This window comes from Alnus glutinosa, chromosome 1 (genome assembly GCF_958979055.1).
Source record: "Alnus glutinosa chromosome 1, dhAlnGlut1.1, whole genome shotgun sequence".
Classification (NCBI taxonomy): domain Eukaryota; kingdom Viridiplantae; phylum Streptophyta; class Magnoliopsida; order Fagales; family Betulaceae; genus Alnus; species Alnus glutinosa.
In genome coordinates this window covers 35,851,006-35,975,153 of record NC_084886.1, presented here as the reverse complement: position 1 = coordinate 35,975,153, position 124,148 = coordinate 35,851,006, and the positions used below count along the sequence as shown (strand labels likewise).

The window sequence follows — 124,148 nt, the reverse complement described above, 5'->3', positions numbered from 1 at the left end:
GATCAATCACATAGATCGTACCACGATCCATCACATTGACCGTACCACGATCAATCACATAGATCGTACAACGATTATGGTACGATCTATGTGATCGATTGTGGTAGGATCTAAGTGTGATCGATCGTGGTACGATCTATGTGATCGATCGTCGTAGGATCTAAGTGAGATCGATTGTGGTACGATCTATGTGATCGATCGTGGTACGATCAATGTGATGGAACGTGGTAAGATCTATGTGATGGATCGTGGTACTATTTATGTGATGGATCGTGGTACGATTTATGTGATGGATCGTGGTACGATCAATGTGATGGAACGTGGTAAGATCTATGTGATTGATCGTGGTACTATCTATGTGACGGATCGTGGTATGATCTCTGTGATCGATCGTGGTACGATCTAAGTGTGATCGATCGTGGTATGATCAATGTGATAGGTTGTGGTAAGATCTATGTGATCGATCATGGTATGATCTATGTGATGGAACGTGGTACGATCAATGTGATCGATCGTGGTATAATTAATGTGATCGATCGTGGTACTATCTATGTGACGGATCGTGGTATGATCTCTGTGATCGATCGTGGTACGATCTAAGTGTGATCGATCGTGGTATGATCAATGCGATAGGTCGTGGTAAGATCTATGTGATCGATCATGGTATGATCTATGTGATGGAACGTGGTACGATCAATGTGATCGATCGTGGTATAATTAATGTGATTGATCGTTGTACGATCATGTGATCGATCGTGGTACGATCTAGGTGATCGATCGTGGTACGATCTATGTGATCGATCGTGATACCATCATGTGATCGATCGTGGTACGATCTATGTGATCGATCATGATATGATCAATGTGATCGATCGTGGTATGATCTATGTGATGGAACGTGGTACAATCTATGTGAGACCCTTTTTTTTAAAAAAAAAAAAAAAAAAAAAAAAAAAAAACCGGTTGCAATTAGAGCCGTTTTGATCAAAACGGCTCCATTTCGAACCGTTTTTGTTAAAACGGCTCAAATTAGAATTGCTTTTCTAAAAATGGCTCTAAATTAGAGCCGTTTAAAAAAATCGACTCTAATTAGAGCTGTTTTTATTAAAACGACTAAAAAAACCCATTTTTTTGTAGTGAGGATGACCAAACCGAGAGTGCCATTTATTGAAAGAGACATGTTCACCAAGGAGAGCAAGAGGCGAGCGAGTTCGAGGCACAAGATACTCGAGCCTTGGAGTAGCAGTTTCCGCAATTTGAGATCCTTAACACGAAAACACGTAGGGTGAAATTCTATAAAAACATGATTATTACAAGTGAACTTATTGATAGAGAGTAAATTTTTCTGAATTTGGGGAACATGAAGAAATTTTTTCAAGGAAAATTTTTTACTTTCATAAGGAATGGAAGCAAGACCAGTGTGAGAAATTTGCAAACCTTGCCCGTTGCTAACTCTTATTTGATCATTCCCAGTATATTCATCTGCCCACATATTGAGATTGAACAAATCATTGGTCAAGTGATGAGTAGAGCCCGTATCGTGACACCAGGATGGATCAGAGGCCACATGTGAGGCAGTGTATAAGCAGCTGGACCTTGAGAATCACCTTGAAAGGCATGATCAAATCTATTGTAACACTTTGCAGCTAAATGACCAGGCTTACCACAAATTTGGCACACAGACCGATTGTTGGAATTGGAATTTGAGAAATGATTGTGGGAAGGAGAGCGTCCTTTGCCACGACCTCGGCCACGACCCACATAAGAGGTCCCACCGGAATGGTGTGAACCACGGGTATTGTTGTTGGAGGAGAAGATGTGACGTTGGGCCACATTGACACTTGAAGAAGAGAGATCGGGACCAAAGTTGTGAATTTCAATTCTCTGCTCATGGGTTAGTAAATGCCCATAAAGGTCTTCCATGGAAATAGGGTCGACGCGAGTGGTAACCGAAGTCACCAAATAATCATAATCCGTGCTTAATTCGGCTAAGATGTAGGAGATAGTTTCGGACTCCTTTAGAGGCTCATCAATGGCAGCTATATGCGCCAAGGTCTGAGCTTTTTGAAAATAATTAGCTACAAATAAAGCACCCTTCTTGAGGGTAGCAAGTTGATTGCGAATTTGCACGATGTGTGCTTTGGACTGAGCGGCAAACATTTTTCCCAAAGTAATCCAGACATCACGAGATGTGTGGAGACCAGCGACATGGACAAGAATGACTTCAGAGATTGCGGAGATAATGACACTCAAGATGAGTTTGTCTTGGCGAACCCAGATTTTGTAATTGGGATTGGGAACTAAATTAGGTGAGTCAGTGGTTGTGGTTGAAGAGGCGGTGGTAGAAGATATAAACTTTGGTGATAAGGAATAGAGTTATCAATACATCCGAAAAGATTCTATCCTTCAAGATATGAGGTTAGCAAACATTGCCAAAGCATATAATTGTCACGAGACAATTTAAGGTTGATTTAGTGATTGAGAGTGGTGAGGGAGGTGGGGCTGGAAATGGAGGCCATGTGGAATGAAAAAGACGACGTGAGTCTTGGTGGCTCCGATACCATATAAAGACACACAATTGTTGTGATAAAATAGCCCAATGAATGCTTTTGGTGTAGCTTCATATTTATACTCTGGTACAAGATACATTAGTTAATGCATATATGAAAAAACATTCAGAAGTTACAAAGTTGTCAATTTATTGTGCACTTCTCATTCAAGGCAAGAGTAATGAAGGCAAGCACTAAGTCTTCTCAAATCTCATTTGCAGTAACGTCACTTAGTTGTTGTCAATTTACTGCTTCTCATTCAAGGCAAGCGGCAAGTAATAAGTCTTCCAGTAACGTCACTTGGCTTTTAAATGAAGGCAAATAGAAGCAATAACGTCATTATCCTCAATAGTGACTAGGTGGATTGCAGTGGTAGCGTTCGACTGGGAGAGGTGGGGTAGTTTGTGGGTTGGTTCACTAGGGTTAGATGAAAATAAGGAAAGTGATGATTCGATGTTTTAGGCTCTAGTGTATTTAGTGTCTTTTATATGATATGTCAAATTCTTATTGAAGGCTATAAAAATGGTGTTTTATAGATGGTCCGAATTGAAGGTGTTTTTTTTTATTTTTTATTTTATTTTATTTATCCATTTTAATGCTAAATGTTAAAGAGAGTATAATTTATAATAAATGATAATTACAAAGAGTTAGTTATCACATTTTTTAATTTAGTAATCTATTCATCAAGGTCAATGATTTTAACCTAAAAGTTATAATTCACTACAAATTTCAGTGCTGAGCATTCAATACAACTTTTTTGCGCAACTAAATTTTTTTCCCGCTTTACTTATATAATTTTTTTTTTCCCGCTTTGAAAAAAAATTAAAAAAATTTCCTATCAGCAAGTGGGACCCCTAGTTCGATGGCTATCCATCCTGCAGCGCTGTTGCCAACCCCTAAATTTTGTTCATAGCCCCGGAATACAGGTTACTCCCACTATCTCCTTTATTCGATTTAACATTTTTTTCTTTCTAAAATTTGGTTTTCCAATTTCTTTTCGTACTCTAATTCTTCTTCCTGAGACGTTTGGTTACCGAGAAAATAGAAAAATATTAGGTTTTCTAGCATATGGCTTATACTTATAAAAAAAAACTTCTGTTTGAGATTTTCGTAGGGTGTATTAGTTTCAGTTAAACCACGAAAGAGGATTGTTCTGGGAACGTACCGGACTTTCATATCTCAGGTACTTGAATGAACGGTGAAAAATTGTGGAAGAGGAATGCTTTTTTATGAATATATAGAACCAATTTTCGGCAGGCGAGGGTTTGATTGCTGAGAGAACTGAGATAATAAGATAAACTGGGTTATTTTCATGAAAGCGAGACTTTAATTTGACTGGGAAAATGACTGCAGAATGTAGATAATTCTTTGAGAACCGGACAATGGGATGTAGGGCTCAATTTTGCAAGATGTTTTTCAAGAATTTCCAATATATATTACCTGTTGCTAACTGACATTTTGGGGGGATTTTTTTTGGGCTTTATTTTCAGTTTGTTATGCTGCGTTTGGGTGCCCAGAAAATTCGGGGGAAAAGAAAAGAAATTGTTTGTTGAGATCTCGTGTTATGATTGTTTTGGTTCTTGATAGAGTCTAGTACTTTAGTTAACTGAATTAAGCTCAGATTTTTATTCTTATTGGAATAGAAATTAATTAATTTGTAGAAACTTTTAGTTTTACTCTGGTTTAATATTTTTCTTGTCATTATTTGGGGCAACCAAACTGAGTAGTAATATATTTTTGTGCTTCTTTCTTTAAATTCAGATATTATAGATCATTACCTTTTTTAGTTAATAATTTGATCGATTGAGAGATACATGATTATGCATTACCCCTGGTCATTTCATTTATACAGTACGGTTCCATTTGCATGTCATTCTGATATGGGAACTGTCATTGGAACTTCAGGTCACTGCACACTTTTGAGGCTTTCTTCCTTTTGCTGCTATGAATTCATGGCATGCTATCAGCCTTCGCTTGTGCACATTCATTCCTTGTGGAGGAGCTTTGCATGCTTAGGAAGAAACTTGTCAAGGGCTCCAAACAATGGATATTGTTTGTGCAATCTAAAGAAACCATATCTGATTTTTCCTTCACACAAACTATCCAGAAAGGTATGCTCAATTATATGTATCTTGCGATTATTAGTCTCTAAATTATATTGCTAGCCTTCTTCCTTGGTGGTGGTAGTGTTAATAATGAATACGAAAAGTAGAAGTTTTGCTAGTATAAATTAATAAATAAACAAACTTATATATATGGGTTAGATTCAATTTACACTTTGTGAAACTTTTTGTTAATGTTACACCACTTAATAAATTTTAATCGAATTTATATTTTTACACCATCAGATTACATGTTCTCTCTATTCTAAAGGCGCATCTGAAATTTCATGTAAATGATGTCATTTCCTACCAAATCTATAAATCTATATAGATTTGGATATTTTGTAAAACACTAATCCAATGAAATTTAGAGGGGCATAATATTGACAAGAGTTAAACTAGATGTAGCTTGAACATAATCCTACATATACATACGTCTGTGTGTTTGTGTGTGTGTATATATATCTATACATTAATATATATAAATTATAGGAAGAGCATGTAATCCAAGTGTAGGTTTATCAAAACACTAATCCAATGGAAATTTTTGGAGGGGCATAATATTGAAAAGAGTTAAATAAATAATATATCTATATATTATATTTATATTATATGGATAGAAATATGTATCTATCTATCCATATATGTGTGTGTAATTCTCATCAGTACTGAGTGGTAAATTATAGATTCATGTTAACGACCCCAATTAGCTGGGATTAAAGAGGTTAGCTTGTTCTATAAATTATAACCTTAAGGGAGGCAAATATAGTACAGGCAAAGGCTAGGCAAGGAAACCTACTGATTCTTTATGAAGCCTAAGATTTTGCCTTGAAATGTGCGAGGGTTGAAGGAGAGGGATAGGAATCCCTAGGGCTGATAATTTTTGACACGACTCGTGAATCCAACACGAACACGACACAAAGTTATAGGGTTTGGGTTTATGTTAATCGGGTGCGGGTCATAAACGGATCAACCCGAACTTGACACGCCAACTCATGTTGCCAGCCTTAGGAATCTCCTTAGAGAATGGAAGGTAATATTGTGTGTTTACAAGAAACTAAATTGGAGCTTGTGTCTAGGGGAGTTGTTCGTAGTCTTTGGGGCTGCCATCATGCGAATTGGTATTTTTTGGGTTACAGAGGGGATTCTGGAAGGGTATTGTTAATGTGGGATAGGAGAGTGATAGAAAAAATTAAGGAGTGTGTGGGGGCATTTTTTGTTGCTTGCTCTTTAAGAAATGTCAACAACGATTTCAAGTAGGCTTTCGCGGGTGGATACGGGCCAAATGTTGACAATGACATAAGAGTGCTTTGGGATGAATTGGCTGGGTTGCTGAGCTGGTTGAATTTACTGTGGTGCTTTGGGGGTGATTTTAACATCACCCGCTACTCGAGTGAGAGATCTAGTAACACCCGTTCTTCCCCTGCTATGCTGAAGTTTTCTAAGTTCATATTTGAATAGGGTGTTATGGGTATTCCCTCTTGTGGGTGAAAACCTCATATGCTCTAATAATTGTGATCCTTCGTCGTGGTCCAGGATTGACAGGTTTCTTCTCTCTCTTGATTGTGAAGCCCAATTTCTTCATGTTTCTTAGAGGAGGCTCACTAGACTTTTATTGGATCATTTTATATTATTGCTTTATTGTGGTGTTGTTGCAAGAAGCAAATGGTATTTTAAGTTTGAGAACATGTGGTTAAAGTTAGAGGGTTTTGTAGAAAATGTGAGACAATGGTGGATGTCCTATAACTGTAACACCCCATTCCCATATTGGGAAGAAGAGTAGCTCACATAGAGTGAATGGTTTATAAAGACACTCATGGGCGCTTAGTCTTATATTGGTTTCATATTAGGTGAGACTAGGCTGTATAAGTGATTCTAGGGAAGTTCCAAATTGGTTAATCCTTTTGGAGTGATAGTGCAGATGTAGCTAGCTTTTTCTTTGGGTCGTTACAAATAGTATCAGAACAATTTAGTAATGACATGTGGCATTAGAGCATTGCATGACGTGGCCCTGATAAGAACATCAGAGATATAAGCAGGGAGATTGTAACACCACAATCCTATATTGGGAAGAAGAGTAGCTCACATAAAGTGAGTCGTTTATAAAGATACTCATGTCCGAACGGTTGCTAGCTGTTTCTGTGTTTGAAAATGAATTCCGAAATTTCTCGAACTCTGGAGGGCGTCCGGACGCACTCACTTTCTGTTCAGACGTTGGTCCGTCCGGACGTTTCTCTTGGCTGTTTGGATGGTCAAGTTGTTGAATTTTTTGTTAGCTTTCCAACGACACCACTTTCATTTCGATCCGATACTTGAGCAAAAAATTATGATAAAAATATTGAGACGTGTGTAGAATTTTCCTGGAAATCTGAAATTGCCGGCGTGTGCAGAATCTTTCTGAAAATCGGAAATAGCTTTCTTGATACTTGTGACATTAATACTAGTGATATTATGACCCTTTTCATCTGAAGACTCTGAATAAAACGGCAACCTTGTATAAAGCAGCAACCTTACATGGTAGTAATTTTGTCAACATAATGTAGCCAATAAAACTAACAAACTCCCCCTTTGGCTATTCTGGGACAAAAATCACTTGACTGGTTAAAAAAATACAAATCCGGTCCAAAAACAATAATTTAAAATTAAAGATGACTTCTAATTTTAACCGTGTGTGTGTGCTCAAGTGTGCAACAAAATATCAAAGTGTGGAATTTAAAAGAGATAGATATTTTGTTAACGAAATAGAAACTCAATTAAGAGAAAAACTACTACGGGGCAGCTAAATCTAGGAAATCCACTATCAGAAGACAAAGCTAGTACAAAGATAGTAACACTCACATACCCTTATGTAGCGATCGTATCTAGCACTCTGACACTTAACTCAACGTGAAAGCCTCCCAACTATGTCTCCTCCTTGAAGGGGTCTTCTATGAATTTTTTTATCTTAGGACTCCTCCCTATGATAGACTCTACACGAGCTAAGTAACCACACACCGCAAGACCTGATGGTTTTTCTATGGCATTCTTTTAGTCTTCTTGGGGGTTTCTTAAAGATCTTTTGAATGTTTTTCATGAGTTTCAACTTTCATGCTCTAGATAAGTTTGAAAGAAGCCTTATAGGTGCTTTTTGCTCTTATTCCCAAGAAAGCTGGGGCGGTGCATATTAAGGAGTATTGTCCTATTAGCCTAGTGGGTGGCATCTATAAAACTATCTCTAAAGTCTTAGCCAATAGGCTGAAATTGGTGTTGGAGAAGATCATTTCTAGGTCTCAGAATGGCTTTATGAGGGAGAGACATATTTAGACTCGGTCTTTGTTGCAAATGAATACCTTGACAATAGAATTAGATTAGGGGTTCCAGATGTACTTTGTAAATTGGACCTAGAGACGGCCTATGATCATGTTAATTGGGATTTCGGGGTGTATATATTAAGGAGATTTGGCTTTGGGAAGAAATGACGCGATTGGATAGCACATTGCATCTAAACAATGTGTTTCTCTGTATTGATTAACGGGACTCTTTCCCCTTTTTTTTGATAGCTTTCGTGGCTTGAGACAGGGGATCCTCTTCGCCCTTTGCTATTCGTCGTTGTCATGGAGGCTTTGAGTAGAATGCTGTTTGCCATTGTGGATAGGGGCTTTTATTTGGTTTCTTGGTGGGGTCCAAGAGTAGTGATGCTCTCCTATTGTCTCATTTTTTATTTGTAGATAACACCTTGATTTTTTTGTTAGGCAAGTTCTGATCATCTTCGTCATTTGCAGTATTTGTTTTTATGCTTTGAAGCTTTCTTAGGGTTGAAAATTAACTTGGCCAAATTAGAGTTAGTTGTTGTTGGTGCCGTCCTATAATGCCAAGTCTATTTGGAATGACATCATTGAAAAGATAGAGCGTCGCTTGGCTAGTTAGAAAATGATGTATTTGTCTAAAAGTGATAGGGTTACCCTTATAAAGAGTACATTTTTCAATTTGTCTACGTATGTTATGTCCCTCTTTCCTCTTCTTCCAGGTGTTGCAAATTGTATTGAGAAGCTTCAACGTGATTTCTTTGGGGTGGGCTAGGTAAACAGTTAAAATATCACCCAGTAAGTTGGTCCAAGGTTTGTTCTCTGATCTTTGAAGGAGGGTTGGGGGTTCGAAACTTGTTGATGTTCAATCAAGCTCTTAAGGAAATGGCTATGGTGCCACACGTATGAGAGAGAGGCTTGGCGGAGAGTGGTGGTAGACTCTAAATTCGGTAGTACGTGGGGTGGGTGGTGTTCTAATGAGTCTCTTGGGATGTATGAAGTGTTTATGGAAGAATATTAGTAGGGGTTGGGGGAAGTTCTCTAGCCATACCGGATTTGAGGTGGGAGATGGCTCAAGGTCAGTTTCTGCCATGATTTGTGGTGTGGAGATATGGCTCTTAAGGACTCATTTCCAGATTTATTTGACATTGTGTGTGTGAATAGTGCTTCTATTGTGGCTCACTTGGAGTTTTCGAGTGGCTCTACTCAATGGAATGTAAGCTTTGTTAGAGCGGCTTATGATTGTGAGATGGATGTCTTTGCCTCTTTCTTTAAGGTGTTGTATTCAATTAGAGTGGGACGAGAAGGTGAAAACAAGCTTTGGTGGGTCCCCTCCAAAAGAGGTGTGTTCGTTGTTAGATCTTTCTACAGTGTCTTAGCTTGCAATGATGGCTTACGTTTCCCTTGGAAAAGTGTTTGACGGACTAAGGTTCCTTTAAGGGCGGCATTTTTTGCTTGGTCGGCAGCCCTATGAAAGATTGTTACCATTGATAAATTGAAGAAACAACATGTCATCGTGGTTGATTGGTGTTGTATGTGTAAAAAGAATGGAGAGTCCGTGGACCATTGTCTTCTCCATTGTGAGGTTGTCGGTACTTTATGGGATGTTTTCTTCAATCGATTTTGGTTGTCTTGGGTTATGCCTAGACGAGTAGTCGACTTGTATGCGTGTTGGTTGACTGTCAGGAGTGCTCAGAGTGTTGCTGTGTGGAAGATGTTACCTTCATGCCTCTTGTGCTGTTTATGGAGATGAATGATAGAAGTTTTAAGGACCGTGAGAGGACCTTTTATTTTTATAATCGGGGTATCCGGGGCTTCACCCTGACTAGATCTCGAGAACACCGTGCAAAATGCCCCCTCCACATGGGTCAGGACCGTGAGAGGACTTTTGAGGAGCTTGAGTCGTTATTTTTCTATATTTTGTATGTTTGGACAAGAACTTTTATTTCTCATTTGGTGATTAGTTATTATGATTTCCTTGTTCTCTTTTCTTTCTGTAGTTATGTGTTTTCTCATGTGTGCATCCTGTGTATCTTGGGGCACCTTACGCTTTTAATGATATTTTTGTTACTTAAAAAAAATATGATAGCATGTGGGGAGGGCGGTGCTCCAATGACTTTTTTGGGTCCTACGTGGTTTGGGTATGGAAAACATGAGGGGCTAGGAGGTTTTCTCAAGATTTGTGAGATTAGAGGTGGGAGATGGGGCTAAGGTTGGATTTTGGCATAATGTGTGGTGTAATGATTAGACCTTGAAGGCAGCTTTCGCGGCGTTGTTTGATATTTCTCAATTTTAGGAGGTCTCGGTGGTAGATCATATGCAATTTTCGAACGACACTTTACAGTGAAATATCACGTTTATTAGATCAATGCATGATTGAGAGATGGAGGTGATCTCATCGTTCTTTAGTTTGTTGTACTCTCTTAAGTTGTGGAAAGGTGGCAAGGATAAAATTTATTGGATTCCCTCCAAAAGGCGGTTTATCACGCGCTTAGCCCTTCCGTTGGCTCTCTCTTTTCTTGGAATAGCATTTGGAGAAATAAGATTCTTTCGAGAGTGTCGTTCTTTTTTTGGACGACAATGTTAAGAAAATTTTTGACCTTGGATAACCTGAGAAAGAGGTACACCAGAGTGATAGATTGGTGTTGCATGTGTAAAAAGAGCGATGAATCTATTGATCATCTTCTGCTCCATTGGGAATTGGCTAGAGAACGGTGATAGAGTTGAAAGCTATCATGCTCAAGTCTCTTTATGTTTGGAATGCTGCCCACAATAGTTCTTGCTTTTCTAATTTTCTAGATATGATGAGGGCTTCTTTGGGTTTTAGGGTTGTTTCTTGTGGGTTTGTTTGGTTTTTCTTTTTGTGGGTTGGCTTTGGTTGTTCCTATGTATACTCCCGGTGTACTTAGGGGCGTCTTACGCTTTTTATAAAATTTTCTTACTGATCAATTTTTTTTTTTTCTAGATATTTTGGATTTGTGTTATTCTTGTTCTACCTAGTCAGGTGTCTCTCTTGTATGTTCCCTATGTACTTGGGTTGTGCCCTTCTGTGTTTCTAATAGAATTTGAATTACTTATAAAAAAGGACCGTGCCTCATAAAGCGAAGGTCAATAGTTCCAATCTCCCCTTAGAGTGTCATCTCTGGCTTTGAAGTACCTCGGTCTTTTGTTAGGGTAAAAAATTCCTTATAAAAAAAAATGGAAGTGTATGATGGTGATGGCAGGGCTTGTTGACAAAGTTATAGGGTTTGTGAATGAAATTGTTTTTGAAGACGGGCTGGTTATGGGTGGAAGTTTGTACTGAAATGCAGAAATAAAAACAAGAGAAATGAAAGGAAGAAGAAGAATAGTAAGCCTCATAATTTGTTTAAGCCTTTACGGCTCTCACCTGGAAGACGGTAGATGCATTAAGGAGGAGGAGAATTTTGAATTACCAAAGACCTCTAATACGAAGAATTCTGTTTTCAAATACCAAAAAACACTTTTCAGACAATAATTATCAAACACTTTTAAGACGATGTGGTTTTCACATAAAACAATTTTCAGTTTTCATATTCGAAAACACATTTTAAAACATAACATATAAATCACATGTTTGGTAGCTGGCCTGAAAACTATTTAAAAATATACAAAAATAGGAACTAGTGTCAGATATGTGGGTTAAAAATAAAAAAATAGGAGTCAATGTTAGATATGTGGTGGTTTTGCATGATGATTCTGTGTGGTGGCCGTGGATCTGTTTGGCGGCCTTGCGGGGGCTGTCGGATCTTTGTGACAGCCATTGCAGTGGCTGCAGATCTGTTTGGTGGCCCTGCCCCCTCATAGAGACAAGGGGTGGCGGCTGTCACCTTTAGAGGCCAGCCTCCAGCAGGCCCAATTATTTTTTATTTTATGTTTTAAAAACAATTCCCAAATTTTTGCTTTTTGGAAATATTTTCAGTTTATCAAATGAATTTTCTTTTATGGACTCCAACATATAACACTTTTTCAGATGTGGCCCCTAGCAAAAACATTTCTCAATTTTAAAATTTTCAAAACCCAGAACTAAAGACACATTTTGAAAATTTTACCAAACAGGAAATATTTTCAAGTTAAAATTACGTTGTGGAAGTCCTTCCTCAAGAAGATTCAGAAGTCTCTCATGAGATTCCCTATAGAAATTTGTTGACAACAGCCTATATTTCATCAACTTCAAGATGTCCTGTTGAAATCATCTGTCAACCATGGGGTTGAGTTATACCTTTTTTTTGAGTTATACCTATGACCATCTAAATGTGAATTAGGAGAAAAAAAGGTGGCAGACATGCACTGCACAATATGGAGAATCTAAATGTGAATTACATATGATGAATAACAAATAAAAATATTTATGGAAGCCTGATAGTCACATTTTCTTTACAGGTCTTGATTGGTTTTTGGGCAGGTTTTCCACTTTCAGAATTCAGCCAAGAGATTTCAATAGATTTAACTTGGGCTTTGTGTCCGATTCTTGTTTTCTCAGGGCTATTGTAATTTATCCAATAATGTGAAGTCATCTTTACCTGGTGTTATTCATGCAACTTCTCTCAGTAACGTGGTCACTCCTTCCGAAAGTGAACAAATACTTTGCCAAGATGCACTGCTTTATCCAGCCAAGAGTGAAGAAAGGGCACTGAATACTAATCCTTCAGATGGTAGAGTAATGCTCATTGATGGCACATCAATCATCTATAGGTCTTACTACAAGCTTTTAGGTATCTCGTTTTACTTCTCATCTTGGCTAACATCAAATGATTTTGTTAGGACAGAGTTGGAACTTTTGTCTTGCTTCTTATGTTTATTGGACTTGATTCACGGTACTTGTATGTTATGATGGACTCTTATAAATTAGTAGTCTTATTTTACTGCATGAACTTGGATTACCTCATCCAAAATATTGAAATTTCATTTTGGAAGAGTGTTATTCCTTGTGCGTCAGGCCGGGAGTGTTCATGGATTGGGGTGTGTTTTTGTATATCCTAAAAATGTTTAATTCCGGTGTTTTGTATGGGGTGGCATTGGGGATGAGGTTAAATTCCATCTAGTGAATTGGGAGAGGTTTTGCACTCAGATAAAATCAGGTGGTTTAGGAGTTCGAAATTTGATTCAGTTTAACCGAACATTGTTGGGAAAGTGGTTGTGGGGGTATGCTATGGAGAGAGAGGCTTTATGGAGATTGGTGATCGAAGCTAAATATGAGTGTATGAGGGGTGGTTGGTCTTCAAAGGAGGTAATGGGGACATATGGAGTGGGAGTTTGGAAACATATTAGATGGGGATGAGATAAGTTCTCCAATTTTGTCTGTTTTGAAATGGGGGTTGGGTTAAAAGTAAGTTTTTGGAATGATCATTGGTGTGGGGATAGACCGTTGAAGCTCTATTATCCGGCTTTATTCAGTATTGGTCGGTACAAAGACACGTGGGTGGTGGATAATATGCTCTTTCAAGATGGAATTATCCAGTGGAATGTAATTTTTACACGACCGGTCTAGGATTGGGAGATGGAGCTGGTATTCTCTTTCCTTGAGTGGCTGTATTCTGTCCAATTACGACATGGAGAGGAGGATAGATTAGGCTGGAGTCTTTCTAAGAGGGGTAAATTTGAAGTGAAGTCATTCTATAAAGTGTTAACTAGCCAGGATGGTCCTTCATTTCCATGGAAGAGTATCTGGGGAGTAAAGCCTCCTTTGAGGGTGGCTTTTTTTGTGTGGACGACTGCTTTGTAGAAAATTTTGACACATGATAATCTGTAAAAGAGGAATGTTGTGGTGGTTGAGTGGTGCTGTATGTGTAAGAAGAGTGAGGAGTCCATTGATCACCCAATGCTTAACTGTGAAGTCGCCAGAGAACTATGAAGTTATCTTCTTACCCTGTTTGGAGTAGATTGGTTTATGCTGAGATGAGTCATCGATTTGTTGTACAGCTGGGGTGGTTCGGTTGGGTGTGTGGTACCATTAAGGAAATTTGGAGGTTGGCTCCGTTGTGTTTAATGTGGTGTCTTTGGCGTGAGAGGAATGCTCGGCATTTTGAAGACGTAGAGACATCGTTAATAGATTTAAGGAAGCTTATGCTTAACACGTTACATCTTTGGATAGCGGCACATCATAATTTAAGTGTTTCTACTTTTGCAGATTTTTTGAATTTATGTTCTTCTCTTTCTTCCTATTAGGAGTTCCCTTGTATACTTCATGCGTATTAGGGTTGCGTCTTTCTGTGCTTCATTAATGATATGGAATTACTTATATATAAAAAAGGTTATATCTAATGATTTAGACAATTTACTGCGTAAGTGGTTTGCAAAAGATGCTGGTAGTACCTGCTGTTATTATAAAGTTACAAGAACATTTGGGGCTTGAAAGAGAACTTTTCTGTTTGGACTGGTTGCCAAATCAGTGTACTTTCTGAAAACCATCATCAGAAATACCCCATGGACCATTTGAAATTTACAATAATGGCCATTGCCCATTGGTAATCCACTCTACAAAGTAGCCTTTTACAGATTTATCAAGCATTTCTTCTGCAACAGACAAAATTTATCAGTGTATTATGTTCCATTACTTTCAGTTATCCATCCTAACTAAATTCTACCATATTCGAACCTCTCAGAGTCTCAAACAATGCATGTCGGTTGTGCTTAATTAATGATAATGAAAGTACTTGTAAAAAAAAAGTATGTCGGTGCAGTATTGGGTGTTAGATCCTGCCGGCGTGAAGGTTTGTATCGGAGGTGAGTTATCGGAATTCTGTTTGTTTGTGTTTTTTGGTTTTGAGAGATCGGTTATTTGGGATATTTCTATGTGGAAGCGAAGCTAAATCGTTTGAGATTTGATCTGAGATTGGGATTGTTGGTGTCCGGTTAGCAGAGAGAAGCAGGGGTACTTTCTGAGTGGTGATATTGAGCAGACTGAGTTTGGTATGGCTGATGAAGTCGATGGAGGAGTTGATTAAAGGATAAGACGGGATTATATGTTGATAACACTGAAATGCAGAGGCATAAGACCATTCAGTTAAGACAGTAGGTGCCAGAGGATTTTTTCCCCTCAGGCTTTCAATAAGCTATTTACTGGCTTTCCTTGTTATCTAAGCAATACAGTCTTATGTTGGAGGCGAATGTTTCCAGCAGCTACCCAGTATTTTGATTTCTAGTACTGGCTAAAAGATACACTGCATTTAAGGGAGAAACTCCACCAGTTGACTAGTCTGTTTTCCAAAATATTGAGATTCCCTTTTTGCGGATTATTCACTCCTTATGTGTTCGCAGCAAATTTTAGCTTCAGAATGCAACACAATGTCAGCTTATAATAATCAGACAGATTTGCATTTTTTTTTTCTTTTTCATTGACTAATATGTTTCTGCTAATCATTATTTTGTTTTCTTTTTATCGAGTGTAGCAAAAGTGCACCATGGCCATATGTCACATGCTGATGGAAATGGAGATTGGGTTTTAACTATATTTACAGCTCTATCTCTCGTAAGTAATATTTATATTAGGTTTGTGAATTTTCTTTCAATTTGTTTCTTCTGCTGTTCTCACAATAGCATGGATTTGATGCGACTCCCCTTCCCAGATTCGAATGCAGATTCTTGTCAGAGTTGTATTTTCTCTTAATAAGAGATCTGGCATCAAAATTATGGAATTTTGTGCTTTTACTCTTTTCTATTATGAACTTGAGAACGAATATGTGCAGTCTTAACCATTCTCTATGTTTGTTGTCCAGTATTCTACCAAGTATGGTTAGCCAAAGGATTATGGACCCCCAGAAGCTTAGTGGCACAACATTTTCATTTGTCTTGCTAATGAACTCTCTATATTCCACTTGGAAACTTGAGATAGAGTAATACTGATGTAGGATTTTTTAGACGAGTAGTTCTGCGAATGTGCTAGAAGAGGACAATTATTGAAGTGTTCCTAAGACTGTCAACTACATTCACTTACCTATCCTATAGTGTCAACTACATTCTAGTTGAAAATTAAGAACTGTTTAAGTCTATGGCTTCTTGTTGAAAATTCATATTTGATCTGGTTGTAGCATATCTTTAACATTGATTACAAAATTTGTGAACTTGAAAATTGTAGAAATTAGTTTTAATTTATTAATATCAGGAGTAAGAGATCTGCACTTTTTACTCATTATGGAGTTATTTTTAACTTACACTGCGTGTTTTGCTTTTAGACCTGTTCCATTAGTCTTTGGGCATTCAAATATAATCCATAAGTGAAATAAAAGTATAAGTTTTCAGGATATACACATAAGTCTAGTCAGATATGGTTATGGGAAGCGAAAAGGTCTCTGGTCTTCCTACTCCAAATATAATCCATAAGTGAAATAAAAATATACATTATCAAGATATACTCATTAGTCATATTTGGTTATGGTAAGAGAAAAGACTAGTGGTATTTGGACCAGATGATGATTTCCTCCTTCAAGAAGGGTGGTGAATGATAGGCCCGGGACTTGTGCTTGTCTATCAAATAGAGAAAAAAAATTGGTTTTGGTTTTGGGAGTTCTTTGTTGGTCTAGTGCGAGAAGGATATGTGTTAGTACTTACAGGAAAATGACATGTACATTTTTTTGTGAACTTGTTGACTATGCTAAACTTTGATTACCTTGGTTATTAGTGATAATTGTGCTCTAGGTATCCCCTTGTAAACCATCCACAATTGAACTTATTTTCGCCTATCATGGCTTTCTTCCTCCCCCTGGTTCCTTGGGGTGTTCATGTGTTGGGTAGGTCAGGTCTAAGGGGGATATTTCTAATCAAAATGTCCCTATTGGTTTTATAACATGCCCGCCTGAACTGAATAAACACCTTTGAAACCGCTGGTTTGATTGTAGGGAAGTCGACCTAAAGGTGGTTTGGGTTGATCGGTTGTTAAGGCCAGATCATAATATCCTCCACCATCCCCACACATATAGCTCCACTTGACCACATCCCCTAAAATACTTAAACGAGCCAAATAGGTAAGCATGGTAATTGAATTCAACCCTAACTGAAAGGGAAAACGTCAAGATTTGTTGTCAAATCCAGAATCTGAGTCATAAGCCAGCTTGAGCTTGATTGATCATGACATTGACAGAGAAGCCATCAAGGCCCAAAGACAATGCAGTGTAGGTCACAATGGAGGTGATCCTGGAGAAGCTGGGGTGGGAGTCAAGTTTGCGGTGTGTGTGGATGAGTTGTGTAGTATGATGGGAAAGGGGCTGTGGATGAGATGAGGATTGGAGGGCTGAGGTCAGGCAGTGGCACCACTGGGTGAGGCCGATAGAAGCAGCAGCGTGAGGGGAGGGGGTTATCAAAGTAGATTTAATTAAGTCAATTATTCAGTTGTGGGCAGGTTCATGAGTAACCATGAATATGCCACTTACAATTTGCTACATGTGCTTTAATATCTATCTATATGAATTTTTAATTTTATAGATATATACTCAGGTTCGGATTACCATCGGTTGGGAAAATGGAAAACAAAACACTGAACCTACCCCGTTGGGTTGTAAAAATATTGAACCAAACGGAACTGCTGCCTTGACAGAAAATGATTGAATGGTTGGGAGGTGGTTTAGCGAACATCCCCACCAGTCTCTCTGCAAAACAGTTTTGACTGATGGATTGATGCAGCACATTATTTGATTCTTCTTTAATGTTAATATATTCAATTTTTTTGAGTATGTTAGGTCTAAGACATTTCTAATTGTTTTTGTTCTTGCAGATAATTGATGTTCTGGAATTCATCCCTACCCATGTGGCGGTATAATTCTTTTCCATTAAGAATGTGCGTGTGTGTGCGCTGCTTGCATGTATGAACTCATGTGTGGTTGTATAAATATGTAACTTTATATCTCCCAAACAGTTACTTTATTCGTCTGTTTCATTTAATGGATTTTTTATTTATTTATTTTTTGCATATTGTTTTGTTTTATTGGGCATGTTAGAATTGCATTCTTTTTGGTGTAATTTTTTTTTCTCTGTTGCGCGTCTTTTTTCTTTGGCTGGTAATAAGTAGTGTCACACAACCCTAGGTGGAGTAGTTTACAGTTCTTATTTCATTTGTGCAGTTTTCATACGCACATGAGCCATCAGAAGGTACATAGAGTCTGGAAGAATGATGTTGTTGTTTCAGTAGCTTTCCTATGTTATGTGCTGTTTTTTGTTGCGGCTACTCGTTTCATATTAGGAGAAAGCTTTCCGTTTTCTTTTTCTCCTTTTCCAGATTTTGCTTTATTGTTGTGTTTGATTCTTATGTAACCTTAATGGGGTTTTCCTATTCTTTTTCTCTTTCTTTTTAGCATATTTTTTATATTTAATTTTTGGAAGTTTGTGCTCATCATTTTTCTTTTGCCATGCAGGTGGTATTTGATCATGATGGTGAGCTATTTGGCCACATTTTTCATTTCATATTATTCCTTTCAAAGTATGCTTGTGATCTATTCTCACTCTGAATTGGTAACTATTTTAGCTGTTGCATGCATACAAGAACTCTTTCTGCATGATCTAAACTTTAAAACTTGCTAATTTTTTCCCTGGAGTGAATCTACAATGAATAATTTTGGCCAGTGGTGTTTTATTACCTAAATCTTTTCCTTCCACCTTGAAAAATTATAAATGCCTTTGGTTCTGGGTCTCATTAAACTCTGGGAGGTTGTGGCTTGACAGCGAATATCGGTGCTACTCAGCTGGTATAAGGCCTGTAGGATTTTCAAGAAGGAAGACAATAATTTGATATCCTGTTATATTTCATTTCCTGTGCTTTCTTATAGTCATTGTTGTGGGCATTTCTTCTTTTGTCTTAAGTTGATAATTGAAATTTCCCCCACTATCGTTAACAAGTGGAGGTACTCTTTTATCTTCTTAATATCATCAAAGGGCATGTGATGTATTCTATCCAGAGAAAAATCTTGGATTGAGGAAATTTACAGTTAGGTTTTGTTGCATATTGGAACCAATTGAAATTGGGGTTTTAGCAATTTAAGGCTTTGATTAAATCTGATTGTACATCCTGGAAATCACAAAAAAGACACTAGAAGGGGGATGGAAAACAAAAATAATAAGGGATAATTGCACCATTGATCCTTGTGATATGCCATAATTATTTTTAACTCCCTATGGCTCAAAAAGTTCATGGGAGGTCCTTACACTTAGCAATAATTACGTTTTACTCTTTGGGTTGATTTTCCATCCACTAGTTTGACGGAATCTGTTACCATACACGTCAGACCCAGTAAAAAATTGACACGTGTCCATCTGAATAAAAAAATATAAATTTGTTAAAAAATAAATAAATAAACTTATTTTTTTTAAAAGAAAAGAAAAAAAAAGAAAAAAGAAAAAACAAAAATGGAGAGAGGGGTGGCCGCGCGCTACCCCTAGAGGCCACCAGGGGTGGCGTGCAGCCACCCCTTCCCATTTTTGTTTTTGTTTTTTTTAAATAAGTTTATTTATTTATTTATTAATAAATTTATATTTTTTTATTCAGATGGACACGTGTTAATTTTTTACTGGGTTTGACGTGTATGGTTAACAGATTCCGTCAAACTGGTGGATAGAAAATCGACCCAGAGAGTAAAACGTAATTATTGCTTACCACAAAGACCTCTCATGAACTTTTTGAACCATAGGGAGTGAAAAATAATTATTGCATGCCACAGGGACCAATGGTGCAATTATCCAAAATAATAACTACGAGCATCACACCAAGTAGGTTCCTCGGAATTCCTCCTAAAATAAAGCATTAGGTTTTCTAGCGTTTGAGAGAAACTCTAAATTGATAGCAAAACTCGAATAATAGCGTCTTTACAAAAGTCATTTAGGCTTCCTGATGACCTACTCTAATAGCACTCTTTCTTGATTGTAAAAAAAGACTTATTTAGATAGGACATTAATATTATAGAAAATGAAAAAGACAGCTTTGTCAAACGGTTCCCCCGGATTTGTAAATCATGGGGTTCGATCGTCCCGCTCTTCACAAATCTCCATGTCCGCGTGATTCGAATGCCTTAGACGTTGTGCTTGGACTGGTAGCTGAGAGCAAGGCAAACTGAGAAGAATGAGCTCCATTTCTTATGCCGGGGTTTCTGTTCCTCGCTGATGATGAGTTCTTTAGCAACCATGTGAGTGACACGTGGTGGCGTGTCTAATGCGATTCCCGTAGGGGGTTGCCGTTTGCGGTTGAGCATGGAGAGCTGTTTCATTGTGGACGCTAGATCCTTTTGTTTTTCGATGTTGAAAGGGTTAGCAGTGCTTCGGGTGGAGGAGAAGAGGAAAGAGTTCTCAGGGGTTGCTCTTTTGGGGATGAGATGCACTGCTTGGTTGCTGTCGATGGTGGAAGAGGTATTGCGAAATCCTAGGTTTGAGGATTTCGTCAAATCCTTTAGGGAGGGGTCTAAGGCGACCATCGTACAAAGAGTTGAGAATAGGTCTGGTCAGTTCTTGGAGGCAGCGGTTTACGTTGTGAGTGGCTCAAGAGGGTTGATTCTGATTCCTGAAGGCCATGATGGGCGGGGTTGGAGCCGTGTTTCTGGGGAGCTGAGCAAAGCTCTGTCCTTTCTTGAAGCCACAGATGGGTCTCCATCTTCTAGTGGTCCTCTGGCGATGAAGAAGTTGGGTAAGGAAGTAGGATTTTTGTTGTTCGCGGAGGTTATGCACTCGGCAGCGACCGTCTCTATCATGGGTTGCCGGCCTCTAGTTCAGACAACGGGTTTATGGGGTGCGGCAGAGGTTGAAGATGCACGACTTGTGGTGGACTGGTGCGAGTTGGAGAAGTTTCATCCGCTGGGTATGGAGATGGAGGTGTTTCGGTCGGTAGTGGATTGCTACGCTTTGGAAATGCAATCGCTTGGTCCCTTGGGTAAGAACCTTCGTGTTGATGATCGTTTCAGTTTTCAAGACTTCGTAGGTAGCTTGGCTTGCGTCAAGCTGCAGAGATTGAGGTCAACGCTTCAGTGCAGAAAGAGTTTGGTGTGTTCACGAAGATTTTGGATGTTTCTCCGAGGCTTTAGATTGGGTTTGTGGGTTTTCGAAAAGACTGGGCTTTAAGTCCACTTTTGGGCTTAAGCGTAAGGACTGTGATTTTGTGGTGGGCCGGGTGATTAAGAGGTATAAGTCTGTACTCAATGGTTTCCACATTCAGGCTGGGTCCAGTCGGTTGGTGTTTAAAGCCCTATGCCAAGAGGGTCATAGGTCCTAACCCGGTTTTTGGGCCCATAGTATTCTGTGGGTACGGGTCCTGAGCCCTCATTGGATTATGGTGTGGATGCGGGGCGGTTCTCGGTGTGAGTTCAAGTTTGGGGGTTGATCAGATCTCTCTCATCTCCTCGAAGCGACGTTTTCGGCGGCCATGGATGCTTCTATGGTTACGAGTACTGGGCCTTTGTTGGGTTATGGTGCGGTTGTTGGGCGGGTCTCGGTCCCAAAAGCATTTCCAGGTTTGCGGTCTTCAGCAGCAATTCCAGGTACTGTTTTGACCTTCTATGATCCCTATCAGACGTACTTTGGATCGGAATCTATTCTGGCATTTTATGGATGGGATTTTATTGTTCCGGCGTCATCTGTGCATGCCTCTTCTTTCCTTTCTACGCACGTCTCTGAACATTCTTTCCCTACCGCTATTATCCCTTCTGTGCAAGTCTTTGGTCCAGCTCTTTCTGAGCAAGAACCGGGTATTTAGGGGTCTTCTTCGGTGGTTTTGGAAGATACTAGTTTTGAGGAGTTTCCTTCGGTGCCGGGCTTCACTGTTGTTGGGTCAGATTTTTCGGGGGCAACAACGTTGGGTGAACGGCTTCGTCTCTCGCTTCCCGTGAGTTAGAGTCTGGGGCGCCTATCCATCCGTTGGAGTCTAAGTAGGTGTTGACGTTTTCTCGGAAGCGGAAGGATGTACAGATTAACAAGACTTTGATTGCCGAGTCTTTGGCAGCAATCACCGCCTCTCCTTCTCCGCTGGGTCCTCATTCTTCGCCTCCAATGGAGACCGTGGCAGTTACAGAGCCTCCGTTTTGCCGTGGGTTCCTTCTTCCACGCAGTCCTTCTTCTCTGCCAATTGAGATGGGTGAATCTTCGAGGGGACGTGATTTTGAAGAGCCTGCAGGTTCTCTTGGGGCAGTGTTTGACGCTACGGTCTGCCATCAAGCTGTGAGGATTTCTTTTGAGGGGAACGTGAAGGGTTTTTAGGATGTTATGGTTCAAGTGGTTGAGGGGCAGCGTCTTGAGGTCCCAGTTTCCAATCCTAAGACTAAAGGGAATAGAGAACTACAGAACCTTGAATGCAATATCAGTTATGATGCTAGGAGTCTTGGTTCTACTCGGGGCAAAAGCAAGAGGGCTCTTGTTGTGATGTAATGTTGCTGAGGGATTTTGTGCTGGTTTTTGCTGGAGTGCTTTGGGATTTCTGTTGTGGTTGGGTCGTTGCGGGTTTTTTCTTGTTTCTCTTGTTTCTTTTGTCTTTTCTGTTTTTGTCTCCTTATGTATACTTCCTGTATGCTCAGGCGCACCTACACTTTTTATAAAATTTATTTGATTACCTATTAAAAAACAAATATTATAGAAAATGAAAATGAATGACCAAAAACCCTTACTAATTGGACCCACAACAAATAAAAAAATTAGGAGCTTGTTTGGCAAATCGGTTTCTATTTGTGTTTGAGAATTGTTTTCGAGAACAAAAACCAAAAACCGTTTTCTATTGTTTTTTTGTTAAAAAAATGTTTGGCAAGCTGTTTTTGAAAACAGAAAACAGTACCTAAGGCGTTTGGACAATTGTTTTCCAAACAGTTTCTAGTTAATAATAAATTAATTGTTAAATACAAAATTGTTGGGTGATGTCAAATTTGTGTTTTTACATATTTTTTTTGTTTTCAATTATGTGAGGATGACTTTTCTATAACTAAATTATGTGATATACTTTGTGTAACTGTGTTAATAAATAGCACGTAACCAATGATGCAATCTTAACATGATAATCTATTAAAAAAAATACAACGAATAATTTTCAAATTTAATACAAGAACCTACAAAAAAAAAAAAACCAAATTGATTGTCTTAATTACAAGGTATAAATTAGATACACTTGTTGGAACTCCCTAAATTCAACTGAAATCAACAAAAGCATCTAATGGGTACATCGAAATTTGTAAATTTCATCGAACCACGAACACCTGTCAATAGCCATTCATAGATTAATTCAGAACCATTATCAATGACCACATGTATTCCATGAGCAACAAAGTAACCCACGTCTCCATCAAGCAACACATCTCAATCCATCAAGCCTTGTCTTCCTTACTTTGCGTCGTTTTCCCTATTTTCTCTCCTTTTGGTATGAAACTATGAATAACTTCAACGCATAAGACAATACAAGAGGAAGAAATTTAATAGAGAGAGATAGTGACAACGACGGAAAGACATGGCCAGGGGAGGGCATATTCAAAGCCATTGATTAGCCCCAAGTTACTGCAATTTCAGCCCCCATCGGTGAGAGGAGTGGAGCAAACCCACACCAACACTGACAATGACGGAAAGATACGGCCAGGGGTTGCCGCCACCACCCATTCCACGGCTTCACCCCTTTCACTCACCATCCTTACCGATTCCTTTCTCACACCATCTCTGTATCATTCTGTCTTTCTCTCTCTCTTGCTCTGCTCATTCTCTCTCTCAACACTTCTCTCTATCGTTCTCTTTAGTGTGATGTGAGTTATAGAAAGAAAATAAAGAGGGGGAAGCTCCAACAAATGAAAATAAGGGAAGCATTCCTGTAAGAAGGCAGAGGAAAATGAAGCTGTGAAAATTCGAACCACAAATCATGGCAACTGTGCGGCACTGTGCACTTAAGTTGAAGTGCGTGTTTTGGTCTCTATTTTGGTGAAAATAGAAACCTATTTCCGAAAACAGGTTGAAACTGTTTCCTGTTTTCGTGTTTCTCCGTGTTTTTGTTTCTAAAACAAGTAGCCAAACGCCTCTCTATAGTGGTAAAGCATGTTTTGCTGTTTTGGAAACAAAAAACCTATTTCCAAAACAGGTTGCCAAACAGGCTCTAGACTTCTAGAATTGCTATGAACAGTGATTACTACAATTTAGTGAACCGTTACTTCCAGCAAGCAAAAGTTAACTCCCACATAAGATACACATTGTAATTGTCCCACTGAGATTGATAAATGTTACCCTTCTTGATTCACCTGTAAACTTTCAGGGGCTAATTTCTATCAGCATATTGCCTTCTTGCTCACTTCCTGTATGAGGCTTGAGTTTTTTATCGTTTCATAGTGGTCAATTTTTGTGCCTGATTATCCCTCTCTCTCCTTCTCTTTCCTGCGCACGAGGACACACACACATGCACTATGCATGTGCTTTTTAACTGAATCTCAGTTCATACAGTTCTTGTGCACACTTGACTGGTGTTCAAGTTCGTTTGCCAGTGAATGTTTAACCTCTGGAAAGGAACAGAGGTAGTTGTGGAGCTTTATCTTCTAATTTGTGTCCTGCGAAGCTAAAAGAGAAACCAATATTCATAACCCATTGCCATATTATGAAATCACTCCTTTTGGGATGCCTGATAGTTGCTGCCTCTCCTTAATGATGTTGAAACTTGTATGAATTTTTTATTTTATTTTATTTGTTATTATGATGTTTTCTTAATTTTGTTTGCAGCTGGAGGATAGTATCTGGAATCATGCTTCTTTGACTCCTTAGTTTTGATTGAAAGGATATGATTAGGATGATTAATGGTTTTTTTCCTTAATTCTGGTTCTTTTCCAATCATTTTCCAGATAGTTGCTTCCTCTCCTTAACGTTGTTGAAACTTGTATGATGTTTTTTATTTTTTATTATTGTTATGTTTATGTTTTCGTAATTTTGTTTGCAGCTGGGGGATAGTATATGGAATCATGCTTCTTTGACTCCTTAGTTGTGATTGAAAGGATATGATTGGGATGATTAATGTTTTTTTTTTTCCCCTTAATTCTGGTTGTTGTCCGATCATTTTCCATTGCAGCTGGGGGATTGTATCTGGAATCATGCTTCTTTGACTCAGTTGTGATTGAAAGGATATGATTGGGATGATTAATGGTTTTTTCCCCCCCCCCTTAATTCTGGTTGTTGTCTGATCATTTTCCATTGTTGCTCGATTGGGGGGTTTTGAGTAAGAGAAGTGGGTATTTTAAGTTTGAGAATATGTGGTTGAAGTCAGAGGGTTTTGTGGAGCAAGTGAAAATAGGGTTTTGTGGAGCAAGTGAAAATAGGGTGGAAGTCATACAATTTTCAGGGTTCCCCTAGCTTTGTGTTGGCACGTAAATTGAGAGCTTTGAAAATGGAAAAAATGGAATGAAGAGATCTTTGTTGATGTTGGGAAGAGGAAAAGGAGTTAGTGGATGGTGATCAAGCGCTTGATATTATTGCAAAAGGTCGATTGTTGATTGAGGAGGAAAGGAGGAGTATTCTAGGGATTTGGAGAGGCTGATTTTCTTTATGAAGAAGTAAGTTGGAGGTAGAAATCCAGGCTGCTTTGGTTGAAAGAGGGTGATAAGAATACAAGTTTTTTCTTTGGGTGGCAAATTCAAATAGAAGAAATTATACCGTGGATGCTCTAGCTGTTAATGGGTCTTTATCTTCAGATTCTATGGAAATAAGGGAGTACGTAATGCAGTTTTATTCGCAACTCTACTTAGAACAGTTTAGTTGGAGGCCAAAGTTGGATGGCTTTTATTTTAATTTCATTGGTGAAGATGAGGGTTGGTTGGAAAGAAAATTTGAGGAAAGTGAGGTTTATGAAGTGATGAGAAATCTGAATGGAGGTAAGGTCCGGGCCCTGACGACTTCTCATTGGCTTTTTTTCTAGTGTTGGGAGGTTGTAAAAGAAGATATAATGGTAGTATTCAAGGAGTTTCGTGGTAGAAGAACTTTTTATTTTTTTATGACGAGGAACCCCTCTAAGGCAGGGCCACTTCTTGGATCCATCCCTGTCGGATAAACCTCAGACCCGTGCAAAACGTCACCTTCACATGGATCGGGTAATACTCTGGCTTCGTCAGCGGTTGGCCCCAAGGAATTGTTTGCACCAAGGGGATTCAAACCTTAGACCTAATAGAAATGCCTCCAAGACCAAGGTCCTTACCACTTGAGCCAACCCCTTAAGGTTAGGTGGAAGAAACTTTGAAAAGAGCATAAATGAAACTTTTATCTCTCTAGTCTATGGATATTAAGGATTTTCGTCCTATAAGTTTTGTGGGTGGTATAAATAAAATCATATCTAAGGTACTAGCAAACATGTTGAAAATGGTGTTGGAGAAGATCATCTCAAGCTTACAGAATGCGTTTATTAGAGGGAGATAGATATTGTTAGTTTTGGTTGCTAATGAATGTATTGATAGTCGAATTCGATCAGAGGTCTCTGGCTTGCTGTGTAAATTGGACTTGGAGAAGGCTTATGACCACGTGAATTGGGAGTTTCCGTTGTATTTATTGAACAAAAATAGTTTTGGGGGAGAAATGGCGTGCTTGGATAGCAAAATGTATATCTACGGTGTGATTCTCCGTTCTTGTTAATGGTGTTCCCTCTGGTTTCTTTAGTAGTACTCGTGGTTTGAGACATGGAGATCCATTATCTCCTATTTTTTTTATTGGTGGTATTGGAGGCCTTGAGTAAGATGATGTCGGCTGCAATGGATAGATGGATATTACCAAGTTTTTCGGTGGGGTTGAGAAATAATGAAGATTTTGCACTGTCTCATCTCTTGTTTGCGAATGACACGTTGATATTTTGTTATGTTGATAGTGAACAACTACACAATTTACGTTCTCTCTTTTTATGTTTTGAAGTGATGTCGGAGTTGAAGATTAATTTATCTAAATCATTGATTATTCCAGTCGGTGAAGTGGTTGATGTAGAAAGTTTGGCTAATATCTTTGGGTGTAGAGTAGCTATGCTACCGTTGAAGTATTTTGGTCTTCCTTTGGGAGCATCTTAATAAATCTACTTCTATATGGAGCGGCATTGTAGAAAAAATGTAAAGGCGTTTGGTTAGTTGGAAGAGGTTGTATTTGTAGAAAGGGAGGTAGGCTGACCTTGATTAAAAGTACATTGTCCAATTTGCTGATGTACTATTTGTCTCTATTCCCCATTCCGATTGTTGTGGCTAAAAGGCTAGAAAAACTTCAGTGAGATTTTTTATGGGGCAGTATAAATGATGAGTTTAAGTTTCACGTTGTAAATTAGTCGAAGATTTCTTCTCCGACGCAAGTGGGTGGTTTGGGGGTAAGAAATTTGACTCAGTTTAACCAAGCTCTTCTAGGCAAATGGTTATGACATTTTGTTACGGAGAGGGAGGCTTTGTGGAGGAAGCAAAATATGATAGTATGAGTGGAGGTTGGTCTTCTGAGACTGTAGTAGGACCCTTTGGAGTTGAGTGTGGAAACATATTAGGAGCGGGTGGGGAGTTTTTTTTGATATGAAGTGGGAAATGGAGCCCATATAAGGTTATGGCATGATTTTTATGGTGTGGGGACCAGCCATTGAAGGAATCATTTCCGAAATTGTTTAGTATCGCTTGCTGTTTTCTAATGGAAATATTCAGTGGAATTTATCTTTTATCAAACCTGTGCAGGATTGATAGGTAGAATTGGTGATTATGTTTTTTAATGTGTTGTACTCTCTTAGAGTGAGACAAGGTGGTGATGATAGTATTTGGTGGATACCATCCTAGAGGTGAAAGTTTCAAGTACAATTGTTTTATCAAAGGTTATCCACTTTGACTAGTTCATAATTTCCTTGGAATACTATTTGGAGAGTCAAGGTTCCATCGAGAGTTTCTTTGTATGGATAGCGGCTCTTGGGAAGATTCTGACTTTGGATAACTTGAGAAAGAGAGAAGTCATAGTGGTGGATTATTATAGCATGTGTAAAGGGAGAGGGAATCCATAGATCATCTTCTTCTCCATTGTGAAGTGGCAAGAGAATTAGGGCTTCGATTTTTAGCATTTTCGGAGTAGGATGGGTCATGCCTAGAAGGGTGATAGAGTTGTTGGATTGTTGGAGATGTTAGCCGGGAAGTCGTTCCATTTTAAACGTTTGGAGGATGTCCCCTTTGTGCTTAATGTGGTGTATATGGAGAAAGTGGAATGCAAGGTGTTTTGATGATCGTGAGGTTTTGGTGGTAGAGTTAAAGAATATCTTAGTCAAATCGCTTTATACATGGACAAGGGAGCTTAATATCTCATAATTTTTTAACTTTTTTGATTTTGTGATTTTTGTTCTTTTTCTCATTAAATAGGTTTTCTCTTTTCTCTTGTAGACTTCCTGTGTATTAGGGTTGCACCCATTTGCTCTTTTAATGAAATGCATTAGTTATTAAAAAAAAAAACCTGGTTCGGGGGATATATATGGGAAGATGAATGGATTTCTTTAGAACGCGGCAAAAGCATTTTTTTTTTTGGGTCTCTTTCAACTCTGAATTCAAGGTCGTTTCTATATATGAAGATATCAGAGACTAGATATTTTTGTCATTACCTTATTGTTTGGACCTATATACCATTCATATTGGGCTTTTGTTTTTGTTTGTTGGCTCAAACTGAGTAGTAAAGTTTTCTCTCTAGCTATCTTGTGTTTGCTCCCTTACTTTCTTTTCATCTTCTTTGTTTTTTGTTTTTTTGGTGCTGCTCCCTTACTTTCTTATGTTGCATATAATCTAGTTATTGGATTTTAAAAAAGAGATTTATTCAGTACATAGAGATGAGTACTATTAGGAAAGGTATCATAACAGAGAAGAGAAGAATGAAAGTCATTGCATACTATATAATTGTTGCCTTTTAATCTTTCACATGAGGATAATTGTATTAGTTGGTTAATTGCGATGGCAGTTTTTTTATAAACAGACACAAAGATACTTGTAGGTATGTGCGTCTCAACATTTTCATCACTGCCATAGGAGGTTTTTAGAATTTTTGAAATTTTTCTTGGAGAAGGCTGGAAACTATTATGGGATAAGAAACGAAAGTCTATTTTAAAATTTTGATAATGTTGGAGAGATTAGGATGGCATTACCTTTTCCATTCAACCCAGTTTGTAATTGAGTATTCAAGTGATGAACAAAATCATAAGCTATTTACTAGGATTAGTTGTGAAACAACTACTGTCTTATTCTGTCTTTTGCTTGCTTTTTCCGAATTTGCCGTCTAAAGGTAGAAATCTATTTATCCTTATAAACATAGTAGGTAAGTGGGATATTACATATTATTTTTTATTACTGTTAGAATATTGATTAAATGATGAAGTTCACATTTTTTTTAATGAGTTTAAGTTCTTAGGATAAATGATAATTTAATAATGGTATCGGAGATCAATGGTCTTAAGTTTGAATTCTGACTTTACACTTTTGTCTCTTATTTTAGCTAAATAGTTTATGCATTATGCATCATTTATTGATGGAGAGTTTGAGCCTACATGTAAGGGGGAGTGCTAGAATATCAATTAAATGATTAAATTAATAATTTTTAAGTAGCTTAAGTTTTTTAGACAATTAGTTATTGAAAAATTATTATTTTTTACATTTTAGGTTGTTAAAGGCTAGGAAGGCCAAGGGAGGTCTTATTTCCAAACTTGAGTATAGTTTTATTCAAAACGATTCTTTTATTATGATCAATGAGTGGGTGTAATGTTCTTAATGAGTGTGACACTTCACTTGGGTGCTTGTGCTGTTAATAGTTAATATTCAGGTTGTATCTCAGGTTAAGATTTTGAACATTGGCTATTGACTTTTGTGTACCCTTTCCCCAAGCAGTGGCTAATTTATATGGGTTGTCTAAAACTTTAGTCTGTGAGTCTTTCAAGCAAAATTATGATAGGATAAACCTTTTCTTTTCAGGAATTCCATTTGGTCATACCTATAATTCATCCAAAGAAAGTGTTAAGGCGAAAGGTATGTTTTTCCATTTTTTTTTTATCCATAAAATTTTCGTTTTACATGATTGAGTTGAAAATTTAGGTCAATCTATAAAAAGTAGGAGATCATAATCTCATCCTGAAAAGCGAAAAGGACCGCAATTGAGTTGAAAATATGGTTGACTGTCATGTTGATTGTTAGAGATAATAGTATAAAAAAGGAATATTTTTTGTACTTATGAAATATAGGGTAAACTACATTTTTGCACCTCAAACTTTGGGGAGAGTTTCTATATGGTCCTAGAGTTTTTTAATTTGGCAATTTTAACCTTAAACTTTGCAATTTGATTAAAAATGAATCTTCTTTTGGCCCCTTTTTGATGACGTTGTGAACACGTGACAAGACATGTGACTTAGATTTTGCTATTTGTCTGTTGTATCTCGTTATCTGGTCACTTCTCTGTTACAAATGAGAGATGTTCACACCCGCCCGCACTCTTATAGACTTTTTTTTTTTTTGGGGGGGGGGGGGGGTGGCGACAAAATTTTAGTTGTCGTTTGTGTTCAAGGAGTGAACCATGTGGGCAGACAAGACACTTGGCAAAAAACGAGTTATGTGCTTACACCGATAGTCAAAATTGAAGGATAGCCTTTTCCAAGTTGAATGGGTACCTAGAAGTGTGATAGAGTTGTTGGATTCTTGGAGAGGTTAGTTGGAAAGTCGTTCTGTTTTAGACGCTTGTAGGATGTCCCCTTTGTGCTTAATGTGGTGTATATGGAGATAGCGGAATGCAAGGGGTTTTGAAGATTGCAAGATTTCGGTGGAAAAACTAAAGAATATATTGGTCAAATCGCTTTATACATGGACAAGGGTGTATAATAATATCTCACGATTTTCTAAGTTTTCTGATTTTGTGGATTTTTGTTATTTTTTTTTCTCATTAATGGGGTTTTCCCTTGTATACTTGTTGTGTACTAGGGTTGCGCTCCTTTGTGCTTTTAATGAAATGCATTACTTAATAAAATAAAATAAAATTTAATGGTAGCTAATTGAAGTTTTACATTGAAACAAATGCAAAGTTTAGGGATATAGTTGCCAAAATCAAAAGTTCATGGACCAGGTGAAACTCACCCCAAAAATTGAGGTGCAAAAATGTAGTTTATATATATATATATATATATATATATATATATATATATATATATATATCAAGAGTGACATGGTCAACTTGATTTGGCTCATAGTGACCTTATGAGTATCTTTTTCAGTGTGCTCACTTCAATATGAATTTTAAAAGGATTTCTCAATTTGGTAAATTTAGAGTGTTCTGGTTATGTTTGTTTTTTTGTATTTTTAATTTCCTTCACTAAAGAAATTTTTAAATATCGGAATGGGTTTTTTTTTTTTTTTTTTTTTTTTTTTTTTTTTTTTTTTTTTCTTTCTTTTTGTGGTCATATATAATGTGTATGTGTTTTCTTGAATTGCTGTTTGGGCATCTGTCATTTTTCTAAAGACTTTGTTTGCAATAACACTGGAACTGCAGGGTGGTATGAGTCCCAGTTTTTACATGATTAGCAAATAACTTGAACCCAAGATGCATGATAAACCTCGTATTAATGTATATTATATTTATATCAGGCGGGGATGTTGAAGGCATGGTCTCATGTCTTCCGACTTGTCTTATTTTGTTATTTTCACCACACATATTTAATTTAGACTCATATTTATTTGATATTACGATAGGCTGCCAGTTACGTTAGGTCTTCCCTTTGTGCCATGTTAGCCTCCAAAGAAGGTTTTCTAGCAAGCTGAGCCTGGGCATCTGGCCTTCATGTACTTCTTTTAGTAACATTCTAATCAGTTATTTAATTAAGTTAGTATAACTAAATCATCAAATCCTCCATTTTGAGCTCTCAGCCACCTCGGCCTTTCTCCTCTTACCATAAGTTGTTTTGCTTCACACGCCATTTTTCTTTATCTTTACATGGACTTGCCACTTTGACATTCTATGTTGACACATGTCACATATACAGATGGGGGCTACATCCGCACATACCCATCCTAAAAGGATCACAATGCTTGAGAGAGAGGCTTGGTAGAGAGTGGTGGTGGATTCTAAATATAGTAGTTCTTGGGGATGGTGGTGTTCTAGTGAGCCTATTGGGGCATATGGGGTGGGTTTATGGAAGAATATTCATAGGGGTTGGGGGAAGTTCTGTAGTCACACCAGATTTGAAGTGGGTGATGGCTCCAAGGTTAGATTCTGGCATGATCTTTGGTGTGGTGATATGACCCTTAAGGATGCCTTACCAGTATTATTTGGTATTGCTTGTGCAAAAGATGCTCCTGTTGAGGCTCACATGGATTATTCTGGAGACGCCATTAAGTGAAACGTGAGTTTTGCTAAAACGGCTCAGGATTGAGAGGTGGATGTTTTTGCCTCTTTCTACAGGTTGTTGTATTTAGCTAGAATGTGAAAGAAAAGAGAATGAAATGGAAAAATAAAGACAAAGCGGAATAATGAGAAAGAGACACAGGAGATTTTACGTGGTTCAGTTTATGACTTACGTCCATAGGATAAAACCCAAAAGGCTACATTATGCTCTTATTCGCTTGATAGAAACCGTACAATAAAACGACCTATTTATAGTTGAATGAGGCTAATGAGACCGGTGTCAGTAGATGAAAATATCAAGAGAGAAGAATACTCTAGAAATTTAGAGCGGAGTATTTATCTTAAAGAAGTTAGTTGGAGACAAAAATCAAGGGCATTGTGGTTAAAAGAGGGTGATAATAATACGAAGTTCTTCCATCGGTTGGCAAATTCGCACATGCGACATAATTTGATTGAGTCACTAATGGTGGATGGACATCTGACTGACGAGTCAACAGTTATTTAGGATCACATTGTGGATTTCTATAAAAAACTGTACTGTGAGCAACATCAATGGGGACCAATGGCAGATGATTTCTTTTCTTTCCATTGATGATGAAGAAAGAATATGGATGGAACAAGAGTTCAAGGAAAGTGAAGTTTGGGAGGTAGTACGGAATTTCAAAGGCGATAAGGTCCCAGGTCCTGATGGCTTTACTATGGCATTTTTCCAAAAATGTTAGGAGGTTTTAAAAGTTGATATTATTGCGGTTATGAAGGAATTTCATAGTAGTGAAAAATTCGAGAAGAGTCTAAACGCTACTTTTGTTTCGCTTATTCCGAAGAAAGCCGGACTGGTGGAACTCAAGGATTTTTGACCTATAAGTTTAATAGGTGGAATGTACAAATCATTTAGAAGGTTCTGGCGAATAGGTTGAAGTCAGTGTTGGGGAAGATTGTTTCTCACTCGCAAATTGCCTTTATCAAGGGGAGACAAATCCTGGACTCTGTATTGGTGGCTAATGAATGCTTGGATAGCCGGCTTCGCTCTAGAACACAAGGTATTATTTGCAAATTGGATTTGGAGAAGGCCTATGACCATGTAAATTGGGAGTCTTTGCTTTATTTGTTGGAGAGAGGTGGTTTTGGGGAGAGATGGTGAGATTGGATTGCTCATTGTATTTCAATTGTTTGTTTCTCTATCATCATTGATGGGTCGCCATCGGGGTTTTTCAGTAGTTCACGAGGTCTACGACAAGGGGATCCTTTGTCTCCTTTACTTTTTGTGTTGGTGATGGAGGCTTAGACTGACGTTGGTGTTTTCCGGTGGTGTTGGTAGTTTCTGGTGAGTTTGACTGCTGTTGGAGTTTTTTGGCGAGTTTCAACCGGTGTAGGTGTTTTCCAGCGTTGTTTCAGTCAGTTCGGTGGTTTCTGGTGCTGTTTGGCCGGTGTCGGTAGTTCCTGGCACTGTTTTCGGCTGGTTTCAGTTCCTGCTGGCTGCATTGAACTTGGTTTCGATGGTTACTGGTGAGTTTTGATCGGTTTCAGCCGGTTCTGTTCTTTTTCGGCCCGTTTCAGTGGTGTTTCGGCCAGTTTAGGTTGATTTCGACCGGTTCAGCGTTGTTACAGCTGGTTCAGTTCATTTTTTGGCTGATATGGCGAAGTTTTCAGCTGGTTTGGTAATATTTCATTTGGTTAAGTGTTTTGTGGGTGGTTTAGATTGTTTTTTGGACAGTTCAATGGTTTCCCAGCCAGTTTTGTGGCATTTTCTGTCGGTTCTTTGTGCTTTTCAACGAGTTTGGTGGTATTTCAGCCTCAAGACCAACTTGCAGTGTTGTTTACAAAGTTTTTGTGCCAATAATAGTTCTTTTGTTTCAAGCTGGAGCTTATATGATATATATGCTCTAGCTTGAGGGGGAGTGTTAGAAAGAAAGGGACAAGTGTCCCTATTCTAGAAGGTGGTGAGTGTCCCTATGAGTTATCTTATGGTGAGGTTCTACATTACAGAGTATTGTATTTGTTCACATATATATATAAATCAATGAATGATGAGAGTAAAAAAATAGATCCTGACCCTCTTCTTTAAAATACACTAATCTTTACAAGGGTAATAGATTTTGTTAAATTGATAGGCTATGGTTTCTTTCTTCACAGCCTTGACCCCTGTTTATCTATTTGTATTTTTTACTCCATTTCTGTTGTCCTTCTAGTGCTTTCAGTTGAATAAATTTATTCTGTAATGCAATGGCAATTGTCGTGTTTAACTTTGATTTAGTTTTAAAATTTACAATTCTAACCAGGGTTGCCTAGGAAATACATATATGTACGCAAGCTCCTCTTAGAACTGACATGTATATTTTATGTGGTTTATGTTCACTTTTGATTCATTTTTTTTGAAGGTCTGAACTTTCGCCATACTTTATATCCCGCTTACAAGAGCAACCGCCCTCCTACACCTGATACTATTGTTCAGGGACTTCAATACTTGAAAGCATCCATCAAGGCTATGTCCATTAAGGTCATTGAGGTAATGCTGTGTATTACAGATATATACGGCTACTTGACCCTGATAAGATGTGGTTATTGATCATGAGTTTACTCAAAGGCAGGTACCAGGTGTAGAAGCTGATGATGTGATTGGAACGTTGGCGGCAAGGAGTGTTGATGCTGGGTACAAGGTGATAATCTGAAGCTATATTTGATAAACATGGAAAAATGTCCGTGAAACATGAATAATATTCTTCCTATAGTGATTGTTTTGTTCTATCCGACATTGATAATTTGTTGAGAACAATTTTCTGTATGGAACAAAAAGTAAAATTACTAGTTAGATTTTTGGTGAAGTGTCCCACCTATAGTCAAGGAAACAAAATCAAATACTTTGACCGCAAGTTAAAAGCAATTGGAAATATTATAGTCCTAGTTTACAATGTAAAAATTCCAAAAGCATATTTTTATGGTTTTCCTTTTCTGCTGTTTTTTTTTGGGACTTCGCATTATTGTTTATGTTTATCTCCTTAGTTCCAATTTGGGATTCAATAAGGCTAATCATATGATATGTTTGGTTTGTCTCCTTGGTTGTCACATGTGAGAATTGTATGTGCAAGATTGGATGCTTCAGACTGTTCTGGAAGTAACAAATACAGCTTTGTGAATAAAAGCTCCTTCTTGCTATTAAGAATGACCATTGGTTAGCTTTGTAGGACTCTGGGACCAGCTTGTGAATGAACAAACGCCTAATGACATGTGGGCAAACTTCACATCCCATAGCTATGCAATAATGTATTGACACAAAAAGTGTGTGAAAGTAGGCTATTTGAGAAAAGGCTCAAATAGACATGTCATTGTTAACTAGTCAGTATTTTTCAACAATTCTTGCAAAGTACATTATTATTCAATTAGGATAAGTTTGAGTTTTAGTTGCTGCTCAACTGCTATTATAGTGTGACGTACATGGACATCTAACAATAGTATGCAGCATATAAGATATCCCCTAATCGACTCTTCCTTGAAATTTGAAAGTTAGTCCTATGGACGAGTTTTCCATGCAAAAGGTTTACTCTTGTTTTTCCTTTTTCATGTATGGTTTTAAGTATCTGCTGGTTGCTCTGTCTATTGATTACTGTTTTGGTAATTTGATAGGCTTCAGCTCAAGTCTCTTTATAGACTTTAACACTTTGTTTGCCTTCCTAACCCTTCTTCTCCAGTACTGTTGGAAGTACTAATAATGACAATAGTGGTGATGATGACGATGATAGAGGAAAGAAACTCTTTTCGTACAATCAACTTGATTTCTAGGACTGTATTTAACCCTGTACGGTCAGATATTCTTTATGGTATAGAATGTTGGATAATTAAAGATAATATATCCATGAAATGAGTGTAGCTGAGATAAGGATGTTAAGATGGATGGTGGAAGCACGTGAAGAATAGAATAAGGGGAAGATTTCTATTAAAAGTTGGGGGTGACATTAATCGAGGGTGAGATGGCCTGAGATGGTCCATTCATGTGCAAGACCTACTGATTCACAGGTGAAAAAAGTGTTTCATTTGAGTGAGCTTAGAGAGAATCCAAAAAATTACACAGTAGAACACTCTATAAAGGATATGATGATTAAAGCTGTAATTGAGAAGACGGCCTTAGTTGAGGTTGAAAGGTGGATCAATGGAAAATTTGGACACCTGATGGGAGTAGGTTCTATATTTTTATTAAATAAATATTACATAAATAGTGAAAACTTTTTTATGCTTCTGAAATTTTATTTTGTTCAACATGTGCTGTATAAGTTGTCATTGTAATTGCAGTCATGAGACTCCAAAAAGTATCTGACATTCTGGTATGTATGTAACATCCTTTTGGTAAAATTGCTCTTGCACAGGCAATGAATCATTCTCTAATCACAAGGTTATGATGGGGAGTAGCAGTTTGAAGTGATAAGCAACAAAATGGCCTAAAATATTTCTTTGCTAAAATAAATCATGTCTAATTCTTTCAGTTGTTATTGACCGCGTCGTCTTTATGACAGGTACGAGTCGTGTCCCCGGACAAAGACTTTTTTCAGATCCTATCTCCCTCATTACGTCTTCTACGAATTGCTCCCCGTGGCTTTGAGTAAGTGTCACAAATTATGTCCGCATTTTTGTAGTGCTATCCTCTGTGAATCTCAATACTTAAAATCTTCCCATTTCTGGCTAGTAAATGTTTACACGTCCTTTTGTATTTCTTATTCTTTTTCTTTTTACTAGTCCTATAAGTTACGGGGCACTTGATGCTTGTTGATGTTGTTTTATGATCTTCAAGATTAATAATGGCTATAAGTTTACATTTTTGTAATGTTGTATAGAAGCTTCCAACAATAAGCATATACATGGTAATATAACCTAAACTATAAGGAATCTTATGCATTGACTGTTGTCACTATTTGTAATTTGTAAATTTTAATAACATATTATTAAGTTTAGACAATGGGAAGTATCTATTTGGACAATTCAGAAGCATTAAGAATTACGGTAAGAGGTACTATGGATTGTTTATGCAAATATTCTTGTTTGTTCATTTTAAAATGTACATTTTATATATTTTATGTATTGTTTGAATATTGAATTTAATTTTTATTTAATTTTTTGACAATCACATCGATTTTTTTTTTTTTAAAATGGACTGAAAAAGAACGGAAGAATAACTATGGAGAGTGGAAGTTAATTAGAAGTTTTCTTCATTTTTTTGGTTTTGATTTCATTTTGATTTTGATTTCATTTTGATTTTGATTTCATTTTGATTTTGATTTTTTTTTTGGTGAGTGCATTGTGCTTTCTGCTGCTCAACACAACCTAATTCTTCTAATTATGCATTTGGGTCATAACTTACCTGGTTTGCTTACTCAGGATGGTCTCATTTGGAATGGAGGATTTTGCTGAAAAATATGGAACTCTGAAACCTTTTCAATTTGTTGATGTGATTTCACTTGTGGGGGACAAGTCTGACAACATTCCAGGTTATTTTGTGATTCTCTTTGTAAATTAATATCAGGCCACCTCCTCTGATTTGAAACTCATTAGTAATTTTTTATTATCTTTGTGAGTCTGATTGTGAAGAAGACATATCAAGTATAGAGCGCCAGTTACCAATACCCGTTGGATGTGGCTAGAGTGCATCATATACATAATACTTATATGCATCTAAATGAAAAAAAAAAAAAAAAAAAACTTATGTGGTAAATTAGTATATTGGCATGCATAAATATTCATATACATACACACATAAGACCTATATCTTTGGAAAATCGACGTGTTGGGAGTTTCTTAGGATACACCTATGACATGCCTTGGCTTTTTAGTGATGATTGGGTTTTAAACCACATAGTTTAGAAATGGGATTTACAAAGCATAATTCTGTACCTATCAATCATACAAATAGGGGCTTCCTACAGTTTGGACCATCTTAAACCAAAGAACATTGAGAAATGGCACTTGGGTTTCAGCGCAAATCGTGAAGGGATTGATGGGGTTGGGTAGTTGGGTTCAAATCTTACCATTTAAATTTCTCTTCGCTCCTTTGGCAAGAAGCAGCATGCAAGAGAGAGGGGTAGAGGGAGATGGGGAGAAAGTGAGTTTAAATATTAAAGGACTTGTTGGGTAACGTGTTTGGAAAGTCTTTTTCTTTTTTTAAACGCACTTTTTGAAAACAAATTACCAAACAAAACACTTCTTAAACAAAAAAAACACAAAAACATTTTTGAAAAATAAAACATAAAACACTTTTTAGAAAACTTAGAAATATTTTGAGAAAGCACGCTCTTATTTTTTCAGGTATGGAGGTTGACTTGTTATATATAAAAAATTAAAAATTAAAAATTTTATAAATTGAGAGATGGCTTCGCGGCAACCCCCAGTGGAGGAGAGGGGGTGGCTGTGTGCGGCCACATTCCGTGGCCAAGAGGGGTTGGCTGCCTTGGCCACCCAGAACCCCATGGCCAAGAGTTTTCTACCAACATGATAGAGGGAGAAGGAGAGGGGGTGGCCGCCTCCCGAGTTTTGTTGTTTTTAAGACCACCCCTAGCTTTTTTTTTTTCCTTTTATTTTTTAGAAATAATTTTCAGATTTGTTGCTTTTCAAAAACACAAACACTTTCTTATGTGGACCCTATAAACAACATTTTTCAAATGTAGGCCCCATTGAAAACATTTCTCAACTTTCCTCCACATCAAAAACTCTTTGCAAATCAAAACACAAAATACTTACCAACATACCCAAGATTTGGTGAACTTGCTGCCACTGTATACTACAAAATAATAAAATTGTCTTATTTACTTATAAGTAATTAGTTCATTTCTACATATTACTAAAAATTAAATTTTATTAGCATCATCTTTGTGTCCCATATTTGTAGGCATGCTTCATAGTGAAGTTCTATTTAATTATTGTCGCACTAAATTAGTTCAGAATAAATACATAAATAGAACTTCATTCTTCACCGTGTTGTATTGCTTCAAAGTGAGACAGGGTGATGAAGATAAGCTTTGTTGGGTTCCTTCCAAGAGATGGTTGTTTCATTAGATCATACTACAACGTTCTTGTTTCTCCCCATGATAGTTCGCTTTCACTTGGAGGAGTATTTGGCAAATATATCCAAGGTCCTCGCGAACAGGTTTAAATCAAATTTGGGCAAGATTATCTCCAACACTCAGAATGCATTTATTAGTGGTCGACAAATCTTGGATTTAGTGCTAATTGCCAATGAATGTGTGGATAGTCAAATTCGATAAGGGGACCTTGGGCTGCTGTGTAAGTTGGATCTGGAGAAGGCATATGATCATGTGAATTGGGATTTCTTACTATATTTGCTGCACCGTTGTGGTTTTGGGGAAAAATGGAGGGCTTGGATTCGTTTTTGTATTTCTACGGTGAGTTTTTCTGTTCTTGTGAATGGAATCCCGTCGGGTTGCTTCAATAGCTCTCGTGGTTTGCGACAAGGAGATCCTCTTTCTCCTTTTTTGTTTGTGGTGGTTATGGAGGCTTTGAGCCGGATGCTGAGTGCCACATTGGATCAGGGCAATTTGACTGGGTTTTAATTGGGATCCAGGGAATCCGAGGCTTTAGTTGTGAATCATTTACTGTTTGCTGATGACACGTTGATTTTTTGTGGTGCGCAAGAAGAACAAATTCGACATTTGAGGTGTATCTTCCTTTGCTTTGAGGCAGCTTCGGGTTTAAGGATTAACTTAGGAAAATCAGAAATTGTTCCTATTGGTGCGGTAGAGGATGTCGAAGGGTTGGCCCATTTACTTGAATGTCGGGTTGCTTCTTTGCCTATGACATACTTGGGTTTGCCATTGGGTACTTCTTACAAGTCTGTGTCTATTTGGAATGGTGTTATTGAGAAAATGGAAAGGAGATTGGCTGGATGGAAGTGTATGTATTTGTCAAAGGGTGGGCGGCTGACTCTTCTTAAAAGTACGCTTTCCAACCTTCCTACTTATCTCTTGTCGTTGTTTTCTATTCCAATGAGGGTGGCTAATCGTCTTGATAATATTCAAAAGGCTTTTCTTTGAGGTGGCATTGGGGATGATGCCAAATTTCATTTAGTGAAATGGAATAGGATTTGTACTCCATTGCATTCAGGTGGGTTGGGAGTTTACAATTTCATCCAGTTTAATCGAGCACTTTTGGGAAAATGGTTGTGAAGATATGGTAGGGAGAGAGAGGCTTTATGGTGATTGGTGATTGACGCAAAATTTGGGAGCCTTAAGGGTGGTTGGTGTTCGAAAGAGGTGTCAAGTTCCTTTGGAGTGGGCGTGTGGAAATATATTAGGAGCGGATGGGAGAAGATTTGTAATTTTGTTCGTTTTGAGGTGGGGGATGAGTCACATTAGTTTCTGGCTTGGTGGTGTGGAGATAGATCTTTGAAGCAGTGCTTTTCAGTTCTGTTTAGTATTGTGAGGAACAAAGATGCGATGCTGGTGGATAACTTGGTCGTTTATAATGGAGTTATTCAATTGAATGTTCTTTTTACGAGGTAAATTCAGGATTGGGAGATGGAGATGGTTCTTTCTTTCTTCGAGTCACATATTAGTTTCTGGCATGATTGGTGGTGTGGAGATAGATCTTTGAAGCAGTGCTTTTCAGTTCTGTTTAGTATTGTGAGGAACAAAGATGCGATGCTAGTGGATAACTTGGTCGTTTATAATGGAGTTATTCAATTGAATGTTCTTTTTACGAGGTAAATTCAGGATTGGGAGATGGAGATGGTTCTTTCTTTCTTCGAGCGGCTTTACTCCACTTTGGTTCGACATGGAGAGGGAGACAGGTTAGTTTGAAACCCCTCTAAAGGGGGTTTATTTTAGGTGAGATCCTATTATGAAGTGCTTATTAGGAAAAATGGCCCATCATTTCTGTGGAAGAGTATTTGGCGTGTTAAGGTTTCGATAAGGGTAGCTTTCTTTATTTGGTCAGCAGCTTTGGGTAAAATTTTGACGCATGATAACTTGCGTAAAATGAATGTCGTAGTGATTGAGTAGTGTTGTATGTGTAAGAAGAATGTGGAGTTTATTGATCATCTGTTGCTTCACTGCTAAGTCGCCTGTGATCTTTGGAGTTACATTTTTATCTTATTTGGGATAGAGTGGGTTATGCCACAAACGGTGTTGGAGTTGTTGACTAGTTGGGGCGCGTCGGTTGGATACGGTCGTGCTAAAGAAGCTTGACGGTTAGCTCCATTGTGTTTATTGTGGTGTATTTGGCGGGAGCGGAATGTGCGGCTCTTTGAAGATGTAGAGACATCAATGGTGGAACTATGGAAGCGTTTGTTCAATATGTTATATCTTTGGATAGCATTCCATCATTGTTTGAATGGTTTTACTTATGTAGAATTTTTAAATTTATTCTCTTCTCATCCCATTTAGGGGTTCTCTTGTATACTTCCTGTGTATAAGGGTTGCGCCCCTCTGCGCTTTCATTGAATTGAAATGCAATTACTTACTAAAAAAAAAATGTATTTAGCAAAATAAAGTTCCCTTGAGAGTGAAATTTTTTGCTTGGTCAGTCGCATTAGGAAGATCCACACCATGGACAATTTAAGGAAACGACATGTCATTGTGGTTGAGTGGTGCTGTATGTGTAAGAAGAATGGGGAGTTAGTGGATCACCTTCTACTCCATTATCAGATTGCCAGTGCTGTTTGGAATTCTATCTTTGGCAGTGTAAGGATGGCTTGGGTTATGCCTAGTTGGGTGGTAGATCTCTTTTCTTGCTGGAGATTGCTAGATGGTAGATTTTAGCTTGATGCAGTTTGGAAGATGATTCCGTCCTGCTTTATGTGGTGTCTTAGAGGGAAAGAAACAATCGGAACTTTGAGGATGTGGTGTTTTTAGAGGGAAAGAAACAATCAGAGCTTTGAGGACCGTGAGAGGACATTGGTAGAATTAGAGGCTTTATTCTTTCAGACTCTTTTCCATTGGGTTGCCGCCTTTGATTTTAATATTTCGAGCTTTCATGTTTTTTTAGATCCTTTTTCTGCTTCTAGCTAAGTGGCTGTCTTGTATACTTCTTGTGTACTTCGGTTGCTCATTTACGCTTTTTATTGAATATGTGATTACTTATAAATATAGTTTAGAACATGAAGATAAATTGGTGAGTTCTTTTAATTATTTTGATTGGTAAGTTAATCTGCACCTAGAGGGTCCTATCGCTCGCGCGCGCGCGGGGGGTGGGGGTGGGGGTGGGGGGGAGAGAGAGGAGTGTCCTTTTAAGTTAGAGGTCACTGTCATGGGTTCTTCCATTAATTTTTTTTTTTTTTTCCTTTTTTTGATAATTTATGAAAATTTTGTTAGAAAAAAACAGAAATCTCATGCGCATAACTCTCCTGAAGAATTACACAGATTCTTTCAATCATCTTCATCTCAGACCCATGACCGTGGGCTTTAACTCATGATATAGTGTGACATTTATTACGATATAAAAGAAATTTTGAATACTTTTTGTTTCTTGATCAAGTAGGCCATTTTGAAAATTGGATTAAAATTACATATTTTATAATGATTATACTTTGGACTTTTTTTTTTCCCCTTGCTTTAGGGAGTGTAAAACCCTTGCTGAAGGAAATTGCATTAGATATTTCTTGGAAAATATGGGAACAAAATAGGCCCCAATTCTCCACCATCTTGATTGAGAGGAGAAATAAAACAAAGTATTAACTTCGATACTGGGTTAATCAAATGTGGTACACCATTTTCTTTTGCATTCCTTTGAAGTGGTGCTCCTGAAAGAGCTCTTGCACTCATGCTTCCTTTTTCCTGACTTTAATTTGATGTACTACTAAATATATCTGTGAAGGTTGAATTCTTTCAAATATGAAATATCATGGCAATTTTTTTATTTTCAATAAATGATCTGGCTAAATATTTAGTCTCCATTTGGCACTTGGACTGAATGAGCTGAGGGAAAGGAACTATTAGAATCCTTGGACTGGAAGGCAAATATAACTTCTAAAAATATTATTTTCGTTCTTTTCTTGTTTCTGATATTTAATTGAGTGTGAAATTTCACTGCTTGATTCATCAATATATTATAATTACAGGAGTTGAAGGAATTGGAAATGTTCATGCAGTGCATTTGATCACTAAATATGGTATGTTAATATCACATCTTATATTTTCTTTATATAATTGCAATGATAGATGTTTTGAGGATAGCAAGAAGACGTTGGCGGAGCTTATGTCCTTATTTTTTAGTACTCTGGTACTTTGTATACTTGGACAGCTACGTTTTTAGCTCCCTTTGTGCTTAGCTTTCATAATTTCCTTGTTCTCTTTTCTTCTTCAAGTTAGGTGTCTCTCTTGTATACCTCTTGTGTACCCATCCGGGTTGTGCCTTTCACTTTTAATGATATTTCGATCACTTATTAAAAAAAATAGTTTGTTTTGAAAATGTGAAAACCAAGTTTATAATGCATTAATTATATCATTATGTGATGAAAAGGTGAAGTAATGCTGTAACATTTGCAAAAGTTGATGTAGATCTAACATGTTTGCAAAATAATTTTTTATTTTTTTTAACTAAGTGGTTTTTATTTTCAAAGCCTCAGCGGACCAACTGGTAACAGGCAGTTACCAAATGACCCAATGTATAGTTCCTACCTAAGTAAAAGCATACTTCCTCTACTATAAGTCAAATCAAGGAAAAGCAGATTTTTCCGGTCTAGACACTTCTACATGAGATTCTTGAACGTCAAGGGTGCATCAAAGTGTCAATCCCCACATGTTTCTCTTTCACTACCTACAGATGTTGATGAAATAATATACAAATCTATGCAAGCATAAAGGAGTATGCTTATCTTTGAGGCTTTTTTCTTACCTTCCAGTGAAGCATTTAAATACTACTGGTATCAACCCTTCCATGCATTTTGTTAAATGTTGAATAATTTTTAAGTTAAATTATTGGCTGTTGATGTCAACTAAGCTCCTGTCAGAAATAAAAGTCTTCTAAAATTGTATAATTTACTCAAATGGTCAAGCTCATTGAGCATAATAATCCCAGGTGTTTGGTCTTTCATTAATTGAATCATTATGTTCTAACTTGTTCCCTTTTCAATTATTTTTGTTTCTGGTCCTAGAACGCTCTTAATTCTGATCACTAAGATATCCTCGCTTCTAATGGCAGGTACATTAGAAAATTTGTTGCAATGTGTTGATCAAGTTGAACAGGAACGTATCAGAAAGGTAGTACTAGTCTGTTGCACCGATCACATGAATCCAATGCTCAATAAATTTATTTATATACAAGTCATCTAGTATTTTTGGTAGGTGAGACTGAGTGATCTGGGCACACAAACTTGATCCAGTTTGGGTCCACAGATTCCAATTTTAAGCTCTTCTAATGGGATTTTGATCATGGATCACCATGAGTCATGACTTGATGCTGTGATCAAGATTTGAGCAAATAAATCCTACCTGTAAATGGGATCTTCACGGTTTCTGTATCAACAATAAAGATTGATATCTCATAAGCAAGCTATTGAGAAAATAACAAAACCTGAGCTTTATATTCGGTTTTGTTGCAAAATTACCCAATTTGAGTTTTCTTTGCACTGTGGACCAGATCAAGAATATTGTAGCACATTTTGGCAAGTGGTAGGATCTGATTTGTTTGTGGTCAAAATTTACACATAAGATAGGTATCTGCACCCTAATCCAGATGGATTATAGGATTCACGCTTATTGTTTTTGTGTTGGCTTTAACAGGCGTGTCCCGCTAGCTTTCAGCCTCAAATTGTTATCATCTCTCTTCTTCTCTTTCATCGTATAGCTAGGCTTGATTCTTTCCCCCTGGCTTGAGGTTGCGATGTTCTGGGCTCGTCGTCTGTGATGCATTTTTTTCGGAGCTTGACACTTGAGGCCAGTCATGGAGCGCAGATTTGTCATTGAAGCCAAAGATTTTTTTTTTTTTTTTTTTTGTTCCCCGGCGAAGTTTGGAATATTAGAGCTTCGTTTGGAGGAAAAAAGAAAGTATTTCTTAGGGGTGGTGGTTCTGGGCTCATTGTGTTCCGCTTGGTTGGTGGCCACGGTAAAGGAGGCATTGAAGTCGCCAGGGGTTGAAGACTTTGTTAAGTCATTTCGGGAGGATTTGAAGGTCTTGATTGTTTGAAGAGGTGAAAATCAGGCTGGTAGGTTTCTGGAGGTGGCCTCTTTTGCAGTTGGTGGCCGGAAATGGTTATTTGGCTCCCTGAGGGCTAAGAAGGGTGGGGTTGGAGGCGAGTTGCGAGTGAGCTTTGCAAGATGGTGGCATTTCTAGAATCAGTGTCTTAGTTGATGGTGGCTGCAGAGGGTTCTTCAAAGGGGAAGGATTTGTAGAATTCCTCCGGCGGGCCTTCTTTTGGGGTTAGCCCAGAGAAGGGTGGGGTGATTTCGTCTTATGCGGAGGTGGTGTGTGGGGCGGTTGGTTCTCCTATTAAAATCTCGGCTATGTCGGTCCCGAAGGCGGAGATGCGAGAGTTGGATCTGTTGCCAGTGACGTTGTTTAGTGACAAAGAGGATACAAAAGTGGCGGGGAACAGCATTGACTTGGAGAAGTTACCGGGAACAATGGAGAAGAAACAGCAGGTTCGGAGTCATGGCGGTGGCAAGGTTTGGAAGATGAAGCTGGAGTATCCTAGACTTTAGAAGAAGCTTCTCGGGCTCCTCAGGTCAGACTTGGACCAGGTATCAGCGACTGTGGTCCAGTTCTTTAGGTTGGGCCTGAAGCCCAAACTCTCTCTAGGTGTCAGGAGTGCTCGGGTTGGGTTTAAGCCCATCCTGAAAAGGTTAGAGGGTTTGTAGCTGCAAGGTTTGAGCCCACTTTTGTAGATTCGAAGTCCATTTTGGGTTCGGGTGCGATTTCGTATCCGGGTACGGTTTGGAATTCGGGTACAGGTCCAGGTGTGGTTTTGGACCCGGGCTCGGGTTTGGTCACCGATTCTCTTCTTCCTTTTTCGGTTACTTCTGTGGCTTCCTCAGTGGCTGTTCAGAAGTATATTCTCGCTAATCAGAAGGTGATTAACCCCCAGGTACACAATCATGTCGATTTGGGGCGTGGAAAAGGCAACGTCTAAGCCTCTGAACTTCTACTTCCGCAAGTCCATGTCTAAGAGAGGTTTGAAGGTGGTTGTCAGATACTCTTGGCCTTTAGGGTATGTCCCCTCCCGCAGCTTAGGAGGCTATGGTGTTGGAAAACGTTGATGCTGGGTGGTGGAAGAGGAAGGAAGCAGGGCTGGTTCTGGGTGCTGGTTTTGCTTTGGGTTCTGCTGGTTCGGGGTTTTCTTTTTCTCAATCTTCGCCTGAGGTGGGCTTGCCGGATGGTATGGTTCCTCCAATATTATTCTTGGAAGATTCTGTGCCTAAGACCCTGATTGAGTATAAGTGCAAATGCATGGACATGAGAAGCCGAAGCTGGTTGTGGGTCAAGGCGAGCACGATGAGGTGAGCTTTCTCAAGTCGAGCTCGTCCTCTCCTTTTTTGGCAGATCACGGTGAATCTGAGTCGTCCCACTTCTCTACTTTGTTGCTTGATGTTCTTTTGGTGTTGGATGGTAGTTTCAGGGAAAGATTGGTTGTTGTCTGCGGCCGGTGTCCAGCCTTTCTCTCCTTTGGAGTGGTCTCTGTTATGTTCCACGGTAGGGTTCGGGTCCAAGGGGCAAGAGGATAAGACTGTGGCTTTCCTCTCTGCCCTTGATGAAGAGCATATTCGGGAGGATAAGCTTGGGGTTTGAAAGCTTTAGGGGCTCAGGGGTTTGGTTTGTTTTGTGGGATGTTGTTTGGGGTGGGTCGGTGTTGAGGTGTTCGTTTCTCGTATACTTCGTGTGTACTAGGGGCGCCTTACGCTGTTATTTATAAAATTTGCATTTACTTATTAAAAAAAAGTTGGAGCCACTTAATGCCTTGAATCTAAGCCACTATGTAATGGCTGTATAACATGTCAATGTTATGGAAACCTTTTATTTTTCTTCCATTTTTTAGGGAAAACTACATTTACCCCCTCTAACGACCATTCTATTTGCAATGTTTTCCCCTAATGTTTTAATTTTTGCAATGTCTCTTACAATCTACCATTGGGGTTGCAATGTCCTCCATCCATGCCCAACATGACAAAAATACCCTAAGAAAAAAAAATGATTTTTTTTTTTTTAATTATTGATTTTTTTTTTTTTTTGTTTTTAATCCTAGGATTTATTTATTTATTTTTTTCATTTCAGGCACGGAAGTGGGACCTTGCAATCCCAATGGTAGATTTTTTTTTTTTTTGATAAGTAAAATATATTGAAAAGGCGCAAAAGGGGCGCAACCCATAGTACACAGGACCTTGCAATCCCAATGGTAGATTAGGTGGACATTGCAAATATAATGGTAGTTAGAGTTTTGTGGTGGGGGGTAAATGTCGTTTCCCCATTTTTTTTTTTTTTTTTTGTTATAGGTAATTTACTTGAATAATAGCTAATTGGGTAGGTGATGATAGGAAAAGGATAATAAAAGAAAACAAAACTGGTTAATTTTTCATTTTGGTTTTGTGGGGAGTAGGGTAGGAACTTATCATCATCCAGGAAAAACATAAAGGTGGGGGGGGAGTTGCAGGGAATGGGAAGGGAAGTTAGTCTTAATCCTGGTGATGTTGGTTTCACCACCAGTTTTAAGCCACAGGCTTTTGGGCATGGTAATGACAGGGAGAGGGGATGCCTTGTGTTGGGAGTGTCCTGTTTGTGCACAAGACAAAGGTTTTCCATTTCTTATCCAGAAAGATATGTGGCCATGAAATAGGGATTATGTAGATTGTACTCTGTTTCCTTAAAGGTTGGCCATTTATTATCGAGAAAGATATGTGCCCATGATTCCATGAAGGTTGGTATTACTTAGATCCTACTCTCTTCATAATTTTATCACTGCCAAGAGAATGCACTTCAGCATTTTCTTCCTCTTGTGCAGCACCTTCCAATAACGGGTTATCTTTTCTGAGAAACCATTTTCTTAATTCCAGGATGTTTTTTGGTGTTAAATGGACGATGTTTTGATTGGATGACATGATGTAGTGAGACACTTGGTAGGATTTATTTATTGAAGTGTCACAGACAAACAAAATAGTTTGAATCCCATAATAAAGTAGCATGATATTTGGAAGTATTTGTGGCAAAGAAAACGCCTCCAAAGAGCTTGCAAAATTGGTTCATTTTTTTTTTTTTTTAACTTCAACCTACAATGTTGTTGGTATCGTAACACCCTCCCCGCTTTTTTCTCTCTTCACAAGAAAAAAAAAAGTTTGTTAAAAAAAGGAAAAGACTGAACTGCAGGAAAAAAAAAAAAAACTTTAATTCTTTAATCCTTCAACAATTTTGCCGTTAATTATTTATTATCTGTATTTTATATAGTATTTTCATTTAACTTTCACCAGACTAGGATTGTAAGTGATTTATAATGGAAAAGAGAAATAGTGGATAGAAATTTTCAATCAAGCATAAAAGCAATGCTGCAAAGAGTTTGGTAAGTTTCTTCTGTCTAGAAAAAATGACTACATATAACTGTTTTAGCAAGCCTGTAAGTCTTTTTTGTGAAGATGATAATCTTTTTAGTTAAGGTTCTCTTAATGAATATGTGCCGCAATTTCCTTTCTTAGTTGAATGTGGCCCATAGATAATAATCAAAGTATATCTTCTGGCTATATAAATATTCTCTTTTTCATGCATACACTTTTTTCATATTTTTTTTTTTCTTTCGAATTGTATTCTTGCATATTTACAGTATGTTGTGAAGTAGCATTCATAGTCCTAAATTCGCCTTTATCCTTGTAGGCCTTGATTACAAATGCTGAGCAGGCTATCTTAAGCAAGAACTTGGTAAATTTTGTCAGCCTTCACTATTGTTTGTGGTTGTAACTTTTCTTCAGATATATATTTTGCACAGGAGTTTGTTCTTAGTGAAAATAATGATTTTAGGTGCATAAGGCACTTATTACCTTAATTATCACATTTGAAAAGATGACAACTTAATTAGTTTTCACGATGAATCAGGAGAAAATATTAGGAACCCAACATTGCACTAGCACTCCCCATACTTTCTCAACCAATTGCTTCAACCCCCACCACCTCAACTCAACCTGAATGAGTACAAAAGATTTAAAGAATGAACTAACTGTCTCCACCTCCCAATCATGCACTGATCTAATGAAGGTGATATTCCACTGAACGGTGTCATTAGAAAACAACATATGGTCTGCCATCAAGGATTCCTTATAACAAGCATATTAAACAACACAAGGAAAGATTCCTTCAAGGTCTGATCACTACACCAAACATCTTGCCAAAAATTTATCTTAGACCCATCCTCCCACCTCAAATCTCACGAATCTAGAGAAATCCCCCCACCTCCTAATGTTTTCCGCACCCCAACCCCATAGGATCCAAAAACCGCATTGGAACACCACCCTTCTCACAAGCTGTCATATTTAACTTCGACCACCGATCTCCACAAACCCTCACTCTCTGTGGCATAACACCATAACCATTTCTCCAAGAGAGCTCGGTTAAACATAAGCAAGTTTCTAATCCCCAAACCGCCTAAAGATAATAGAGTACAAATTTTTACCCAACTGACTAAATGGAATTTAAACTCATTACCAACTCTGCCCCACAAGAAGTTCCTTTGAAGTTTCTCAATACAGTCACCAAAATAAGTGGGAGAAGAATAAGGCAGTGGAAAAAACCACAGAAAATTACTAGTGTTTTTGTTCTATTTTTTTTTTTTCTTTTAATTTGTCTTTAGGCAAAAGAAAAAAGAAGAAAAGAAGGTCCATCCTTTAGGGGCTATGGAGCTAATCATATTTCTTCCTTTTTTCTCATTGGAAAGAATAAGTCTTAGCCTTTCTGTGTGGAGGGGGCGCTTTACATGGGTCCGAGGTTTATTTGACAGGGGTGGGTACACGAAGTGACTCTGCCTTGGAGGGGTTCCTCGTCATAAAAAAAAAAGAAAAGGAATAAGTCTAAGCCTTTCTCGCCGTTAATACTTCAAAATGTTTCCACGACTTAACCCATTGAAGTGCCAAGGTGGTCATCATTGACAGCTGCTTCTGCATGGTCATTGTTGTCAAATTGTAGAGGCCCGAAGCGTCCTTGATTTGGGAGTTATCCTCCATGGGCCAGCCTGTCAGGGATGGCTACTTGGTTTCTGCCACAGGTGGTAGTGTTTATAAGCGTTGAGTGTTAGGAAATAAGTCCTATTTCCCAAGACCCATGAGAAACGAAAAATTAAGAAGACAAGGAGAAATAAATCAACCACAAATGACACCAAGATTAAAGTGGTTCCCTCAAACTGAGGTACATCCACTGTAGGAGACGCAGAGAATATTCATTATTAAAATAGTTACAGGGAGAAAATCACTCAAAGCCCAAAGCCCCAATACACCTAGATTTTCCTCTCACTCTAGAAAAGAAAATCAAAGAAACCTTCCTTTTGTGTATTGCTGTACGGCACATTAAAAAGAGAAAAAACTCTTCTTTCTTTTTGCTTTGCTTCACTTCGGTTTCTTTTTGCTTTGAGATTCTTTTGATTTTCACATTTTGCTTTGGTTGGCTTCTCTCTCTATTTATAACAACAAAACAACTTAACAGAGAAGTAAAGCTTGCGTCATTTTCTTCTTGGACAAGAAAACTTCTCCTACAAGCAAGTTGATCACGTCACTTTCTTCTCAAGGAAGTAAGTGGCATTACTTCTTGAAGAAGTTAAATAAACACGTGGCAACCAAGTTGTTTTATCAATCCTTTGAAGAGGGACCCACACCAATAAGTTGTTAAAATCAAGTCAAACTTAACATTGAACCACCCATTATATCTTAATTTTAGTCTATACCATTGGGAGGTTTAGTGTCAGTTTTTAGAAGTGAGAGTTAAACTGGAACTAGAAAATACTACAGAAAAGTATATCATTATTTTTTATTATTTTTTTTTTTTATTAAAAATGAGAAATAGACAAAATTCATGCCATATGTTTTTGTTGTACAGATTAAATGTTGTCCGCCATGTTGCCAGAAATTGGTTGGCTTAAACTGAAAAGTAAACCCAGATGAGAAAGCCTTTTTTTTCAACTTTGATTATACAAGAAAACAGCTTTCAATCAATATATGTACAAATGTGCTTGGCATGTCAAAGAAGAAACAAACAAACTGGACTATGATACCATGTTAAGAGTGTCCGAAGCTTAGACTATCAGGTGGAGAGACCAACTAGTATACAACTCAGTATCAAGTCTGACACGCAGTGAAATATGAGACTCCTCTTGACATATGGTTTCCAATATAGACATAAAAACAGGCATAATATTTGCTCCAAACATTTGAGATATAATTTGAGTGATTTGCTCCTACTTTTCTAACAGGAAGTAGCCAATGATGATCTTCATTTTCATTAACCAGTAATAGTGTGCTTGAAAATGTAGTCAGTGGACTATGTCTTTATATGTGAGAGCTTTATGTCATGGCAGGCTCTGCTACGTTCTGATCTTCCATTTTACATGGTACCATTTGCTACCAGAGATCTCACATTTAACAAACCAGAGGTTCGTGCGGTTACCCCTAAACAAATCTTTCTTTCTTTATTCAAGCTATTATTTCCAGACTATTTGTCAGTTCTGTTAACTTTTGACTTGTCTATTTTAAATCGGTTGTAAGCTTAACTGCCTAAGGTATTGTCCAAGTGGCTTGATTAGTGTTAGTCTGGTAGATTTGCTTCAGGTGGCATTAATGCACTGGACTGTAAAAGCTAGTCTCCATTTATTCCTGAAATTTCATGCGTGATTGTTCTGAAATGAGTCCGTAAGAAAATAACAAAGCAGCTTTGGGTTTGAGGGATCTTTGTTCAAGTTAGACTTGCCATGGCCCATGGGATGCCTTTTCAGTTTTGCTCCTTTCGAGGAATTTTTTGATCTCTCTGAATATTCTTTGTGAATATTTTATCTTCACTCCAATTGCAGTACCTACTTTGTATCCTGTGTTTATTTCCTTTCGTTTGGCAGTTTCCCAATCTATCACAAGTGTGGTTTTTTGTGACAATGTATTTCAGTTGGTTTCATTGAGACTAAGATGCACTTATACCCCCTGAACTTTCACTCAGTTGCACTGACACCTTTTGAACTTAATTTTTAGACAAGTTAGTACTAAAACTGTCAAGAAGTAGCAATTACCCCCTTTTATTAGCCTTCAGTCCAAATTAATAACGGGAGGTGACCACGTGCTGGTCTTGTGGCCAAAGGTAATAAACTGCCTTATTTTGTTCCCTAAATTGAGCACGTGCCTTTGGGTTGGTTGTTCTCCAAAATAAAATAAAAGAGAACATTGATCTGCATTCTCCATAGAGCACTCTAAGTTCTCCCATAGAATGGCCAATTTCTCTAGTACCTATCTGACACAGGTGACTCAGCATTGGAAGAGCTCATCTCCCAAACATAAGACCTCTGCGTTCTGGAGCAGGTCCTCCGCCATCAACTGCTCTTATTTCACTGATTCAGTTCTTGCCTACTGAACTCGTGTCCCGTTTCTGCAAAGTCAAATCCTTCCTGCTCACTAAGCCCAAGCCCAGACTCTCACCCCCTCCGTACACAGGCCAACTTGAATAACACAAGTGTGACAAAAATCTGGTACTGATGAGGATGGTGGTATATTCTCACATTCCAAAGAGAACGGAGATGAGAAATGAGTTTCTATCAAAATCATGACCTGCCTATGCCTTGTCACCTCTTGATTCCTCTGATACAATGAACAGAGTGGGGGGAGGCGGAATTCAAAACATGGGTCAATTTCATCTCCTTTGAATTCTTCCACTTTGTTGCTAGAAAATGTGACTTTCTTGACTTCGAAACAAAATCTAAATGAGATTTCTTGGTAATGGGTGATTCTATTAGGAGTAGTAGATTTCTGAACCCGTGGGTTCTCCATTTCCAGAAAATGGGTCTTGAGCTCAAGTGTGCTCTCTGGTATCTGTCACTGTTTCTTTGCTTTAAACTATTAAATTACGTCAAAAAATTAGAGAGGAAGAAACTGAAGCTCAATTTTTATTTTTTAAAAAATTGGGACAAATAATAAGGTTTATTATTGCCTTTTAGTGGCCATGTGACCAGCATATGGTCAACTCCAATTATCAATCTAGACAGAAGGCTTGTAGAAGGAGTTGTTTGCTACTTAATGATAGTTTCAGTTCTAAGTTGACGAAAAAATTAGTTTAGGGGATGTTAGTGCAACTGAGTAAAAATTTAGGCAGTGTTAGTGCTCATATACCTGCACTCTATTTTCAAGATAATTTCTGATCATTGTCATCAATGCCATTGTTGAAGCCATATATTATCCATTTTGAATCAGCCGCTGCCATTACTGTTCTTTCAATTTACTTCCTTTAGAGCTGCTTCTTTTGTGAGTTTGTGATCTTGAGGCACATCATAGTTTGATTGTTTCTACTTAACTGGAAATTAGATGTTTCTTTTTCCACCTTGCGCCAATGTGTCCTAATAAAATGTGATAAATTCTTTGTTTTAATATATGCAATTGTTTCTGTTGAATGTTTGGAGATGGAGGACAAACGTATTTGTTATACCAGTGGGCTTATTGCTGCTTTTTTGTTCTTTTTTATTATTATTGTCGTCATTGTTGTTGTTTTATTTTTATTTTTTATTTTTTTAAAAGAAAGCATTTATGGTGAAAATTGTTCCCTAAAATTGCAATTAGAGATGTATGAATTATACCTGTAATTGCATCTTACCCATTAGAATACATGTTAGCTTCTCTCTACTTTAGACATGGATTCTTTTTCACGTTGATGAAACCGTTCATGGATGTACTTTATATGCATCTATGTAGATTGCTGAGTTTCATTAGCTAATTCTAAATTGGCACAGGATAATGGGGAGAAATTTATCAGCCTCTTAAATGCCATCAGTGCTTATGCTGAAGGATTTTCTGCCAATCCAATCATCAGTAGAGCACTTCGCTTGTGGAAGAAGCTTGACACACAATGTTAAGTTGGTTGTGCAATTGGGCTTGGCGGGCACAGCCTGTTTGCAATAGATTTGCCAGCAAAAGATGTATGACAAGCTTCTCTTTGTACAGTAAACTCCGCAAAATTGGCTCATCTTAAAACTGAGTATATAAGCAGAGTAGTGACGATTCTTTTGCTTTAATCTCTAATTTTTGTACCTATTAGGGTTTCCACACATGGTTCAAAATTTTTTGGGTTCTTAATTACTTCTTTTCCTTTTGCTTTTTGTGTTTCTTTCTTTGGGGTTCCCGATTCCTAGAAGGAACATCAAAGCAATACATACGAGATTCATCTCCCGGCCATCTCTTTTACAGATTCACCATTGAATTTGTGAGATTCACATATAAGTCCTACAAGTTTAATGGTTGATTAACCATCAATTGTACGGAGATAGGTGAAAGATGCGATGGAAAATGATTTTTATCTTCTCATTCTTTTGTAACTTTGTAGGACGTGGCTTGTGTTCCCTATGCTTCGTAGATTTGATGCTTTCAGCAAGGCATTTTGTGCTCTTTACTTGTATTGCTAGTTGATTGGTTTGGTTGTTGATAGGATGGGGTAGGCCTGTTCGTATACTCGTACGTAACTGAACCATTTGTAACCTGATCGGGTCAGCTTCCGATGATGGCGGGTTGATGAAAGTCGGGTCGGAAGTTAGTATAAGGTAGAAAATTCCGACTAATTGCCCATTTTGCCCTCTTAATTGATAAGAAAAGGACAAAAAAAAAAGAAGAAAAAGTTTGATTTCGAGTTCTTTTCTCCTACTGTATGGTTATAAAAGAAGAGACGAATAAAAATTAGATTTTTTTTTTTTAAAAAAAAAAAATTGAATAAGAAAAGGGTTACATGAGAGGATCTTTCTCACTTTTGATTCAAAAGAAAGAAGTTGACGATCCTATAAAAGAAAAAGGGGTGGACACTCTAAAAATAGATTCAAAGCAAACTAAAACAATGTTGAAATAAGTATAAAGGGTAAAAAATGGGTCAAACAAGTGATTTGATCATTTCAAGGGGCAGTATAAGGTTATTATAAAAGTTAAAGGAAAACAGATTAAGGCAAATATTATCTGTGCTCTCACTTGAAAACAGCAACAACCACCAAAAAATAACTAAAGCGGAAAAAGCACCGTTAAAGAGCATTTATATGTTTGTAGGTAATAGGGATATGTTTTTACACATACGGGCCCATAATAAACATGTTGTCGGTGGCGTTCACCTGTTAGGCTTAATGTATGTTTAATACATACAGAGCAATGTATATATACACACAATTGGTACATTAAAATGTAAGGGTATCATCATATAAAACTAAAGTTCAAACCCATACGAGGCTATGAGCTAGAAGCAATTAATCCTTTGGAGTGAATAACGTGTCTAACATAGTAAAATTACATTCTGATTTTTAAGTAAGAAAAGTAGGGGTTACAAAATAAAGCACGAGATTTTTGTTTAATTAATGATCCATTTTTCTATAAATAAAAAATAAAAAATCCGCAAGAGAGAGAAAGTGCTGGATATTTGGGGAGGACAACCCATGATAGGGTTGGGCATGAGCCAAACTAAGCTATTACGGGGAAATTCGAAAACCCCATCTTTTTAGGCCTGGGCCAGGTCATTTCTTTAGGCAGTGGGTAAACGTTGTCCAAAAACAAAAAAAAAATTTAACTTAAATTCCTACCTTAGAAATCCGATAGGCGGTGGGATGAGATGGTTATAAAAACCAGGGGAATAGTAATACCCAAATCATTCATAATCTTCTTTGTGAGTATGTGCATAATGAATATATATGTATATATATATATATATATATATATATATATATATATTTGAGATTATATTATTTAAAATGCAAGTTTATTTATTTAATTAACTCAAAATGATAAAATTTTAACAATACTTAATTAATTAATAATTAGTATGGAGTTACATAAAGGTAAACAATTATGATATTTACTTTATATAAGAAATGAATAAGTTAATTGAGCAACTTGTGATAAAATCGAACTCGAACTCGTGTTCGAAATAAAATTAAACGAGCCAAGCTTGAACATAATATTTAGCTCGGTGATAAGTTCGAGCTCAACTCGTGTTCGAAATAAAATTAAATGAGCTAAGCTTGAACATTCAATACTCGACTCGACTCGGCTCAAATACAGCAATAATTACAAAATAGCCTATTTGTACCAAAGTTGTTCATAAATGATGTACAAAGAAAACATGCAAATTAAAGAGTTTAGGGAGCCAAAATTGATGACCACAAAAAGCAAACGCAGCTGAATAAAAGCAAATTATAATACTTTATTTCATTAATTTGTGAGGCCATATATCGAATGCCCATGTAGACTGTGGGCAATACAATAAGAGATACTTCTCTTTCACCTCATTCACTAGTTTGCATTCTTAATTTCTTTGTAGTCCATGCATGCATTAATTGCAAGCAAGTATATATCCAAGAAAAGAGATCCTAGCAACTGAGATTATCACCGGTAGAAACACCGAATTGGTCACAGTATTGAGTGTAATACTGGATGCGAGATTGGACAGCACCAGAGTTTCCACCATTGCATTCAACTGCCCCGTTAATCGCTCGAATTGTTGCCCCGAACCCTTGGCTTAGAACCGGCTCAACATTCAGCGTCCAAAACCACAAGGCCGTCTTAAAGGAAATAACGGCATCTGTGGCCACCGTTTCAGGAGAGTTTAATCCGTTGAACCCGATGCTATTTCCGGCTGCTCCGTAATTGTAATTCCAGCTTAGCTGAAGCGGTCCGCGCCCGTAGTATTTTTTGTTTGGGTTGCATGGATACTGTGTGTTACTCTCGTCGCAGTAGTCCTGGGAAGCACCGTTTATCTCTTCTATGTAGCAAAAAGCTGCCCAAACACAAACAGTTATGATGATCATGTGAAAAGAATTGAATAAGTTAATTAGCTAGCGAGAGGGAGCAAATTAAGATCTTACATCCAGTCTCATGCGTGACATGGGCAAAGAAAGCAGCAATCTCACGCTTAGAATCATCGGCAGTACCATTTGTGCCAAACTGGGTATACGAGTTAAGAGCATTCAGAAACGCGACCCTGGTGAAGAAGCTCTTCCCTGGACAGTCTCCACCACCAGCCTGATTAAGTATCCCGTTAAAGAAATCTTCCGTCACAATATCGGCCACCGAAACGCCACATGTACCAGGGGATGCATTAGACTGTACCACTTGTACCACTTGTACCAAAACGCCACAGTTGCCGTATTGGCTGCAACATAGGTTTGTGGCACAACCACAATTTTGACCCTTCACATATCCTGCTAAGATTAATACGACCACAGCAAGTGTTTGAAGATTTTTTTTAACACAACATGAAACCATCTTGGGATGAATGAAGAAGATGATTGCGTCTGTGGTGAAAAACAAAGTTGAGCATGCGTCTCATACTTATAACGCAACACATATAGGGTGAGATGACTATATGTTATATTCAATAATAATCCTCTTATATTCAATGATACTTTTAAAAATGATATGACATTTAAAATAACACAAAAAGAAAAAGAAAAGACAGAGACTCTAATTCTCCTCCTAACATTACTCCGTATCTAACACGGGTGCCGGGTGGGTCTCGCTTTTTATTATGTTACTTGTTCATTGGGTCACATGATTTGAGTTTTCATATATAGGACCAACTGCCTTTATGTTCTGTTCTTGTACATTTGGTCATATATTTTTCCAAAGTTAATTCGGTGGTCCCTCTCTTGTTTCGCTGCATATTGTTATTTCTATATCCATCGTTATGATCACCACATGCAGCCATGTGAAATTGCTTTCTTCCACGAATCTCACATTACAATCCCGTAACTCGCGCGGCAAGACCATCGTATTTTGACCGGCATGACTCTGAAAACTCAAGTCAACAACGACTTAAATTCCAAAAGTCTTAAAAAATATTAGACTTTTTTATTAAAATATTCGGTGAGTTAATTTGATAAAAACACTAAAAAAACTACTCTCAGCAGCCTTATTACTTTCATAAAAAAGTTTTGGTGAGTGAAAATACTCACCATTTTTTATGAGTAGTATTCACTCACTAACTCTCTCACCAATTTTGTTTCTCCTTTTTCTCTCACACCATCACAACACTTTTTTCCTTTTTTTCTCCCAACTCTCGCGCACAGTACCAGCAAGCCTACACCCACGCACAGCAGAAATCAACGCAGCTTTTGCGCAACTTCTGCTCAGGTAAACCACTAAAAGACGATGGTTTACTGCACCGTAGAAAAACACCCATAATTAAAAAGAACTACTCTGATTCTTATTCTTTTATTATTTATTTATTTATTTATTTTTTTTTTATTTTCCTTTTGGTCAAGAGTTGGAGCTTTTGATTGCTTCTCAATGATGTTGTTGCTTTGTGGGTATGTCGTTGTGTTTTTTGGGAGAATTTATCATTGTTGGTTACTTCCGGGCTTTTTTTTTTTTTTTTTTTTAAATAGAAAGAGAGATACCCATTTGTCTGAATATATCAGTTTCTAATTCTATCATGAAAATCCATCCAAGTATGTGCACTTTTGATCTCGGTCGTTGTATTTGCACTTTTGATTTCAGTCATCATGAAGGATTTTAGAAAGAAAAGAGCGACTCTAAAAGAAAAAACGAGCTATAAGAGTAAAAATAGAAATTGAATGGAAAATGAGTATTGGTCGTTGTGGTGAATGATAATTGTGGAGAAAATTGTCTTATTTAGTGTAAAGCATATGACAGATTTTTTGAAAAATATGACCGTTAGGATAAGACAAATTTTCAAAAATATGACTGTTAGGAAAAGATAAACATTCAAAAAAGATTAAATACAGAAAGAATAAAGAAATCTAAAAAAAGTATTATTTAATGAAATAGTGATAGTGAATAGTTAAAATGGTGAGACTATTGGGGAAACTTTAAAAAAGTGGCTCACCAGAATAGAGAAAAGTAATTTTTAGCTATTTTGGTGAGTAAAATTTGGTGAGACTATTATGAATGCTCTTACAACAAATTAGGTTAAGAGCTTAAAATATATTTTTAATACATAAAAAGTAGTCTTAAGTAAAAATAGGCCTGTTAAGTAAAAATTTTAAAGAATACTTTTTTACTCTTAAAAAAGCTTAAAACTTTGTTTTTGTTAAAGTATTGATGAAGTCATTAAATTTATCTATTTCTATCAGCTTAACGTTTTAGGATAATCAGTGATTTAACATGGTATCCGAACTAAAAGTCTTTAGTTCGAACCTTAACTTTGTCATTTACCCTAATTTCAATTAAATATTTCACATGTACGACCCTGCTTATTAAAAATATGAGTAATGCTACACATTATCCCCTTATCCTCCTTTTGTCCTCCCAAATTTGATGTGGCTCTTAAAATTACCATTGAATTTATGATAGATCATTATTGAATTTTGATCCAATGGTGATTTTAAGAGCCACATCAATTTTGGGAGGATAAAAGGTGGACAAGAGGATGATGTGTAACATTACTCTAAAAATATAGTTTTAATCCAAACATTATGATGAAAGTTAAAGTGTTGGTTAAGTTATAAAATTTTACATCTTCCTATCAGCTTAAACTTTTAGGATAAGTGGTAGTTTAATAGTTACAATTTTTTTTTCTTTATTTCTTTCTATATATATATATATATATATATATATATATACCTGTTCCGAATATAATTTTTGCTTTGTCACAACTCAACTGAAAAACACCATGTTGGGAAATTATCCTTCATTCCCAATTTGGCCAGATCGGCCCATGTCAGGGGCCACAAGCCCACTTCAGTTACTGTAATTCACACGGCGGAGTGGAAATTAAAATTAATTAACCACAAAACACTACTTCTAAAACCTCAAATAAACATTGCAGCGAAAAATCTGAATAATTTTTCTTTTAAATTGACCTCATAAAGACATACATGAAACTAACCAGTGTATCTATATCATTAAACAATGTACGTGAAGTTTGGCAAGACAACCTCGAATAGGAATTCTCCGAAATCACATGAGCTCTCCCCCATCATCGTTTCGTCGCCTTGGACACCGAGTTCCCTAGCCATGTCTTCCCTACCATCTACTGCAACCACTCTCAACTATCCTCCGCTGAGAATTATCTATACATGAAGTGCAATGTTGATGCCACTAATATCATTCAATTGGGTCTCGCTCTCTGCAATGCCAATGGGGATTCTTGCTATGTCTGACAATTCAATTTCAAAGACTTCAATAAGGAGACCGATTTTTACAATTTAGACTTTATTGCGTTACTGGAGCCCTAGGGAATTGACTTCCAAAAGAATTGAGAAAAGGGTGTAGATTCTGCAGACTTTACTAGGCTAATCGTAAAGTCTAGTCTGTTGAGCAATTCCAAGATCACTTGGGTAACTTTCCATGGGACTTATGATTTTGGATACTTAATCAAAATCTTGATCGGGCGAGAACTTCCATTTGATCTCATGGAGTTTATGGGTGTGGTGGTACACTTCTTTTGGAGGGTTGGAGAGGGTAGCCAAGACTCTACGGGGTCAACCGCGTGGTCGAGACGAGTCACCAGGCTGGTTCTGATAGTTTGCTGATATTGCATACCATAATGAAACTCAAACATGTGCATTTTTTTTTTGAAAAATTTTTGATCGACTTTCAATTACTTCTTTATGGCTTGGAATTTGATGTTGCGCGCTTGACTGCGTCTTGCAACGTGGTGAACATTTGTTAAACAGTACTTCTCGAGGGATTCATTACGGCTTGCAATGTGGGAGTTTGGGTCCAAAGTGTATTCCTTACTGCTTGCAACACCAAAACAATTTATGGGTATGATGTATGATTTATGCTTTATTAAATACAATTTATATAGTTTCTTTTATGTGATTTTCTTTCCCTCCAATAAATTACAAAAAATGCCCAAGAAAAGAAAATAAGCTTAATTAGGAAACTACTTACCAACGTTAATGAAGAAACTAAGGGTTTGTTTGAGTTTGCGATTTTAAAAAGTGCGATTCAAAATAACGATTTTAAAATGTGCGATTTGAAAAAAATGATTTTTAAAAACGCAATTAAGCGTTTGGCAAAATCGTAGTTTAACTTTTAAAATCGCGAATTTATCTTTAAAATTCTGCGTTTTCAAAAAAGCATCATCTTATCTGCGATTTGAAAAAGCAGATTTTTTGCGTTTTCAAATTGCAATTTTTAAATACGCCGTTCCCAAACGATTTATGTTCTGCTATTTGGTTTAAAATCGCACTTATTGTCTACGAAATCGCAATTCCAAACGCACCCTAATACTTAACTAGGAAGCATTTCTGCATGTGGCAAACAACACTTAAATATTATTAGAATGAGAAAAAGAGAAAATATGGTTAGAGCCCTTATGTGCCTTAAACTTATACTGAATTTGGACAAATTGTCCAAATCCATTCCTTGTTGATTGAAAGGAATTCCTATGCCCCAACCAACAAAGTAAATATACCTAAACTAATAGAATGTATAATTCTTTTTCATAATTGAAAAAGACGGGTTATTGATATTTTTACGAGCAGTATTTTATTGAAGACTTAAAGTTATTACTCAACAAATAAAAATTTAAATCATTTATTTATTTTATTAAATAAAGAATAAGATCGATTTAGACATAATCTATTTTCATTTGGTATTTTGGCTTAAATTCTTTGACTCCTCGGTTCTCAATCAAATCCTCTTTTTTGAGGACTGAATAATTCCAAATCATTTTATTTTCAGTTAATAATTTTTTTTTTTAAATTTAGACTATTTATAAATTATTAATATTTTATTGGGAAACTGGAATTCTTTTGGCCCTTGTCCGCTCCGCTCTTTGGAAACCCGCTTATTCGACTGATGAATTGTTTCTGAATGAGCAGAGTCTTTCCAGGTTCTTGATATCGTAATTTATCTCTTGTGAATGGTACTAAATCCCCATTCCCACGTCGACCTCAGTTCGTTCAGACTGCCATCATACTATGCTCATTGTATGAAGAATTTTTTGAAATTGCCAATATATATAATGTGATATGATTAAATCTGAAATATCCTTCCCTCTTCCAGTTGTTAAATTAGATACTAAGATGGAATTCCTCTAATTCAGGTCGGAGGAAATTTCTTTCCTGAAAGGATGTAAATTTGAAAAGCAATTCTTCACCTATTACAAATTTACAACAATTAGAAGATGCAGAAAACCTTGAAAGTGTAATGGAAAGAATTGAATGTTTCATAAAGGAGAAAATATATCATCACTTCACATTTAGGAGATTCAGGCGGTTGGTGTCTTGTCAATTTCTGAATTTTCAAGTTCGATTGTGGCGTTAAATCCGAATTTATTTCCAGGTATAAACAAGGACTTGAGTTCTTCAGCTGTCTGGATTGTGTTGATTTTCTGGTCCTTAACACTCAGATTTTCCTGGTATATATATATATATATATTGAGTTTGATCAGAACCAAAATGATCAGTCGAGCCCACGCATGCAATGATCGAGTGGGTGTAGATCGATGAGATTACCTTCTTTACATAATCAGCCATGGTTGAGTTCACAATTTCTTGTATCACAAACTTGGTGACACGCTCCTCACCAAGTATCTGTAAGAGGAAGCTCTTTGGGACCTGACTGACCAAATTTATCAATTTTCCATCTTGTAAAACAACAGTAAACTATATATATATGTAAATACAATAGAAAATGGATCCTTAGCTAGGGGTTGGTGTTTGGGTGAGGGTAATTTTTTAAGATTTATTAGAATCTTAAAAGATTATCTAGTTTGGTTGCACTTAAGTGGAGAATATCTATACTTCCCTTCTAGATAGTTGGGAATCCATATTTCAGTGGCCTTCCAAAAGTTTTTTATTTTTTTATTTTATTTTATTTTTTAATTATTATTTTGGTTATTTAAGAAAAGTTAGACTAACCATGTGATAATTTTTTTTTTTTTTAAAATAATAATTTTTGGTTTTGATTGTGACCATTTGTAAAACTTGTATATACACATTCTTAGGAATTCATATTCTTATGCATCACATTCTTGGAAATGTGAATACCGGGTGTGCTTGTTAACCCACTCTCTCTTTCTTTTCTTTTTTTTTTCTTTTCTACCAAAAAAGTCAAAATATTAACAAACAACTTTCAATACAAAAATCTTCAAAACAGCTTTCACATTTCTGTCACGTCAAAATATATTTTTTAAACAAAACACGAAAAACACTTCCTAAAAAAAGTTATCAAACACACCTTAAAAGATTCGCAAACCAAACACAGCGTATAAGGGTGACAGAGCTAGCTAAAACTAAGTATTTTGAACTTATAAAACCTTACCCCTGACTTTGGTATGGGAATAGGGGGCCATTAAAGGGCACGATAAACACAAATCCACCTTAAAAGTGCATTTGGAGTTAATTGGTAAAACACCTAGAATTTTTAATTTATGTTAAATTATCACTCGTCTCAACTGCTTAACAAATGATTAATTTAATTATTTAATTAACATTTTAACACTATAAATGTAAAGCTTAGGATGTTTAAGTTTATATGTTGATCCCCTTTCTAAGTAATCAACTTTTAAGAGTACCAAATCAAAGTATTGGAAGGTTAAAACTTTTGAGCATAAACGTCAGATTAAGCATAGATACCAAAATTAAGGCAATATCAAATGGAATTTTGATAAATTGCCTACGGTCAGAAGCCACTTGCCTGGGATGTTTTTCCTTGAGTAGCACCGATGCGCAAGCAAAATGAAATATTGTTAGAATTCATGGACTGACAAACTAATAGGCTGCAGAAAATACAAATTCATATAGAAAAGAATGATAAAGATAGGGTCGGTTTGCAATAAGTGCGAGTTAAAAATAAAGATTTGAAGAAAGAATTTTTTTTATTTTTATTTTTTTAAAAAAAAATGCAATCTCAAATGATTTATTTTCTGCGATTTGATTTGAAATTGCATTTTCTGTTTACGAAATCGCAGTGCTAAACGCATCCACATACTCTTATAAATTGCCATATCCATCCAGTCACACGTACAGAAATTAAATATTGGTTAACCCTGGAATACATGTCAATTTTATGATACTCAAGCCCTTCAGCATGTTCTTTTGACCATTCAATATTAGATAATTAATCAAGAGGCTACAGCCACCAGTTGAGCCAGAAAAAAATGCAGCTAAAATTAAGCCCTAAACATATAAACGCAATTATTTTCAAGTCTTTTATGTTTTCAATTATATATTGTATAAAAATAATTAAAGAAAGTAAATTGACTATATCATTTGTTGGTTGATCTTAAATCTAAACAAATGAAATAAATCTGCATGCAGGGAAAAGATTTTTATATTGTGTAAAAAAAAAAAAAAAAAATTATCACTACAAAGTAAATATAGTCCAGAAGGATCAGAACAATGATATACATTATATGAATTGTATCACGTACACATACATATACATCTCTATGTATCGGTTTTTACTGAAATTACAAAGTTCACGGGATTTTAAAATGTACGATTTGAAAATGTGATTTTTAAAATTGCAGTTAAGCTAAAATAAAATTGCAGTTTAGCCTTTAAAATTTTGTGTTTTCATAAAAACATTCCCTTACCTGAGATTTTAAAAAATAGATTTGATTTTAAAACGTAATTTTCAAATAATTTATTTTCTACGATTTAATTTAAAATTACACTTTTTATCTACGAAATCACAATCCCATAAGCACCTTTGAGGTCATCCATTAATCAACCATATATATTATCTCTATATATATATAACGAGAATAAACGTAAAGCAAGGTTACAACTTGAACAAGAGAGGCAGGGGTATATCAAATCAATGTGCTTAATTATACCTCCTTTTTGCCGGCGAAATCCTGGAACTGGCGGTGCTTCGCGAGCTAAATTTGTTAAAACTTGATCAAATACTTTTTGCGTCTCATCCCCACTCAACTCCACTCTTAACTGCCAATTGAACATTATCGATCAGAACATTACAATTCCAGTGAAAAAATCACTGAAGGGTTTTTTGTGCTAAATTAAATAAATGGCAGAGATTTCCTCCAGTGAAAAAATAACTAGAGTTCTCTCCCAATCTTACAATCTCCGCCATTTATTTTTGCATAAGAAATCCTCAGTTATTTTTTTACTGGAAGAAAGCCAAACTCAACCAATTCAAGTCTTGCAATAATGATACATTCACCTTCACCATAAAGAGGGAAATTCTAGCGTACGTGACTAGAACAAAACACTTAGTTTTCTTAAGAACAGTTTATTGAATGATCTCATCCTTCAGAAACAATTAGTACTTTATATTTTTGTGAGTCTAACAATTGATAAGGACAAAAGAAAAAGAAAAAGGAAACAAACATCAAATTAATCTAATAATCCCAACTACCACTAATGTCTAGAGAAACATCTTATCACTTCGTATAAACTCAAAGAATATTGCTACACATACTCTCACTTCTTCATACCCATTTTTACGCTCCCTTATGTGGCTTTTAAACTAACATTGAATGTGTGGAGATTTTTTTATTAGATTTTAATCCAATAATAATTTTAAAAGTCATTTAAAAGAGTGTGGAAATGGGTGAGGAAAAGTTTCCGTGTATGTAGCATTACTCAAAGCCAAAAGATGTGTTATTGGGGATGAACTATAAAATCAACACCACAAAGGAGATTCAAACTTATTGGAGGCTCACTTGTATCTTATTTTCATCTTGAGACTCGATGACTATCTTGGCATTTTTCAATGGTATTGCATTGCCCTTCTTATCTGTAATAGATGCCTCTAAACCTACAACACCAGAACGCCAATTTCCTTAATTAATTGCTGAACAAAAACAAATGTAGGAATAAAGAGATTAAACTGCATTGATTTCCAACAAAAGAAAAAACAAAAAACAGAGATTATTGCAGTTTGAAGTTTACTTCACCAGAACTAGATGCAGATATCCGATTGGGCAAACGTGTTAGACCACTCCTATGGGAACTACTAGGAAATAGTAGCCTGAAAACAACAGAAATACTTGACATAAATGCTCCTATAACTCCAATTTATAGAGATCTAAAACAATCAAACCCAGATTCTCAAAAGATTGGCACGCAAAAAAAGTTTTTTATAGAAGCATAAAAATAACTGCAAAAAGTAATTTATAGAAAGAAGTGATTTACCTCCTACACAGATGCTGCTGAATATTAAGGAAATCGATGCGTGTGGAGCTTCGACATGTTAGAACACGACTGTGGCAGCTTGTTACGGAAATTTGCTGTCGAAAATAGCAAGAGCTTTCTTGTTATCCGAAGACAGTACTACATCTTAAGGAGCTGTTTGGTTTCTAAGAAACTGTAGGAAAAGAAAAGAATCGATTTGGTTGCTTACTCTGGAAGTTCGAAGATTTTGTTGAAATCCTGAAGGAACGGTTCTGATCATCGTCGTCGTGGTCGAACCCATGCTGCTTCTTCCGTAGCGCGCGATTCGTGTTCTCACAAACAGTCTTATCCAAGTTGAAAGTTCTGTCCCGACGGCTCAACGACTTGCCGTTTAGTGGTAGAGGAACAACGACTAACCTTTACATTGCCGTTTGGATGCAGATGATATAATTATTTTTAAACTAAATGGTCGAAATTTTATTACATAGTGGTAAATATTTAGATGATAAAATCGTAACAATTTAAATTAAAAATAATTGTTAAAATTATATTTGATTCTATAGGATAGTGGATTTTTTTTAATTTTTTTTTTGTATTCATTTTTTTTCCTTTTCACAATTAAAATGATTTGAATTTATATTATTTTATGATATTATTATGTAATAAGAATTTTAAAGTACATTTTAAAATTTTCCTATTAAATATTTAGCAAGTTGACCTCCAACTAGAAATAACTACAGTTGACCCTTTTAGAATGAATAATATTATTTGGTAGTTTGTTTTATGTTAATTTTTTTTTTTAATAAGTATTGATTTAAAAGTGAATTGACAATAATAGTTAACATAGTAAGATGATATTATAGTATGTAACCTTGCTAAATACATAACAATTAATCTTTAATTTTAGACCCAGCCGTGTAAAAGCGGCGCCGTTTACTTGCTCAAACGATTTCAGAACGTTCGACGTGAACCAAACGCGCTGCTCTATTGCTGTTTGCTCTGAAGCAGTCTGATCCTATGGACATTCGCACCACAACGTCGTCGTTCCGCGATTCACCTCTTATTGGCAATAGACACAGCGAGACCGTTCGTTCGCAAGAGCCAAATAACAAAGGGAGGAGAAGAAGAAGGAGGAGGAGGAGATAATGGAAATAGCCGTTAACACCCTCTTCTTGGGTTTAAATCCAAAGGTTATCCATCCTTTTTTTTTTGGGTTTCCCTTAAGCATTTAAACTTGTAATGCTGTGGTAATTTACTTACAAATTGAAATTTCTTGTAGATAATAATAAATCACAAGAAACCCGTAGATGGCTTTACTTCAAAGCTCACCGGTAGAAGCTCGCGTGTTTCACATCCTTTGAGATTTGATGCTCCAGAATTTCGCGCAGGGTAAGACTTGAAAATTCTATTGGCCGGATGGTTTCTTTCTCTTTGGTTTTTTTTTTTTTTTTTTGGGAAATTTTGTTCATATAATGGGTGAGGCTTCTTGGGTATTTGCTTTACTTCGTTGATTTTCCTGAATGAGCGTAAAAAACATGCATATACTCCATATTTGATTTTTCCGTTACAGGAGAAGTCGAGAATATCTGCCTGGTGTCTCTGCTGTATTATCATCAGGTGCAAATCCAATTCATTCTCTTCCAAGTAGCAGTCTGATTCTATTGTTAACGATTCTGCAAAATAACCGTTATTACTTACTTAGTTGCAGAAGATGTTGGAGTTTCTTCGTCTCTGTTTGATGAGTTCTCTGTCTCTCGTACAAGTACCAGTGAGGCTAGAGAACTAACGGTAATGCTAAAAAAATTTATTTTGGGATTTTTTTTTTTTTTTCACCAGTACTGATGATGATTCGAGGACATCTAAGCCAATATTGTCATGGAGATGATTCTTATTCTCTTTAGTTGTTCTTGTTGGTTGATCGACAAATTTTTAATGCAATGTATATGATTAGTCATTACTATTATTGATTTTGACCACAAGTGATATTTGTGATTTTTTGTTGGCAGGTAGGCGTTGAGGTGTTTAGTGTCAGAACTCGAGCGATTTTCGACAATGTTTTTGACAGAATGGTTGCCGCAGCCCAGCCGATCCGTGGCTTTCGAAGAGTGAAAGGAGGTAAGAATTTTCAATCCAGTGGATGTTTTACAATGGAGAAGCTCATTTCTTTTATTACCTCTTCAACTGTCCATGAAGTGGCTTTCAACGAGTATTTAACTGGTATATGTTGAGGTTGGCTAGTATGGAGGAGCACGTCATGTACTTGTGGTTTTGTATGGAGGGGCTTACACATGCTCTGACCATGCACTTTTTTCCACCACTTCTATGCTGTTATGTGCATCTAGTTGTGACATCATATGCTCTGACAGGCAACTATCATATCAGACATTTGTGACCTCTATCATCGGCATTGTTGCTTTCACCATGACTTTCAGTGATCATCTGTGTTTCTTTGTGACATAGGTGATTTATTATAGTTTGTTCTATATATACTCATTATTATGATTTGTTGAGTTGAAGGGACTGTTATGTAACAGATAAGTACTTGATGTATTATTAAATGAGATAAAGTTTATAAGTTTGAGATTGGATATTCATCTAGATTAGAAAAGGAACACAACAACTCAACAAGTGGCTGGATGAGAATATATATGAGTGATCTAGTGGACAAACTGGCAGAGGGGTAAGGACATCAAAGAGAAAAAGGCTCACAGGCATCGACCCAATTACCCCATATGCCTTGTCCATTGACGTTTCTGGCAGTAGTCTCCTCCTGTGTCCTCTTTGGTTGATTATCACACTCTTTCCAGATTACTTTGCTGCAAGAAGGAGCTTTTTTGTTCAAACTTAGATCAAAAGAGAAGCAAAGCATGGAGAGAGAGCTGGCCTGTTTCTTTTTTGCAAGCTTGAATGCTGTTTTTTTTTTTAAAATTTTTTTTTATAAGTAATCAAGATATCATTAAAAGCGTAAGGCGCCTTCAGGTACACAGAGAGTATACAAGAGAAGCCACCTAACTAGTAAGAGCAAAAAGAACAAGAAAATCATGATAATTAATCACCAAAGAAGAAACAAAAGCAGCTGCTCAAAGATACAGTGTGTTAAAGAATAAAGACTTAATCTCCTCCAAAGTTCTCTCACGGTCTTCAAATCTTCTATCATTCATTTTCTTCCAAAGACACCACAAAAGGCACGAAGGTATCATATTCCACACAGTAGCACTCGGAGTTCTGCTGGCAGTTCACCAACAAGCATACAAATCAACTAATCGTCTAAGCATAACTCAAGACAGCCTAAATCGACTGAAGAAAACATTCCACAATCCACATAGCACAAGCAACCTCACAATGAAGGAGAAGATGATCCATGGACTCCCCGTTCATTTTACACATACAACATCTATCGACCACAATGATGTGCCACTTCTGGAGATTGTCCATGGCAAGAATCTTTCCTAGAGCCACCGACTAAGCGAAAAAGGCCACCCTCAAAGGAGCCTTAGTCCACTAAACACTCTTCTAGGGTAAGCGGAAACCATCATTACAACTCATGACACTATAAAATGATTTAACACTAAGCAATCCTCTTTTGGAAGGGACCCACCATAGCTTGTTCCTGCTTTCCTGTCTCTCTCTCTCTCCCTAAATACAACACTCGGAAAAACGAGGCAAAGCCATCCACCTTTCAATCATGAGCCGCTCTAGCAAAGCTCCATTCCACTAAATGTAGCCTCCAGGAATTTCCATATGATCTGCAACAAAAGCATCATTTCGCACGCAATACCAAATAAACCCAGAAAGGCTTCCTTAATGGCCATATCCCCACACCATAGATCATGCTAAAATCTAACCTCGGAGCCATCTCCCACCTCAAATCTAGTATGACTTGAAAACTTCCCCCAACCCCTCATAATATTCTTCCATAACCCCATCCCATATGCCCCAACAGGCTCCCTAGAGCACCACCCTCGCCAGGAGCTTCCATATTTTGCGTCCACCACCACTCTCCACCAAGCCTCTCTCACAAGCCTATAGTGCCAAAGCCATTTATCTAGAAGAGCATGATTGAATGTCAACAAGTTTCTAATCTTCAACCCTCCGTCAGAGATCGGCGTACAAACCTTGGACCAACTCACCAAGTGATATTTGAACTCTTCACCTACCCCACCCCATAAGAAAGAGGGGCATGAAATATGTTAGTAAATTGGAAAGAAACAATAGGAGTTTTGAAGACTCGGAAAGATCCTTGGAAGAGATCCTTTCTTTGCTCTATCACTCTTTGTATTGTTGGACTTAGGCTTATGTCCATCCTTTGTATATTTTTTTTTCTGACTTTCTCACTCACTTTTCTATTTCTAGATAGGTGTTTTCACTGTATACTTCCAGTGTACTAAGGGGCGCCTTATGCTTTTTCTATAAAATTGATCTCTTACCTATCAAAAAAAAAAAAAAAAAAATTGGAAAGGTTACTCTTGATTAGGGTAAGCCTACCACCTTTAGACAATTACAACACAACATTTTTCAACTAGCCAATCGATATTCTATTTTCTGAATAACACCATCTCATATATGCTTGGCCTTATGGGAAGCCCCCAACGGAAGACCAAGATACTTCAAGGGCAGAGACGCAATCTCAAAGCCCAGAATCCTAGCCAACTCAGTCACACTATCAACATTTCCAATAGGAACCAATTCTGACTTGGCTAAGTTCATCTTCAAACCCGACACAGCTTCAAAACATAAGATTAAGCCCCGTAGATTACGTAGATGATTAGGGTCGGCCCCATAGAAAATCAAGAGAGATGTCAGTCCTTGTCCCCACAAAGAAGCCTGACAACAAACCTCCAGTCGCTGCAGGAGAAATCATTCTACTTAACGCCTCCATTACAATGACAAATAGCAAAGGAGACAAAAGGTCCCCTTGCCTCAAGCCACGAGAGCTGCCAAAAAATCTCGTGGGAGAGTTGTTCACCTAAGAGGAAATACAGTGAGCTATCTAAGAGCACAATTTCCCCCCAAACCCTCTCCTTCTTAGCATATACAGCAGAAAATCTCAATTAATATGATCATATGCTTTTTCTAAGTCTATTTTACAAATAACCCCCAGATCTCCAGATCTCATTCTACTATCAAGGCATTCATTGGCAATAAGAATAGGATCTAGGATCTGCCTAGCTTGGATAAACGTATTCTGAGACTTAGAAATAATCTTCTCCAGCACCATCTTGAGCCTGTTTGCTAGGATCTTAGCAATAATCTTATAGATGCTATCCATTAGATTGATCGGGCGAAAATCCTTGGGGTTGACAGCCCCTGGAATCTTCGGAATGGGAGTAAGGAACGTAGCATTTAGACTCCTCTTAAACTTACCACTATCATGGAAGTCATAAAAAACCTTCATGATATCATCTTTCAAAACAACCCAACAAGCTTAGAAAAAAGCCATAGAGAAACCGTTTGGGCCCGGGGCCTTGTCACCGTACATAGCTTTCACCACCTCCCTTTCCTCAAAAACTCTTCAACCAACTAGCCCTCTGCCTCATCAATAGAATCAAATGAAAGACGTCCACCCTTGGCCTCCAATTGAATTGCTATGTGTACAACTTTTTATAAAATTAGACAATGTGCTCGCTGTTAATATTCAAAAGGAAAATTGAATGTTGTTAATTTAATTGGTTATGTTTGAAGTCATTCTATAAAGCCTTAGCTAGTTAAGAGGTTTCCTCATTTCCTTGGAAGAGTATTTTGCGTGTTAAGGCTCCGTCGCGGGTGTCGTTTTTTGTGTGGATAGCAGCCTTAGGAAAGATCTTAACGCATGACAATCTGCGTAGGTGTAATATAGTGGTAGTTGAATGGTGTTGTATGTGCAAGAAGAAAGGGGAATCCATTGTCCACCTCTTACTTTAATGTGATGTTGCACGGGATATATGAAACTTTTTTTATATTTTGTTTGGGGTGGAGTGGGTTATGTCGCGACGGGTGCTGGATTTGTTGAGTAGTTGGGGTAATTCGTTAGGTCGTGGTCAAGTTAAGCAAATTTGGAAGCAGGTTCCTTTATGTGCCATGTGGGGTCTTTGGCGTGAGAGGAATGCTCGGCACTTTGAAGATGTAGAAATGCCGGTGTTGGATTTTTGTTGAAACGTGATTTATACTTTATTTGTATGGGTCTCGGCTCATCATAGCCTAAGTTGTATTGCTTTTGCAGAGTTTTTAATTTCATGCTCATCTGTTTCCTCTTTTTAGGGGCACTTTTGTATACTTTTTGTGTACTAGGGTTGCGCCTCTCTGCACTTTTTAATGATATGCATTATTTATAAAAAAAAATTAAAAAAAAAAATTGACTGCTTATGTAGATGATCAAAATGAGCACTAAGCATCGTTCTGCATCTCTTTTGCTTTATACAAGCAGCATATTTTTATTTTTATTTTCCTCCTATCAATATATCTCTAACATTTTCTTTTTCATGATTTCTTCCTCGGCTATGTCTCTGACAAACATTTGATGACTATCAGGAAAAACACCGAATGTAAGTTTCTCTGTCCTTTGAATCTGCTGCAGCCTGCGATCAACTTATTTAACTTATTGTGATTTGCAATGTAATTGGGAAATGGTTTTCTAGTGTTAGTTAAGTGAGGATGTCTCTGTGTGGCATTCTTGGCACACATTGCCAACCCCAACCCTTAGCAGTCACAAGTGAAGCATGTTACAGATCAAAGACTTCGGAAATAGTTAGTGGGACAAATATCTGATGTATACAATTTCATTTGTAGTTATATATAAATCCCTATTGATGAAATTTTGAGCTTTATCTCTCCCTCCTGACGCAAAAAAGAAAGATATACTTTTACTCTCCCAAAATAGCATGGTTCGTTATATTGAAGTTAATTCATATGCTTACAACTACAAACATCTTCAATATCTACTGAGAGCAGTTCCTTTGTTCGATCAACCAACTACAGGGAAGTGGGACTCATTTTTCTTTTTCCCCTCTTCATCAATAGTGTTTTTTCCAGTTTTTAGAAGTGGCTGTTCTTTAAATGAAACCATTATATTTTTTCTTTCTTAAATTTACAATATAGAATTTTTTTGGTCAGTTATGTTTGAATGTTATCATTCTTCAAATGCAACCATGGGCCTAGGGGTTGGGTTAGAAGCTCTCCTATTTTATTTATATGGAGAAGCCAAAATGGCTCCAGATTTATTTTCTCTACTTACCTATCAAAAGAAATCTGTAATGGTAGTTATTATCTGATCCATGTGGCTCCACCCATCTAAACCATCCCATAGAGACACATGTACGTGCAGATAGTCACATAAACACGTACTGTGTGTGCGTGCAAGAGAGAGAGATGTACTAACATGTGTATATAAGTTTACGTGGATTGACATGCATATAAGGGTACATAAAGACACAAGCATTCTAGGTTCATAACTTTTCTGACCGTGGAAAGGGTTGCATTATGCCTTTTTTGTGTTTAGCAGATACCAAGAGAAATTCTCTTAGAAATCCTTGGGCCTTCTAAAGTTTACAAGGAAGTAATCATGGAAGTAATCAACTCTACCATAGCTGAATATGTGGAAAAGGTACTAGATATAGAATTATATTATTTTTATTTATTTTCTTTGAGTTAAATGTTGGATTCCTGATTTTTTCTTATTTGCTTGCATGGGCTTTATCTAAACAATGCTTGCTTATTGCTTTGATATATTAGCTTCATATTAGTCATGCTCTATATAATAGTAGGTGAAATACTTCCTGTGTACTAGGGTTGCGCCCCTCTGCGCTTTCTAATGAATTCTTACTTATCAAAAAAAAAATAGTAGTAGGTGAATTCTTTCGAATGTATTCAAATGCATATATTTTATGGTACGAAATCCAAATCATTGTTTCAAATTACTGAAACTTACAAAAATATTTTGAGATATGATCATTATTGGACCCATTTTAATATCTTATCCAAATTTGTCCTTTTCCGATAACAAAAAGTTCCAGTGATACTGTCCAAAGTCAGCACTTGTGCATTTTATAAAGGAAACTAGAACATTGTACATTGTTCTCTGCTTCATTGCCTGGCATGTCAAATCTTAATAGCTTCTATGTAGTTTGAAAGTGCAGTATTGTCTTCCTATTAAACATTATTAGAGATGAAATGATCTATGAGTGGGTGGTGAATGTAATGGAGAATAGCTGTATTGTAGATGTGTAACTAATATGCACCATGTTTTGACTATTCTACTTATGATTCCCTTTGTTATAATGGGTACTAGTTTTGTTGAGTTCTAAAAGAACTTTGCTCGGAGAAAATATGCATTTGATAGGTAGTGCAAGAATATTTGACAATTTCTGAAAATTTGAGCATGTAGGTTTGATTTCCAGCAATTTTATTTAAGTAGTTATACATACCATAAAAACTTTTACGTGTTAGTGAAATAGAAATTTTTGCAACATATAATTGCAACGCCTATATTTGAATGATCCACCAATTGATTTGTATTCCAAGAACAATAATTTGGTGAAGATATTCTGAGGTTTGCCTGCTATATTGCACTTTTCTCATATTCATCACTCAATGTTGGACAACTCTCAAACATGTAGCTATAGTTACTTGGTTTTACTAAACATCCATCTAGTTTCAGGGATAGTTGATATGTGATATATTCTAGAAAAGAAAAGCGGCCAATCACATTACGGCAAAAGACAATTGACAATTTATTGATATTCAATATTATCTTGTTTAAAATGAAGTTGCATTTCTTCCTCATCATCCTCTTCTTCTTTTATCAAGATGCTGCTTACCTATTATTGTTCATTTATCATTCCCATCACCCAACAACACGACTACCTACCCTCTTGGGATAGAGAATTTCTTGGTTTGTTCAATCACACAGAGCCTAAATTTAGTTCTCTGCTCTTCTAAATTGTTGCAGGAAGGTTTAAAAGTTGGCAAAGACTTGCGAGTTGAGCAGAGTTTAGAAGATCTGGAGGCCAAATTTGAGCCAGGTGAAAAATTCAGCTTTGATGTGGTTGTTCAGCTTCAGGAAATGAACTGAACATTATGTGTACTTTGATTTCTCTTCCAGATTTTGTATACATTTTAATTAGGTTCTGGAAAGGAAGCTTTGTTATAATTGAACTAGTTTAAACTGGAGGTCAATTCCTTAAGTTCCACATTTATTTAGAGAAACGTTTCAGCAACAGCTTTTATTGCAATTCTCACGAAGTAATTGACAGTCTGGACCAAGCATTTGGCCGGAAGACGAGAGCTTGATTATACTGCCAAACCGAAACAATAGTCAATGTCCCTAAAATATCTCCATGAAGCAAGTGATAATTCTCCCTTTAAAATACTTTAAAGGAGATTACCATGAGTCAAGAAAGAAAAGGTGCTTTATATATATATATATAAAAACAAAGTGAAGTATCTACCTTCTTGGTTTGACCAATGGTGGATTCTTTTCGGAGCAGAAACAAGTATCATGCCTTCTTTCTTATCAGACAAGTTTGAATCATGTATATGCAAAGAATAATCCTCATCTTTTCTCAAAATTCCCTAGGTTATTATATTTTCTTGTTCATTATAATATCCCATTGATTATGGGTTGGGATTATGAGTTCTCGGTAAGTGGATACCTCCATTAAGTATGCTACCAAGAAAATATCAATTTGATGGTGGGAAAAGTTTTCATTTGAACCTATCTTGAATAAGATCCGTATGGAATTCGATCTTGGAGACAAGAACCAATTCTTACTTCAAAAGAGTTTGAACATGGCTAATATAGCCTCTCTCAGTTCTAAAAAAAAAAACTTAAGAAAAAGTTGATGAAAGCAATCTCAATCTCTCGGTTACTAAACAATGAAGAAGAAGAAGGTGAACAGAATTCTCCCCTGCCAAAATATTTTCAAGATTCACAAGATCCTTTCGAGAAATATGCCATCAATTAAAACTAATAGACTTTACTTTAAGAATAGAGCATCCTATTAGACCACTATCGGAAGAATCATACTTTCGGCAAAAGATATCAGACATGGCATCTTACTTTCGGCAAAAGTAGTCACGAATTACTGTCGAAGCATCTTACTTTCGACAAAAGTAGTCACAAAATTACTGTTAAAAAAAGTTGGCACTATTTGACACTTTATTGTATATTTTAATATTTTTTCTATTCTCTTTTGGAGCCTATTTAGGGACTCATTTCATTTGTATTAGGTAGATCATATTTTACTTTTATCTCATAATTTCTTTTGTATCTTTATCATTTCTCATTGTAATATTTTCAGTATTGAAATAAAAACGAGAGTTTAAAGTTCAAAGATTTGTACAAGTAAGTGTGAAGTTTTAAATTTTTAGTGAAATGTTTTCAGATTACTTGTTCGTATTATTATTATTATGTTCAGCAGTATGGTGTCTTGAATGGGAGAATAAGGATACAATATAGAGATGTAATATAGTGTTTTCATTTTTCTCATGTTTGGTATTCCAAGCTGATGTGTCATTCTCCTATTAGAGGGCACAAAGAACCTAGTTTGTGTCGATCCCTATAGAAGTTAGTTTCTTTTAAAAACTATTGAGAAAATAGTTTTACATCTCCTATGATTACAACTAAAATGGAAACAAAACTTGTATTTCTTAAAAAATGTATAGATAGTGAGTAATGTTAGAAACCATATTTTTATCTTACAATTATTCTATTATGCTAACGTGACAGTCCTAATCAACCCTTGGTTTTTTTTTTTTTTTTTTTTTTTTTTTTTTTTTTTTTAACAATAATTGATCCAATGGTTAGTGGAGACTGCCACTTCAACATTGTGAGATAAAAATATGATTTCTAGCATTCATAATTCGTAGAAAGAAACACTTTGATGAGAATGTTAATAAGTTAGTGACGAGACAACACAATCTGTTCAAAAATATTTTAGAATTGATTATTTCTAAATATAGTAGATCAAACTATTTCTTCAATTTAGAGTAAGTTTGAACAATTTCAGAAAATTATTTTTGGTTTTTTATTTAATTTCAAGCAATTAAAATCACTAGACGATGACAGTTTGCCAAAAAAAAAATTATTTTAATCTTGAAATTTTTCTCAAACATGATATTTATTCTGTAAAAAGACTAAACATGATATTTATTCTGCAAAAAAATTATTCAAAAATTATTTTAATCTTCAAAATTTTCTCAAACATGACGTATTAAATTATATATAAAAAGACTAAATTCTTTTCGAAATGCTTGTATCGTTTACATAATTTTATTGATAATACCAATTACAATTGCTTGTGCAGAAAAATATTTTCCTTGTAAAATGTCTGCTGTTACCTAACATTGTCTTGTAGGTTGCCTTCATTCTGTACTTGAATAAGGAATGATGCTTAACCGGCCCTCCAATCGTTACTTGGTATCCAAGCTCAAGAAAGCAATAAAATTCAACTTAAGATCGATAATGTAAAGAAATAAAAAAATAAAAAATAAATTGATTAGGCATATTATCAACTGAAAATGAGGTGTTAGAACAACTTAATTAGAAATTTTTTATTCTAAAAAGCAAGAATAATGATTTTCAAATAAAACATATAATATAGAATTAAGATAAAATATTCTTTAATTGATATTTAAATATAAGAAAAAACCTTATTTAAGTTCATTGCCTTAATCTTCAAAATTTAATTTTTTGAACCGACCTGACCATTGAAGTTCAGTAAGTTAAGGGCATGTTTGGGTAACTTTTATTTTTCAAATACTGATTTTTAAAATTCAAATTTTACTCAAATTTTATCAATTTTTTTTTTTTTTTTTTTAAAATTTTGTCTCAAATCTTTTAAATCATTTAAATAAAATTTCAAAAAACAAATTCTCTATTTATAATTTTAATTTTTTTAAAAAAAAATCGAATACTCAAATAAGCCCGTAATAAAGGAAAAATAAGCCCTAAAATCAAAACCCACGCACAAAAAAAAAAAGAAAAGAAAAGAAAATCATAATATTTCTACTATAAGTAGCTGTGCGATTGTCAATTTAGTCACGCAAAGCTTTGCTACTCAGAGAAATAGTGGAGAGTGAGAGAGAGAGAGAGAGTGTTGGGGTTCTGCGTCGGCGATTAGATCTCAACCACAGCCTTCATCATGGTTAATCGACTCTCTGTTATTGCTAATCCTGTTGTTTCCCTTTGTATATATTCTATATACATATTTTATGTGCGCGCGTCTATATATATGTATGTATGTATGTATGTAAATGTGTATCTATGTATGCATGTTTGTTTGTTTGGTTCTCTGGTTCTGCATATTACAGCCGCTATAGGTTTGGCTGCCCAAATCAAGTCGGAGTAATTATATTATCTGTGTAATGCGTTTGTGTATTTATATAATTAAGTCTGTGTTTATGTATGCATGTCGATGTGGTATAATTGTGTAATGCTTGAGCCTTTTGCTTCCCTTTTCGGCACTGTAATGCGTGTTTCTTGATTTCTCACTGACCAAATTGGAAAATTGTGGAAATTGTGGTGTTATTGCATTTTGATTCATTATGAAGGAAATAGTTTTATGTCTTTTAAGTGCTCGTGCCGTAAATGATTCTGTATTTATGTGTTGAAGTATAATTTCTTCATTATATGCTTCTACTCGGGTTGAATTTGTGCATTCTTTGATTCTTTTTTTGTGATTAGGGCTTGATTCTGAAACCAAGTGTTTGTTCCTGTTCCCTGCCCCCTCAAAATTATTTTCAGGTTCTTTTACAGCTAGACCCGTTTCTTAATGAACTCACTAGCATGTTTGAGCACAGCAACGAGAAAGGTTCTGTTTGGGTTACTCTTAAGCGATGTATGTGTAATTTTTATCCTTTGCATTCCATTGGTTTCTTCTTTTAATAGCACTAATAAATTTTTGGGGGTGCTATGTTTGGTATTCTGATCAGTGCTTTTCTTTCTTGTAATGTTTCAGCATCTTTAAAGTCTAAGGTGCATAGGAATAAAATGGCGACTGCAGGTGAAACAATCGAGTATAGATGCCTTATCCGTGCTACTGATGGGAAAAAGACGATTTCTACTTCGGTATGTAATTTTTGTCCCTTTATAGTCATTGATTGCTCTTCCATTCTTTAGCATTATTATTGAAGTTATTACTTGTGAACCCTAGATATGTAATTTGCTTTGTGCTTTTAGATCTGAAATTTGAATGATGTATCCATCCCATCTATTGTTTAATGTGATTCAATCATATATATATATATATATATATATATATATGTTGCATTTCAAGATTGTGGTACCTTTGAATTGGTAGTGTTTAGTACGAGTTTGGTAGGACCTGTTTTTTTGTGGATTCCTGTTCTTTGAAGTACCTATAGCGGTAGCATCGATTGAGTAAAACTTAGGTGTTTGCTTTCCCCCTTGCTTTGAAAGTTGGGATATTCTGGGAGATGGTATAAAATGTTTAATGGACATTCATAAGAATTATTTAAAATAGATACTTCTAAAAGGATCAATTGATTGATTGATTAGAGAAGGATGAGGTTGTTGAGTTCAGTAGGAAAGTGGGTGAAACTTTTACTGCTTGAATTGGAAGCTAAAGAAAATATGAGCGGTAAATTGCAATTTGTTACATGACTTGAAGAGATAGAACTGCATGGTTGATTGTTGAAGATTTAAAACTTGAGATGCCACCTCCCTCACACACCCTGGAAAAGGGGAAAAAATGTCCATGCTAGAATAAAGGTAATTGGAGTTTCTTTGGTATGAGGGTGAGCCGGTCATATGACGAGCATTACTAATATTTTCTTACAGCTTTGAGGAATTTATCAAGGGGCAATTTGGGAGAGTTTGTGCTATCATATGTTCTTGGAATAGTGGAACCTGTGGAAACCTTGATTTCAAGATGAAGGTTAATATGAAGGCAATGGTCCATATGATTTGGTTGTCATCAAGATGGAATCTGCAAGAACTTTTGTTATGTTAAGGTTGTTTTCTTGACGATTATTTATCCCATGCATATCAGATGTAGAGATTTTGGATTTTGCTCTTGCTAGTAATGTTTCTGTAAGCAATAATCAGATTTTAAAGGGAACCATTGGTGATTGGTCAATTCTGAACAGTATGTTCTAAATTACTCTCATCTTGGAGTAGGGGAATTTAATGGAGGATTAGAAGAAGGATCTAGCCCAAGAGGTCTGATTGACATGATACTGTATTCTACAAGAAATGATGAGATATGGATGCTGTACTTTTGATGATTAGTTATCCCATGCCAAGCACCCTTCGTCTATACTAACTTTGGTTTGTGCTCTCGCTCCTGATATTTTTAATGATTCTACAATTTTAAATACTGATGCTAGGAGTAAGAATTCTTTCTTGTCAATTTTTTTTTTTTTTTTTCCTAAGTGTGATGCTTTGGAAACTTAGGTGTGATTGCCTAGGTTTTACTTATTTAATTTTTTTTAGAAAGCTATAAAGATAATCTATAATTCCTATCCGAAATAGTTTTTCTTTGAAGATCCAACCACCCTTGAACCTTTAGACCTTAAAGCAAAACCTATCACTACAACATAAAACTACATTTAATGCCGTTTTGCTCAAACGGCACTAAACCTTAGATTTAATGCTGTTTACTGTGCAAACGGCATAAATTTATGCCGTTTATTTACAAGCGGCGCAAATTACAAAATTGATGCTGTTTAATATAGAAACGACATAAATTGCTGTCGTCTGCACAGTGCTGTTATTTTAACATTTTGCGTTAGAATCTGGAAGCAAAGCTCAATTTTAAGTTCCCTGGCACTTCTATTTTTAAATTAAAGTCTCCAAATCAGAATTTGGATGTGTTTTTCATGTAGCCATGTTCTGGCAGAAATTCGAATGTTCTTGGGAAAAGAATATTTTTTGGAATTAAAGATTATATATTCTTTTAGATATCACCTGCTACAGCGGGAAAATCATGTAGTTGGCTGCATGGTTGTGGTTGGAGGTTTCTTCATTCTATTTGATGATAGAGAATTGTTTATAAGTGGGTTTTTAGTTAAGAGAACTTGATACTTTGTGGAGAAGCGTTACAAAATTATGTAAAATGGCTGTGATTTATTTCAGAGCTTTTGGAATAAAAATTTTCAGCGTCTTTATATCTGTTAGAAGATGAAGTACTTGTATAGTTAGCAATGGTACCAAAATAGGGTCCCAAGCTTGACCATTCTCTAGTTTGTGCTACTTTGATGGTCATTCTTTGTTTATTTTTTCTCAACTTCGATGGAACGTTATGCTTGTTGATATTTCAGCCTGCTTTTAGTGCATGGCTAACAGTTTTCACTGGTTTTGATTGGAAAGGTTGGAGCAAAGGATCATCAGCGCTTTCAAGCTTCTTATGCAACTATCCTCAAGGCCCACATGACAGCTCTAAAGAAAAGGGAGAGAAAGGATAAGAAAAAGGCTGCAGAGGGTGATAAGAAAGAAGGGGCTGCGAAGAAGCCCAAGAGGGTGTAAATAAGTCCCCATTTTACTACGTAGGCTCCTCCTCCCTTCTGAGAAAGAAAATATTTCAACTTGAAGCAAGTTTAGGGATGAAATATAGGTTTTTTTAGATGTTACCTTTTGATTGATGGTATATTTTCATGATCTGGTTGAATGGAAAGACTTGGAATGGTAGTCTTTTATGTTCTGCGGTTAAAATTAATTTTGAAAGAATTATAGGATATGTTTTGTTCAGCCTTGCGTGGCAGAATGATTTGTCTTCTCAAATTTCCTGAAATTAACATCAAAAGATACAAATTGCACTAAAATCGATTGATTTGTATAATGTGATTAGTAAACAGATGATATGTGATCATATTTGCTTAAATTGGGTGTCATATGTGGAGGGAAATAAGAAATGTAGGAAAAGCCCAGTGCTAGCTCTTCTCACAGAAACCTCTTTCTTGCAGACAAAAAACTTAGCTCTCTTTAATTTTAAGAAAAATTGTACTATTGATTTATGTGGTTGACTTAAATTATAAATCACTCTTTCTAAAAAAAAAAAAAAAATTTAAAAATACTCTCTGTCGTATTAAAATTAATTCAGAGATTTCTGTGGTCGGTATAATTTGTAAATCGTTCATTGAAATTAAATTTTGTTAAAAAATTTGACAGATTTTGTTAGGCTCCGTGTCAACACTATATAATGGTAACATGTATCACTATTATTAATAAATTAAAAATATAAATAAATAAAAACTTAAAAAATATTTTTAAAAAAATTAAAATTTGAAAAATAAAATGGGTGACTGCCGCTTGGGCAGAAACTGAAATCCCAAGATACCTAAACAAACAATCTTGATCGTTTTACAACTTTTTTCTTCTTTAAAAAAAAAAAAAAAAAATCATAATCAAGCGTTAATTAAATAAAATAAAATATCATCTTTGTAAAGAGGTAAAAGAATAGTTGAGTCTCAGCTCAAATGGAATCTAACCAAGGTTTTTTATTTTATTTTATTAGGTTAATCAATTAACCTATTATTCAGTTTGGAAGACAAATAATTCTTGGTCCAACATGTAATGACGATTTTTTTTTTGGTCTGAATTTTCAAGAAACTTTGACTCAAATAATATTTTCTCCTCCTATAAAGGACACTCTCTCTCTCTCTCTCTCTCTCTCTCTCTCTCTCTCTCTCTCTCTCTCTCTCTCTCTCTATATATATATATATATATATATATATATATATATATATATATATATATATATATATATATATATATATATCAGGCATATCTGATACAGTTCACTTGAGGTAGCTTGGCTTTATAAATAAATGGCAGAATTTGGGTTTGAATCAGGTTCGTTATATATTTTGAGTACAAGTACTTTCTTCTGATCAGTTCTATGAAATTTGGTTTACTGAGGTCAGATAGGTTAAGGTTTAGTAAGACTAAGAGCTTTTCAGAAAACAATTTGAGTAGGGTATGCTTAGTCTAGTTGTGGTTTTGATCGTACGACTTGTGAATCATTGAGCATGCAAGGTTGATGATTTTTAAAGATTTAGACACAATAGTTTGTAGGCTTTCTTTATCTGAGCAAACGAAGCAGTTTGTTTATGCCATTTATCAACTAGAATCCAAGGCCGTGGTTTATGTACTAGCTACACAACTTATCTAAACGGTTAGCTACACACACACACAGATATATATATACTTTGTTAGCTTAACAACAAGCTATAAGGCTTAATAATGATAATGAGATATACATAATAAATAAGCAAAATAAAATACGAATCTAGAACTAAGACTAACATGATAGGAATCATAGGTGCTTAGCTAGTTTTAAAAGCGAGAAATACTACGCGAGAGCACGCGGGTGACTTTATGTGTCATAGAGTATACGGTTCGATAGCTAGTTGAGTCTAACCTCATAATTGTTTGCAGGCACGTGATATGAGTTGGAGACTCCAACTTATTCTCCAATGTATAATTCAAGGTAAATACAACATGGAAGAGCACATGAGTCGTGAGTCCTAGGAGGTCCACCAAAGGTGGGTATTTTATTTATTGAGAACTTATTGTGATTTATGCAAATAAAATGATATGTTTTGATTACTTCGAGCCAATGTTATTTTGATAATTATAAATGCTTGTGGATGTTTTCACTATGTTTAATTATGTTATGAAATGCTTTGATGATGAGTATGTGTTTTAGATTTGATTTGAGATTTGATTTGAGAATGATTTATGGATATGATGACATGATTATGAAGTAAAGTTTTGAGACATGTTTTCATGAGTTTTATGAGGAGTTGAGATTTCATGATGTGTTGGAAATATGTATGTGAAGAACATGATGCTATTGAACATGAAAGTACGAAAGCATGAAGCATGAGCATGTATATATTTATGTAATGATTGTGAAGCCAAAGTTGTCTCCAATGTGGAACCAAAGTTGTCTCCAATGTAAAAGTAAAAGTAAAGGGAGCTGGAGTTGTGTCCTAATGAAAGAAAAGGGAGCCGAAGTTGTCTCCATAATGAATAATATGTGCCGAAGTTGTCCCCTATTATGATGCTAATATGGGCCGAAATTGTCCCCTAGTATGATGACATGCATGACATGAGTTTTAATGAAGTTTTATGAGATTTTGTGCTAGACGTATTAATATGCATATGTATATTTCTATTTGACTAGTTTGCATATGATTTAAGTGATATCTAGTTTGGATGTGCATATATACTTATATTCTCCGAAGTTGTGGAATATATGTATGCTTGTATGATCAAGCTATGATGTCATGGTTTTCATATTGATTGATGTTATGTCTTGACGTGCCTGTATACTTATATTCTCCGAAGTTGTGAAATATCTGTATGCTTGTATGATCAGGAAATAATGTCTTGATTTCCATGTTTGGATGTGCCTGTATACTTATATTCTTCGAAGTTGTAGAATATATGTATGCTTGTATGACCAGTCAATGAAGTCACTGATTTTATACTTCGAGATGCCTGTATGCATGTGTTCCCCGAAGTTGTGGAATGCTTGCATAGAGCATAACTAAGTCACTCGATATATATGTGTGTGTGTGTGTGTGTGTGTATAAAGCAGTAAGATTCCTCTAATTTATGTGTACCTGTGTTTACTCTTATCAGCTGCAAAACGTTTTTAAAACATAAGCATCATGTTGATAGTAGATGTTATTGTAAACATATGGTAGAAATAAAAGGGTTGGCTCATTGTGAAAACCAGTGTGTATTGTACTTTTGAGTTGGTGGACTCATACTTTCACTTATGCGGACGTAGCCAACACCACGATCATGTAGAAATTGTTTGTGTTGCAGGTTTAGGTGTTATGTGTAGTAGATCGTGTGTGAGCCTAGAGGTCATCGAAGGGATTCCTTCGTGGTGCTTTTGAAGGCATTGACTTTGCCTAAGTCAGTTTCTCCTCATTATGTAGCAATCTGTATATTGTATTAGTGATTTGAGATGTAATGATTTGCTATAATGATATAGATGCTCTGCTTAGTTTATTTGGAATATTTATGAGGTCAATTCAAATACGAAAATTATTCAGGTTTTTTCACTGCTATAAATTTTTAAGGATTTAGAAGTAACGTCTTGTGGATAATTGAGAAAAAAAGTTTCCAATTCGCCATTGAATTTAGAACGGGATGTTACAATAAGTCTAATGAACATCACTCTACCTCATCTCATGCACAACAAGATAACGATCACCGCAGTTTAACGTCTACCTAAACTCATCTTCCACAATATAAGGATCATGGCATATGATATACGAATTCAAATGTATATGTTTATCTCTTGATTCACTTCTGTAAACATCTATCTTATGTAACTGAATACTTTATAAATACAAAGCCTATACTATGATTATGGTAAGGCACAACAGTATACACTCAAATATATCTTCGCATTCTATATGGTATAAGATCACTTTTTTTACTCCCATCTATCTTCTTCTTCAATCATTCCTATGGCTAACCTACTAGCCGTCAATTGCATTATTGTTTCAGTTGCTGTGATGATTCACACATCTGTCCATCACAAGCTCAATAAGCACAACTATCGGTTGTGAAAATCCACCATTATTCCCATCCTCAAAGGGCACTCTTTGTATGGGTTTGTAGATGGAACCTTGCCTAGCCCACCTCCAACTCTCACAACATTTGATGCAGATGTGGAGGTCATTGATGAGTGCCAAATATTGTCTATTTGGACCCCTTGATTTACATAAGTTAAACCTTTAGCCTTGTTATTTTCTGATGCTTTGGTTAGTTTTTGTGTTTTTATGTTTTGTAGGTCAATAAGTGAGGAATGGCAAAATTCATGTGGAATTGCTTTGAAAATTCGGAAGTTCTGAAGAACTCGATCGATCGAACTTAAAAGTCGATCGATCGAATTTTGCCCGAAGTCGATCGATCGAATAAAAGTCGATCGATCGAAATTTCCCAGAACTTACTTTTGCAGAAGTGCGCCAGAACACCCAATCAAGAGCTTCTCCATGGCAAAAAGCAGTTCTCCCTCTGATTTTCGCAGCAGAACACGTTGGTTGTATGACCTTGGTTGTCTCTAGCAAGAGAGGAACCCTAGAGGGGGTTAGATGAGTCATTTTATATGGGTTTCTAGCCCTAATTTCCCTCTATAAAAGCCATAGCCATACCTTGTTGAGAGAGTTCAGAGAACAGTAGTTATGTTTAATTTCGTGCATTTTGTAGTGTATTCCAGTAGCTGTTGTTCTTAGACACTTTCTTTTTGTAAAGCTTTCCTTTTATTTCCATGGTTGTTCTTCATTTTCTTGTGGTGTTCTTAGTCATGGAAGGCTAGTAACCTCAACTAAGGTTGATGATGAAACCTTACCATTGATGACACTCACACTCTTATTATGATACTTGCACATTTGATGATATATCATATTTGTTATTCAAGTTCCATTCATTTAAATGTTTTATCTTTTGCAATGAATGTGGTTGTTGGTAGATATAGGACATTTAATGTGTTTCAACCGATGGATACATTGTTTTATCGGTTTGAATGATGATATCCATTGTGATTTGTTCATTGAATGGATACATTGGATGATTTGATTTCAAATGGGTACTCTTTGTGATTTATCTTTGAGTTGGATTCATTTAATGGTTCTAGACTATGTGGTTGAGAAACTTGAATGACATCCTAAGCTTAATGTTCTTTGGGTGTTCAAGTAGAAACCAAGAGTGTGAGTTGTTGGATTTGGTTTGGTGGATTCCTTAGCCTTAGTTCATTTTAATTTGCATATTTCATTCCATCTCTTTTATTTAGTCTTTTGCTCTTGAATCAATCCTCAAACCTTTGGAACTAGGTTAAAATGAAGTTGATTAAACAAGACACCAACATTTGACCATTTCCCTGTGGATTCGACCTCGCACTTGCACACACTATATTGCAAACGATTCGTGCGCTTGCGAGTACTCATTAAAACACACATCAGTCATCACCCACAATCCAGACTTCTTGGCCTGGAACATGCAAGATCAATTGACTTTGGGGCTCTCCTGTCATCTTTAATTAAGTCTATGTTGAATCATGTTGTCAACTGTGCAACGTCCCGTGAAGTATGTGAAACTCTCAAACGTCTCTTCATGTCTCATTTCCATGCCCAGCTTATGCAGGTCCATCTTCAACTTTCAACTCTGAAGAAAGGAATCTCCTCCATCTCTGACTATTTTCAGACATTCACAACCCTTGCCCACACCCTTGTAGTGGTCGATCGTCCTCTCAGTCCATTTGAGGTAACGTCATTTCTTCTTGCAGGACATGGACCAGATTATGATGCCTTTGTTACCTTTGTTTCCACTCGTTTGGAACCCCTCTCCATGGAAGATTTGTATGGGCATCTTTTTGCACATGAGCAATGTATTGCTCACACCTCTAGTGTTGTTGTGGAGTTAATAATCACATGAGCAAATTTTGTTGCTAGAGGACATGGAGGAAGATTTTCCTCCTCAAATTTCTCCTCTAACCGTGGTGGACGTTTCGCCCATTAGCTCCCTCCATGGGTCCCACGTCACATGCTTCTTATCCTTCCAGGGGGCGTGGTGGACGTCCTTTCTTTTCTCAGTCTTGTCTCATTTGCCAGTATGCCAAAAATCTGGTCATGCTGCCCTTGACTGCTACCATCGTTTTGATGACTCTTTCCAGAAAGACGCAACATCCAACGTGCAAGCTTATGTAGCTGCTCCTCACCACTCAGGGGATCCCAATTAGTATCCAAACTCTGGAGCTACCCATCACATGACCTCTGATCTTCCCAATCTCAACATAACAGTTGAGGAGTATGGTGGTAATGGTACTGGGCTCTCAATTAAACATATTGGGACTATCCCAAGATCACAAAAATTTACTCTCTGTGCATCAATTTACCAAAGCCAATAAGACTTATTTTGAATTTCATCTTCATCATTTTTTTGTGAAGCATTCAGCTATAGGGAAACTTCTTCTGCGAGGGCAGAATAATGACGGGCTCTACACCATTTTGTTCTTCTCTTCAGTCAATAAATCGCCTCACCCCATTGCACTGGTGGGTGAACGAGCTCCTGTGTCAAGATGGCATTCTCATCTAGGTCATCTGGCTTTTAGTGTCGTTCGTCGTGTTCTCTCCTCCTTCAAGCTTCTAGTTTTGCATAATAAGAAGGGTCCTTCGTCATGTCCTGCATGCCTTGGATCCAAAAGTCATCAGCTTCCTTTTTCAGATCACTTAATTGTAGCCAAGTTCCTCTAGAATTATTGTATACGGATGCTTGGGGTCTTTCCCCTGTCTGTTCCAAATCTGGATTTAAATATTATGTTTCCTTTATGGATGTTTATAGTGTTATTCATGACTTTTTCCAATTATGCGTAAGAGTGATGTTCTCACTATTTTTCTTCATTTTCAATCGTATGTTGAACGATTTTTTAACTCCAAATTTAAATCAATCCAATCTGTCTAGGGTGGTGAATATCACTCTCTTCACAAATTTTTTAAATAGCAAGGTATTTCACGTAGAATCTCATGTCCCCTTATCCATCAACAAAATGGGGCCATTAAACACAAACACTGTCACATTGTTGAAACCGATTTAAGTCTTCTCTCTCATGCATATGCTCCTCTGAAATTTTGGGAAGATGCCTTTGTTACTGCTTGTTATCTCATTAATCATATGCCTACCACTACACTTCGTCAAAATCACATTTTGAGGTTCTTTTTAAAACACCACCAGACTACAAATTTTTAAAAATATTTGGCTTAGCTTGCTGGTCGAACCTCAGACCCTACATTGCAAATAAATTGCAACGTAGGTCTACTCAGTGTGTCTTTTTAGGTTATAGTATTTTTCATAAATGCTATAAGTGTTTACATCTTCCTACGAGTAGAGTGTATTTTTCTTGAGATGTTATCTTCAAGGAAGAAGTCTTCCCATTCACACAAGCTGTAGCTCAATCCTCTTCAAACTCCTCCACTTCCACCTTCGGTCAATATCAACTTCTCATTCCAATGGTGCATCACGTGAACTCCATGCCCAACACCTGACGCAAAGCCAGCTACCCGCACCTATAGCTCCCTGTTTCCTGCCTGACATCCCCCCAGCTCCTGCAGTTTTGTCTCTCACGCCTGGCAGCACGACTCTTGCTGTCCAGTCTTTGCGTGACCTTATGCCTCCACCTACTCAGCCCATGAGTGTTCCACCAACTGCCCAAGATGCATCTCCAAAAACACCTACACCTCACCAACCCATGCGTGATCAGCCTTGAAAATAAATAATGACTTCTAAATTAACCAAGTGTGTGTTTGTGTGCAACAAAATATCTTAAATGCAGAATTTAAAGAAGACAAGATATTTGTTGACGAAGTGAAAATTCTGTGAAGAGAAAAACTACTCCAGGGCAGCCAAACTCAGGAACTCCACTATCCAAAAATAAAGCAAGTTACAAAGCACTCGTACTCACAAAACCTATTGCAGTAGTTATACCTATAACTATAACACGAAGCCCATCGTGAACGCTTCCTAACCAAGTCTCATACTTGAAGGGGTCTTTGATGGATTCATTTACCTTAGGTATGACCCCTAAGATAAACTTCACACGAACTGTTGAACACACACCGGCAACGGCTAGAGAGCTAGCGGATCTTCGATTCTCCCTAAGCATTGTGGAATTCGATACAGAATTCATACAATTTACAAGCCTAGAGCCCTCTATTTATAGGTTTACAGAAATCCTAAATCTGGGCAAATTCGGGCTCTGACTATCGGGCATCCGGACTGCAGTTTAGCCTCGTCCGGACGGTCTTCTGCGACCACCTTCCAGATAGCGCAAATCTTTCCATAACAGGTATACATTTGGACGGCTTGGCTGAGCGTCCGGACGGTCTTCGCTATAACTCCTTTCCGCGTTTGAACGGAACACTGGAATATTCTGAAATGTTGGACAGCGTCCGGATGTGTTACCACGTCGTCTGGACATCTTGCAGAAACTTCCCAAACAGTGTCGACTTCTGAAATCTAACTTCGTGTAGAATTTTGGAAAAGCTTGACCTATCATCCGGACGGTGTTGCTCTAATGTCTGAACGTCTTCAACTCAATCTGCTAGACACTGCGGGGTGTCCGGAAGCCTTCAAAGGCTCGTCCGGACGGTTGCACAGGAATCGGTTGTTCTGGCTTGGAAATTGCATGGAATCTTCATGAACATCTTCTTAGAAACTTGTGACCATACACATGGCATGAAATGAGACACTGTCCATATTACTAGAAGACTCTGAATAGAACCGATAATCCTGTTTAAAAGCAACCATTACATAAAGTATTTTTGTCAACCAGAATGTTGCCAATATAAAATACTAACATGCCCACTACTCAAGACACATATCAAGACACGTCTTTACCTCCCTCGATTGCAGTCTAGCCCATTTTTTCTACAGCACATCCTCCTACCACTGCACCTCCACACCCTGTTTTCCAACCTCCTGAAAATGCACACTCCATGATCACCCGTGCCAAAAACAATATTTCTAAACCAAAAGTTTCCTTTGATGGCAGTATTAGATATCCTCTTCCTTATGCTCTTTTTACTGTGACTAACTTGGACTTGGTTGAACCCACTTGTTATTTCTCTGCCATCAAGCATAAAAAATGGCGACAGACCATGAACTCTGAATTTGATGCTTTGTTGAAGAATGATACGTGGCAACTGGTTCCACCATCTGCTGCTCAAAATATTGTTGGCTGCAGATGGGTTTTTCGCCTTAAACAAAAGGTGGATGGCTCCATTGAGAGATACAAAGCAAGGTTGGTGGTAAAGGGTTTTCACCAACAACTAGGGGTCGACTTCGGAGAGACTTTCAGTCCTGTTATCAAGCCAACTACGGTATGCACGGTGCTCTCCCTTGCAATCTCTGGCAATTGGATTATATGTCAAATTGACGTTTATAATGCCTTCTTACGTGGGCTCTTATCAGAGGAAGTCTACATGACTCAAACCTCAGGATTCATTTATCCTCAGTATCCCTAACATCTCTGCAAATTACAAAGGCTCTTTATTGGCTTAAACAAGCTCCACGTGCTCATTTTCTCGACTAAGTTTTCGGCTAATTGCCTTTGGTTTTCATGGTTTCAAGTCTGATTCTTCACTATTTATATACAAGACTGCTGCACTGACTATGCATGTTCTTATTTATGTGGATGATATCATCATCACTTGCTCACAACCATCTGCTATTGATGATTTGCCTTCCCAATTACAATGTGACTTTGCCATCAAAGATCTTGGTTGCTTACATTTTTTTCTCAGTATAGAGATTCTTCACAATTCTGGTGAAGCATTTTTGTCCTAGCACCGATATAGTTTAGATATTCTCACTCGCACCAAAATGGTAGATGCCAAGCAAGTAGCGTCTCCCATGGCCACTTCCACTAGTCTATCGACATTTGAAGGAGACTCGTTTGAAGACCCCACCCTTTACCGAAGCACAATCGGAGCACTACAATACTTGTGTATCACAAGACCTGATATTTCCTTCACTGTCAACAAGCTGTCTCAATTTATGCATAAACCTCTGGTTCCGCACTGTGGCAATCGGTCAAGAGATTGCTATGATATCTCAAACAAACAATTTCTTTTGGACTAGTCTTTCAACATTCCTCCTCTACGTTACTTCAATAATTTTCTGATGCTGATTGGGCAAGCTCTTGTGATGATCGTCGCTTCACTGGTGGTTTTTGTATTTTTCTTGGTCTTAACGTAATCTCATGAAGCTGCCACAAGCAAGGCACAGTTGCACGTTCCAGTATTGAGGCCGAATACAAAGCTCTTGTCAATGTTGCAGCAGATATTCAATGGCTACAATCATTACTTCATGAACTTGGGGTCTTTTCACAGAAACCACCAATCCTTTGGTGTGATATCATAGGTGCCACTTATTTATCCTCAAACCCTGCTTATCATGCTCAACTGAAGGATGTCGAGATTGATTTCCACTTTGTACGTGACATGGTCACCAAGAAGACACTTGAAGTTCATTTCATCTCTAGTGGTGATCAACTTGCTGATATCTTCACCAAACCTCTTTCATCAACCCGGTTTGCCTACCTTCGATTCAAGGTCAACATTGTTTCTCTACCATTGACCTTGAGGGGGTGTGTTAAGGATAAGTCTAGTGAACAACACATTGCCTCATCTCATGCACATCAAGATAACAATCACCACAATTCAAAGTCTACCTAAACTTATCTTCCACAATATAAGGATCGTGGCCTATGATATATGAATTTAAATGTATATGTTTATCTCTTGATTCACATATGTAAACATCTATCTCATATAACTGAATACTTTATAAATACAAAGCCTATACCATGATTATGGTAAGGCACAACAATATACACTCAAATATATCTTGGCATTCTATACCTTTACTGCATATTTTTTAGAAAAATTCATGAATTTTCGTTGCATGGATGGAGTACTATATATTTTTTTTTTGGGAACATTATTATTTGGATTTTAAGACTTGAGTTTCTAATTTTTTGACATTAAACCCGAAGTTATGGCTAAGTTTCAATCCAAAACCTCAATATTTTTGGCAAATTTTCAAATGGATTTTGTTTTAGTTATACCCTTCTAGTTTCTCACTATTATCTCCCCTCCCCCAAACCTCTAGCCACATGGCTGTAGTGGTCGTTTGAGAGAGAAGAGGAAGAGAGGGGGGACTGTGTGTGTCAATGATATTCTATCTAAAGCTCTACATAGAGTCCAAGACAAACACTTAAGCGACAATCAACCTAAGAACAACAATCCTAAATCAACAACACCACAACCACGACTAACAGAAGATGAAGATGCAGTTAAGAATTGAAAACTTAGAATTCAAATGTAAACATATCTCAAATATAGATAACATCTTATATTCAAATGTAAACATATTAGATGATGATAACGTCTGATATGCCTATCTTACTATCATTGTAACCTAAGATACATTATAAATACAAAGCCTTACTAGTATGAAGGTAAGGTAGTGCATATATGATTTATTATTACTGTCATAAAACGTCACATGGTTTCAAAGTTGAGGAATGGTCTGAATGGATATCATATACAGATATCCATATGTGATGAATTGATTTTATGTTAGTTAGATAAATTCACATATATATATGAATGATTGTCTAGTAAAGTAGATTAAGAAGTATATCATCAACAACAAAGAAATTATGCAGCGATTTCAAAATATGAAAACTCATATATGACAATTGAATAAATTAACATAAGGAGTAACAATAAAAATTGTAAGTTATATTTATATGTTTTAAATAATAATTATATTTTGTTGAATTGTTTATTTATTTCGTTACTTATATTTTTTAAATTGTTTAATCAATTTTTGTTCTTCATTTTTTAATATTGACCCCTGAACCGAAATCCTGGCTCCGCCACCAGTTGCATATATGTTGAAAGAGAATTCAATTGATGAGTTTTGGACATCGAGTGACGTGGTGTTGGATCCTTGAAACAAGGATACTGCAAGGCAACTTCAAACTCTATTAAACTAATATATCCAGGACCTTCAATCTGAGTAGGTGGCTGAAAATATCCATAAACATGCATGGCGGTGAGGACATAAATTTCTTTTAAACTAGAATCATATGTTTTTTAATAGAATTATTAAAAAAGTACGCTTTTGTTTTTTACATGTTCAAAGATGCATATCAGTTTTATAGATTGGATTGGAGAACCTCTAATTCAATCCAGAGGAAATTTATGTTCGGCGAAGAATTTCATTGTTGGGTGGCCAACCATATAAATATGATTAGAAAGAAAAAATACTCAATTTGTTGGGTATCGAAGGCTCACTCCAAATGGGACAAGGATTATCTCCAGTTCAAATGACTCGAAATGAGCCAGTTAATATAAAAGTAAGGGCAAAATTGTTTTTGCATATTTTTTTTTGGACAATTTTGCCATTCCACTTAAACTAACTGGCCTGAATTGGAGAGGATCCAAATGCCTCCAAATGTGCCTTTACTTGATGATATATCACAATAACCATGACGCGATTGAGACTACGGGTCTATTTGAGTTTGCGATTTGAAAATGCGATTTTTAAAAACATAATTAAACATTTGGTAAAATAGTAATTTGACCTTTAAAATAATGCATTTTTAAAAACATATCCATTTGCCTATGACTTGAAAATGTAAATTTTTATTCGTTTTCAAATCGAATTTTTTTTAAAAACGTACTTCCAAAGGTTACAATTTTTGCGATTTGGTTTAAAATTATTCTTTTGATATACGAAATCGCAGTACCAAATGCATTCGACAATTTGTCATTCTTAACTGTTAGACCAAGAGAAAGGCTATATTTGTCACATTCAAACAAGTTTTTCTCTCCATTTGCTTGAGAAGAAATTTGAAGTTGCGATGGAAAATCACTCACCAAAATTATTTTTATTTAGTATGTTGAATGGTAAATCAATAATTAATTTGACCAAATAACCAAGCCTGGGCTCTCACGTTACATCCTTTTCTTGCAACCTTCATAATTCAAGCGGCTAACTACACCAGCAAATGCATAAACTTTCCAGAAGAGCCCTGGGCCCATAGAGGGTTCTTCCACTCTATTTGTAGGGTTAATTTCCAGAACAAATCGCCCCTGTAAAATCTACTGAAAATCGAATTCAACAATTTCTCAACATATAGTGCAAATGGTACCCTAGATACTACTTATTTTTCTAAGCAATACCTTTAATGGTGGTTACCGACCCCTTGGGGATAGAAATCTATGATACCAAATTCCGACCTGAGGGGTCGGAAACGGGAAACCGTTACCGACCCCAAGCCAAATTCCATGTTTATCGTGCATTGTCGGAATCCTCAAGTCGGCTCGGTGTCGGGTTTGCTGTATGTTAGAAATTCCTTCGAAAAAAAGGTTGCTTTTTGTTTGGTTACTGAGTAAAAAGGACACAAATGAAAACGAATTCGATTCCTTATTAAACTCTTCTACATAATTATAAAAAGAGAAGAATAAGTATAGAGAGAATCCTTCTGGCCTCTGAATACTTTGGCCCTCGGTGATATTTCAATGGCAAAATTGATTACCTCCATAATTGATCCTGAACTATCCTTAAACATTCCAAGTTTGAGGTTCATTTGTTTCAAATTTTTGCTGCTGTAACCTGTGATTTACTTTGGTTTACTAACAACAAAGTTATCCATGAGAACTTATACCCAGATGCGATCTCTATAGAAAACATCTCTAGAACTTCTAGAAGAAGATTCTTAAACCGTTGTTCTTGCTCTGAACAACCGAAAGCTCACCCTTGACTAGAAGATTTCCTCCATGATCTCAAATACTTGACCCCCCACACTTGGAAGCCAAAAAGTATACAAAAGTACACAATTTTGATCCCACCATGTGGCAAAATGGGCTGTTACTAGACACCATTTTGGAAGCATTCCCATCCCCCCCAAACTGCGAATCTCCATCCTCATTGACAGTGGACAAAACCCACCTTAGTACATCTCCAATAGAATAGTCAAACATGAAATAATAGCTAAATTTAACTGTTATTAGCAATTTTTTTTTTTTTCCCCTCCAGCAGAATAGACAAGTTATAGTTTTTCCTATTATTAGCATTTTTTTCCTCCGGTAGAAAGTGTAAATAAATGATCTGTTAAAGTTTATATTGAAAAGTTAGTAGCTAAAATAGAAAAATGTGTTTTGAATAACTAAAATGGAAATGCTCGGTAAGTGCCTAGCTGCTGCTGATCCTTTTTTTTTTTCCTTAGCTTTTAGTAAATTATTGAGGCAGGTCAGAATTAACATTTTTAGCGAGATGTATACCGAATTTAGCCCGACTCAGTTGGAAATCCAAAACTAGTTATGGAACCCGAGCTGAATCGAGTCGGGAGCCGACCAGGTAGGGTTTGCCCAGTCCCAGCCGTAATCATACCTTACATAATTATTAACTACCTTTGGATTTTGATTGGGAAAAAAAGAAGAAAAAAACTACCTCGGATTTTATTTGCTATTGCTGCTACTTATCAAAGACTTCCACGTAGTGTCAAAGAAACCAGACAATTTTCATATGTTGACAGTCACAGGACAATTTTAGCCACAAAGGCTCTCAACATGTCTATAACCATGATTATGAAAATTTTACCAAAAAATTGATACCATCTTGCAACACTGGCAGGAAATGCAATAACCTAGGGGTAGGGAAGGTAGGATGATACAACTGAACTCCTGATTACTGATCAGAACCTGATTCTAACGACCTAAAGAGACGCCGATACTTTTCCGGGCTGTCCCACCAAGTTGGGGTATTGATAATTGCCTTTTCCAACCAAAACTGGTCATACTTCTTCTTCTCCGTCATCTTCTTGTAAAACCTTCCCCACTTGTACATGGCACGCCTTAAACGATTACTCTGACTTCCACCAAATAAATACTTGATGTAGTCCTTTGCTAGCCGGGTAAGCTCCTCACCAGTGATGATGTAAATGTACTGCAACGAAACAGTTGAGCAAAAATTGTTAATAAATAGCACTTGCAGACAACTAGCATAAATCAGATCCCTTCAAAATCATTTCTTTCTGTTTATACTTGTTCAACTGGAGAACAAATAATTAAACATCCACATAGATGACATTTCAGGAATCCATATCTGGGAGAGCACCTAAAGATATGATATTTAAACAAGAGAGATGAGATCCTTAATTAGAGCATGCAAAATATAGTTATTCTAATTATTCTAACAAATTCATGAGATCAGGGTTACTCTTTGGACAAGGAATAATTTCATTTTTCATGCATGCAAGAATATAATCTCGGGCCAACAACTAAGCAGTACAACAACATAGTAGTTTGTCCTATTTCGTTGGGCTCATAGCAAGATTTATGCTAAACGGCAAACAATATGTTCACTTTTGCGCATATTTTCCTCCGTTACCTTCATGTTCTTTGCATATTTCAGTTCTCTCTCCTAATAAATAGATATGCTTCAAACTAACATATTGCACTTGTAAGTGATCAAGTGCTTCTCACAGAGAGATTTTAATACCAGGAAAATAAAGCCAATGGTTGCTAAAATCACTTGAACAGTTTCATCAATGATTCCAGCAAGGCCTTCATCCTCTGATTCACCAGAACCGTCCCCACCACCACCGCCGCTGCCACCATCACCGCCACCTGGTGGACGCTTTATACCACTGCCACTGTCATCATAGTATGTTTTCTTCTCAAGCTGTTGCCGTAATTCAGCTTCTAGTGACTTTCCCTTAAACCTTCCAAAAACGTTCTTAAGAGCTTGCCATGGAGAACCCTGATGGCATTTGAGAAGCTTAGTCAAATTATATGGTTTTTCTGACCAAATTATAATGAAAATACATTTACTAGGGAAGATATCTGTGAGCATCTCCTCCTCCTTCCTTCCCTTTGCTTATACAACAGGGCCAATCACTATACATCACTGAAATATGGTAATACATCCCTTACCCCTTCACCAATTATGTGCGGCAAAACTTTTTCTTGAACTTTGCTTAGCAAAAATTATATGACAAAGCAAACAATACAATAGATGTAAAATATGTAAAAAACCAAATAATTGAAGCTTCATCTCGAATGCCAGGAAGAAACCTCTCAAAGATGACAAGGAAAAAAAAAGGGGAAAACTACGATATTTATAATTAAAATAAAGTTTTTAGACAACAGAAGAAGCCCCAGTAAGATTAAAAATCAAAATGATTGAGTTCAAAGATAATTTTTCATACATTTTGTAGGGTCCAAATGGAATGAGACATAAAGTATACAAGGACTAAAGTTCTAATTGACATTCACAGTAAACCAATAAATAGCTATTAATAATAAGCAAATATTTTCTTTTTGCTATCCTAGTCTATTTGTTTAACTCTACCATTGTCCTGAACACAACCTTTTAGATGAACAGTCCCATGCTAGCAACAATGATTGTTGCAAAATCAAATACAATTAAGTAGCTGCAGATGAAAACTTAGGAGGTGCACTCAAGACAAAATTGGCTGATATCTACTTGTAACGTAAATTTTGCAGACCACCTACAATCAGGAGTTGTATGTGATATCTCATGGGGCACAGAAAGATCAGCCAAAAACACAACAATTGATTCGGGGAGAGCACCTAAAGAGATGATATTTAAGAACATGGACGCAAGTGCATATCAACGAGTTTTTATCAGATATTTGGAGATAGTTTCTTATAAATTTGAAATTTAATCTTAACACGATCCAAGCATTATAACCCAATAAAAAAAAATAGAAATCTGAAAAAATGCCATTTACCCCATTGCCACCTTCCATGCTTCCTTTCGCCCCTAATAAGCAAACAGGCATGTTTTGCTGGTACTTTGACACAGGCATGCCTTGTTGGTGATGTGATACATTTGGGGTCAGCCTCAAGCAAGTCCTAGGGACAAAATCAGCATGGATGGGTAAAATACATGGCTTAGAAGGGAGGCGGTGCGATTGAGGTATATTTCCGACATAGAGTTTAGGCCGGCAGGCAGTAAGCTGCAGGGTGCTCATCCTTCAACAAAGAGCTCAGCTGCTATGTAAATTACACATTAAAGCTCCAACACCTATACCACAACGCTTCAAATGTCATTGAACAATAATTTACCGACAAAAGCATTTAAATTCCTAACACCATAACCAGCATACATTTCCATATGCAATTCCACCAACATGCATTTTGGGCATGCAATGCAATCTTCTAGAACCAACAGAAAACGACCCAGAAGATGAAAAGGTCCAGTTCAATATGGCTCAATCAAGGGACCTCAGCAAAATCATAAGAATTTTAGGTCAACTTCAACATGGTTTAATCAAGGAGACATCATCACAACGAGGATCAAAGCAGCCACAAGACTATACTTAATAAGATCAATTATCATCTCATATGCAGTTGCATCAAAATTGAGTATAGCTCCTAGTTGATTAATTGCAAGATGCGCATCTCTTAACAACATAAATAATAATAATAAAAAAAAAAACCAAACATCAAAACCAGGGAAAAAAAATCCCGGAATTGCAATTATATGCATGAACTTGGACATGTTCATCAAGTACAGGAAGATGACAAAGCAACCATGATGCGGTAAATAGTTAATGGGTACCCGCAATCCTGAATCAATTCAGATGGTCTTAGATTAAACATGTACATATTGATGTTTCGCTTCATTCTCCTTTTCTCATTTCCGAATAAATAACAGAGTTCCTATTAAAAATGATAGAAAAACACTAAATTTTTTTTGCCAAAAAAAAAAAAAGAAAAAAAAAGAAAGAAAGAGAAAAAACTCAGAGACATAAGAATTTTACTCCTTTGATGCGAAATTAGTTATACACATATCAATACATGTATATCTATACAATGTGCATATAAGCGTACATACAAAAAAACATGGAATTTCGTTCACTTTTACAAGCTTAAATACCAACCTGAAAGCTCCCAAAAGACAGAATAGACTGACAAAAACAATATAAGAATTATAAACAAACTGTAAATACATTTATATGTCTGCGCGAAACCCTGGGTTTAGGTTGCTAACAGAGCTTAACATGTCTCAAAATCGAACCAAAAAAAATTAAAATTAAAAGTGATTTAAAAGGCGCAATTTCGAATACCTGATGGAAAATGGTAGGCAGAGAGAGAGAGAGAGCGAGTGGCGCGTGAGCTCACTGTTCGTTGTGGGCTGCTGGATTCGCCGAAGACGGTCGGGAAAGGCGAGGTAGAAAGAATAGATAATGAGACGAGGAGGAGGAGGCTGACGGGAATTGTTGGGAGCTTTTAAACAGTTTGTGGGCCGGCAGGAATTTATATATTGGGCGGACCTGGCCCAACATTATGGGCCGAGAAATCTGAGCCCATGAGAAGCCGTGTCCTCGTCATTCTCCTCGCGTCTTTTACGTATGTGTATAAACATCGTTCTCTCATGTTTCGCGGTGCAGACCAGAGAGAAGAGGCAGCTGGCTTTATGCTTCGCCCATGGACTTGGAATCTAATTACGAAATTGCCCGCACCGCCGAGTTTATTCACTCTCGGAACTTCACCAGAGTTGCTTTACAGGTAACCGAAACGCAAAAAGAAAAAAAACAAAAAAAGAAACTTCCTATAAACCCTGGAAAAACCTCTCATGTTTGAATCGTCCGTTTGGTTTCCGAGAAAACGAGAAAGAAAGTGTTGAGTCTTTTGTGTTAACGAAATGATAATCAATTGGCTGAAGAAAAGAAAAAGTAAATAATTCGATATCTAATTCTTGTACTCAAGTTTCTTCTATTCGTATAACCTCAAAACCCTTAAGCGCAGCCCTTATCTTTATTCTCTGTTTGGTTGCTGAGAAAATGAAGGATATGGAAAGAAAAAAGTTACTGACTGTGTCACTGGCAAGCTAAATGCAATTGACTTACAGATTCTTTCTTCAATATTTTCTTTTGGTTGCTTTGTAAGGATTGCAATTTGCGTAGAAATGCTATTCCTAAATTTTCTCAGTGATCTCAGTGTCAAAGGATAGGTTTAGGGGTTAATTCCCTTGCTCATTTATCGAAATTGCACTGCGTTTTGTTTGAATTTCAGTTCCCAGATGAGCTATTGAAGGATTCAACGCTTGTGGTGAGAGCTCTGCGCGAGCAACTTCGGTCGCTGAGAAAATGTGATGCTGATCAGAATGGAGGCAACAAAGATGTTAGATTGTTTGTAATGGCGGACACAACATTCGGTAGTTGCTGCGTCGATGAGGTCGGAGCATTGCACGCTAGTGCTGAGTGTGTTATACATTATGGGCATACGTGTCTCAGCCCGTGAGTACTCAATGACAATTTTGAGTAATCTATACACAAATTGCTGAGGCTGTGTGTTTAGTTCTCAGGACTTATTTGAGAGTGAATTTTCTGGGGTTGTGGATCAATAAAAGTTCAAGATTTTTGAGTCAAAGCAGTGTATGTAGGCTTGGAGGTCTAGGGTGTTAGGAGAGCAGGGCATGACCTAACTTTGGTGTGTGTTTTTTTATTCATTTTTTATTTTTTCAGTTTAATCTTTTGGCTTTGTTAACTCTGATTTAGGAATTTGAATTTAGCTTATCTCCTATTTTGGTTTATAACATATCTTGCTTTTTAGCATTTCTGCAATTTGAATTCAGGGATTTAACTGGAAAAATGGTTTTAGCTGTGTAGTTTTCTCTGCTACTGTAATATTTGAACTCTACTTCATATGCCCTTCTGTTGAAGGCCTCTTTTCTGTTTGCAGGACGACGACTCTTCCAGCATTCTCTGTCTTTGGAAAGGCTTCCATTAGTGTAGCTGATTGTGTTGAAAATATTTCAAATTATGCTTTGACCAATGGCAAGCGTATCCTGGTATGGCAATTAACATGATATATTATTTTTATTTTTATTTTTTTCTAGAATGCTTTAACCTGGCAATAAATGGATGTTAACAATGACAATTGTATGCCTAATGTATGCTCTTATAATTTTCCTAAAGTATCATTTTTTAACTCATCAAAAATGAAAGAAAACTGTTAAGTCTTTATTTCATTCCTACTTGCATATACTTCATAAAGTTTTGCACACCTCAGACACATTAGCTTTACTCAAAATGTGGAAGAGCAAGCCAATCTAATGGTATTGACGTTGTTACGGACTTTTTGCATAGAAGCCAAGATTCAAGTCAGCCAAATATAGTGGATACTGTACTTATCAAAAAAAATATATAGCGGATACTGTATAGGGTTTAAGGGCCTAAGGATTATAATCAATATGGTAGGAGCTTTTTTGAGAAATCCTAGATATTTAGGTTCCAGATATTCATGTCCCTCCACCTATCAACCCTCGGTATTTGGAGAATCCCACATTATGATAATTTATTTGTGTCCTTGCATCCTAAAATATAGAGATTAAGTGGTTTCTTTGTAATATACTACCAACTTAACCATGTGGCTAAGGAAGCCACAATTTTGAAGTGCATCCTGCTATGTGGCATTGACACCCACTTTTTTGTTCGGAATTTTTCTCTACTTTGATAACAGGAAAGATTCTTTCTTTGGGTGCTTTTGCCTTTACATCCCACGCTTTTGCTCTCTATTATTTAATCACTTATTATTTTGCTCATTGCCTGGCAGAACTATCACATAAATTTGCTGTAAATGTTACCTGTCTAACTTCCCTAGTGCAGGTCCTTTATGGGCTGGAATATTCATATTCAATAAAGAATGTTAGAGAAGCACTGGTAGATGCATTGAGGTTGCCTGAATCCAAATCTGAATTAGGAGTCCATCTTGCTGATGTTCTGAGCTCAGTTACTAATCCATCTGATGATAATAAAAGCTCCAATGGGCTTGGGGGACCAGCTGGTGACTGTACTGAAGATAAAACTTTTGGGATGGCACCCGGCAGTAGTTATAGTATTGGAGGCTTGATCTGGACATTGCCTGATGGACACAGGATGGAGGACTACTTGCTTTTTTGGATTGGTTCTGACAATTCAGCGTTTGCAAATGTCGTGCTGACATTTAATGGCTGTGATATAGGTAGACAAATTGCCATGCCTCTTGCATGTCTGTGTTTATAGTGCCACATGCGTGCTATGCTCCATATGAAAATTTTCTAATTTTTAAAATGTGTTTGTGAGTGCGTATGCACCTCAGATCTCAGCATGTTGTTTCACCCACCTAGATGTGGTTGACAAGTTGTAAGGGTGGAGATATTTTTGTTCATATTTTACTAGCATTGTGTGTGTTTATTGACGCGTCTTTTTAGTGTTGCTAAACGAAGTTGCTCCTGTGTACCTTTTGGTACAATGCAGCATATATGTGTTATACATGCACATATTTTTCCATCTCCACGTGGACAATTGCCTGGTTCTTTTCTATTTCCCCCCTTCCATTGTACTGTGGCAGTTAGTTGTTTTATTGTTCATATGCATGCATTTGAAGATTAACCTGCTTCTTTTCTACCCTGGTCATCAAGTATCTGGTTGTGAATTCAAGCTGTATAATTGCACCTTTTTTTTTCTTTTCTTTTTTTTTTTCCTTTTCACTCAGAGCTTCTCCACTGTTCCTGGCAATAAAAACCTTTGTAGTGTGTATTAAAATAGTTTGCGTCATTGTTGCTGATTTTCTTAGAACTGAAAATTCATTGGTTAGGGGAATTTAACAGCCAATCTAAAACAATCTCTTCTGGAGATATTTCTAGTGTTCATATCTTGATTTTCCATTTTCCCTCAAGCTTCTAGTATATGTAAACATAGTGCCGGTTGAATTGCATGTCTTCTATTTTTTCTAATTAATCATTGTTTTATATTTGGTGATTTTTACTTATCAAAAGAATATTTTCTGATGGTCGTTTTAGTCAGATATGATGCAACAAAGAAATGTTTGGTGACGGATGTATCTCAACAGAAAAGGATTCTTAAGCGTAGGTATTATATGCAGCATAATCACTCTCCCACCTGCACCCTTAATCTCTCTCTCTCTCTTCTTCTTCTTCTTCTTCTTTTTTTTTTTTTTTTTTTTTTTTTTTCTGCCTTAAATGTCTATTGATTCACGTTTAGCATGAATTTGTTTCTGTATCTTTTTTTCCCTATTTGTTCAATTCGTGTCATGCACTTCATTTATGTGATTTACTATGTGAGTGATGTTTCATGCACAGATATTTCCTGGTTGAAAAAGCAAAGGATGCTAATATTGTTGGGATTTTGGTGGGAACTCTTTGTGTAGGTAAGTTCACCTTTGGGATGAAAGATGAGTTTGTATGATTCTGTACTGTTTGCTAACTTGGCTCTATTGCATTCTAAGCATGTTTATTTGCCATACAGGAATTGCTATGCACATTTCCCTCATATAACGAACCATGTATTCCATGCTTAAATGCTAGTAAATAGATCTTGGATGAACTACATTGTTATTACTATACGTCTTTTTTCATTCCTTCAATGTTGATCATATGGTTTTTTATTCTTATCAGTTCATAAATTCTGATAATGCTCTATTGATGGGGATGTCATATTGACAATGATTTCTATTGTGTGATGATTTCATATCATTTCGGTATCTTTTGTGTGTGTATGGTTATTTTTGCTTTCTTTTAACTCTTAACTCCTCCAATTAACTCCGTTTTTGGTGAACTAATTCTCTAATTAATCATGATAACTTGAAATGAAAAGATTTGGCAAGCTCTGTTCACATTCCTTTTTCACTTTAAAACAGCAACATAATCTTGATACTGTGATAGTTTAGGACATGAAGCATTATATTCCTGTCTGTATGTTATTTTTCATATACTGTTTATAAATCATAATTTTTCATGGTATTGATAAAATTCAATTATGTTGAGGTTCATGCATATCTGCCACTCTAAGTATTCATAATAGTTAACTTGAAGATGTGGGATGAATTCTGCAACTATTGATGCAGCTGGTTACCAACATATGATTCATCAAATGAAAGAGCTGATCACTGGATCTGGGAAAAAGGCCTATACTTTTGTTATGGGCAGACCAAACCCTGCAAAACTTGCAAACTTTCCTGAGGTAAACTGATATAGATGCAAGTTGATTTCAGAACATACGAGTTTTATTAACAAACTTCCATTTGTGGCAGTGCAATGTTTTCATTTATGTCTCTTGTGCCCAAACTGCTCTTCTGGATAGCAAGGAGTATTTAGCTCCAGTTATTACTCCATTTGAAGCCATGCTAGCTTTCAACAGGTATCGTGTAGGAAATGCTTTATAGTTGTTTCTTAAATTCCTAGTTATGAAACTTTGTTTACCCTTTCTGTTGCTCATGAACTGTTTATAGTGCTATTTCTTTCTCCTTTATTCTCTAGTCTTGTAGCCTCATTGAGGTTATAATTTTCTTTTTTTTGATACATTTTCAAAGGTTGATAATTCGAAATCCAACGTGAAATCAATAGTCTGGTTAATTTTTCCTGGCCATTTAAATGCTCCATTAGGAAAAGAGGCCTTATATTCTAGGATGATGATAGGAACCCCAAAATATCCCCATAATATTTCTCATAATATTTTCCATGATCATAATGATTGCGTATTATTGCAATCTCTTTATTTCCAAGCATGATGCCGTATGGAAATTCAATCAGTGAAAACACAATTGCTTTATGTAACATTTGGAGGTTGATCTCCTCGAAGTGATCAATTGGAGGTCCAATCCCTTTGAAGCGATTGATTTATCCATTTTTTCTTTTATTTTCTAATTTTCAATCGATAGAAACCCTTGGGTTCCTATCATTTGGTATTAGAGCCATTCGATTTTCTTGTGTTTTTTATTTTCCCCTTGAAGTGATCAATCGGAGGTTGATTGTGTGTGAACATGGGGTGCTGTCGCTAGGCTTGTGGTGCGGCAATCGATTGGGTTGTTTGTTCATCATGGGGGGTGGTTGATGGTGGTTTCACGCTCCTGCAATTGAATGTTTGGGGTTGTCCGGCGAGGTGGCAGTGGTAGACGAGGAGTATGCCATAGTGATGATGTGTGGAGCTGTGCGTGGTTGTCCGGTTTGAGCATGGAGGAACTGTGTGAGTGTTGAGGCTATGCGAAATTTGTGTGGTGGTGCTATGCAATTCGGCCATGCGAAGTAGGTGCAGTGCCTGTGTGGTGGTGTAATCACAACGATGAGAGGGCCAGCTGATCTGTGGTGTTCGTTGGTGTTGTGTGGGCTGATGGTGACCGTGTGAAGGTGATACGGTTGTCGCTGTATGAACAGGTGGACTTTTGTGGTGGCTGGGCAAGGTATTGGCCATGCGCGAAAACTGATCCGTAAAGCAGTGGCTGTGCGAATGTGACCGGCGTGGTGGAAGACTATGTGGTGGCGCAAGGAGAGGAGTGTGTGTGAGGTGTAGGAGGAAGAAGGGTGTTTGGCTACAAGTATCTTCTTTCTTATTCTGGTTTATGGTGTTTGGCTTGCCGCATTGGGTTATCTTATTTTGGAGCTAGGATATCCTAATTTTGGGTCAGAATAGCATAGCCTTTGTTTAGTTTCTATTCTGGTAGCTGTTTGGGTACAAGGACAGACTAGTCCCTACCTCAAATTACTTTTTTTGATAAGTAATTGCCAATTCATTAAAAAGCGTAAAGAAGTATACAAGAGAGAAGCCTAGCAAGTAGCGGAGAAGATATCTAAAAAGGAATGAAAATTCAGAAAACTATAATATGAGGCAACAACCCAAAGAAATAGTCTTAAAGAAAAAATCCTTTAATTCCACTAAGGTCCACTCATGGTCCTCATGCAACCGTTTATTTCCTTCAATAGATACCACATTAGGCAAGGGGGAATCATCTTCCAAACTTCTTCAAGTTGGGATCTAGCCCCTGGCACTTTCCAACAGGCAAAGAGATCTGCCACTCTTCTAGGTATAACCCAAACCAGCCCTACACTGCTAAAGATAGTATTCCAAAAGCACTTGCCATCTCACAATAGAGTAGAAGATGGTCTACTGACTCTCAATTCTTCTTCCACATGCAATACCACTCAACCACAATAATATGACTTTTCCTTGGATTGTCCATAGTGAGGACTTTTACTAAGGCAGCCGGCCACTCTCAAGCGAGCCTTTATTCTGCCAAATACTCATCTAAGGGAAATAAGTATTATCATGGGGAACATGAACCTTATAGTAAGATTTAACATCAAACACCCCTCTATTGGAAGGAATCCAATGAAGTTTGTTATCACCATCCTATCTCACTCTAAAAGAATACAACAAAGTGAAGAGTGAGGTAAAGTGATTCATCTCCCAATCATGAGCTGCTCTGAGAAAGTTAATATTCCACTTATGGGAGGCACTAGAAAGCTCCAGATGGTCCGCCACAACAACGTCCTTAAAACGGGCAATGATAAACAATTCTAGAAAATATGTCTTGAGAGATTGAGCCCCACACCAAACATCATGCCATAAACGAATTTTGGAGCCATCCCCCATATCAAATCTAGTGTGGCTAGACAGCTTCCCCCAACTCCTAATATTCTTCCAAATCCCCATCCCATGCGACCCAAAATCCTCATTAGAACACTACCCACCCCAAGAACTGCCATATTTAGAATCCACGACCACCCTCCATAAAGCCTCTCTCAAGAGCATAGCGCCACAGCCACTTCCCCAAAAGAGCCCGGTTGAAGACAATTAAATTCCTAACCTCCAACCCTCCTTCCTTCTGCTATCAAAGTGCACACTTTAGGCCAATTGACCAAGTGAAATTTGAACTTTTCACACCATACCACTTCACAAAAAATCCTGCTGCAACTTTTCTAGCCGCTTGGCTATACCAACAGGAAGGGGGTAAAAGGACATGAAGTAGGTAGGCAGATTAGTTAAAGTGATTTTAATCAAGGTGACTCTCCCACCCCTAGATAAGTATATCCTCTTTCATCTAGCCAAACAACGCTCTACCTTTTCAATGACGTCATCCCAACCCCCCCCCCCCCCCCCCCCCCACACACACAGAGTACAGGGGAGCTTTTTGCCGTATTTCTGAAATAGTTAGCTTTATCCTGAAGTGACCACTATGCGTCCAAAAAGTATTGGTTTAACTTGTAAAAAACGCCATTGCATATGTAAACCTCAAAGGCAAATTATGGAGCATTTGGAATGGCAGAGATCAAACATGGCACTTGCCTAACATCAGATGGAGATGGGTTGTAACTTTTGATCTGATTTCTGAGAGGATATGTGGGGCCCATAGCATGTTGTGAATAAGCCATGCTGACAGCTTTTATGTCAAGGCAACATGATTTTAGGCCTTTTATTTTTTGTTCTAATGAATCTTGATTTCTGATTTTTAATTTTCTTTAATGTTTTAGAAATTCTAGAGTTCATTAATTGTTGTAGACAATATAGGAGAATATATTATCTTTCCTCACATTATGAATTATTGGAAAAGTTCTCTATATATAGTCCTCTTGGAAAGGTCCTCCCATTTTCTGCTGATCTTAGAATTCTCTTGCTTCAATAATGGCTACCCCAATCTGCTTTTATGTTCCATTTTCTTTTTGCTTGAAGTGAAGTCGAAAGTAACTGATAAAATGCGCTGATTTTGTGATCTTCTAATGTTTCTCTCAGTTGCCTTAGGGATATTGTTTAAACTTGCCTTTTATCATATTAATCAACTTCTTGTTATCCAGTTCACATTTCAGGTGAAGTAAATGCCTTATTCTAGTTCTTGATATAAGATTTACAGTATAGCGAGAAAACAATAAATTGAAGTAATATCTTGTGGATTTTGGTATAGAACCAAAACAATTATGAAGGATAATATATGGGGAAATATTGCGTATTAGCATTCATGTTTTTAAATAAGTTTATTTCTAGAGTTCAGTACTTTTTCTACATTTAATTGCTGAAGCTCAATATTTCCATGCCTTAGAGGAAGTCAGTGGACAGGAGCATATGTCATGGAATTCCGGGATTTGATTACTTCATGTCCAGTGGAAGTAAACCAGCCGGAAGAAGCACGATTTTCCTTTTTGTCTGGTGGATATGTGGAAGATGTTGACCTCCAAGGTAGTTATCTCCCATGTTTGGTATTCAGTTTGTTGCAATGGGAATGATATCATCAAGTAACATATGGATGGAGTTCAGATTTTTTAAGTGATGCACATGTTTCTGTAAAACAGTCGAAACAACTTGCATAAGTTTCCTTAGACATGAATTAAGAGTTGGAAACAACTTCCACCCATATTTCTCCATGCTAGATAAAATTTAAGTCAAAGTCTTATAGGTAACCGAAGGACATCGAATTGGAAGAGATGTGTGAAAAGGATTTTGGCTGTTACCAGTTTCTTTAGAGTTTAGACGCAGCTTAATACTAAGAAAAAAATTGGGAAATGAGTCAAGAGATGACTTAATCAAAACCGTGTGTAATGCTATTATAATTTTCTTTTCCTTTTTGCATTTGAGCAGCAGAATAACCATAAGCTATACTTATCATGAAAGATATGTGGATGTTCAATCAAATGACAGTATTGTTGCTTGATTGTATGAAGTTGTTACTTTGATGGAAATTTTAGTTCTCCAGAACTGAAAATTGTAGTGAAGAAATTTAGGTTGTACTGTTCTTGAATAGTAATAGAACTGGAATTTTTTTGCAAAGTATTCTGTTCGAGGTAGTAAATGAAAAGTAATAAACAAAAGAATAATAAAAAGAAATAAAAAACACACTCACTAAGATCTGTAACACGAATCCCTTTTTGCTAAATGGTATAAATGGAAATCTCATTCCTTAAATTATCTTTTTCTTTTTTCTTTCTTTCTTTTTTTTTTTTTTTTCTTTTCATTTCTTTTCTTTTCTTTTCTTGCTTTCTTTCTTCTTCTTTTTTATTTTTTATGAGTGATGTTTACATGATTTATGTATTTTTTTACATGTACATTTTTTGTTTTTGGTATCAAGAGAGATTGGATATGAAATGCTGAATGGACCTTATTGGTTGATAAGCTCAATGATTGAATTCACAAAATAGAGAACATGTTATGTTGGCAAGTTACTTTATTTGGTAGATTTTTTATTACAGAAGAAGAGAATGATAAGGAAGACAATGAGGGAGCTCTTGCTTTAGCCAATGCAACACAGAAGGTTCTGCGATTGCGTGATGACCCAAAGTCTTTAATCAAAGGAACAGCTAGATCTGGGCCCGAGTATTTTGCATCCCGATCTTATCAAGGTCTAGATATGCACTGCAACAATTCCTTGCCTGAATCATATTTAACTGGGAGGAGTGGGAGGGCATCAGGATATCGGGATGAGAAAGGTAAACATGAGGAAAAGTAATGCTCTTTAATAGACTTTTGTATAACTACCATACAACTTGATGACATGCCAATAAAAATCAACCCTTAGATCAGTACTTGTTAGAAAAAGTTGAGGAGCAGGTACATGGGAAGAAGGTTGATAGGACAAGGGGAAGAGTGTTATTGGCAAAAAATCTCCCTTGCTGGTTTTGAATAGGCAAGCTAGTCTACTTTGGCAAGCAAACGGGTACTCATTTTGACTGAAACTACTTGAAGATATTCGTCAGCCAAGCAGCAGTTACATAGTTGAAGCTATGTATGCATGGTTTTTGTGAATTTTTTTGAAAGTTGGTGCAACTTCGGCCTCGGATTTTTGTTTGAGGATTAGTGTAAATGTCGGATTACTTCCATGATGTAAGATTTATTACTTCTCATTTATGTTATTTTGCTATTACTTCAGTTTTATTTGCTCCGAATTTGAAGTGAACCCACTAGTAACAAGACATAGGAAAGGATAAATTGAATAGGTTCATAGAGGGAGCTTAGATCTTTAGATTCATAAAGGAAATTTAGACCTTCAGATTTATAGAGAAACTTAGACCTTTTGATAAACGCAATGTTTGAATATAATAATCAACCGTATTTCATTATTGATAGCTTCTCCTTTAAATAGAAGAACAATGGACTACAAGTTACATGAGAGACCAATTAGTTCTTGACATTTAGGATTGTAAGTAAATAATCTGAATTAGAGATCTCTTCTTTAACGGAGATCTACACCTTATTGGACTGGAAAATTTATGGAGATATACTCCTTGTTGGATTTTAACACGACACTAGCAAAACCAAATAATTAGGATTACTATCAGAATTGTAATGGGGAAAGCGGGTGGATTCACACATAGCTTCCCTTTGCTCTCTTTCGTCTTTAAATAGTACGTTCGACTTCAGTATCTTAACGGTTAATGGGTGCTAGTGTTTTGTACTAGGGGAAGGGAAAATTTCACTTAATTCCACCTAATTTTCGTAACTTTTGCAATGTCTTCTTCAAGGTTCAAAAACTCCTGATTTAGTATATCAAATTTAAAAAAAATTAAAAAAAATTTCAATTTCACCCTTTTGTTAAATCCTAATTTTTTTCACTTACAAAATATCTGACTTATGAGTTCTCAAACAAAGGTAGACATCATAGAACTCTATTTTTTGAGTTCTCAAGGAAATGTCCACAAAGTAATGTGATGCCTCTCACGTTCAGAATTAAAATAACTCAAACACAGTGTTTTATTACAAGAACAAAACACATATGCCCACAACCTGAATGCTATTTAAGTAAAAAAAGATGAGAGAGAATTGAGATTGTAGGGGTGTAAATGAGCTGATCTTGAGTGGGTATCTCCTATTCAAGCTCGGCTCGACACGAGCCTCCACTTTGTGTTTGAGTTTGGCTCGCCAGGGTATGATCCTTGTGCGAGCTCAAGCTAGAGTATCTTGACCGAGTTCGAACTCGAGTACTCGGCTCGAATCGGATTATTTAATTTATATTTTAGTATTAAAAAAAACACATATTAAACTAATTTTATTAATGCTACTCTTTTCAAAAACAATTACAAATAAATTTATACAATAATAATCAACTAAACCTTACAAATCAAATACCATTACATATCAAATTAATGCAAAAATAATTAAATAAAATTACGAATACAATAAATTAGGTTTCATGTCACTAATTTTTTTTCCAACCAGCAACTCCATTCAATTCAGCTCAGCAACCCTCGATAATCAACATTCACTGACATCAAATTCACTTAAATAAAACTTGTAAAAACACTAAAAAAAAATTAAGTTAATTTTAACTCCCTTGCATTACTTACACAAGTTCTATATACTTGCAAAAATGTCAATGGAGGTTTAATAACACAATTTAATGTGCCTAAATCATTAAATAAAAAATCATATATTACCACCTGGTCCACCTCAAAGGCCAAGCATATTCTACAGTAAATTCAAGCAGTTAATTTAACACTATGGTCTGATAGAGACAATCCTATTAAAAGCAATCAAAGCCAAATCATATTGTACAGAAAGAGTATAAGAATATGTTTTCAAAACAACCACAATAGAAGATATCAAGAATGAGTCGATGATTTTTATTTGAATGTACAATATGCATCAATCAATGAGTAAATGCTGGTCATAGACTCTCCATTCAAAACTCAAAAGCAAGGGAGCTAAGACACATCGGTTTCTATTTTTTTTTTTACCCTATATAATAGTTACATAAAATGGCAAAAAAACTAGCAAAATCAGACATATATAATAAGCATGTTTCCCTCTACTCACATACATACCATTTAAAATTATTGTCATTTCCTTTCTATAATTAACCAAAAGGTGAACTGTTATCCCAGAGATAAGATCTCAACATAAATTCAAAATTGGACAGTTTGCACCTGTTTCAACAAGTTCACCAACAAACATTTTTGCAATAGCCTATCCTTGACACTACAATTGTTAGTGAAAATGTCTAGTTGTATAATTCATCATATGAGGTAATGGTACACATTATAGTAGGCTCAAGAAAAAAGGCAAGTGAAAAGATTTGTCCTTCCTCCTATATCCATTCGGGCCATTCCCAACCTCAAACAGAAAATGAATAAAAGAAATAAGGTTAGTTTGATGCAAGAATTTTTTTTTTTTTTTGAAGGAAAATCTATTTCATTGATCATGATGAAAATTGCTCAGCTACAACAAAAGGTTGAACAACCCGAGGAAAATCCTCCACCCAAATATGATCCAAGGAAGACGAGATGGCCAACTTCGCTAGATGGTGAGCTACTAGGTTGGCCTCTCGATAAATATGATTAACCTCAAAGACAACCAAACCTGAGAGCCGGGTACGAATATCCTCCAGCAGTTGGCCGAAAGGGCTCAAACTGGGAGAGTCCTGCTTCAAAGCCTGCACCACCCTGAAGGAATCGCCTTCAAAGATAACCTGCTAGAAACCCATCTCGTGGCTTAGGTTAACTCCATGCCATAATGCAACTGCCTCCGCACTGGTCGGGTTGGAAATGTTAGGGAGAACTCTAGCCATGGAAGCCCTGACATGCCCGTGGGAGTCTCTAATGACCACCCCCACTCCCATCTTCTTGGAGCTTTTACAAATCGCCGCATCGCAGTTCAACTTGAGAAACCAGCTTATGGACGACACCAAGGCTGTCCCCAAGTCCTCTGAGTCGGTTCACGTCTGATGGGCGAGCTGCATGCAGTCTTAAAGCTCTCTAAATCCTCGATGGCAGAATGGCTAACATGTGAAGGATGTGAAGTGACCCTATCAAAAACCATTGAATTCCGCCTCAACCAAATGTGCCCGGCCACTGTAAGGGCTAAGAGCAGTTCCTCATCCTGTAGCCATTCGCAGAGCTGCTGAAACAGCCCTATCCCGTCACTTTCCCGTAGGGAGAGCTTCTGTAATCGACGAGGACAATCTTGCCACACTGCCATTGCAGCAGGACAGCTCCAAAGTGCATGCTAGGTATCCTCAATACTAGAGGAACAAAGGGGACATAAAGGATCCTGCGTTATCTTCCGATGGTAGAGATTTTCCTTTGTAGGCAATGCATTTGAACAAAACTTCCATACAAAATGCTTCAACACCCCTAGGCCCTCCAGATTCCAGATGAGTCCCCATACCTCAGAATTTTCCTGTGAGTTAGAGCTCTCCCCTCGTGCAGCAAGTCTCCTGGACATCTCCATATGGTAAACGCTCCTAACTGAGAAACGTCCCGAGGAATTTCCCCTCCATACCAACTTATTCGGTTGGCCCAAGGGACTTAATAGCAGACTACAGATGGTATTAGCTTTAGCCTCAGAAAAAAGGCTCCGAATCAGTGGGACGTTTCAGCCGCCCGAGTTGTGGTCAATTAGGCAACTTAGTTAGCGTCTGACTACAAACCCGCCACTGGTGAATGGACTCGAAAAGAGGACGGCATGGGGAGCCACTTGTCCCTCCATATGTAAATGTTGTCCCCATTCCCTACCCTCCAGAAAGTCCTTGCTTCAGAACCTCCCTTGCATTAAAAATGCTTCTCCATGCGTAGGAAGGATTGCTTCCCAATCTTGCATTAAGGAAATCACTCACTCAAAAATATTTATCACGCATGATGGTAGCAACTAATGAATCAGGGTATTGAATCAATCGCCACCCCTGTTTGGCTAATAGGGCTTGGTTAAAGACCTTAAGGTCTATGAAACCCATCCCTCCCTTCCTCTTTGGGACCCCCAGCTTGTCCCAACTCTTCCATGCAATTTTAGGAGAATTCTAGTTTGAGCCCCACCAGAAATGACTAGATAAAGAATTAAGGGACTTGCATAGGGATTTTGGCAATTTAAAAACACTCATATAGTACGTTGGGATGGCCTGGATCACAGCCTTGATAAGGATCTCCTTGCCAGCTTGTTAGAGGAACCTATCCTTCCAGCCCTCCAAATTTTTTTGCACCCTGCTGTGGATACTGGCAAATGCCTGCTTCTTGGTATGACCAACCATAGCTGAAAGTCCTAGGTACCTTTCAAAACCCCTTGTGGCCGGGGCCCCCACTGAGGATGCTATAAGATCTCGGAAAGCTACCCCTGTGTTCTTGCTAAAGAATATCGTCGTTTTCTCACAGTTTAGTCTTTGGCCCGAAACTCCATCATATTGATGGATCAGCTGCATGATGTTCCCCCATTCTTGGAAATTGGCCCGGCAGAAAAGGAGGCAATCATCAGCAAAGAAAAGGTGGCTCACCTTTACACCTCTAACTGAGATTGGAACCCCCGAAATATGACCAACCTGTTCTGCCCTTAAAAGCATAGTACTTAGGCACTCAGCACACAACAGAAACAGGTAAGGGGATAGGGGGTCTCCTTGTCTGATTCCTCTAAAGGGGACAATCAGCTCTGAGGGCTTGCCATTGATTAGGATTGAGTAGGATACCGATGTTACACAGGTCATTATCCAGGAGATCCATTGTTCCCCGAACCACATTCTACGCATGACATCTTCTAGGAAAGCCCATTCCACTCTGTCGTAGGCTTTGGGCATATCCAGTTTAAAGGCTATGTATCATTTCCGTCCCTTCATCCGAGTGGCCATTGTATGGAGTGCCTTATATGCAACCAAGATATTGTCGGATATAAGTCTGCCTTGGACAAAGGCGCTTTGGTTCTGTGAGATGATCGAAGGCAACACCACTTTAAGTCTATTGGCCAAGACCTTTGCAATGATCTTGTATAGAACGTTGCACAAACTAATGGGGCGGTAGTCATGGACTGAACTAGCTGAGGATGATTTAGGGATCAAGACCACGTGTGTATCATTTATGGAGGGATCGAACCAGCCTTGGTTGAGGAAATCCAGAACCACACCACGGACAGTAACCCCCACTGTCCTAGTTTGATGCAGGACTTAACTTGGTTCAAATAAGTTACCAACTTAACATTGAGTTATTTATTATAAGAGACACAAGAAAAAGCCAAGCTTTAGACTCAATAGTTTTTAGAAACATGAACTATAAGATGTTATTATTGATGAAAAGATTTGCAAATGAACTATAAGATGTTATTCAGAAACATGAACTATAAGACCCCAAGAAATCACTCTGAGTGTGGTAAGGCTACAAAGGTACTTGCTTGGCAAATTGCAACCACAAGTTGCTTGATAATCAACAACTTCAAATTCTCAAAAATAAAATCTGACATGTAAACACGCTAAAACAAAATTGAATTTAGTTTTTTCTCCCTTGCATTATTTACACAAGTTTTTAAATACTTGGTAAAAATGTCAATAGAGGTTTGATAATAACAAAATTTAATGGGCTTAAATCATTAAAAAGAAATCATACATTACTTCATTTCTTCAACAAAATAATATTGCATAAGATATTTAACAAAATAACATTGTCTAACGTAATCCCCGAACCAAAATATACAGTTCTATACTTATACTACAACACTTCAAAAAACTTTGTAAACATAAGAACAATAACAACTAAGGCCTCTGGCAAGGTTATCTCCACTTCATTTTGTTCAACCTAACATTAAAAAAAAAGAAAAGAAATGAGTAATTAGTACATTATAAAAGCGAATGAAAATCACAAATACCATTAGAAAAAAGTAAAACTCATCATAGACTTCTTTTTAAGCCCATACATTGATCTGATCCAATCGGATTCGCACAATAACATCTAATCTGTCTCAGTTGATAATGAAGCTCGATGGTGATCAATAACTCTTCCACCAGCACTAAATGTGGACTCTGAAGTCATAGTGGTAATCGGTGTTGACAATATATCTTTAGTGACTTTAGACAAAATATGACATTTCATGGCATTTGCTTTCCACCATTCTAAAGCATTAAATTCCAAACCGTTTTTAGGTAAGAATACACCATCCTCTAAATATATTTCTAAATCTGATTTACTAGGTTGATGCACCGTATCAACACTTTTGAGGAATGACTCGTACATTTCCATACCACCCTGAATACTTTCACTAATTTCACTAATTGAATGACTCTATGAGAAGAGCATCCTTGACCTTGAGCATGCTTAGAAGATTATATTTCACAAGATTTGAATTATATTCATTAACATACACATCATATATCTCATTCAAAGTTCTTTCGACGAGTTCAATATTCTTAGTAGCTTCAGCCTCTCGATAGATTATAGGAAAGCAAAATCATATCAACACCAATTTAAACCTCGGGTCCAAGATTGTAGCAATCGCCATCAACAAATTGCACTCACCTCAATATTTATCAAACTTGAATTTCATTCTTTGGCTATGGATCTAATGTAGTTATTTTCATTCCCACATTTTTTTGGTTAGGGCGTCTTTCATTTGCCATACCTCAGGGAGAAACAAGTTAGCTGTTAGATAGTCACTCCCAGATACATTCTTTGTTACTCGGTTGAAGACTCCCAAGAGTTGACACATAAATTTCAACTTTATCCCAATCCTCCTTAAACTTAAGAGCAACTACTAACATTAAATATGTGCTATTCCAACGAGTACGTACATCTAAAATCAACTTATTAAAAGACAATTGCAAATTATTTGCCATTTCAGCAAATTTCATTAATCTTCCCTCTAGTATTACCAAATACTTAATACCATCTTTGACATAATCAACAATCACACTAATCTCACCAAGGCCATCTTGAACTACCTAATTAGTTATATGAGAACAACAACACACATGAAACAACTTTCCTCCAACAATCAATGATTTCCCTATATTAAAAACACCTCTTAAATGCCTCATTGCCACATCATTTGCCTTTGCTTTGTCTATATTGATTGACTAAATCTCAATACCCCAATCTCTAAAACATATATGGAGTGCATCGGCAATGATATGTCCGGAGTGTGGAGGAGGGATATTGTAGAAGTTCAACACACGCCTATTTAAATGCCATTTAGAATCTATATATAAAATGATATGCCACTACCATATACGAAACTTTTTGACATGAAGTCAACATGTCAGCTGTTATGTTAACTTTGTGAACCCAATTCAACAAAGTTTTTAATTTCTTTTTCTCCAATTCATATGTGCCAAAGCAAAGAGCCTTAACAATAGCCCAAGACATTGGCTGCCATTGCGGTGTGCCAGCCTTCAACAACTTGTTAAATAACACATGCTCCACTTGCATAAAGGGACACTCATGATAAAGGATCATGTGAGCAACAATTTCTATTACCTTAGTTTTAACATACTCAAAATTTGAAATGGCACTCACACCATCATCCTCAGTAGCATCAACCGACAATTTTTTCTGCTTCTTGGAACCTATGTACTTGAAACAATTTTCTAAGTGCCTACCTAAAGTAGATGTAGAACTTGATTTTGATTTGGTAAATTTGCTATTAAACTATTTGTATTGATTCTTTTTAATGCCACCCATTTCCACTTCGAAAAAATGATCCCTCACAACAGAAGTTTTCCTCATAGCCTTTCTCTTATGTGCATTGTTTTGTGTCTTCTTCATTTGAAATGGAAGCCTCATTAGAAGCAATATCTTGAACCCCAACAATTTCTTCCACAGTAGCACCATGGATAATTTTAAAAGAATCCTTATTCTCATACTCATCAATCGGATCAAGCTTGTGCAAGTCACCCTCCATGTGTTTTAATTTTTAAATATTATATTAGGTATTCTTAGGAAAAAAAGAAAAGACCAAGTGTTAGAAACTTCAAACTAAAGTTGTAATCTGAATCTTTAATTTCAAGATAAAAAAGAACATTCTAAACAGATAACTCAACACAATTTTAATTATATTGTACATGCTGATATTGTACATCCTCGCCACTCCTGCCCAAGAACTGAAACGACGTCCATTAATATACCGAAAATCACACGCATTCAAAGCACAGTAAGATCTGTCATTAAGGCGATGCCTCAAACCAGCAGCCCAAGAATCAATGCGCTATTCCTCATGATTATTCCTTTCAGGTTCAAAAATCCAACCCCAATAAATTCAAACACTTAATTCTCTCATTATCCTAGATTCAAATAAGAGAATTGGGAGGGATAATTGTTGGGGAATTATCATCCCCAAAGCCCAAACGGGCCCACTACAGAAGTTTAGGCCTAGCTAGTCTGCCGGGCATGAATGAACTTGGTTCCACAAGCTTGGAATTCAGGAAGCCCATATCAAAAGGGAAGTGGGCCTGAAAGTCCAAATAAGGCCCACCCCTAATCTAAAAGAAGGCCCGTTGGCCGAGTCCAATGCAGGGCTCAACCCACTTCTTGTCAAAGAACAAGAAGCTGCAAGAATCCGAGATATTCGGCCATGATCCCCAAATATGTCACCAGTCCGGTCGTTGGTGTACATGTTTCGGATTATTAGAAGACATATAGTCCGGGATGTGCAGTTACCCACGTTCCAGAGACCATGATCAGAGAGACGTTCTCCCTCATTTCAAGGGGTTAATTGTCTCAACCCTTCAGTATAAACACATGCCAACTTCCAGGTATTAGAGAGATGAAATTATTATTATTGAAGCATTATTGTTATTATACGAGAGAAATTGATTTAAGCATTGGAGTGGGAGCGACTGGCACCCCCAGCGAGCACTCCTATTGCTTCTCTAATTTTGCAAAAGGAGATCATCGCCAGTTTCTAAAGCTTGAGTTGCCAAATCGGAAACTGTTTTAACAAAATCCTATTCAGAAATGAGAATGTTAATTCTCTCTTCAACCAATTGAAGAGGGAAGGAACAAAAACAACAAAATTAGAAGATGCAAAGTAGAGTACTCATGTAGCATATTGGTCATATCAAAGGTTATCTTTGTTTTTGCCATCGATGGGTCTGAGGAGAGCGGCAGACTACCAGAAAATTTGGGATTTGGAGGCCTCAGCAAAATGGGATAGTTGATGTTAGATGTAGTGATCACTGTGATTTCGTTAAAATTAGACAGTAATGGTTTTGAGAAAACTTGTAGAAGCCTAGAAGCTATTCGATCAAATAAGGGAATAGAGATCAACAGTCGGATTTTGAACAAGTTGTTAAGAGGAGAATAGCAGCATTAAATGTAACCTTTAATTTTCTGAACTACCACCTGATCCATCTTAGACACTCATAAATTCTGCGTGAAAATTAAGGACCAAAGGACTAAAAGTTTTTTGTTTTTTTGTTTTTGTTTTTGTTTTTTTTTTTTTTTTTTGTTTTTTGTTTTTCCTGAAGTAAGTAACATTTGGACTTCAAATTTTTATTAAATTTTTTCTTTTGAATTTTTTTTTTCCCTAGTGTACGTCCATTTCCGATATAGTCGTATATATTTGAAATCGATACAACGTGTGATCCTGGGCATTAATTATTATCAACATTTTCATGATTCAATAAAAGTCGTTGGATCATAGCTGTAAGAGTGAGCCCATGGTTATTTAAAACACCATATAATGTTCGGAGCATATGTGCGATTTTCTAAGATTCTATTTATGTTAATGCGATTTTCAGGGCAATTTGTTAATGCAATTGAAGAATAGGGTTTTATATTTAGGTCTTTAATTAATGCGATTTTTGAAAGACATTAATATACTTTTTTCAAAATTTTATTGCTCTAGGAATTCAAGTGACTTTCGGAGAGAAGATTATGTAAAACTAAGAGTTAGCTAAATTATAGGGAAATTTGAGAGAGATTTGAGTAAAATTTAATGCAAAGTTTGAATTTTGAAAATAACCCTTAAATTGTTTCATTAAATGAAATTTCCTTTCCCTTTGGTTTTGTCTTAAAAGTTAAAAAATTCAAGAGTTAGACAGATTAGGCAACTAAGAGAAATATAATTTTCAAAAAAAGAAAAAGAAAAAAATTGTTTAGGATAATTAATGAAAGTTTGATTGCAAAATCTTTAATTACAAATTTGAAATTTTATTTGAAAAAAAAAATAAATCTTAGTTTAATAGGTTGATTTGTTCAATCCCATTCTCATATTTCATATTTGCATTTGCCAAAAGTCTTTATAATTACAAGATTTCGATTTAATATCAAATGATATTTAGAATCAATAATATATTAATTCTAAAATACACTTATGTTTATACGTGGTTTCCTTCCAAATGATTCAATCGGCTGAATTGTATAATTTGTATTTGATTATGTTGATTTGAAGTCTGAGCACATCCTTAATTATTTAATATTTATAACTTAATTTATAATTATGTGAAAACAGACTTTAATACTTTAAAATTTTGAAATGTGATCTAACAATTGCTAGGCATTTAATGAAAATCAATGCTTGAGCTTGACCGTCGTGAGCGGCCAAGTAAAAAAACAAAAGGTCCATTCAATTTTGAAGACAAAGCTGGCAGAGAAATTAAACCCGAATATTGACCTTTTCTCATCGACCTCAAGAACCTTCTTATTAGAGTTGTTGATATTAATTTGTCATTACTGCTTACCATAATACTCTTGTTATTTTTTATCTTCCTTTGATAGTTTTATCATTATTCAATTTAATTGCATTATTTAACAAAAAGAAAAAGAAACTGTTAGCCCTCTCAAGTAGATTTTTTTCTTATATAAATTTCTTTCAACTCTGTTTTTAAAAATTTCATGTGTCTTTTGAGCACGTAAGAAATATATTTTTTATTTTTATTTTATATTTTTTTAGGGATAACCTCACTTAAGAGTACCGAACTATTGTCATTTTCGACTTAAGGTACCTGAACTTCAAAACGTCTCAATAACATGTACTCCGTTAGGATTTGCCATTAAATCCTGCTAAAATTCTCAAAACACCATTGTGTTTATTTTTTTTTTTTTAAAAAAAAAAATTATAAAAATTTTCAAAGATTCAGGCATGAATATTTTCGCCAAATTTCGTTAAATTTCGACCAAAACCTAAATCCTAGCAAGGATATTTTGGAAATTTTTGCAGTATTTAACTACAAATCCTAACCGAGTATCTGTTATTGAGACGTTTCGAAAATTGGATACCCTAATTTGAAACGTTTTGAAGTTCACGTACTTTAAGTCAAAATAGTTCGGTACCCTTAAGTGAATTTTTCCTAAAACAAAATATGTAATAAATATTTGTCCACTTCTTAATTGGACCAGATGATTTGAATTAGGCGACCATCTTAGTCTACAATAGCCCTTATGTTTGACATTCACAGAGCTGACTCAATCGATCTAGATAAACAGATTGTTGAAAAAAGATTGTTTTGACTTGAGATCCTAATCCTTTTGTAGGGCATATTCGGTTTTGAATAAATAGGATCCCTTGTCCTTTTGAACTGCTACTCTCGACCATATGTGTAAGTCAATCTTTAATTAACGACTTAGAGCGACAGTTTCAGAGACTACTCATGGTATAACCCACAAAATTTGGCAACAATTTTTTTTTTTTTTTTTTTTTAGAAGCCAAAACCACTATGGTTATAAGATTTGGTTTAAGATTTGGTTTAGATGCCGTAAAAAAAAAATTAAAGTATACGGTAATATTTAGTGTGCGATTGTTTTTGTTTTGTTTTGTATTTTTTTTTTTAAATTACAAATACTGAAGAAAAAAAAAAGTAGAGACATTATGTTTGAAATGATATTTGAGAAATAATTATTTTTGAAAAAACCAGAGAAGAAAATAGAAGAGTCGAGTTGGGAAAATAAAAATAAAAAAATAAAAAACAAATGAATAAACTCAAATGATAATTATTAATTTGTTTTGTGTGTTTGAGCTCAAGAAGTGATTAGGGATACTTATTAAGCGGCTCAATTGCTAAAAATGTGGCAACATTAATTACATTATATGCATTGTAGCTATTTTTAAATCCGGATCATAAAATAATTAAGTACTTGAAAGAATAGAGCATTGAATCCTACCCAAAAGACCTTCATGATCGATTAGTTACTTCTTACACGCCAAATACTATAATTATTCAGCCGCCGCTACGCGTGGGAGACCCACGGAATTGACTTTGACTATCTGCGCACCGTTCGATTTCAGAAAGAAACCCACCGTCCACATACACACACATCATACGGCTTCTAGAAAACATCATATATTCTGACCATTAAAAGTCAAACTATCTCACCTTAGCTCGCACTATAAATATGCAGTTTCCCCACTTCATTTTTCCTCATCTCTCAGTTTCTCCTCCGTTCTTTGCCCGCACTCTCTCCCAAAATGGTAGCAGCCTTTAACATGAAGCAGAGTCTACTCACCCTTGTCCTAGTTGGAATTATAGCAGCTGGGGCCTTGCCAAGCTACATAGAGGCTCAGAATTGCGGCTGCGCCACAGATCAATGTTGCAGCCGATGGGGCTACTGTGGCACTGGCGATGACTATTGCGGCACCGGGTGCCAAGAGGGCCCTTGCTATTCCTCCCCTCCGACCAATGATGTTTCGGTGGCTGATATTGTGACACCAGAATTCTTCAATGGGATCCTTGATGAGGCTGATGCAAGTTGTGCTGGAAAGAACTTTTTCACACGAGCAGCGTTTCTTGAAGCTCTTAATTCATTTAATGAATTTGGTAGGATTGGTTCGGTTGATGATTCTAAGCGCGAGATTGCAGCCTTCTTTGCCCATGTTACACATGAGACTGGACGTAAGATCTCTTTTTCTCTCTCTAGAATCACGTTCACACACACATATATATATATATATGCTGCATGCACACACAGTAGAACTGATATTTTAAGCCATTTTCTAAATTAATCGTGTCTAATATTGAGTATTTTCTCATGCAACAAACTTAGCTCCATATTTCACACACACACACACATATATATATATGCTGCATGCACACACATTAGAACTGATATTTTAAGCCATTTTCTAAATTAATCGTGTCTAATATTGAGTATTTTCTCATGCAACAAACTTAGCTCCATATTTCGTGACAGCTTTCCATAATATTAATTTAATGGATTATTAAATATAGACTTTTGCATGTCATTTCCATTTAATACAATATAGACTTTTGGAATTTATTTTATACACTAGTCGTGATTTTTATATATAAAGTATAAACATAAATTTCATCGAGTTTAATTATATGTATACATTCCTTAATTAAGTCTTACAGTGATCTAAAACATTTCATAGTACGAAAGGCCATAAATTAACACAAGAATCAGATTAATAAAGAAAACAAGAAAATGAAAAATTAACACAAGTACGTTTGCCTTTTCCTTTTGTGTGCAGATTTTTGCTATATAGAGGAGATAGATGGTCCCTCCAAGGACTACTGTGACGAGACAAACACAGAATATCCCTGCAACCCGGACAAAGGTTACTATGGGCGTGGACCCATTCAGCTATCTTGGAATTTCAATTATGGACCAGCAGGAAAGAGCATTGGATTCGACGGGTTAAACTCTCCTGAAACTGTTGCGAATGACCCTATTATTTCATTCAAGACAGCCTTGTGGTATTGGACAAACTTTGTTCACTCGGTCATAGACCAAGGATTTGGGGCAACAATTCGAGCCATTAATGGTAACCTCGAATGTGATGGTGCAAACCCTACAACAGTTCAAAAACGTGTTGAC

At 36.6% G+C, this 124,148-nt stretch overlaps 8 protein-coding genes across 11 annotated transcripts in view; 5 read left to right on the top strand and 3 right to left on the bottom strand.

Moving 5' to 3' along the window:
* The first annotated feature begins 3,372 nt into the window (after positions 1 to 3,372).
* On the top strand, positions 3,373 to 54,518 carry LOC133879507 (uncharacterized). Of its 3 annotated transcripts, none has more exons than XM_062318089.1 (16): positions 3,373 to 3,475; positions 4,455 to 4,660; positions 12,437 to 12,668; positions 15,345 to 15,424; positions 17,663 to 17,701; positions 18,300 to 18,318; positions 29,799 to 29,852; positions 34,590 to 34,717; positions 34,800 to 34,868; positions 36,717 to 36,802; positions 37,576 to 37,685; positions 43,265 to 43,315; positions 44,347 to 44,405; positions 48,997 to 49,041; positions 51,680 to 51,754; positions 54,083 to 54,518. In XM_062318089.1, the coding sequence occupies exons 2-16, from the start codon at positions 4,502 to 4,504 to the stop codon at positions 54,203 to 54,205; spliced, it is 1,329 nt and encodes a 442-aa protein (XP_062174073.1). In that variant the 5' UTR covers positions 3,373 to 3,475; positions 4,455 to 4,501; the 3' UTR covers positions 54,206 to 54,518. The 3 variants fall into 3 exon arrangements, with proteins under 3 accessions (XP_062174073.1, XP_062174080.1, XP_062174066.1); XM_062318082.1 differs by lacking the exon at positions 3,373 to 3,475 and adding an exon at positions 3,533 to 3,732; XM_062318096.1 differs by lacking the exons at positions 3,373 to 3,475; positions 29,799 to 29,852 and adding an exon at positions 3,531 to 3,732.
* Positions 54,519 to 56,500: 1,982 nt separating this feature from the next.
* Positions 56,501 to 57,629, bottom strand: LOC133858818 (endochitinase EP3-like). The gene is made up of 2 exons (XM_062294276.1): positions 57,182 to 57,629; positions 56,501 to 57,093 (listed from the first exon to the last, which is right to left on the bottom strand). The coding sequence occupies exons 1-2, from the start codon at positions 57,579 to 57,581 to the stop codon at positions 56,687 to 56,689; spliced, it is 807 nt and encodes a 268-aa protein (XP_062150260.1). The 5' UTR covers positions 57,582 to 57,629; the 3' UTR covers positions 56,501 to 56,686.
* A 4,787-nt stretch (positions 57,630 to 62,416) lies between these two features.
* Positions 62,417 to 66,708, bottom strand: LOC133858817 (uncharacterized). The gene is made up of 8 exons (XM_062294275.1): positions 66,603 to 66,708; positions 66,395 to 66,489; positions 66,157 to 66,230; positions 65,923 to 66,017; positions 65,074 to 65,182; positions 63,930 to 63,943; positions 62,747 to 62,848; positions 62,417 to 62,646 (listed from the first exon to the last, which is right to left on the bottom strand). Exons 1-8 carry the CDS (start codon positions 66,672 to 66,674, stop codon positions 62,500 to 62,502), a joined length of 708 nt encoding a protein of 235 aa, XP_062150259.1. The 5' UTR covers positions 66,675 to 66,708; the 3' UTR covers positions 62,417 to 62,499.
* A 702-nt stretch (positions 66,709 to 67,410) lies between these two features.
* LOC133879493 (uncharacterized) lies at positions 67,411 to 75,573 on the top strand. Of its 2 annotated transcripts, none has more exons than XM_062318076.1 (8): positions 67,411 to 67,563; positions 67,653 to 67,762; positions 67,944 to 67,990; positions 68,082 to 68,161; positions 68,380 to 68,488; positions 72,881 to 72,894; positions 73,851 to 73,952; positions 75,297 to 75,573. In XM_062318076.1, the coding sequence occupies exons 1-8, from the start codon at positions 67,519 to 67,521 to the stop codon at positions 75,417 to 75,419; spliced, it is 630 nt and encodes a 209-aa protein (XP_062174060.1). In that variant the 5' UTR covers positions 67,411 to 67,518; the 3' UTR covers positions 75,420 to 75,573. The 2 variants fall into 2 exon arrangements, with proteins under 2 accessions (XP_062174060.1, XP_062174052.1); XM_062318068.1 differs by having other exon boundaries at positions 68,076 to 68,161.
* Positions 75,574 to 78,332: 2,759 nt separating this feature from the next.
* Positions 78,333 to 82,071, top strand: LOC133858816 (signal recognition particle 14 kDa protein). Its single transcript, XM_062294274.1, has 4 exons — positions 78,333 to 78,492; positions 79,092 to 79,185; positions 79,306 to 79,415; positions 81,678 to 82,071. Exons 1-4 carry the CDS (start codon positions 78,490 to 78,492, stop codon positions 81,831 to 81,833), a joined length of 363 nt encoding a protein of 120 aa, XP_062150258.1. The 5' UTR covers positions 78,333 to 78,489; the 3' UTR covers positions 81,834 to 82,071.
* A 14,267-nt stretch (positions 82,072 to 96,338) lies between these two features.
* Positions 96,339 to 100,146, bottom strand: LOC133879482 (uncharacterized). The gene is made up of 4 exons (XM_062318059.1): positions 99,997 to 100,146; positions 98,656 to 98,951; positions 97,401 to 97,661; positions 96,339 to 96,845 (listed from the first exon to the last, which is right to left on the bottom strand). Exons 2-4 carry the CDS (start codon positions 98,896 to 98,898, stop codon positions 96,588 to 96,590), a joined length of 762 nt encoding a protein of 253 aa, XP_062174043.1. The 5' UTR covers positions 98,899 to 98,951; positions 99,997 to 100,146; the 3' UTR covers positions 96,339 to 96,587.
* A 161-nt stretch (positions 100,147 to 100,307) lies between these two features.
* LOC133879473 (uncharacterized) lies at positions 100,308 to 110,562 on the top strand. Its single transcript, XM_062318049.1, has 10 exons — positions 100,308 to 100,438; positions 100,946 to 101,169; positions 101,615 to 101,723; positions 102,541 to 102,895; positions 103,716 to 103,785; positions 104,016 to 104,083; positions 104,780 to 104,895; positions 104,966 to 105,072; positions 108,743 to 108,879; positions 109,887 to 110,562. The coding sequence occupies exons 1-10, from the start codon at positions 100,358 to 100,360 to the stop codon at positions 110,141 to 110,143; spliced, it is 1,524 nt and encodes a 507-aa protein (XP_062174033.1). The 5' UTR covers positions 100,308 to 100,357; the 3' UTR covers positions 110,144 to 110,562.
* A 12,162-nt stretch (positions 110,563 to 122,724) lies between these two features.
* The window catches only part of LOC133879467 (endochitinase EP3-like), a 1,652-nt gene continuing 228 nt past the window's right edge, over positions 122,725 to 124,148 (top strand). The window contains exons 1-2 of the mRNA XM_062318041.1: positions 122,725 to 123,202; positions 123,802 to 124,148. The exon at positions 123,802 to 124,148 is cut by the window's right edge and continues 228 nt beyond it. Coding sequence (XP_062174025.1) covers positions 122,779 to 123,202; positions 123,802 to 124,148 — 771 coding nt within the window. The 5' untranslated portion in view covers positions 122,725 to 122,778. The remainder of the gene's footprint in view (positions 123,203 to 123,801) is intronic.

What these genes read in the sequence shown, in the direction of transcription:
- LOC133879507 (XM_062318089.1), top strand. Translation starts at nt 4,502, where the DNA reads ATGGCATGCTATCAGCCTTCGCTTGTGCACATTCATTCCTTGTGGAGG. An exon ending in GTGTTGATGCTGGGTACAAG is followed by an intron (nt 34,869 to 36,716) that starts GTGATAATCTGA and finishes TCTTTATGACAG; the next exon opens with GTACGAGTCGTGTCCCCGGA. An exon ending in ATTGCTCCCCGTGGCTTTGA is followed by an intron (nt 36,803 to 37,575) that starts GTAAGTGTCACA and finishes TTGCTTACTCAG; the next exon opens with GATGGTCTCATTTGGAATGG.
- LOC133858818 (XM_062294276.1), bottom strand. Translation starts at nt 57,581, where the DNA reads ATGGTTTCATGTTGTGTTAAAAAAAATCTTCAAACACTTGCTGTGGTC. An exon ending in TGTCACGCATGAGACTGGAT is followed by an intron (nt 57,094 to 57,181) that starts GTAAGATCTTAA and finishes GTGTTTGGGCAG; the next exon opens with CTTTTTGCTACATAGAAGAG.
- LOC133858817 (XM_062294275.1), bottom strand. Translation starts at nt 66,674, where the DNA reads ATGGGTTCGACCACGACGACGATGATCAGAACCGTTCCTTCAGGATTT. An exon ending in CAGCAGCATCTGTGTAGGAG is followed by an intron (nt 66,231 to 66,394) that starts GTAAATCACTTC and finishes TGTTGTTTTCAG; the next exon opens with GCTACTATTTCCTAGTAGTT. An exon ending in AAGATGAAAATAAGATACAA is followed by an intron (nt 65,183 to 65,922) that starts GTGAGCCTCCAA and finishes TTCAATTGGCAG; the next exon opens with TTAAGAGTGGAGTTGAGTGG.
- LOC133879493 (XM_062318068.1), top strand. Translation starts at nt 67,519, where the DNA reads ATGGAAATAGCCGTTAACACCCTCTTCTTGGGTTTAAATCCAAAG. An exon ending in GCTCCAGAATTTCGCGCAGG is followed by an intron (nt 67,763 to 67,943) that starts GTAAGACTTGAA and finishes TTTCCGTTACAG; the next exon opens with GAGAAGTCGAGAATATCTGC. An exon ending in GTGAGGCTAGAGAACTAACG is followed by an intron (nt 68,162 to 68,379) that starts GTAATGCTAAAA and finishes TTTTGTTGGCAG; the next exon opens with GTAGGCGTTGAGGTGTTTAG.
- LOC133858816 (XM_062294274.1), top strand. An exon ending in TTGGGTTACTCTTAAGCGAT is followed by an intron (nt 79,186 to 79,305) that starts GTATGTGTAATT and finishes GTAATGTTTCAG; the next exon opens with CATCTTTAAAGTCTAAGGTG. An exon ending in AAAAGACGATTTCTACTTCG is followed by an intron (nt 79,416 to 81,677) that starts GTATGTAATTTT and finishes TTGATTGGAAAG; the next exon opens with GTTGGAGCAAAGGATCATCA.
- LOC133879482 (XM_062318059.1), bottom strand. Translation starts at nt 98,898, where the DNA reads ATGAGCACCCTGCAGCTTACTGCCTGCCGGCCTAAACTCTATGTCGGA. An exon ending in GCATGGAAGGTGGCAATGGG is followed by an intron (nt 97,662 to 98,655) that starts GTAAATGGCATT and finishes AAATGCCATCAG; the next exon opens with GGTTCTCCATGGCAAGCTCT. An exon ending in CCATTGGCTTTATTTTCCTG is followed by an intron (nt 96,846 to 97,400) that starts GTATTAAAATCT and finishes GTTTCGTTGCAG; the next exon opens with TACATTTACATCATCACTGG.
- LOC133879473 (XM_062318049.1), top strand. Translation starts at nt 100,358, where the DNA reads ATGGACTTGGAATCTAATTACGAAATTGCCCGCACCGCCGAGTTTATT. An exon ending in ATTTAATGGCTGTGATATAG is followed by an intron (nt 102,896 to 103,715) that starts GTAGACAAATTG and finishes TGGTCGTTTTAG; the next exon opens with TCAGATATGATGCAACAAAG. An exon ending in GGAAGATGTTGACCTCCAAG is followed by an intron (nt 108,880 to 109,886) that starts GTAGTTATCTCC and finishes TTTTTATTACAG; the next exon opens with AAGAAGAGAATGATAAGGAA.